The 127,847-nt window shown below is 37.2% G+C and overlaps 2 protein-coding genes across 6 annotated transcripts; one reads left to right on the top strand and one right to left on the bottom strand.

Moving 5' to 3' along the window:
• The first annotated feature begins 4,962 nt into the window (after positions 1-4,962).
• CERKL (CERK like autophagy regulator) lies at positions 4,963-53,419 on the top strand. Of its 3 annotated transcripts, XM_087919867.1 has the most exons (14): positions 5,308-5,363; positions 5,602-5,648; positions 16,082-16,324; positions 25,118-25,249; positions 29,298-29,361; positions 31,414-31,556; positions 41,628-41,702; positions 42,188-42,365; positions 45,729-45,797; positions 46,266-46,291; positions 46,368-46,476; positions 48,955-49,051; positions 50,439-50,611; positions 52,037-53,419. In XM_087919867.1, exons 3-14 carry the CDS (start codon positions 16,126-16,128, stop codon positions 52,113-52,115), a joined length of 1,344 nt encoding a protein of 447 aa, XP_087775993.1. In that variant the 5' UTR covers positions 5,308-5,363; positions 5,602-5,648; positions 16,082-16,125; the 3' UTR covers positions 52,116-53,419. The 3 variants fall into 3 exon arrangements, with proteins under 3 accessions (XP_087775992.1, XP_087775993.1, XP_026552744.1); XM_087919866.1 differs by lacking the exon at positions 5,602-5,648 and having other exon boundaries at positions 4,963-5,363; XM_026696959.2 differs by lacking the exons at positions 5,308-5,363; positions 5,602-5,648 and adding an exon at positions 8,920-9,439.
• A 637-nt stretch (positions 53,420-54,056) lies between these two features.
• Positions 54,057-105,675, bottom strand: ITGA4 (integrin subunit alpha 4). Of its 3 annotated transcripts, none has more exons than XM_087919864.1 (28): positions 105,549-105,675; positions 103,703-103,824; positions 93,547-93,653; positions 93,166-93,292; positions 91,921-91,988; positions 90,682-90,811; positions 89,458-89,543; positions 88,665-88,727; positions 88,429-88,566; positions 87,165-87,276; positions 86,121-86,215; positions 84,902-84,992; positions 81,709-81,754; positions 80,861-81,015; positions 77,478-77,635; positions 75,936-76,085; positions 74,373-74,449; positions 67,983-68,133; positions 65,991-66,089; positions 65,322-65,401; positions 64,915-65,004; positions 63,910-64,000; positions 62,754-62,861; positions 61,180-61,299; positions 59,020-59,139; positions 58,617-58,715; positions 58,022-58,141; positions 54,057-57,419 (listed from the first exon to the last, which is right to left on the bottom strand). In XM_087919864.1, exons 6-28 carry the CDS (start codon positions 90,797-90,799, stop codon positions 57,318-57,320), a joined length of 2,469 nt encoding a protein of 822 aa, XP_087775990.1. In that variant the 5' UTR covers positions 90,800-90,811; positions 91,921-91,988; positions 93,166-93,292; positions 93,547-93,653; positions 103,703-103,824; positions 105,549-105,675; the 3' UTR covers positions 54,057-57,317. The 3 variants fall into 3 exon arrangements, with proteins under 3 accessions (XP_087775990.1, XP_026552745.1, XP_087775991.1); XM_026696960.2 differs by lacking the exon at positions 105,549-105,675 and adding an exon at positions 104,828-105,261; XM_087919865.1 differs by lacking the exons at positions 103,703-103,824; positions 105,549-105,675 and adding an exon at positions 101,182-101,256.
• Between the last annotated feature and the right edge of the window lie 22,172 nt (positions 105,676-127,847).

Here is a 127,847-nt window from a genome sequence, read left to right on the forward strand (position 1 = left end):
ACTTATTCATGATGACCCTCACCAAAGTAAAACCCCAAATACAAAACCTGATGAACCCATGGTGACAACACTCAAACCACTTTATCTGCTCTGTATCCCTCTGGGATCACCAAAGAGATAGAAGTATACCAGGGGTGGTATTCAGCAGGTTCTGACCAGTTCTGGAGAACCAGTAGCAGAAATCTTGAGTAGTTTGCAGAACTAGCAAATACTACCTCTGACTGGTCCCGCCCCCATCTATTCTCTGCCTCCCGAGTCCCAGCTGATCGGCTGGATCTTCTTTTGTTGCCCTGCACAGGAGAATGGAGCTGGAAAGCAGGTTAGTGGGGTGGGGGGTGGGGAAATGGAGATTTTGCAGAAACCTTCTCCCAGGAGTGGAGAGAGAATAGAGATTTTACAGTATCCTTCCCCTGCCATGCCTACTAAACCACGCCCACCAAGCCAGGCCATGCCCACCAAGTCACACCATGCCACCAAGCCACACCCACAAAACCGGTAGCAAAAAATGTTTGAATCCCACCACTGAAGTATACATACCAAGCATAGAAGCATCTCACCTAATGGTGACTCCAGGTGACTTAAAATTAATGGAAACAATAAGGTAAAACATTAAAACAATAAACATTAATACTAGAGTAATCATCTTATACCTATGTGTTGGAGTATATATATCAGTACACACCTATATACAGGTATAGAATGAGAGCAATATGGATTCTATGTGGAGATAATGTAATTTTGAGAAAAAAAAATATCTTAAGAATATCTTTGGGGCACCATGGCCTAGCTGTTCAATCGCCATCTTATTCTCTTGTGAAATTCTCCTTAGTTTTATTTCTAAAACTAGGCCCAGTCTCAGAACCATTTGAGACATTTTAGAAAAAGCAGTATTTTACTTTACTTAATGGTTATTGCGTAAAGCTAAACATTAATAGGCTTTTTAAAAAACTATACAAACTGTATTTCACAGGTCCGAACCTGTATTCAGATGAAGATTGATTACTCTTCCACCCCACCGCTGCAAAAGAATGAAACGTGGTAGTGGAGAAAAGTTTGACCTCCCCATTTTATATCCACATCTATATCCATATCCTTAGTCATTTGATAACAAAGGTGAAGGGAGTCCCCTGCTCAGTGAAGGGATCCAAATGAAAGCTTCCCAGACAGGTAGATTCTTAACTCCTGCTTGATCACATCCAGTGAAGAGGAACCACGACCTCCCTGGCTAATTGGTTCCACTGTTGAACTAATCTTACAGTCAGTAAGTTTATATTTTAAAACACTTTATCAAAATCTCCCTCCCAATAATTTAAGACACTTCTTTTTACATTTCATTATGTTATTTGTCAGCTCATTTCTCTAACCTGAGGAGATTATTTTCATATTCATTTCTGCTTCCTTCCCACTCAATTTTGTACTATCCATAAATTTGAGATGCATACTGCCCACCTTCTCATCCAAATCTATATATATAAAAGCAAAATGCCACTCGTGCATCATCACAAAATCTCCAGAACCGTAAAACCTACAAACTTGAAATTTGGCACGTATGTTCCTCTTGGCTTCTTGGTGCTCATTAAGAAAGGATTTTTCAAAATGACCATCAGAGCATTAGTATTTCGTATATTATTATTAACACGGTCTGATGCTAAGGAGTTCTAGTTCCCCTCCCCACCTGAAAAAAATCTGTTCCAAATGCAAAACACAAGCAGAGGAGAGGAGTTGCAGTTTCAGTTTCACAACCCCAAGCAGCTTTAGTACAGAACAGTTGATCTAAGTCACGCTGAGGCTCCTTGCTGTCTCCTTCTTGCTCACACAGCAAATACTCTTTCAGTTTCCAAACAGCCCTCAACTCTCTCACACACTGATAGGACGCTAGCTAGATGAATACTGATGGATGCTGGTAGGCAGAGGGAGAATCCCCCCCACCCTATTTTCCTCCCCAAAAACTAAGGCCAACAAGGGAATCCAAAACAGAACAAAAAAGAGGTTTAGATCAGTATGTCTCAACTTGGCAACTTTAAGAAGTGTGGGCTTCAACCTCTATTCCCCTATGCCCCATTCAGCATATTGATACTATTCTGGGAGTTGAAGTCCTCACATCTTAACATTGCTATGTTTGAGAAATACTGGTTTAGATGGTTTTCTTCCTCTCCACTTTTTATTTTCTGCCTAAGCTATGGCTGGGAACCAAAGATGCACACAAGAATCCTTTGCTACACCACAAAGGATTCTGCAGTTGTGCTTCTTTAAAACCAGCCATCTTGTATGGCAAACTATTTAACTGGTGGGGACCTTCAAAAGCAGTTTGTGATGTAGTACAAGAGATAAAATGAATAAAATAAAATAAAACCGAAGACGGTATGTAAAACAGTGCTTTGGAACCAAGCCTATCTATTAACCACAAATTATATGCGAAAGATAATTGATAGTTAATTATACAAATAACAGTTGCAAGAAGCATAGTGTCCCTCACTCCTTTAAATTACAAGATAGAAATTTGCAACAGAGCAGAGAGCATTTATGATTCGTTTTTAACTTGTTCCAAAGAGTTACTCATAAGTGGGGAAAAGTGGAACAATTTTTGAGTGGGGGGAACACTGTGTTTTGTTCTTTTGTGGGAAGTAATTTTATTACAAATAGAAGGATTCTTCTAGTCAGTCAAGAGGCAACTCACATGCCACCATCTTTTATTCAAAGGCAGGCACAGATGTTCCTACTGCAGGGGAGATTTTAATTTATGAAAATGATATTTTTTATGCATGAATGCACCCTACATAACACATACAGCTTTCCTCTGATGAGAGAAAACTGCAGAACCAGTGCCAATGTCAGGAACAGATTCTGCAAATTTAGTTGCTTAAATGTTTAATGAATATTTGGAAGGAACTGGGGAAAAATAGCTTTTCAATTATCCTGTCTTTTTTGAAGCTAGTCATTTTCACTCTTCGATCCAATGTAATTGACTTTAAAGTCTCATCAAATGTTTGTGCTTGCAGTATTTCAAAAGAAATAGTGATTAAGAGAACAAACAAGCAAAATTACATGGTAAGGAGATATTTGGGTTGAGAGGGATCAATTTTATGTTTTCCAGAACTTTTTTTTCAAACCAGTTTTTTTTCTTTAGGAATAATTTATTTTCTGTTATATCAAAACACTGATAATAAGAATGTATCAGTGACAACAGCAATATCAATAGTGATATACAATTGTGTTGAAATATTCGGTGCTATTTTTGCTAACATGTATATACACTACTTTTAAAAATATTAGTGGGAGGCGTTTCTCTGATTTTCAGGTTGGTATATTATATTTTGACAAAGTGCATTTTCCAGTAGCTGTGGCATAACCCCATCTATGTTCCTTAGTCAATTCCATTTTTGCTAAATCCCAAGCTAAAACATCTTTTGTCCCAAATGCCTTATGTCTCATGTAAGATCATTTGGTTTGATTCATCTTGACTGATTATAGGCCATTGAGCTAGTGGTGCTGATTTTTAGCAATAGCACAGATAAAGCTTCTCCAGGATGTCCTGTTCCCAGCCTGGTCATTCCAGGTCTTCCAATGGTGGGCATCCATTTCTGTTGTAATGAAGTCCATCCATATCAAGGCTGGTTATAGTGTTCTTTCCTTCCCTTCTACCTTTCCTAGCATTATGGATTTCTCAGAGAGTCTTCATTTAATGTCTCTCAAGTGTAATTAGAATCTGATCATTTGAGCATCGTATCAGGAATTGATTTGTTTAATGATCTATTTGTTTGCTGTTGATTAATTCCAGAAGACTTTAGGATTTTAAATGGCTGTGAAGTAAGAGGTTACACCTATTAACATGAATAAGTCAATCAAGCTAGGCAGTGGAGAATAAATTAAAAGGAGTGCATGAACATCCAGAATAATATAAGGTACAATATGTATAGAAAAAAGAGAAGAAGAAAAAGATCAGCTTTCTTATGTCCAAGCACCAAAGTGTGAGACAATATACTCTAATTTATGAAGCTCAAATTCTATGTTTAGGCAGAGTTCTTTTTACAGAGGGTATCCATAAAACTTGTGTTTACTGTATATTGTTAATAATAACAGTATAGATAGAAAACTGTTCAATTCAGATTTTGAAAATATTGATGCGATAGGCTATTAGCAACAGAGGCAAATTTCCCACTGACCTTTATGAAACAGAGTTTCTCCTACTGTGTGTGTAAATGTCATTATTAATCCTCTGAGAGAGAGAAAAGAAAGGAACACATTTCTCCTTATTTTAATATGCAAAGTTTATTGTACCTTCAAAAAAATGTAACAGCTTTCACTAGTTGTTGACTGGTCTCTTAAGAAAATATACTTAATGATCTCTGTATTGATTACTTGAAGATTTTAAACTAGAAGGATTAGTCAAAAGTGCCAAGACTTCAGTATAGAGTAAGGAATTATTTATAGACCATGGCGTGCCAGATTGTAGATGTAATGTCATTTAAAATCATTTGTACTTTAACTTTCTCAGTCAGGCTCACAAACTCTCCCATGAGAACCACCTTCTGCTTACAGAAATACTGTCAGTAGGGAAAGAGAAGGGTATGGAGAGAATGCTGTAGGAACAAATAAAGCCTCTTCCCCATTATCTCTAAACAGAGACGCCACATACAAGGAAAGCTGGGTAATAAATTAATAATGGTGTCTGGATATTCTAGGACAGAAACATGAACAATGAACATACTAAAAGATTATACCGAAAATAAAGCACCTTTGTGTAAAAATATAGTTAGATAATGCAAAAGCATTCAGTAAATCAGTAAGAAATGGACACCATGCTACACATGTTTGCAAATACTGGAACCATTCTAATCTGTGGTTGGATTCAAAAATTTTTACTACCAGTTCTGTGGGTGTGGCTTGGTGGGCGTAGCAGGGGGAAGGATACTGTAAAATATCCAGTCAGAGGTGGGATTTGCTGGTTCTCCAAACTACTCAAAATTTCTGCTACCGGTTCTCCAGAACTGGTCAGAACCTGCTGAATATCACCTCTGATTCTAATGCTGGTATCGGATCCAATTATCACTGCTGAACAATTGTTTTCTTTGCATGTTGGCCTACTCTACCCATGTGAGCGGAATGATTCCACAACAGGCCAGGATACTGGCTTCGCTGTTCAGGGCAACCTGTGGAGGGATACTAACAAAGGACTCGGCATTTCTACCTCCCTTATCCCTATCTTGGAGCTTTTAAAGCCCCCACCCGACTCCCGCTGTAAAGCTTGATGGAGAGAGACTCAGGAGTGTCACAATTGTAAGCATACATGGGGCTAGAAGGAAGATTGACATTTTTACCTCCCCAGGTGAGAGATGGAAAATGGATTGAGAGAGGAGATTCAGGTGAGGATAGGAGGATGGCTAGCTGCCAACTAATATTTCTAGATTAATTGTCAGGAATCCCCTGTTGCCTCTGTGAAATGAAGCTCTGTTTAGCCTTGTACGTATTTATTTCTGTTTTAGGTTTTATTTTATTTCTATTGTTTAATATTATTTATTTATATTGTTTAATATTATTTGATAAATATATTAACTTGCTGGTATTAATTCGACTTATAATTTTTCCTTTTCAATTATTCAGTTTATTGCTGTTCTTCTGATGTTTTGAGACATTTTGGGCAGTATCTGGTAGGAGTTTTTTTTTCAATTGAACTATTGAGCAGTTTATATTTTAAATGAATATTAATAGTATTATGTCATGAATACTTTTATTTAATTGTTAATTGGATCCAGATATATACAAATAAAAGGAAGTCTTGTAGTTGTGCAGTTCTGGGAGTTTTTGTTTACGAGTCACTGTGTGATACTGTACAGGTAGTGGTGGATTAATTAGGATAAACATTCTGGGGTGAAATTTTGGGCAAACCTAAACTCATGAACAGTTGTACCACTTATATGAGGGGAAAAAAAAACAGATTTGGATTTGCATTATTGTGGACTATCTACATTCCCTTAGTTATATGTTGTATGGATCCAGATAAAGTTCACACAGAACTTAAGGGGAAAGTTTTGGGTCTTGATGCTCAACCAGATAGAACAGGGGTGTCAAACTCACAGGCCAGATGTGTCACATGCTGGCCATGCCCACACCCACCCCTCCAGTTTAGCGAAAGGGAAAAAGGTCCTGATACGTGATGACGTGGCGACATGACTTTGACATCCCTGAGATAGATAATTCCACATTGAAAGGTACATTAGTGTGATTTCATGCTTTGCTCCTTCCTCACTAGAGGAATATACAGTATTGCAATATTCCTTTTATAGGATCATCCTTGTGTATATTCAAACACCTAGGTCAAGTCTCTGGCAAGTGTTAGATTGTTCCTTATAGTATATCACACCTGGTATTGTGATCTCAAATCATCCACTTATTAGCAAGCTTTCTTACAGTAATTACATATCAGCTGCTGCAGGATCACCACACTGAAACTTCTAAGAGGCCTCAAAGTTCTTAGCTGCAGCTCTGATAATTAGAAACTGATGAGGTCCTTCTATAACCCGCTAAGTGGATGTAAATAAAAGGATCCCAGCTGCTGCAGTGATAATCAAATTGAGAATTTATACAATTTGTTCTTTGTCTAAAATCAGGGCATACAATTATTGGTGCAAAAACAATACCCCAAACTCTGACTGTTAGAACAGAAAAAAAATCTCAATAACTGACTTCTTGGATTATATAATTCATAAATTATATCACAAATTGTGGTTTCCTTGTTTCTTTTCAATTGCCTCTGGAGCACAAAGAATCCTGGACATTTGAAGCTCAGAGAAATAGAGTCATCCTTAGTAAGGTTGGCCTATTGACATGGATGAGTTCCTAGAACAGTACATTCCAGATTATCAAGTATTTAAAGACAGGTACATCCAAACACCTTGGGGAGGGTAAGGTATTTATTCAGACAGGATTTGGACACAATGGTTAACTACGACAAATTTAACCAGGTCCCTTATAACGAACCTGCTTCAATTTGCAAAGCCATTGCGTTCGAAAACATATATTATTTAATGACAATCATGAGAGAAAATCTTGGACTGCACAATAGATGAACAGCCTCTTGGAATCATATCAAAATAGCATATTTTATGCATGTTCTGAATCCAACAAATTACTGTATATATATTAACACTCCTTCATTTGAACAAAACAGTACAATTGAGAACTGTATATGTGGATCTGATTGGGCCAAATTGTAGGGGGTGACAAAGAAATATGATTTCCATTTTCATTATTGATTTATTTTCTACTTTTAACATATAGTCTTATTAATGTTCTGTTTTATATTTTGTTTACTGTGATATGGCTTAATGGCTACTTAATAAAGTATTGCCATGTTTTTTAAAACTGTTTTTCACAATTATTGAGTGCCTTGTTCCATGTCATCCCAACATTCTGTGCACAGTGTAAAAATTCAGATACCTTTCATAACACTTTGTTCCTTGCCAATTTGACTTACTCGTTGTGCTGACTTTTATTATACTGTTGTTTGTATATTTTAGTGTCTCTTAATTATTTTAAATCTCACTACTTTTTCTTTCCCTTCTCCTATAGTCCATGGCTATTTACAAAATAAATAAATATTGGTTTCTAAGAATACCTCTAGGCTGCATTGGGATTAAGAAACTATTTTACATACAACAATGGCACTCAAAATTGGTCCCTTGCTTTGTAGCATGTCCCCTTCTCTTTTCTAAAGTATTTACAAAAACTCAAGTCAGTTGTAATACCATCTCTAAAAGCACCAATATCTATCCATCATCTATTTACTGTCTGTCTGTCTGTCTGTCTGTCTGTCTGTCTGTCTCTCTCTCTGTCTCTCTCTCTCTCTATCTATCTATCTAGTCTATGCCAGTGGATACCGCCTCTGGATTAAACAAGAATGACTTCTATAAATTAAACAGAAGTGTTTCTCTACCCCCAATAAAAATTTGGAGAAATGTTTTAAGAACAAAAATGTTCCATTCTTAATTTTTATATGTTTAAAATATATATATATGAATTTCTTTAAGTGCCACTTTCCAATGATTTGTGATTAGAGTATACAGTACCAATGACAATTTTTCTGCTTTGTTTGCTTTTCACAGAACATTTCTTTCCACTCTCTACTACAAAAATCTGAAGTAGCTAATGGAAAAATAGATGTATTTGATGACTGGGCAAATCCAGTATTGATTTGATTTATTCACACAAGAATTACTTTTTTTTGTAGGACATTAAATAGCCCGACTTATTCTTTAGTGTACAGATTTACAGATAAGCCTGCATTTTCAGATACTTTCCCCAGATACCCAGAAATGAAAATACTATGAAGTACCAGCAGTCCCATGCATAGAAAGTATCTTACTGATATGACACACAGGATGGACGTCACACATCTGTGGGAATGTAAGTGACCTTGCACTTTATCATACATCGCTTTGCGGTCTGGCCCCAAATGATCGTGGTTAACCGAAGACTACAGATGAAACTGAAAGCGTATAACACCTGCAGATCCTCCCGCCATAAACACAATCCACCCTACCCGAAGCCAGGCTTTTGACATTTATTCAGAAAGAAAGTACTCAGCACAACCATTTGGTTGGAGAGGTCGGGCTGGAGAAGCTTCTTGGATGAGAAGCGAAACTGGTCTTCAAAGAAAAACCAGAAAGTCCAGTTGTCTCTTGGAGAGAGAGGGGGGAAAAAAAAGCACCTGTGAGACAACCGTTTGGTTGGCAACCGGAGAAAGAGCGGCGCACCGCTTTTGTCCTGCTTTACGCGGGGCTGACCACGTTGCCACGAAACGAGCTTTTTATTTGCCGTTTTGGTGGCGTTTGCTTTCGATCCCTCCTCCGGCCCTCAGGCATCAGTCAGAATTCAGCCTCTTCTCCCTCCCCCCCTTCTCGCCTTGGAGAGCGCCAGACAACTTTTGTCTTCCCGCTAGCGAGGCTCGGCCGTCGGTCGCGCGCCTACTCGGGCACTCGGAACACGCCTGAGGCCTCTCATTCGGCTCCCCTCCCCACCCCCTTCCAGAAGAAGGAGGAGGAGGAGGAGGAGGAAGCTGCTGCTCCCTTGGCAGCGGCCGCGACGCTCCGCCTGGGCGCTTCTGCCTCCCCCCCCCCACCCGTTTTGTTTGGAGTGGGGAGCGGGGCGGACGAGATGCCTCAACTGCACAGGGCCCGGAGAATAGCCTGCGCCGAGAGCCTCCCGGAGGTCTCAGAGGGAGCCAAAGGAGCCGCTGGGCACGCCAACCCCGGCTACTCCAGCGGGGATGAAAAAGGGGAACCCTCCCAAGGGAACGAGGCGGCGGCCGCGGCGGCGGCGGGGGACGTGGAGGACCAGCCGCTCCTGAGGGGGATTTTTGAGGTCAAGAAGAAGAGCTGCGACGTGGTGCTGAGCGCCCAGAGGCTTAGATGGAGCCGTATCACGCCTGAGAGCCCCCTAGGTGAGGGCTGCGCCTCTCTGTAAGGGTGTCAGTGAGAGGAGAGAGTTATAACGTCCCCTCCCTCTCCTTCTCCCTGTCTCTTCCCCTCCCCCCCCCCATTCCCCTCCCCACAACCTGGCACAAAATTCCCAGCGACTAGATTTATCGCTACATAAGTTACTAGCCTTCTTCGTACTGGCTGATTTTAATGAAATCTGAACTCCTCTTCCCTGCCTCAGAAGTTCAGGTAGTCCTCAACTTACGACCGTTCGTGCCACACCGTTGCTCAGGGAAACCCTGCAGCTGTTAAGTTCGTCACATGGTTGTGAAGTGAATCTGGGTGAATCTGTGACTCTGGGACACTGCAACCGTCATACATGTGAGACAGTCATTAAGCATCCAAATTTAAATCACGTGACCATGGAGGGGTTGCTCCAAGGGTAGTTAGGGGTGAAAAAAACGGTCCTAAGTCGCTTTTTCTCAGTGATTTGGTAACTTCTAATGGTCACTGAAGGAACTGTTGTAAGTGGACTACATTGTAGGCATTGTTGTGTCTTAGTTTTCTCTCCAGCCCCTTTTCACCGAATGGGGAGGTCAGCGGGCATGTGGGGTGGGCATTAGTAGCAGCAAAGCTGAAGGAAAGTTTGGTTTGCCAGTGATGGGCTATCTAGAATGTAAAGTTGGGTATAGCACAGGGTACTCGCAAGGAGCGAGAATCTAGATTTGTTTTGCCTGTCTTTTCTAGCTGCAAAGGGATATTTGTGGTGGTGGTGGGGCCTTCCACTTTCAAACTGCATTTTTACTGAAAAATAACTTGCTTCCAATGTGAAGTTTAGGAGAAATACAAGCATCTTTACTGTATGTTAAGTTGCAATCACTTTTATCTGTTTTCTCACTGCAAAAAGGACAGAAACTATGTAAAGACCTATTGAAGTCAGATGTGCCTTTCCGTAGTAAGGCTAGAAAGTGCAGTTTTGAAAGAACCTTGGTTTGAGTTAAATTAGTTTACACAATGAAGACATGCAACTCCCCTCTCATGCAGTCTCGCCAGCAAAGGAAAGATTATTTTACTTGTAAAGGCTGACATTTCTCTTTGCTGCTTTCCAGTTGAGCTTCTTTTTTCTTAATCTTAACCCTGCCTAAACCTTAAAAAAAAGGATGGCAGATTAGTGGTTGAAAGAAAAAAACATTGCTCCATTTTTCTGTAGAGGGAATAGGTGTCCCTTGTATTTGCTGTGGTAGGCAAGGTTTATGCAAATCATGCTGTTCTTGCCTAATGCTAAGATCTGTGTGGTTGGAGCTGATCATGAAATGCAGTGTTTACTCCTGGAATAGGAAAGTGCAAATTTTCATCACCATTTGGAGCTTTGGAAACTTGGAGCTTTTCAATAGGAGATGGTTTATTTATTTTACAGCATTTCTAGGCCACCCAGTTCTCAATGGGTGTTGGGAGGCAAATAAAACAGCAGCACAATACACTAAAATTATGGTGAACACATCATGGCACCCCACTTCAGTTCAGAACAGAGTTTGTGGCAATTCTCAATCTTGTATTTCTTAGTAACTTGGTGGTGGTGGTGGGGAAATGACTGGTTTGGTAACCTAATTCCCAGAATATGCCTGCATAGAACTGAGATTAGTAATAGAGTGTCATTATGGGAAACTGCCAACTTACTCTTCAGGGCTGATAGAGTACTAGAGGAAAGCCCATGGAGACATGCCACATGATGCCCTTAGCCAGAGTCAAGAATTCAGAGAGTTGGTGAAATCAAAGCAAATCAGGCTCTAACTACAAGCTCCACCCCTAGCAATGGAGTGACTATGTGTACTATTCAAAATAAATGAATGGGAGGAATTTACACATGGAAGTCTGCATGCAATCCACAATCTTGTGTTACTAAGATTCTGTTAAAATTCCTGTCATGTGAGCGGACTTCCATTTGCACGATGCAGGCTTTTTCTCCATGATTCTTGATAAACAATTGACATCAGAATATAGGGTAAACTTGTATCTTCAAATTTTAAAAATAATAGCAGTAAATTCATTTTCATGGAAACAAGGTTCTTCCCATTAAGGATACTTTAGAATATTAAAATATTTAAAATATGCCCCTGATTATCTTGCATTGTGGTTGTTGGGCCATATTTTATATGTGTTAATGTCCTATCCAAAATATTGTAATGTCAAAAAAACCTATATATTGAAATTAAAATAGTAAAATGATAGTTATCTTTGTTGACTTAGTCAGCATAGCAACTTATAGGCAAATCAAATACAGCTTACATAATTTAAAATGTGCTGAACCTTTTATATATTTTTAGCTTTTGCTAAATAAACTCTGGTAGTCTTTTGAGTTATTTTTATGTTCTTATGAATTGTTCTGTTGAAACAAATGTGTTACATTACCTGTGTGCTTGATACATCCATTACCCCAGCCCTGTACCATAAGGGTCTGATATTATATTAGACACCAGCTGATTTTATGATAGCATCAGATTTCTTTCACATATGTTTGTTTTGTCCAGATGAACTCAAAGAACATCTGTTACTTTTGTGGTGGTATCTGCTGCTTCCTTTCAGTATTTGACCTTTTGGTTAATTATAGCTAACAATCTGCAAAATGTTTAGTATTTTTCTCCTATGCGTTTCTTTGGGGAGGGACAGAAATGAATTTTACTAACCTTAAAGTATCACTTGCATATTTAATATTTAATCATACAGACTTTTAAAATTGAAAATATCCAAAGTATCAGAAATTAGGATTATGTACACTTCAGAAAAAATAAAGAAGAAGCTTTTCAGACCTTCTGTGAGCATAGCACTCATTAAAGTAGCCCACCCTTTGAATGGTGTTTGTGTAAGCCTAAAATAGATGCAGATGCTTTAAAAGCTGACTCATTAAAGGTAAAGGAAACTCTTAAATCAGTATCATTTTTTCCCCCAAGATTCCATAGAAATCTGATACTGGGCTACTTTAAAGAACAGGGGGAGGTAGCCTGAAATATGTTTAAATAATTTTTGTAAGGTACGCAGCTTTAAAGAGAATATTATATTTTTCCATTTTTAAATTACGTTTAAGACTATAAACATTCATAAAATCCCCAAAATTATAAAAATATTTAAAATATTTTTAAATTATAATTATAAAATTATAATTTTTTTTAAAAAGGTACCAATAGTAATTGGATCAGACTATAATGCTACGATCAGAAAAAAATCTGTATTAATGTGATATTTCAGCGCTTTCAAATTTACCATTAGTGGAAGCCATGATAGTTTTATAAACTAGTATTTGATACTTTGAGTGTGAAAATTTGGGGGAAATCTAAACTCATAAAAACTCATAATTAGCAAAATTATGCAGTACGCAAGCATGATTTCTAATTGCTCTGAACTATGAGTTGGGTGGCATATAAATTTAATAAATGTAATAAATAAAATTATTATTTCTGAGCCTCAATGAGTTTCAAAATTTAATTCATGCCTTATGTACTGTTTAATACAGTATTATATGTAAACTTGCTTATTGGCTATTTTTTAAAAAAGAGTAAAACTGATTTCAAAAATTACTCCTATGCTTACCACGTGTTTTTTTTTTTAATAAATGGAAATTGATAATGTGGTTTTTTTTTAATGGTACAGTTGAATTAGTTTGCTATATTCACTAAGTGGTGATAGCATCTGTAGTGTAAAATAAAGTATGCTTAAATTACTTTGCAGACCTTTTAATCTCTGAAACAACAGATGTTATGTGCTATCTAGCAATGTGTATCATGGAAACAGTGATTTTCTTCAGGGAAATAATTGATGAACAAATGACATAATTACTGACCCCAAGAATACATATTTGTTATTTATTGGCTGATACACTTTGGTTATGATGATATTTTTGGAAAACAATATTATATAAAATATGAAAAGAAATACTGGAAAAAAAAGATGGGTTATAACAAATGCATGTTCATACACAGATGTTAACCAGCAAGATAAAGCCATGTCCTTGTTACAGGTTAATAACCAAAAGGAGAAGGAAGTCTTGCTTAATAGGAAGCTGTGAGATGATAAAAATTGGAGGAGCTGATTAAGCTGGTTTATAGTTATAAATATGACTTTAAATATGACTATTGAAGATTATCAGCTGGTTTACCTCATGATCTCACAATGTATTGTATTTATTAATCCAAGTTTCTTTTGTTACAACAGTGACAATAGAATAGAAATATATCTGAGCTTCATCTTGGCCCAGTTGGCTGGGCTTTCTACCTGCCAAGATGTGCCAGGGATTTGGATGTCTTGTGGGCAAGACATGAAATATTTTTTTGTCTTGCTTTGCCAATATAGAGATAATCCTTGTTTAGAAACCAACAACTGTTGTTAAGCAAAGCAGTCATTAAGTAAAATCACAAATATGCTTATGATTTTACTTCAGCTTTCCTTTGCTTTTCAGACCTGTGAAAGTTGTAAATGCAAGGATTGATCATAAAGTTACTTTTTAATCACCTTCATATATACAAACAGCTGAATGAGGCATTTGATAAATGAGGACTATCTATAGAATTAATAAATAGATTTCTGTAGGTTGCTGAAATCTTTTCATGTATCCAAATATACAATGGAAGGCATTGATTTCAATGGATTGACCAATTGAATTCCCATTTGTTTGCACAATCCACTAAAAACAGTAACAGTGGCAACAAACTGCATTGGATTATGTATTCTGTTTAGGTTTATTCAATTTTATAAGAACATATAGTTCTTGAAGAATGTACATTCAGAATTATATTTCTTCCTATCCCCACCCCACCCCCTAATATCTCAAAAAAGTGTAGAGTACAACCCCCCCTCAATATTTTTCAGAGTTCATATAGCTTCTTTGATTCTTTTGTTGCCTGGCAGAAGTGGTATTTGTAAAGGTTTGCCAACTTGCATAGTCTTTTTGGAACTAAAAAGAAGATGCTGACCGAAGCTAAGCTTCTCCACCCACAGATCCAACATATATTAAACCATGAAAAAAGAAAATCTATCTATCTGTCCTTGAAGGTAGTAATTTGTTTCAGATGATATGTACCTAAAATGGTTCTCCTTATAAAATGGTTTCCTTCCTTCTCTCTGATATTTGCATCCCAAGTTTAAAAAGCAAAATACAAAGAATAAAAAATCTCCTTTCCTTTTTATCTCAGAGACCAAATCTCAGAGGAATAAAATATGAGTGGTCAAATAAGTTTGGTTAATAAATAAAATTAAAAATTTGAAATGTTTGAGAAGGTTCGGTTACTTATGAATGTGATATGCTTAACTAAAGTGCTTATTAACACATGCTGATAGAAATTAATATCATAGCTAACCTTATTTTTCTGTTGTATTTGAAGAAGTGGACATGTGCAGAAACTGTGAGTACAATTAGTGTCAAGCAGATAAATCCACCTCTAATCCTGTTTATGCTCTACATCAGGCAGATGTGCCAAAATTGATGTAGACAAGCTCTTGGCTTACAGTAATATTTTAAAGAGCTATGTAGTATTGTTTTTGCTGAGGTCTTAATGTTAAGTGTGGTTAAAAAGAGAAGAAAACCTAGCAAGTGTAACCTACTTTATGAAGGTTTGTGGCCTGCTCTTATGGTGACAATAATAGCAAAAAAGAGTATTTTTGTTCCTTGTAATTAAATTGATTTTAAAAATACAGTGGGAAGTGGACGCTGAATCAAGTAAATAGCATGATATCTAATGTGTACTTAAATCCCCTGTAAGAACAGATGGCACCCTGTATCCTTCTAGGTAATATGAGAGGAGAGTTAATGTTTTGAAACAGCTAGCAATATTAGTATCATACTAATGAATGGACAATTTTAAATGGAAAAGAAAAGTTTGCACTATATATTTATATCCCAGTTTTAATTAAAAATTTAAAAGTTTTCAATGTTGTTAGCTGAACGAGAAATTGATGGTGAAACTCCATTTTTTCAGGGGAAGTTAAAGTTTTTATAATTTCCTTCTAATTAAATTTGTTCATAACTGTTTAAAATAACATGGTAGTTATTTGAAATTGTGGCTAACACTATGATGTCCTTTTTTACAGAAAAGTTGTAGAATTGTCAATTCCAGATAGTAGTCTCCATAAGACCAATTACATTTGAACTTCAAGAAGTGTTTGTAATACACTAACCATGATCAGCATTCTATTCTTTTTAATGGCTAACAAATAAGATCACTAGGGTTTTTGGGATGTGGTGGCAATAGAAAACAACACAAGATACATTCAATGTTTCTCTAAACTTAATGTAATAAGAAGATTCCCCTCCCCCCCCCAAAAAAATTCTTCTTATCAATGATTTTGTTGGCTGTAGACCTTTGGCTACATCATTCAGTCTGCAGCTAGATGAGTCTTAATGGCTAAAAAGATGTATGAAAATCAGATTATTTAGGGATGTGTAAAGCACCTTTGGAAAAAGCACCTTACCTGCATAATTGAGAATCTCCACAGACTGCCAAAATTACTTCTTGCAAACTTATACTTGTGTCATCATGAGAATAAATAACCCCACTAATGTTTCTAGTGAACAATCCAATTGTGTGTGCATGTGTACAAATACATAATACTCTCTCACACTTCTATACTAAGAACTGTAAATGATTAAACTTTATTTGTTCTTTTCCTTTTTGCAGGAGGTTCCAGTATTGGTTTACACCGTAAGGAAGAATCTGTTGAAATGAAAGATGTATTTTCCATAAAATTGAAACGTCGTCGTTTTGCTGGGCAAGAAAAAGGAGGCATACTATTAGGAATTACTATTTTTGTGTGTTTAAATAAAGAAGGCAATAAACTTAAAGATGCCACCATCCATCTAGGTAACATAAGTGAAGACCATTGTTACGTATGGTATAGGTCTTTGAAGACAATTTTGATGGGTAAGTAATTTTCATATTTTCAAAAAAATTTGTGAGAAAAGATGTAACGGCAGTGTTTCTGTTTTATCAAACAATACATTCTATTGATTTTAGAAGAGTTTATGTCCAGGTTAGGATAATTAAGATTTCAGTAATTTTCCTAGCCATACAATAAATCTCTTATAACTGATTTCATGTTGATATGGTTATTATGATTTTTATTATTACTGTTATTGTTTCCTTGATATACTGCTTCACATGTGAAATTACATGGATTTTATTTTGTGTATTTGTGTATTTGAAACTCAGCTCTTTTCTCTGTCCCTGTGTTCAACAGGAGATGAGAAACCTTTCCTTTTGTTTCATTAGCTACAATTTCTTGTTATTTCTGAATCCTGGAAAATTATATTATCTTCAGGTCATGCATTATATTCCTGGCTTGTTTTCCTAACCCATGGGTGACCAACCTTTTTACTCCATTAAATTTTATTTGTACTGATGAGTAAAATACTAGTTGTGGCAACAGATGTGTTCACACCTGATGGGCTTTAGATTTCTTCTCAAGATTTACTGTGCCTCTATCTACCTGTCTGTATTTTTGACTGCACAAATGCAAGCAGATTCTCATTTTCCCCTGGACGTGCACTGCAGCTCTATTCCTGCTTCAGATTGATTGGTACTTGGGAGTAGAAGGCATGTGGTTGAATAAATGTGTTCTTGTTATATACATTTCTTCTTCAATAGATACTATCAGCAGTGCTCTTCCGTAATTTTTGTACCAGTCTGATGGGCAGAAACTATTTGCTTAGGAAAGTGACCTGCAAGCTGCATCCAGAACTCATTGTTCTCAGATTAAATAGAATGAATAAATTAAATAGTGGAAAAGCTTCTTGTCTCCTTAACGCCATACTGGTAGGATGAGTGGTAGCTTCTCACCACCTATTCCCATAGTGTTATATTATAGTTTAGGAATAATGATGGATTGTAGTTTAATGATAATGAACTGTGTTCATATTATCATGCCATATCAAATTAGTCCAATATATGCAAAAATCTTTTGTCCTTGCACACAGTCACTTTGTCTCAAACTATCTTGGCTTGCTCTGAAATTGGTATTCATGGTTTTACCTACAGGTAATGGATTATCATTTAATGGATGTTTAGAAAAAAGACCTGCTAACCCAGAGGAAAAGATTAAATATAATTCTATTCTTTTTGATGCCTCTAGGTAGGCTTTTGGTGAATTCTGTTTAGGTGCTGTGCTCCAATTATTTTTGCATTTGTTTTATACTACTGTTTTAGAATTAATCTTTTAAACCATTTTTAAAATGGTTAAGCTGATTACTTTCTGTTTTGAAAAAATGAATGTCTTATTTTTAAATGATAAGGGAGATTGTGTCTGACTTGGGCAACATTTTCTAAATCATGTTTCCCATGAATTAATTGCTATTGTGAAGCCATCTTTATAATAACTAGTTCTATAATAACTAGTTCTCTGTTGTAACTGAGTTTATGCAGTGTTGACTTATTTATTTACTTGTTCATCCATCTGATTTGGATGCCGCTTGACTCCAAGTGATTCCACACAACTCAAAGAAGAAAAAAACAGCATGACAAAAATACAATAAATAGGAATAGAAGAAAAATAATTATTAAAAAAAGATAACTACAAGATCCAAAAATCCAGACAACACACCAATACATATCCAAAATATTACACCTCAAATAAGGGGGCTCCACCTCCTCCATCCCACTGTTTGGGAGAACAAGACTTTCAGGTTCTTCAAGAACATCATCAGGATTATTTTTGTTTGTTTTAGGGGTCTATATCTTCATTGACAAAAAAGTTTATCTATCTCTGCATTTGAGAAGTGAAGGAATTGGGAATGACTTTGTGGAATGACTGTCTTTCTCAAATGTTTCTCACTGCTCCCATAAATCAAGATCTGTAATGCCATAAATATTTGACAACAGTAATTCAGTATCCTAGAAAAAATATAATGAACAATATTTTTGTTAACTTTTGGTCTAAAGACCAAGAGCAAATTTAGAAATAAAATTAAGATAATATTAACATGAAAAAGCAAAGTTTAAAATTATGTTGCAAATTATGTACTGTTAAAAGTCAGACAGAATTAAAATGTTTTTGCCTCCTTTTTTAAGTGATTAGGTTTATACTCCTAAGGGAGGAAATTGTATGACTGAGAATTGTACCAAAAACCTCTTCAGCATCCTTGATCACTCCTGCCATTTCCTGATAGCATTTTGCAATTGTGGTACTTTGGTTGAATCTTATTAATCCTGCTTTAATACACATGATTGTGTTCTCATTTATTGAGTTCTTCTTTTATGCTAATTTCTTTTCTTCATTTTTCAAGTACTGAAATAGAATCATATATAGTTATATAAATAGGTACTTTATATTACCTGACCTTCAGTATCTTATTTTGTATCAAAAGACTGATTATCAATTTGAATATTTATAATGTTCTTATTAAGTCCATGCCTGTCTAATGGCATTGTAAAAATAAATGTTACTATATCAAATGGTTATAAATGTTGGTTTTACAATAAAAAACATAAAAATAAAAATGAAAGTTCTGTAATTAAAATTGAATATTAAAGATTCTGATATTAAGGATTATGTTTTATACCTTACAGCTCATTTCTTACAAAAAAAACCTAAGGTATTTATCATTTCTTAAATATTCATTATATTGGTTTTGCACATGTCCTAGAGACACAGCAATAATACTTTTGTTGATGAATAAAAATATCTACTTTGATAATATTTCTTTTGTTTATTTTAAGTTGACAGGTTTTAATATATCAAATATGATCATGTTGAGCTTTATTATGACTTAATGTTGTGTATATTAGGCTTTGATATTTACAGTAGTGCACCATTAACAATTTTCAAAATTTTGAAATTAAAAATAGGCTTTGCAGTTCACTGGGATACAATTCTAAAAATATTATGATAGATGTTGATTGTTTTATAAAATACTGCTATAAAGTATTAAAACCAGAATAGGGTAGTTTCAATGCTTTCGTTGTATCTATGATAAAGGTTTCTAAGATGAAACCATATCACTTGTCCTATCTTTCAAAATCTTTCAAAACAAAACATGTTAGCAATATATATTGTTCTTTTCAGAATAAAAGTGGAATGGTTATTGATATGAGCAAGTGTTATTAAATCTCTTTTACAGGACGCTTCCCATACCAAGCTTTAATACGGGTGTCTAAAGCTTCATGCATGAAGACTTAATTATCACATGAATGTTATACATTAACAGTTGTAGCATCAACTGTGTTTTATCTCTAGTTAGCATGAAAAATGTTTATTCATGTCCTTATTACTGTCTCTATGTAGCAATTTTCTTATTGCTGGTGGTATAAGAGATTAATAATATTTATGACAGTGACATCATTTTGGGCTCCTAACTTTGGTAAACATAAACGTACTACCATAAAACCAAATACTGAAAGCAGCACAGATGTGTGTTTGAGGGTAGTGTCCCTGCTGCCCTAGGAGCCTTTGTTTTCAGAACACCCTGATTAACCCCTACTTTTCATGGTTCATTGATTCATTCACTGATAGATCAAGTTTAAACTAGTGCATATTAGCGCATTTGTTACCAGCAGAGGAACAATTGGCTGTTCTCTATAAAAGCACTACTTTGGTTTGGGGAAGAAAGCTACAATAAACTCTTAAATTAAATGTAGGTTATGATGCTGCCAAATCTGTACAGTTCTGTATGTTTGCAGTGGGAGTTGAAATACTTAACCATTAATATTTCAACATATTAAGTTGCTTGTTAAAAGTTGGCAGAATAATCTCATTGGGGAAGAAGAAAATATGTTAGATAATTTTATGCCACCCAGAGCCACTTTTAAGATGGGCAGCTGTGGAAATCAAATAAATTAGGAAATGCTCAGAATCTTATTGATACTTTGATAAGGTATTTGCTGATTTAAAGTCCAGTGCTATCAACCTTAGCTATTATGATTCATCAGACTAAGAATAAGCCTTGTGTCTGCAAAATCCTCCCCTGGCACTCCCTCCTTTGCCTTCCATTTAGGTTATTCAATGCAATGACTGAAGGAGCTTACCCAAGTAATGTGAAGGGCAGCCCTCCTTTCCCGTCTCCATGCAGTGATTATTTTATTAGGACCTTAGTTCCCAAATCTAGAACTCTTCTGTATGGTTCCTAATGTTCATTTGATTCGAGTCCCCTCAGTCCTTCCCTGATCATTTCCTTAACCCCAAATCTAGGTACTGCCTCAGATACACTTTTAAAAGTTATTTACAATCCACTTCATTTGTTGTGAAGAAAGACAATCTTCCCACATTTAGAAATGCAGAGATGAGCACGAGAGCCTCACAAATTGTATCGCCCTCCATAAATGAGAATGATTGTGTGTTGCAGAGGGCCTCTTCTATTTCTTTATTGAAAGTTCTTCAATATAAACTTAGTTAAACTTTGTTTTTTCCAGAGACTTTAATTGTATGACCGCTTCAAGAGATAAAACAAACTGCCTGGTGCACATCATTCTTTATATAAGGCAGATAAAGGAGTAAAGTGGAACTCTCTGTGCTTTTCATCATCCTGGAAGAGGCTTAATCAAGTTTGTCTGACTGATTAATGCTTATCTGAAACGAGCAAACTCTATTTGGATTTGTTTTTTGTTTAATTGGAACAAATAATGGATTCTTCAGTTGGAGCTAGTGAAATGATGTAGACTTAAAATTCATAATTGCTTCAAAAATTTATTCTAAAAAAATCCCAAAATAAAATAGAACTCCCAGTTCTTCAAAACTAGTTCTGTTCCTGATTACAGGTATAAGTAAAAACATAGTTATGAATACATGGATACACATAAGAAAAAACAACAACAATAGGACAGGGACGGTAGGCACATTGGTGTGCTTATGCACGCCCCCTACAATCTTAGGAAAGGGGTGAAGTCAATAGTAGACAGTCTAAGGTTTAAGTTTTTGGGGTTTGGGGAAGAAACTACAGAGTTGGGTAGAGTATTCCAGACTTTGACCACTCTGTTGCTGAAGTCGTATTCCCTGCAATCAAGTTTGATACGATTAACCTTGAGTTTGTATCTATTGTTTGCTCTTGTATTGTTATGGTTGAAGCTGTAGTATTGATTGACTTTGCAATGTATGATTTTATATACTATACTTAGATCGGACTAAAGGCGGTGTAGTTCTAGGTTTTCTATGTCTAGAATTTCAAGTCTGGTGGCATAAGGTATTCTGCAACAAGTAGAGGAGTGGAGAACTCTTCTTGTGAAATATTTTTGGACTTTCTCAACTGTGTTAATATCAGATATGTAATGTGGGTTCCAGACTGATGAGCTGTATTTGAGTATTGGTCTAACAAATGTTTTGTATGCTCTAGTTATTAGTGTAATATTACCAGAGAAAAAGCTACGTAAGATTAGGTTAACAACTCTTAACGCCTTTTTGACTATGTAGTTACAGTGGGCTCTAGCACTTAGGTCATTAGAGATGAGTACTCCAAGATCCTTGACAGAGTTTGGATCATCAACAAGGTCTTGACTATTCAGCCTGTATTTTATTTCTGATTTTTTTTGCCAATATGTAGGACAGAGCATTTATTTGTTGAGATTTGAAGTTGCCATTTGTTTGACCATTCTGATACATAGTCAAGGTCTTTTTGAAGGGTAGCAGTATTGTCTGTGGTGTTGAACAGCTTTACATCATCAGCGAAGAGAATGCAGTTGTTCTTGATTTTATCACAGGGGTCATTTATGTAGAGTATGAAAAGAGTTGCTCCTAGAACTCTGCCTTGGGGGACATTACTGTTGACAGGTACAGAATTTGATAGGACACTCCCAATTTTGACCATTTGTTGTCTGTTTGACAGGAATGCTTCTATCAGTTATGCAGGTGTCCAGAGCTACCGTAAGATTTTAGTTTTAGGAGTAGTTTGTCATGTACCACTGAATCAAAGGCTTTACAGAAGTCTACGTAGATTGCGTCTGTTGCTTTGCCCTGATTGAGTTGTGTAGTCGATATGTTTTTGCAGTTTAAGAGTTGCAGATTACATGATAGTTTTTTTTCCTGAAACCAAATTATTTATTAGAGAGTAGGTTGTTTGTTTCTAAGTGGAGGATGATGGATTGGTTAATAATTGATTCCATGACTTTACAGGTGATGCAGTATAAAGAGAGGTTTTCTTCATTTCTGAGTTCTATTTTAGAGTCCTTGTTTATTGAAGGAATGTTACTGAAGCTGTGAGATAATTGGAAATAAGTGGTCTTTGCTTACTAAGCACAAATTATCCTCAGAGCTATCAGTAAATTGAGAAATACTTTCTGCTTGTCCCACAAATGTATAGGGCCATCTGGATTTTAGGGTAAAAGAAGAAGAAATAGCTGACCTAGCTGAATGCTTGAGGGAAGGGGACCAATAAATTAAACAGTGATTTGGACAGTTCTACAAAAGAAAATCTAAATAAGCATTCAAGAATAAAATCAATTCATACTTGATAATTATGAATACATGTGGAAGATTGGTAACACAAACTTAATGTATGTGAGAAAAGAGGGACATGATTCTCCTGTAGAATCAATCATTTCTGTGAAATAAACAGAGAAAATACATTTAACATTAAGGAATTAAGAACACCAGAATTTGTATTTTTGAACCTCAGCCTTCTCTTTCGAGAATAAACTTTGATGTACCACAAGCCACATCATCCTTACAAAAATGAGAAGACCAAGTATAATCTGTTACAGTTTATAGGGAAAATAATCAAAGAAGTTTACAGGTAGTCCTTGACCTACAACCATTCATATAGTGACTGTTTGAAGTTACAGTGGCACTGAAAATGTTACTTATGACAGGTTTTCATACTTATGACTGTTGCAGCATCCCCTTGGTTATGTGATCAAAATTTGGTTGCTTGGCAACTGCCATGTATTTGTGACAGTTGCAATATCCTGGAATCATGTAATTACCATTTCTGACTTCCCAACCAGCTTCTGACAAGCAAAATAAATAGGAAATCATAATGACCATATGAGTTCCTTAACAACTGCAGTGATTTGCTTAACAACTGTGGTAAAATGGGGCACAACTTACTTAACAGCTGCCTTGCATAGCAATGGAAATTTTGGGCTTAATTGTGGTTGTAAGTTGAGGACTATCTGTATTACTCTGATAAGTATATTAATGATTGAACTAGAATTTCTTAAATTCTTTGGATTACAATAGGTTCTCAAGTTAGGATTGGTTTTCATCTCATCCATCCAAATTGAAGAAGGGTGCAATTGTGATACTTTTAAACAAAAATTTAAACAAGAGATTAATGAATTGGACATGATTGCAGGTAGCGGCTACACAAAAAACAATATAGAAATCAAGTTAAACAGCAGGGAAAGCATCTAGATATGCATTATTACTTTCAATACTGGATTTAATTTCTTTGCCACATCACTTCCTCTCATAATGCTAAGGCAATAGTTTCTTATACATCTATAACTTGTCCTGGCAATTAATCAAAGTGAAGGATGAACTTTGGACCACATAAACAATAATTAGTATTTATACTGGATCGTTCAGTGCACTTAGCATTCTGTCTTTTCAGAGAAATGCTTGGAGAAGAACAGGAAGACAGAACACACCAACATTTGTCTATAGAAGAAGAAACTATGCCAATTGCGTAACCTTGTCACAATTTTTCCCAGTCTAGCTACCTTCTAGATATGTGTGAACAGTCACTCCTAGATGTTCCCAGCTAGCACAGCAGGCAGTGACAATTCTGGAAAGGTCTGCACAACTGGAGGGCATGGTAGCAGAGAAATGTTGCTTTTTCAGAACTTATTGTACATGAATCAACAGTTTCAACATTTTTAAAATGTGGATATGAATATTTCTATTCTACTCAGCAACTTTTTTCATGACTCTCAATTTTACTTTAGTTGGACTGTAATAGTATTGTATTATTATAATTATAGTACAAAAGAAAAAAAATTGAATTGTTTCATTATAGCTTCTACATATGTTTACCTTTATAGTTTTTCTTTGGGGGCGGGGGGGTGTTAGGATGGATAAATTGGAACGTTAACTTTTATACTGCAGAAGAAATGCCCTTTTGCTTTTGAGAAATTGAACCAGAAATAAATATGAATAGAATTTGTGATGAATGAAATTAGTTTTGAGATAAAGATAATTAATAGTGTATTTTAAAAAAATGAAATAGGAAAGTAACCTTAAATTTTATTTCAAATGTGAATGAAATTGTTTCGATTTTTGCATATCCTTTTTAAAATCTTTTAATCAAGGGCAGATTTCTTTTGCACCTGCTCCTTCTGTGTGGCATGATACATAATCTGCAAATCCTGAAAATTGTAGTATCAAATCTCTGCACCAACTGTGAAGGAGTACTATTATCAAATCCTTGCTGAGAGGCACTTCCTCTTATTCTCCCAGGAGAAAATTCTCTTCTCAATTTATCACTCTCCCTCTTTCAGGTTTGAACTGTGACCTAAAATCTTTTTTATTATAGCTGCTGCATAATGCTCTTGACGGTGACTGACTCAAAGTAGTATTGTCAGCTACAAACACATAAGTGGGTCAGTGCTCTAGTTGTATCAGGATTATGTTGGAGTTGGATATAAGTAATGAACATCCTAGCTCCCTCCCCTCACCCCCTACTAATGTTATGAAGAACTCTAAAAGCTGTATGGTTCCAAAAATGCATAAATATCTGCCTGTTACCAATGAAACTACCTGTTATCAAAGGTGCTGTGACATTTGTTTGTTTTTAGGGTTTCCAAATCGGCCAAAGTCATTAAAAGTATTTGTCAATCCAACTAGCCATAAAAAAGAAGCTACTCAGATTTATTATGAGCAAGCTGCTCCCCTCTTCAAACTGGCTGACATTACGACTGACGTTACCGGTAAGATGCTTTAGAGACTTTGGTTTAATCCATTAGTACATTGCATGACTCACTAATACTGGAGATATTTGTGTTTCAGTGGATAGACTGAATTTTCTAGGGCTTATTTTGGGAAAGGAGATGATACTACCAGTAGTAGGAAAGCACTCTGTCAATTCAGAGGCCTGTTTGCACAAGATCGCCCCCCCTATTGAACAAAGCACATTGCTTATCAGAGAGGGGACTTATGTTCTATGAAAGTCCCTTTGCCTATTTTTATTTTCATTTTGGAAATATGATGTTGGCTTTCAAAATTTATTGAATATTAGACAAGCTATGTTCCTTTGAGTCATCAGAGATATTTCCTTACCTAAACAGAGAAGCAGAGTGACCAGAGGTGGGTAAAAAAGCAATGGGAATGGGAGCAACTTCTGACTCCCTGCCAGCTTCCCCATTGAATTACCATGTAGGAAGCTGGAAATCTCCCTTTCTCTCTTCCTCCCTCCCTCCGGGGCAGTTGGGTGGATGGCATACCTTGGGAATGGTGTGTATGGGTTCCTTTCTCCCTCTTTCTCTCTTCCTTCCCTTCCCATCAGGAGGGTAAGTGGCCATAGTTGGATGGGAAGGGAGTGAAGGATTGTGTGAGGGGCTGGGAAATTGGAACGATTTGGAACAATGAAAATGATCACATGACTACAGCAGCAACCCAGCAGCACTGAAGCAGCCATAACTTGCCCAAATTTCATTTCCTTAGGAGTCACAGGTCCTAGGTTTTGGACACATAATGTAAGTTAGTCCCTTTGAGGTACTTTGGTTCTAAAATGGTATGTCACAGCTGGTTTAGTCTATTGTGGTGGATAACATTAATTACTAGTTTTAAAATAGAAGTGTATTAAATTTTTTCATTTGAGACATTCTCATTAAATATACGCCATATATTAAAATTCTGTGATACGTGATAATTCAAATAATACTGCTGGGTTTATTGGCTAGCACTCCTCCTTTAGGAGAATTTAACAAATTACAAAAACTTCAGGTTTATTGAACTAGTTATTTTTGCAACAGTATAAATTGATAATCATACATTGACAATCACACAGGAATATATTCTTCCAAAAGATAGTGGACTACTTAAACATATCAATTTAAAATAATTGTTTTTCACATATTTGAGTGCATTGTACAATAAAAATAAGTTAACTAGAGTACAATTATTATTTTTTGTAGTTTTAGGGTTAAGTTTACTAGATTGTAATAAATGTTTGAGGTTTAGAACCTTGTAAAGCATGCAGCCATGGAAATAATTCTCAAGCTTTGTAGTCTAAGCAGTTTGGCTTTGGCAGACTTGATTACTTTACTTCCTGGAGCTTCCCCTAGAATGAGTCATAATTAAAATTAATAATATTTCCTGCTTCATATGCAATAACAAAGCAGAATTAGTTGAAAATGAGCAAATACTTCCTATCTTATTACACTACTAAAATGGACCTGTATTTTACAGTGCAGCAAAGCATCATGTTCCAGCATACTCTATCTCATTGCAGTCATAAACTCTGCTTTGTATTGCTTCCTATTTCTTCTCTTTGATTCAGCAAGAGAAAAGGGTGTATGTCTTTGTTATACTAATTATTCAGTAGTCAATACATTGGAATGTATCATTCGGTCTACTGTATTCATTAAGTTCTGTTATCTAGGCAACGAATCCAGTTTGATGTGATAGTTAAGGCATTAGAATTAGAATGGGTGGGTGACCTTGGGCCAATCCCTTTCTCTGGGCTCCAGGAAACAAGCAATGGTAAAAATCTTGCCAAGAACACTGGAGGGACTAGTCAAGGCAATTGTCAGGAATCAATACTTATTTGATGGTGCACACACACAGGTAATTGGAAGGTTGGGGCTGACCTATAAATATATCTTCCCAATGTTTAGGTATCCCAGAGATACATAAAATCACTATGTCATTATTTCAATGTTCTGTCAACTCATTTGCTCAGCTTTGATGTATGTACAGAGAATGATAGTGTTGAAGTGCTGCTTCTGGGCTTTGCACAGTATTACTCTGGCCTTTAAGGTTTGGAAATGGTGTGACACATGCATGATTTAATTGATGTTATTTTATACAGTAATTTGTTTTCTCACCCTTAAGAACATTTTTACTTACTATAATGAATTAGGTGAGCTGTAAAAATAAATCATGTTCAATTATTAAATTTATTAAAGAATAACGACTAAAAATATTAAAGCATATTAACATTGGGATTTTATAGTGATGCATCATTTATCCAGTGAATTTAAACATCTAAAAAAGCACTGGAAATGATGAAACATACTACACCAAAGACAGCCAAGCATGAAATATTAATGTAATCTTGGATATAGTAATGTACATTGTTACATAAAAAAATCCATCTGGAATTGTCGTATCAGTCACCAGAAACCTTTGATGAGTGGGTACAGCTGGGCTGCCTCTTCTGGCAACCATGGCTTAGAAAATTGTACATGTGGTTATCATACTTTATACCATCTGCATTATGCCACTTTGTTCTTTATTTGCTGGTGTTTATTGTACTGCATATAATAGCAATCAACAGCAGCATACATTTAAAAAATCATTTCCTCTGAGGCCACAGATCTCTGATGTGTATGTGATCCAGCAGCCTCTTATGCTATATTGTTTTGTTATTAGGTTCCCAGCTTTATTCTTTCCATACTTCATTTGTTCAACCTGAAGCAAAGATTTATATTTTATATACTAATAGCTAAAATAAAGGGATTATATTTAATAGAACCATTTCTATTAGAAATAACATCTATTTTCTCTTGTTATAAAAGAACAAATAAGGTCCACAAACAAGAGACAGGTGCAAAAAGTTATATTTATCATGGAAGCTTATAGTGTCTCAGGATTCTTTTAATTTAGAAATATGTTTTCTAATATATTGTAAGAGTTAAGTTGAGCTCACTATTTATTATCTGAGAAAGTTTGTCAGTTCAAATTTTCAACATTTCAGTAGCAAAATTCTAATAGAAGAAACCATTTTGTTGTTGGAAGAAAACATATTGTACTTGATTAGGTACATAATTAAGTTTTAGAAATTCTTGCCAATAGGCTGTAAATCAACTTATCAATAATGGCATATAAAATGTTTTGAATTACTCATTTTCCACTTGAAACCATTGTTTCAAATTCAAAATAGCTGCTTGCATTTGAAATAGGTGGTTTTGATTGTTCTGGTAACATTTTAAACTCTGAATATTTAAAATACCCCAACATGATTAAAATATCCCATCCTTAGTGTGAAACAACTATTTCGAATGTCTTATATAAGAAAGAAACCAACAGGCAGACATTGCTGAGGATATGTTGTAACTGGGAAGGGGGGAATGCTCCAAAGGCTATTCTTTTGCGGAACAATTGTCTTCCTTGGCATGTAGCACTACCTCCACTAGAGCATCTGATGATGGTTTGTTCAAATCTGTGGGCATGCAGAAGCATATTTGAAATTAAACTTGGTTGGAACTTGGAGACTCTTTTTCTAAGGGGTGGTGGGAGGGGGAATTCACTGGGTGCCCAACAAGTGTCTGGGAAGCAATTTTAAGAATTGTGGGTGCATATAAATGTCCCAGGATAATGTTGCAGGATCCAATCTGGGTCAGTCTCAGGGACCAAAGGTTTTGTCTTCCAAGCTTTCAGACTCATGCTGTAGTTCATCCTCAGGGAACTTCTCTGTGTGCTCTGCTGTGTGTTGCATTTATATGGCCGCTGTTGTGTGTAGCTTTTTAAATGTAGATTGGGGTGTTTAATAGCCAGCCAACAATCTATATCTAAAAAGCTACACACTACAGCTACCACATAGATATCACCCACAGAACAGCACATAGAGAAGTTCCCTGACAAGGGACTGCAGCACGAGTCTGAAAGTTCAGAAGGCAAAACATCTGGTCCAGGTGACTGACCCAGATTGGATCCTCTAAGACTTGTCTACCTTTAAGACGTTCAATACTGTTTACATGGACATTAATTGTTTTAGTCTTACAATGAATTATGGGGGTCTTTCTTTTCACATAGTTACTGAATATGAAGGTCATGCTCTTACGCTGCTCAAGGAATGTGACCTAAATTCTTTCCATGGGTAAGAATTTTTTAAACCTTCTTCTTCTTACTGTAAGGATGCTGTTAATTTGAGCAAAAGGCTGATGAGCACTGGTCTTTTTTTATAATTTGTGAAATGTGTGCATTTGTTTCTTTGCTTATACTCTGTCCAAATTGTGTACTCTGTGTAACTCACATAAAATTATACTACCATAGAACAACATTTTAGTTATAAGGCAATAAAATCATAATTTAAAAGAACCCGCAAGAGAGTCATCTCATCCTTAAGGCTTGAAGAAAAAGCCAATTTTTATAGCTTTCCTGATACTTGAAAGTATGGGGTATCAGATAAGTTGTTCCAGAGAGTCAGGGCAGGGGAGGGCTCCCACAGAGTTGGTCTGCTTTGGCCTATCATCCTCCTGACATTCCTACGGGAGAAGCCTCACAGAATGCCTTCCTGGGCTAATCGCACAGGACAGAAACATTTTATTCAGAATGGACTTTTCATAGACAATGTGGATCCAACCTCTATAGGGCTTCATAAAAAAAAAAGAGCCATCAGAATTCTGGAACTGGGTTGTAAGTACCTTTTGGGAGGTCTGTCGTAACTTGGAATTGCTAAGAGACTGATCATAAGTCAAGGACTACCTATATTGGTAGTCTTGAGAAGCTGCCCCAAATAATGCAGTCTTATCCTCCTCTAACTAGACTGCAATTGATGTATCAGTTGAAGCCTGGCAAAGTATCTATCCTGTAGTCAGGTAAGAGCTATGAATTTGGGAGACCCTTAAGCTGTTGCTCTGCATCTTGAGGAAGAAAGCAATCCCACCCAGGACCAGCATCAGAGCTACTAAGGAGTTGGTCATCGTAGCCATCCTTCTCCAATAGAATGATGCCTACCTTAAACAGAGCCACTAGATGTATTCTGCCAGCATGATAAACTTGGAGAAGCACAGATGCTTTGCTGCCTTTATCACTATAGTACAGGCCTTAACTTGGCTTTTAAGGTCAGAAGTTCTCCCAAAGTAGTTTATAGTCATAAAAAATAATGCTAAAATTCATGAAATAATAAAAAGTGGGCTCACATAAATGTCCCCATATAGTCACCATTATAAGTCATAATTGGTTAGAAACCAATTTTTGATACAGAAGTTCTACTATGCAAAAAGAATTACATCAAATATTATCCTGAGAAGAATTACAAAGTCTTTTGAACAACGTATTAGAGCAGCAATCCCTAACCTTTGCGGCTTGGCAGCCTGGCTGGGGGAAGGAAGGGGAACTGGGCTACATGAGCGGCAGGCCAGTGCGCATGCACGTGAGTGCCCGCTTATGCAAGTTGAGCTGTGTGCGCATGCTCCAGCCAGCCACTCATGCAGCCCAATTCCAAATAGGCCACAGCCTGGCAGTGGGTCATGGCCTGGGGAGGTTGGAGACCCTGTATTGGAGCTCATGTTCACAAAAAATGCAATAAGTATTTGCAGAACTGAAAGGCTAACAGAATCTGACACTTTCTCATTTACATTATCATCTGCTTAGATCTGCAAAAGTTTTTGGTAGTACGCCATACAGTTTTCATGCCCTTTTGACAAATTATTAACATTTTAATAATTGGGAAATTGTACAAGAAATAAAAGGGGTCAGAAAGGTATCTTACTGAATAACTCTTCTTATTTGATATATTGTCTATATTCTATCTCTGATAGAATTCGTGCCTTTTTACAAATATGTAATAATGATGAATTTTTGAAAAATTAATTACTGTTACAAACGAGGTGGCTTTTTAATTATAATGAGAATGGTATTTTATATAATTCATTATTAGGATACAATGCAGATTGATGGTAGGGAAAAATGGAAAAAAAGGATTGCAAAGGAGGAAACTGGGTGATTTTTAAAAAAAAATGCATATTGGGTGACCATTCTTATCAGCCTTCACTAATTAAGAAAAAGTCAAAGTGGAAGTTATTTTGTCTGTAGAGATAAAAATTAAACTTGGCTAATAAGCTATCTGGAAAAGATAATACATTTCTAATAATATCTGATGCATGACTCTAAATTGTCTCACATATGTTATTTCATTATTTTGTAGGGTGGTTTGTGTTGGTGGAGATGGCACTGTCAGTGAGATTGCTCATGGTCTTTTGGTTAGAGCCCAGATGGATGCTGGAAAGAACTGTGATAATGCACTTGTACCAGTCAAATCACAACTTCCACTTGGGATAATACCAGCAGGTGAGAGTACATAGTTGCTAATATGAAGAAGATTGCATGAATAAGAATCTCTACTAGATCTGATAATAGGTATTATGATTTTTTAAAAGATGCATATTGTTTTGCTGTTATTGGCTGTTATTGGCTGTTATAACCCTTTGCTTCAGATGAACTCATGATACATGACTTATCTTGTTAATTCAATAATCTTTAGCTATGGAAATTATTTATTTTGTCATTTTCACACATTTAAGTATGGTTCCTATAAAATCAGTCCTTGCCCTTAACTTAAAAGAGCCATTTATGGAAGTACTCTATAGCCAATGTATAGCCTATTTCATTTTATGAAGAATGCTGAAAATACAGCAAACTGGTTAATTGTTGTGAGATCCATGTGCATAGATATGGCAACTTTGAGTGATAAGGTCCTACTATGGCCTAATCTATCACTAGTGGTCAGTTTATTCATATCACTCATCAACTATAATAACAATTTAGAGCCAATGTTTATGTGCTACTTCATCAATTCAAAAGTAAAATTTTAACGCAAAGAGAAGACTGCCCCTTTTCCCTACATGTCACCAGATCTTTTCTGGAAGACCAAAGCTCTCTGGAGCAGATTATGATACACAAGGGAAAAAGAAATCAGTGTTCCACATCTTTCTCCCATGAGCTGTTCAGAGCATCCAGTAGTGGGAGGTGCTTCAGTCTCTGCCTGTCTAGGCTGGGCTTAATTTGTGGAACGCTCCTCCTCTTCCATGGGACTCCTCCCCAGCATTCCCCAGTTTTTGGCTCAGCCTCGTGAGAGATAGGCAGTGCTTGTGATTCTTCCTTGGCCGAAACAGACAAAATTTTTTTTCCTTGCTAGCAGGTTTGAAAGTTAATCAGCTTGTCTTTAGAATCCTTTAGCCTTCTAATTGCATTGCGATCTCTCGACGTTGGCTCCTTATCAGGCAGTCGGAGATCGTTTGCATTACAGGGAAGCGCCAATTTGCGCCCCAAAGCGACGGGAGGCTTCAGCGCTGCTCTGCGCCCACAACTGCTCTTTCTACCCCTGCCATTCTGACAGATAGCCGCAGAGTTTCTTTTACCCAAAGAGCGGCGTGAGCTGTTTGCTCACTACGGAGTCGTATCACTTTCCTTCCCCCTCTGAACGCCACTTGGGGTGGAGGATTCAAACGCTTAGTGCCTTCCACCCTTCCCCGCCATTTAGCCTTATAGGAAGAGCCATCAGAGGCTTTTCCTTCAAACGGCAGGAGTTTGCTGCTGGGGAGCGTGCCAAAAGATTAACGGGAGGCCATCTTTTCTTACAAAGACCTCGTGGCCGCGCTGACTGTATTCTGTTTTGTGCTGTGTGAGGTAACTCTGTCCCGAGCAGAGGTTCCCTTCAGGAACACTGGGGATCATTATACCCTCGTCTTGGTTTTTTTCTACATTCGAGGCTATTCCTACAGTTAATTTATTGGCTTAACCCTCACAGCCCAATCAACCCAGTGGCACAACAGCGAGCACCTAGGTCTGTGTCCGCCTGTGCAGGAAAGCTGTTGAAGGCGTCTACCCTTATCAATCTGGGCCTTTAGGCTTTCTCAATTTGGCTCTTTGGTTTCTCAGCACTTAGCATCGTGCCATTTAATTAATATTCATATACATATTTATATATATGTGTGTATGTGTGTGTGTGTGTGTGTATCTTTGGTTATTCGGGTTTTCTCCCGTGTAAGATTGGAAGTATCTAGGCAACGTTTCGATGAAGTCTCATTCATCATCTTCAGGCTTCTGCCTTTGGCTCTGTGCTTCTCAGAGTGATGTGAGCTTGCAGCTGCTTCTTCCTTTTAACTGCTAGTGGGGGTGTGACTTGATTGGGTGGGGGCTTGGCTGTGTTCTGATTGGGTGGGGGTGTGTTCTCATTGGTAGGGGGTTTGGCTGTGCACAGCCAAACTGGTCTGTCCTCAGATCAGGCCCCTGGGCGTGCCAACCACCTTCACAGTATTGCATTGTATAACAAGCATACTGCAATTCCAACTTTAATCAAAATGGCAGACGGTAGCAGCTCTCAGACCTCATCCTTGAAGGTCAAAGTCAAATCTCAGCACAAACCTAAGCAGGCTAAAGGGAATTCTAAAACTTCAGAAAGGGATGCCATCAGGCACCATAAAGCTTTACAAAGACAGAGAGATAAGTGCACACGGGAGGCACACAAGGTCTCATAGGACTTTCCCTCCTCCAGTCCAGGTCCGTCTACCTCTTCCCACCCTCCTCCTCCCCTAGATCTCTCCCTCTCATCCAGGTGCAGCTTGGCTCCCCAAAGCCAACAGAACTACAATGGATGTGAGGTGAGCATTGCGAATATATATTAACCGCACAGTGGCTTTCAGAAAAATGGAAGCCTTATTTGTGTTCTTTCAGCCCAACACTCAGGGATGCAAGGTCTCACCTTCTACAATAGGCCATTGGCTACAGGCCACGATAGCGAAAATGTATCAGTCTCAATCACTGCAGGTGCCCAGGGGCATAACAGCTCATTCAACAACGAGTGCCGCAATATCAGCAGCGTGGGCCACACAGGCACCAATAACTGAAATCTGTCGAGCCGCAACCTGGACCTCTCCATCACCATTCATTAGGCATTATAAAATAGATGTATTTGCATCCGCTGAGGCCTCCTTTGGCAGAAGAGTTCTGCAATGGGTCCACAGGGACCAGGAGGGGATTCCAGGCCAGACGGAGTTCCTCCCGCAGGACAGGCCAAGCTTTGGTATGTCCCACTACTGGATGCTCTGAACAGCTCATGGGAGAAAGGGTGTTGGTACTTACCTGACACGCCTGTTCTCTTTGAGCTGTGAAGAGCATCCAGCCCCACCCCTTTTCCATCTGGTGGGGTCCTGTTTCGGCCAACGAATTGTTAGGGCATTGAGGACGAGGGCGTTTATTTCTCTTGTCTTCGCCAAAACTGGGGAACGCTGGGGAGGAGTCCCGTGGAGGAGGAGGAGCATTCCACAAATTAAGTCCAGCCTAGACATGCAGAGATTGAAGCACCTCCCATGCTGGATGCTCTTCACAGCTCAAAGAGAACGGGTGTGTCAGGTAAGTACCAATGCCCTTTCTCTGTTTTGTGCATTTCCAGTTGACAAATAAAGATATTTTCTGAGTAGGTAGTAGTTGGTAGGTGAAGAACATGAAATTATGCAAATTATAAGAAAGAAAGTAATTAATCAAACAACCTGATTGTAGCTGGTAGAAAACTGGTCTAGATAGAACGAGATGGTACTTTTCCAGCATTTTACTCCCTGTCCTTTAATGTTTTTTAGTTACTGGTACTTTAAATAGGAGTGAGTGAGAAATTTTATGTCAGTATAGATCTGTGGCAGAAATAAAAGCTCTCTCACACTTTCGTCGGGCTAGAAGGAGGTAAAATTTTAAAATTTTGTTGCACATTGTACATGTCTTAATTTTTAAAAGTTGGTTTTAGATTTAGTGAAGGTAGCTGTATAGACCAAGGACTGTCAAGTAGGAATTTTTTTCCTACTGAAAATTGTTCAGAATAGAGCAGAGCAGAGCAAAATAGAATGGATACATATGCATGGCAAAAAAAAAAAAAAGAATCCTACAAGTTTATAAGACGGATGGCATAAGGAACAAAGCTATTACAGAATCTAGTAGTCCTGCTGTAGATACTTTAAAACCTCCTCCCAGAGGGGAGCAACAGAAACAGATCATGAAGTGGGTGTGTGGGGTCTCTAACAATGCTTCGAGCTATAAGCACATAGCGCTTAAGCAATATCCTGAATAACGGGAAGCGAGCTTTCTATAATCGTCTCAGCTGTCCTTACCATTCTCAGTATGGCCCTTTTATCTGAGTTTGAATATTTGTTTCATGTATTTTTGCAAAACTTAAATGCACTAAATCTGAGTTTAACTTTAAAAATAGAATTTTGAGGAAGGTGGTTTATGTGACTCATTTCCTAAATTTTAATAGGGAGTGTACACTGTTGTTTCCCATATGTATATCCTCACATACATCATACTTACTTGGACAAATGTGTTTCTGTATGAGTTTGAAATCTATATCAAATAAATTTATAGTATAAATTTATAGTATACCATTTATACTATAGACAAAATAAAAGAGATCAGATGAAGAATGGCTGTAATTATTATATTAGAATAGTGCTTATTTCTCTACTTGATTCCTTAGCTTTTATTCACATAAAATATGAATACGAATGATAGCTAAGGAACTCAATAGACTTATTTGAATAAGGAGTGGAAAAAAAAGAAAGACAAGGGGAAAGGAATGCAATCACTATAAAGCAAAAGAAATTTATATATTGACTATATAATCTTACAGCCTTAAATCAGTCATTTGCAATGTATTTCTGCTTCCAATTAATTTGTGGAGAGTAAAATATTGTTATGAGACTTAGCTGCCATTATGGCTTGGGCAAAGCATCACAGTGTTGGTACAGTTTTCATGAGACTCTTAGATATGCATGACTAGGAAGCCATTACATCACATTTATCTATTTGGATGAGGGACACATTAACAGACTTATGAATATTCATGATGTCTGGTTAATTAAGTTAATTGTTCAGCAGGAGTGCTCATACTTCGAAGGACATTTCCCTTCACAATTTCTGTCTGATACCTTATCAGTCATGCTTTGCGTAAACCATAGATACTTTTGTCTTTATTCTTGCTGTTTGGTATTCTTGGGAATGCAAATTGGTTAGCAAGTTAATAATCTTAGTGTGAAGCAGAAAAGATTGTAGATTGCATCACTTCTTGGAATATGTGTTTGGAAAATGGTCTGAGAAAAAAGTACCACATTTTAAATATTTCTATGATAACTATTAATAAGTAGTTCTTAATACTGTTACCCAGAGCTATCACTAGGAAAATAGGAAATTTTAATTCTCCAAAGGAATAATAGCATAGCAATAGCATTTAGACTCATATACCACTTCATAGTACTTTACAGCCCTCTCTAAGCAGTTTACAGAGTCAGCATATTGCCCCCAACAATCTGGGTCCTCATTTTACCCTTCTCAGGATGAAAGGCTGAGTCAACCTTGAGCCTGGTGGGATTTGAACTGCCAAATTTCAGGCAGCCGGCAGTCAGCAGAAGTAGCCTGCAGTACTGCATTCTAACTGAAACTAAAGAGCTGAGCCATGGCAGATCTTAACTTTCAGTTACCTGTCAAGCCTTTACTTTCAGGTTCCTGTAAAAACTTACAACTGTAAAGATTTTATTTATTTATAATATATTTATATGTTGTGATTGGAAGGTTCAATCCTGTTAGGAACTTTGAATCTGATGACTGTTAGATCGTGGATTGACGTCAGAACCAGGGAACGTTACTCCCTTTAGTTTGATTTGATTGTGAAATGACTGTTGAATTTCAAAAGGGAATCTTAACTGTTTTGCTTGCAGTTTTGAATGAGAACGTTACTCCCTGTAGTTTGATTTGATCGTGAAATGACTGTTTGAATTTCAAAAGGGAATCCTAACAGTTTTGCTTGCAGTTTTGAATGAGAATGTTACAAGGGAGGACATTTGATTTGCAGGACCGGCCTGAACCTTCAACCTCCTCGGCTTCTCAATCAGGTTATCAGCCGGGAAGTCTTCAGGTGAAAGTAATAATTTAGATAATCGCTGGGTGGATGTCAGAAGCAGGCGTCTCCTGACGAAAAGAAACCAACGGGAGCACAGGAGGAGGGCAGATCAGTAATGAGACTAATTAGCTGCTGCTCTATAAAAGGAAGAGGGATGACTCTGCACTCTTGTCGGGAACAAATTGTCTGCAAGAAGAGCTGAAGACTTTGACTTGGAGGATTTGGGTCTGAAGTATTTTTGTTTGAATTGGATTTGTTGGAACTATTATTTTGGATTGTTTTGTGGAGGCTGGCCACAGCTGTGATCGGTGGAGACTCCTGGTTGCTGCCTTTATTTGCGAGGACTGCTGCTTTCAGCCTTATCTGTTTATTTTTGGAAGGTGGGACATAACATTATTGTTCCCGACCCAAAACAAACCATCTTTCAGGTAAGATGGACTTATAAATCAACTCTGGTGTGTGATCGGAGAAGAGGAATATGTTTGCAGCGTATTTGTGAGACCAAAAAAAAATAAATTTGTTGCCTGACAGAGTCCGGGAAATCTGCCAAAAAATTGATTAATTTCCATTTAGCCTGATAAGAGTCCGGGAAGTCTGCCAAAAGACGGGACATCTGTGTTAATTTATTCCTTTGAATTCGGTGTTGTGTACGTTTGAATATTTTGAGCTTTGAAACTTCGTCTGCTCATCTGAGTTTATAGGTAAGACATTACATTTTTTGCTTTCAAGCCTGAAAAATTATCATCAAACCAAGATGGATACAAAAAAGCTGCAGAATTTGATCGAACAGCAACAGTTACAGATAAATCAGCTCCTGCAAAGCAATGTGACGCTTCAGAATCAGGTAACACAACTGCTGAATTATGTTTCCAGCTCACCAAGCCCTGCTGCTGTTCCCCCTGCCCCTCCTGTGAGGAAAAGCCCAGTATCCATGCCGGAGAAATTTTCTGGGCAAATGGACATGTTTCCGGCATTTCTGGGGCAGTGTCAATTATTTATGTCCTTGAGGCCTGAAGACTTTCCAGATGATCGGGCCAGGACGGGATTCATTCTCAGCCTTTTGTCCGGGCAGGCTGCCAAATGGGCTACTCCCTTATTAGTACAGGATAGCCCATTATTAGACAATTTCCAGGGATTTCTACAACAAATAAGGGTAATGTTTGAGAACCCGATTAAATCACAAACTGTGGATAGACGGTTACGGGACATTACTCAGGGAAACGTTCCCTTCAGGAATACGTTGCAGAATTTCGGGTGCTGTGTTTGGACTCCAACTGGAACGAACCGGCTCATATGGCTGCATTCCAGGAAGGCCTGTCTGATGCCATCAAAGATGAGCTGGTCCATGCAGAGAGGGCTTTAACTTTGGATGCATTGATAGTTCAGTGCTTACGAATCGAAGCTCGTTTGCAGCAACGTGGACGCAAGCGGCTCAGTATGGAACCATCTTCGTTTTTTCGTGCACAACCCACGCCACCGAGAGTTTTCCAACCCATAGATATGACAGAGGAGCCGTTGGAGTTGGGAGCACTCCGCCCTCGCTTAACAGCGCAGGAACGTTCGAGACGGTTCCAGGAAGGCTTGTGCCTTTATTGCGGGGGTCTGGGACATTTTGTTAATTCCTGCAATCGGAGAGGGAACCGCGGACCCGTACCTGAAACCACTCTTGGCTCGTCAGGAAAACAGCGTAGACCTGACCTTAAGGAGGCCTTAGGTCTGGTGCGTTTCACATCTAGGCCCGCACTGAACCTGTTACAGATACTACAGTGGTTGGAATTTATGATTCACGATGGAAAAAGGGACGATTCCAGTACTTTGTGGGAAGAGTAGAAAATGAAACGGAGATCCGTCATTGGCAGGATGTGACCAAGGTACATGCCCCAGACCTTGTTCGAAGATATCATGCAGAATTCCCTTCAAAACCACATCCTGAACGTAAGACTCGGGGGACGGGCCCTGAGGTGGGGGATAGTGTTGTGATTGGAAGGTTCAATCCTGTTAGGAACTTTGAATCTGATGACTGTTAGATCGTGGATTGACGTCAGAACCAGGGAACGTTACTCCCTTTTGTTTGATTTGATTGTGAAATGACTGTTGAATTTCAAAAGGGAATCTTAACTGTTTTGCTTGCAGTTTTGAATGAGAACGTTACTCCCTGTAGTTTGATTTGATCGTGAAATGACTGTTTGAATTTCAAAAGGGAATCCTAACAGTTTTGCTTGCAGTTTTGAATGAGAATGTTACAAGGGAGGACATTTGATTTGCAGGACCGGCCTGAACCTTCAACCTCCTCGGCTTCTCAATCAGGTTATCAGCCGGGAAGTCTTCAGGTGAAAGTAATAATTTAGATAATCGCTGGGTGGATGTCAGAAGCAGGCGTCTCCTGACGAAAAGAAACCAACGGGAGCACAGGAGGAGGGCAGATCAGTAATGAGACTAATTAGCTGCTGCTCTATAAAAGGAAGAGGGATGACTCTGCACTCTTGTCGGGAACAAATTGTCTGCAAGAAGAGCTGAAGACTTTGACTTGGAGGATTTGGGTCTGAAGTATTTTTGTTTGAATTGGATTTGTTGGAACTATTATTTTGGATTGTTTTGTGGAGGCTGGCCACAGCTGTGATCGGTGGAGACTCCTGGTTGCTGCCTTTATTTGCGAGGACTGCTGCTTTCAGCCTTATCTGTTTATTTTTGGAAGGTGGGACATAACACTTATATATTTTCAATACCAAATAAAAGTAAATCAAGAGAATAGTCATTGCAATGATAAATAAAACTGATGCACTACTAAAACTCTTGTTCTGTTACCTTTAACTGGGTGAAAGATATTTTTGCAAAACTTAAATGACTAAATCTGAGTTTAACTGTAAAACTAGAATTTTGATGGAGGTTTTTTAAATGACCCACCTTCTAAATTTTAATAGAGAGTATTCAAATGGGCTAACTTACAGAAGGCACCCATGATTCCCAAAAGAATGAAATTTGAGAAATTGTGGCTGCTTTAGTGCTACTGGGCTGCTACTACTTCAGCTCTACTGGGCTGTTGCTGCGGTCATGTGATGCTCATTTTAAATGTCCCACCATTCTTGCAATCCCTCACTCTCTCCCCCAACCAGCAGCAGCCACCTACCTGCCAATTGGGAAGGTAAGAGGAGGAATACAAAAGGAGGGAGGGAGGGAGGGATCCCAAGTACCTTCCCAGCCCATTTCACCTCTCTGCATGCCCCCTCAACTTGTGCCATCCTATGCCCCCTCCTTAGACTGGGTGGCACCTTTCACATATCTCTGCAAGCTCCCCACACCCCTCTTGACCTGCCTTGGCCCATGTACACCCTACCCTATGGCACCCCTTGCATACATATCCTTCTTGAACCATGTGGTACCTCTCATGTATCTTCATGTACCATTTCTGAGGCACACTTCCTTAATCCCTCCCCTACATGGCACTTACTTGCAGTTTCCTTTTGGCTTTCCCACTGGTTTGTTCCTTACAAGCTTTTCACAAGCAAACAAATGGGGTAGCCAACAGGAATGATGAGAAAGGAGGGAGGGGGAGGGAGGGAAGGATTTCCAATGCTCCCTGTCAGCTTTCTATAAGGAAACTCAGTGGGGAAGTCGTCAGGAAGGAGGAAGTCCCTTAACTCCAATTGCTTTTTTGGCCACCTACGATCATTTTGTTTCTCTGTTAGGTACGTTAGGCAATGTCTCCTAAAAGATAACTCAGTAGGGCAAGGAATATTTAGTAATGTAGAATTCTCAATCTTTGCTTAGAGAAGAAAATATATGAAGTAATTAATTAGAGTTTGAATCAGAAGTACAAATACTTTGTTAATACATTACAGTAAGGTGTTATTTACTTAATTGGTGAACAATAGCTGACTCACATAGTGCAATATGTCAGACTAATAAATAGGCCAAAATTGCTTAAATTGGGAATTCAGGGGTCTTGAAAACATAGTTACTGAATCCAAAACTCAAATAGAAACTATTTCAGTACAATTACCCTGACTTTATTAAGCACTCTTATTTGTATACTAAGCAAAATCATTATTCTATTTAGTGTTATTAAGAGGCTAGACTTTTGGAACAGAAAGCAAATCATACTAAGCAGTTATTTAAAAATCAGGAAGACCAAATCTATTGTATTTTTTTGGTTTAGTTAGTGCCGAAATGGAATAACAGATTTTAATAGTGTCACCTGCAAAATCAAGATATAAATGAATGAATTCATATGGTCAATAAATTTAATCTGATAGTTGAGTTTACAACTTTGCCAATATTGAAAACGTATGTTTATACAGAAGTAAGCCATAGTTTATTAAATCTTTCTTTACTCTAATCTGGAGATATTTGAACATTTGTAAATTTTTGTTTAACAATTCTTCATGCTGATTCAGAGAATTCATCATGAATATTTTCCTACAAAGAAGTTTCACTTTGCTTTAATTTTTTTTGTTATTCTCTCTTTAATATATTTATAGGTTCCACCAATATTTTGGCACATACTCTGAATGGAATCCAACATACACAAACAGCAACATTGCATATAATATTGGGTAAGTATTGCACATCTGAAATTTTAGAAAGGAATAAAATAATAAATATCCATCCTTGCTTTTTATACATGAAATAAACAGGATTATATCCAACGTTTGTCAAAATTATGATTCAGATCTTCTGTAGGATGGAATAGGCTTTCTGGAATTCATTTTTATTTATATTGTGTGCTTTTAATTTATTGCAATGTGACCGTTGTATTGGGTGCTGTTTTTGTTGACTGAATATGTGTCTCATTTAAGTGCCATGTGTGCTGTGGTAGTGCCTTGAAGGATCAGGAGGCACACTCCTCTTGATTTATATAAACACAGGAATGCACTCTGTGTCTTGTACAAAATGGTGTTCTAGGATTTTGATTCTCCTGCTCCTGTGCAATTAACACACAATAGAGTTAGGAAATGAGTTCACTTATAAAATGTACATATACATATATGTACATATACATATATGTGTATGTGTGTTTGTATTAATGCTACAATATTAGGGCATCTAAAGTCAGTGGATATGTGCACCTTCAGTAGCCCTTTCAAGCCACTTCGCTTTGGATTCTCTTCTATGTTTGGCTTTGGATCAAGGACTCTAGCCTTGGCTGAAAAGCATCGCTGGATTCCACCAAATCAGCGTAAAAATTTTGCTGTAATCAAGACCCTAGCAAACCTCAGGTAAGCTGAATTTGAAATCATTGTAATATTAATGTAGGAATATTTTAAAGTGAGTAATTATGCTAATCAAATTAGATTATTTGCATTCTAGTTTTAGCATTTCCCCAATATCTTAAATGACAATTTTACTCTGTGGTGAAGAGAAAGCAGCAGACTTTTTATGAGAAAACCAGACCACTGGAGCACGAGTGCCTGCAGATTTAGTGTCTGCTAAGCATAAGGCTGCTCTGAAGAAAATGGGGAGGGGGGGAGGGTTGGAGAAGGAGAAGGTTGAGGGAGATGGCAGATGCCAGAAGATGACAAAGAGAAGCCTACAGAGAAAGCACCTGCTGGATTATTGGGCCTCCATAAACAAACTCCCCCACCCTTCTGTGCTTCCTGGCTGGGACTCAGCCCACCACACAGGCAGAGGGAAGAGGGCTGGTTCCTCATGCTGGAAAGCCTTACTTAGAAAGAAAGAAGAGAACAGAGGCTGTTCCAATAATGGCACTGCTGGTGTGAGAGCAGGTGAACAATCCTCAAACTGCTGCTGTCAGATCTGCTTAGTTTCTTGGTTAGATATTTTATTTTGACCGTTACTATGAGCAATTGGTTTGCACTGATGAGGTTGGATCTCTTTATGTTTTCAAACAATTGGGAAGAGTAAACATCACTACATTCTCTATATCTTGGAGAGTTTGTTACTCACTAGTCAGTTCTTTTCCTCTCTGTCTACGAGGGTCTCTGCCACACAGGTTAACTGCTAATGTTAAGGAGTAATTCTATACCCTTTTGTCTCTTCATGCCCATCACATTCTTCCTTTTTCAGTAACTGGGATTATGTAGAGTGAGAAGTGGTGAGCTAAAGAAATTAAGAAAGAGGAGTTAAGAAAAGAAAGGAATTCTAACTAAATGTAGTTTACAGTACTATTTACTACACTACTCAAAAAAATAAAGGGAACACAAAAATAAGACAACCTAGATCTGAATGAATGAAATATTCTTATTAGATATTTTGTTCATTACATAGTTGAATATGCTGACAACAAAATCACACAAAAATTATCAGTGGAAATCAAATTTAGCAACCCATGGAAGTCTGGATTTGGAGCTACACTCAAAATTAAAGTGGAAAAAAACACTACAGCTGATCCAACTTTGATGTAATGTCCTTAAAACAAGTCAAAAATGAGGCTCAGTAGTGTGTGTGGCCTCCACATGCCTGTATGACCTTCCTACAATGCCTGGGCATGCTCCTGATGAAATGGCGGATGGTCTCCCGAGGATTCTCCTCCCACACCTGGACTAAAGCATCCCCCAACTCCTGGACAGTGTGGTGCAACATGGCATTGGTGGATGGAGCGAGACATGATATCCCAAATGTGCTCAATTGGATTCAGGTCTGGGGAACGGGCGGGCCAGTCCATAGCATCAATGCCTTCGTCTTGCAGGAACTGCTGACACACTCCAGCCACATGAGGCCTAGCATTGTCGTGCATTAGGAGGAATCCAGGGCCAACCGCATCAGCACATGGTTTCACAAAGGGTCTGAGGATCTCATCTCGGTACCTAATGGCAGTCAGGCTACCTTTGGCAAGCACATGGAGGGCTGTGCAGCCCCCTAAAGAAATGCCACTCCACACCATTACTGACCCACTGCCAAACCGGTCATGCTGGAGGATGTTGCAGGCAGCAGAACATTCTCCATGGCATCTCCAGACCTTGTGATGTCTGCCACATGTGCTCAGTGTGAACTTGCTTTCATCTGTGAAGAGCACAGGGCGCCAGGGGCAAATTTGCCAATCTTGGTGTTCTCTGGCAAATGCCAAACATCTTGCACGGTGTTGGGCTTTAAGTAGAACCCCCACCTGTGGACGCCGAGCCCTCATACCACCCTCATGGAGTCTGTTTCTGACCGTTTGAGCAGCCACATGCACATTTGTGGCCTGCTGGAGGTCATTTTGCAGGGCTCTGGCGGTGCTCCTCCTGTCCCTCCTTGCACAAAGGCGGAGGTAGCGGTCCTGATGCTGGGATGTTGCCCTCCTATGGCCTCCTCCACGTCTCCTGATGTACTGGCCTGTCTCCTGGTAGCATCTCCATGCTCTGGACAATACGCTGACAGACACAGCAAACCTTCTTGCCACAGCTCGCATTGATGTGCCATCCTGGATGAGCTGCACTACCTGAGCCACTTGTGTGGGTTGTAGACTCCGTCTCATGCTACCACTAGAGTGTCAGCACCACCAGCATTCAAGAGTGACCAAACCATCAGCCAGAAAGCCTAGGAACTGAGAAGTGGTCTGTGGTCACCACCTACAAACCACTCCTTTATTGGGGATGTCTTGCTAACTGCTTATGCTTTCCACCTGTTGTCTATTCCATTTGCACAACAGCATGTGAAATTGATTGTCAATCAGTGTTGCTACCTAAGTGGACAGTTTAATTTCATAGAAGCGTGATTGACTGGGAGTTACATTGTGTTGTTTAAGTGTTCCTTTTATTTTTTTGAGCAGTGTAAAAAGGAAATGTGAATGTTTTTCACATTCAAGCAGATGTTCTGCTGAACTGCAATGAAAAATTCTTTTACAGATTACAAAGGCTAGAATTTTGAAATTACCCTTCTATAAAGGCAAAATTTGCATGATCTGTTCTCCTGTTTCCTGAATTTAATCTTTTCAGGGCTGACTTAATCTTTTTTTTCCTGTTTCTGCAGCCTATCCTTCCTTCCCCCACTTTCAGAAAATGGTTGCCTTTTCTTCAATCCCTTTAAAGGATCTAGTCAACTCCTATTTAATGACTTTTCTTTCACCATGTACACTTTTCTAATGCCTATTTGCACCATGATTTTTTTTGTTCTGCCACGACTATTTTCTTTTACTTCTATAGAACAAAGTAGGCAGAAGCACATTTTTATATAAAGTCAGTCAGAATTCTTTTAAATACTTTCTCAGAGACACTTAGCAAACAATTATCCCATACTTTCCCCCCGTGAAAACTCTTGCTCTCTTTCCTGTTGTATGAAAAACATTAACGTCTTATAATTGTCTTTCGGAAGTTATTCTCTTACTTGTTTAATTTTTCATCCAGAGCCTCTTTCACATCTTTATTCTACCAAGCATTCTTTTTCATATTTCTGTTTAGTAGGACATAGTTTAGTCTACTCCATGCAATTTCAAGATCTTCTTTCCTTACATTCATTTTTCATTCATTCTGTTGAGGATTTAGTCTGTCTGTCTCTGAATACTTTATTCAAACAGGATTCATACTTTCTGTTCCTGCAGTTATTTTAGTACGAACTCTGTAATATACTGTTCAGTATTCAACCTTGATACACATTTTTTTGTATATTTCTTTGTATGGAACTCAATCTTGTTCTGTCCATAGACCAGAAGATTGTGAAATATCATTCCTCCCATTGAAGCATCTACAGCAAGATTCACAAGAAAATGATAGGTAAGTAAACTAGTCAGAGGTTGATGAATGCAAAACTTCATTTTGTCCATAATATTAATTCTGATTAATTTAACTATGAGGGTTCATATCATTTAACTGTTGCTAATGTTCGTTAGATTGCATTCTGCATTCAATGTTTTCCTATAAGGGTCAATTTAATATACCTGAAGAAAATATTAGGGAGTTATGTTTCATTTAGATTTTGCTGTGCTGTAAAGTAGTTTATCATTAGTATATTTTGTCCTAAAACATGAATAAAAAAATAATCATGTTTACTTCAGCCATGAAGTGTATTCTCGAATTATGTGATTAATACAGGATTTAAAGCTTTTCTTTCATAAAGACATTTTTGCTTTCTTCAATTCAATGTTAGATGTTTATTTTCACAACATGACAAGCAAGCTGTGTTTTATTTATTTATTTATTTTGTCATCCTTTAGTGATTTTTAATTTATTATTATTTTTTAGAAGGAAGGAAGGGAGACTTAAACTAGGTAAGTCTGCAAGTTTAATCACTCATCAAATGTAATTAGGATTACTTGAAATTAATACACAATATGTTATATTTAGACCGTACAGATGAGTGGCAGAGAATCCAGGGTCACTTCCTGAACGTAAGCATTATGGCAATCCCTTGTCTCTGTTCAGTGGCACCAAGAGGTTTGGCACCTAATACCAGGTCAGTAAGGATTTGTGGAATTAAACTAATATCCTTAACACCTTTTTTCAGAAGCTTGGCTTTCTCAGATTGCACGCAATCTAGAACTTCAGGGTTGGGAGAGCACGATGAAATTGAACAATAGTTGATTCTGCATCTTTGGGAATTGTAATCAATTTTTGTTCAGGCAGATATGCGGTCATCCATCTAGAATAATCATTGGATAATTATGATTAAATTATCTTAGAAGTTTGACTTAAGTGGCAGTCACAAATAATAATCTCCTTTGGGCTTTCTTAATGGGGCAATCTAGATCTTTGGTTTTTGTTGAGTTAATTCCCCGTTAGGAGAATGAGCGCACACAGGGAGACGTAGTGAGAGTGGTGAAGAATAACACTCAGACAGCACACAGCTACACTGTATAGTAAAATGTAGGTTTTTACTTCCAGTAAAACGGTTAAGCAAAGTTCAACAAAACAGTGCAAGTCATTCACCGTTAAAGCAGTCAGTTTTCAATCCAGGGATAATCCAATAACAAAGTCCAATATCAAAAACAGTTCAGTAACAGGCTTACATCAATGATCAGCAACAGTCAATAGGAGGAACGGCAAAACTCTCAGCAACAACAGAACAGAACAACCCAAGTTTCTGGCTCCATCTTATGGCTGTTTGAGGAACCACACCCAATTACCATTTTAGCATTCCCTTAAAGAGACAGTATTAAAATGTCTATCCTGGTTTATATATTTTCCAACCCAAATGTTAGGTGACTTACATTCCTAACAGTTTTCACTGATTAAATTCAGTTATTGTGAAAGCTAAATAAAAGTGCTAAAGAGAAACCCTGCATGCATAAGGAAAAACAAAACGAACTGTCAATGAAAGACTAGAAATTTCATTCCAACCTTGTTATTTTTAGATCTTTGACATTTGCCAAACGTACTAATTCAGCTGCTAGATTACTGTGACTCTTGTTAATTTTATGATTCACCAATACCTCAGCAGGTAGGGAGAATCTGTGGCCCTCTGGGCTTCACTAAGTATAGCTTTTAGGAACTCCAGATGTCATAATCATAAGGGAAGAAGACTCAAAATCATGAAAACTAATTGGAACCTTCAAAAAATGAAATAAATAGAAGCCTTTTAATGTTTCCACTTTGGAATTGCAAACCTTAGAGTTGTGTAACTTTGGGTTGTCTAAAAACTGCACCAGCCTTTGAATGTTATGAATGGGGATAACTGGGCAAAGGAAATTGGGATTACACAAAAAGTTTTAAAAATAGGTGAGGGAATACATTATTTCAATTAATTGTGTACTTAAATATTTTTATTTTATTTATTTTTTGAATTTATATGATGCCCATCTCTCAGTTTGAAGAAAATATACCAGTTATGCTTATATAGTTATCTACAACTCCTCACATCTTTCTGATTCCCTCATAAAAGTATATGGGTAATATTACTACTAATAATTATAAATATTCCATACATTCTGTACACTAACTGGTATTGGTTTGGCTGCAAAATCTGAAAGAATAGGTTCAATTAATAACCTGACAGACAACTAGTGATATCTAACACCACTCAAAAATTGATAAAATGTGTAATATCAAGATTTCCCACAAATTATAGTTCCTTCTGAATAAATCAGTTTCACACATTTCATCACGATTCTTACTTTTGACAGATGCTATGTGCATTATTTGTGTGTACATATTTATAAAATAATTTGTGTGTGTGTGTTTATGTATACATACAAATAATGTCACTCGTAATTTGTAACCACCTGGATTTTTTAAAAAAATTCCTAAATATATCATCAACACATTTTCTAAATACATTATCAAACATTTCATCTGGTTTTTAATTATTTTCTTGTGAAATAAATTTTCATATTTTTTCAGAATAAAAAATTGAATGGGAAATAAAAAACAACTAATGTGAAATTGCACTATATATTTTTAACAATACAAATAACTATCCTTACACTGAACCAATTTGGTGTAGTAGTTAAGGTGTCAAATTAGAAACTGGATGACTATGAGTTTTAGTCTCATCTTAGGCACAAAGCCCTAAGAAAGAGGCAATGGTAAATCAATTCTGAAAAATCTTGCCTAGAAACCGCAAGGCAGTCTCTAAGAATTGAACACAATTGAACAGATGGAGAAAAAATCTTACTGTTTCTACAAAGTTAAAAAAAATTAAGACCAGACACACTTCTACTTGCATTTTAATTCTTACCAGTCACTGGCTATTGTTCCAATATGCCGATTGTCCAGATAAAAGCTACATCTACAAATATTATCATATACAGATTATATGCAGTTATTTTCTGGGAACATTAAGGTTGATGATATTACACATTGAATATTATTTTACTCAAAGATGAATTACTTGGGTTATTAAGATAGATTCCTGATTATACTATATCATCTTCTGATTAATTCATTGTTAATTGCATTATTTAATTCGTGCTTAACTGAACTGTATCATTTCTAGATTGGATGATGGAAGCATAGCTCTTATAACTGTAAGGAATACTTCCCGGCAAGAATTCATTAGACATTTGAAAAGATATGCTAGTCTGAAAAACCAGGTAAAGGGTTACTCTTGCATTTGCAAACTGACATTATTTTATTCAAATTTTCTTAGCAGCTGCATTCATCAAAAGTCAGAGAACAAATGATAATGTAATAAAACGATTACATTATCAAACCATTACAAAGATTTAAGGTGGAAGTAAATTCATGATATAAGAGTTTAATGCTTTTGTAAAGAGACTTAAACTTCCTGTCAGAATACATTAGCCTACCTTTTTCTGATTTTGAAAATCACCAGACTAAGGCCGATTAGCCTATTTCTGTCCATCTGTTGTAGTTTTATTATAAATGGTTCTTATATACAGGAGGTACTACAGTACAAATCTGCTAAACTGATTTTTTTTAAAATCCCAAATGCTATATTTAACTATAGATGGTGCTATATTTGGGGCAAGAGAAGGCTTGTTACTTTTTGTAGATAGTTTTTTTATTTTTATTTTCACTTGCACACATTCACAGTTAGTCAAGTCCTACAGTGTATAGCTCTTCCTTGAAAATGGAAGTGACTAGATAATCATTTTATTTCCTTCCATAGTTTTTTATTTTGATATCTGAACCATATACAATACTTCAGCTTATCATTCTCACAACAAATTGAAACAGAAGCCTTGATTTGTCCTTGGCTTCTGATTATTGAATTGTTTTATGTAGATAGCTATATTGATGAAAACAAGTTTGAGTTTCCATATTTTTGAAGTTGCTGCTAGTGATAGGAAGAACCAAAAGAGAGACTCTCGGAGATTATGGTTTACTACAATCATGTAAACATGTTCCAGATAATTGATACAAAATGTGGTAGCAAACACTTCTACCCAGCATTTATTCAACACAGTATATTTGGTTTGGATTTCAGGGAGAGGTGGGAAGAATCTGAACCTCTTTTCACAATGGGATGTATCACAGTTGTTGGTTAATAAGTACCAAGGATCATCCCTTTACAGTTTGGGAAATATAGATTAGGATTTATGGGTGTTCAGCATGGTTCACAATAATGCCACAATACTATAAGCCTGGTATCCAAGGATGAACTAAGGATGGTCCAATGCAGAATTAAGCATATACATGTTTTCCTACGATGTGTTTGGGTGAAATACCATTTAAGTTTTAATTCTTGATTTTACCAATGCTGCAGAATGGTGGCAATCAACAGAAAAAAAATAAATCACATAGCAAAATGTAGAATAATTTTTTAACATTAAAACTTCGTTTTGCAAATTCCATTTCAAAGCCCATTCAGATTTTCTGTAAGAATGCTAAAATGTTCAGAGATATATTCTTTTGTCTTCTAGCATTAGTTTTCCATTCTGTAATGGAAGCAGACATATGACAAACATTTGCAGATACCAAATTTTTCAGCTGCTGTATTTATGCTTTGTATTTTAGTTCAGCTTTCCTTTTATTGATACTTATATTGTTGAAGAAGTAAAAGTCTGTCCAAGGATTGGAATGAAACATATCCCTGCAGATAATCTAAATTGTACAGGTTCTGAAGAAAATACTTATCCCTGGAATATAGATGGAGATTTAGTGGAATGGGCAACAGAAGTTCATATCCGGTAGGATTACATTTTGTCATGTTTGAACAAGAAGTGTTGGTAATTCCTTTTAGTTTAGCATAAGTTTTGTATGGTATATTTCCACATTCTACACTGGATAATGAAAACATTCACATTGAGCCAGTGTTTGGTTCTAATTTCTTGCAGAAGGATATTTTCCCTAAGAAGATCTAGGAATAATGACAGAGTTGGAGTATTTAGGTGGCTTGTCCCTTTAAAGTTTCTCAATAATATATTTTTATGTCCACTGCTATATGATGGCCTACTTCTCTTCTTGGACCATAGCCAAATCTTACATTTGACGCAAAGACCATCCTGTAAAAAACAGAATCATGCCTATCTCCCTCTGACATTTCTGTCATATTTGCATATAAGCAGATCTATCCAAATGCAATCTGTAATCTATAGACTTGAATTTTAGAGTTTATGGTTTTTATTGTCTGATACCAGCATATCCACCTGCAAAGTGTACAAGATTAGGCAAGACATTTTGGCATGCCAATCCTTTATGATACATATATTGAAAATGTCAGTTTAGAACTTAATGTCAGGTAACAAATATCTCAGTGCTATTTTCCAATCAATAAGTTTTTTAAATCAAACATTATGTGTTTATGTATATCCTTGCTGGTTGGAAATATATCTGAAGGTAAGTTTATTGTCCATTTAGACTTTATGTATACAGGTAGTCCTTGACTTACGACTGCAATTTAGCCTAACATTTATGTTGCGAAGTGAAACATTTGTTAAGTGAATTTTGCCTCATTTTATGACCTTTCTTGCCATAGTTAAGTAAATCACTGCAGCTGTTAAGTTAGAAACACAGTGGTTAAGTGAATCTGGCTTCTCCATTGACTTTGCTTGTCAGAAGGTTGCAAAAGATCCCATGACCTCAGGACACAGCAATGGTCATAAGTATGAACCAGTTGCCAAGCAGCTGAATTTGGATGTTGCAAAGGTTGTAACTGTGAAAAACAGTCATAAGTCACTTTTTTCAGTGCTGTTGTAACTTCAAATGGTCACTGAATGAACTGTTGTAAGTCGAGGACCACCTGTACTTGCTGCATTCTGTTTAAAGCCTGTCAAAAAGTTGAGAAATGTGGCTGAAACTAATTTGAGTTACAACTTAAAATAAAAACACATAAAATAACTATCAAATTCTCTGCAACTCAGCAATACATCCATGCTTTGGTGCCATCAGTTCCATTTTCCTCAACTTATTTGTTATACAAATAAATTACACACAAATATTTCCCCAAATTGGACTCCCATTTGTGTGAAGAAGACTATAGTGGAAAGTATTTTTCTTCTATTTTTTTCTATACATCTACGGTATTTTTTTCCCCAAAACATATGAACAAAAAGTACACGTTCATATAAAGCAGTAATGAGATAATTTTTTTTCTGTGTTTCTTGCATTTTCAGGGTACATCCTCAGTTGATTAATCTGTATGGAGGAAATGTTATTTTGGATAATCTGGAAGAATCCTGCAGTTGTATTTAGAAATGATCTATGAAAAAAGATTACCTTTCCATCCCAATCATATTTGTATGACAAAAATAGCATAAAGAATATGGAAGCTCGGATTATTCAAGTTAATAATATGCACGATTCAACTCAGAACGAAGTTCAGAGTCATGGGGAAATACCCACTTTCTTATTGGGACAAATGCTATCACTTTTACCTTCAGGTTGGATTGAGGCATATTTTGTGATTCCTGTTTTGGGTTTTGTATGCAAATCACACACAAATTTTCAGGAATGTTAAATAATTAGGGGAGATTGCCTGTCCAATTTTAGACAAATAATGTAGATGTAACTGTAATTATAATGTAACTGACTTTGGGGAAGTCAGTTCTTTCAGTTTTAAAATTATTGTGGGTTCGAGTCTGTAACTTGTTTTTGGTATTTATTCCTAACCAACATTTTTCAGGCAGCTAGGTCAAAGTGATGGGAGGAGGAAAAAATTCACTGACTGCCCCCAAGTGGATGGTGTCCTCTGCACAGGGAATGATCTGACTTAAAACATCATACCCATACTATACCAGGGCTGTTCAAACTATTTCATGGAAATCTAGCAATCTGAAAGAATGTGATGTACCGTAGCTCCACGAGAAACTAAAGCATTGCTGCCCAAATTGGTTGTGTTTTTTTCCCCCTTTAGGTAATTACCCATAAACCCATTACTCAATCACATCAGGGATGTTTAAATAAATTAAAAGGATTTAACCTACATTGGGTAAAAAAAAACTTTATGATAAGCAGTTTTGAGGTAATGAAGGGAAGTTTGGAAAGCATTGTACTGAAGGCAAAACAAAAATTCAGTTGAACACAGCCAGTTTTCTATCACTGAGTTTTGCCTCTTGATCAGTTCTAGATTGGGTTCAGGTCTTCTAATAGTTGATTATAACAAATGGATCTATTCCATTAAACTGGGCAGTCACCTGACCCTTTTAGAACATCTTAAAGGATTCCTTTCTAATTCACAAATTAAAGAATGAAGTGAGTTAATAATATATTACCCTTTTTAAAATTGAAATAGATCTGCATACTACTAACCAAGAATATTTTTCAGTTTGTTCTTTAAAGCAAATACTAAAATACTTAGCTATAAATTGAAATGATTTTATATGAGAAAATAAAAGTTGGCATATCAACTAGACATGTCAACATAGTTTCAATGGTTAATAATTTGGTAGATTTTGGCTGGTTTTTGAAATAGAAATCAGTGTGTTTGTACATTGTGGTCTTATATTAAGCCTCTCTTCCTTATCTAATTCATTCGTAAATAAAATCCAGCAAAAGCACATTCTTTGCATTGTTTCGTTTTGTAAAAAGTACATTATTTGGAAGATGACCATATCCTGGAAACATAAGATGTCTTCACTGCATGTTATTTCTCTCTGTTGTAACTATTAAAATACATACTCTATCTGTGTCCATTACTCTGGGCTACAAAGTCTATTCCCTGCTTGCTGTGTGGTTAGAATTTTCTTTTGTTCAATTGTGCCCAGTTCTTGGACTCTTTCTGGACTGTTTTCTTGGCAAGGTTTTTCAAAAGAGGGTTGTCATTGTCTCCTTCCTAGGGCTGAAAGTGACTGTCCCAAGGTCACCCAGCTGGCTTTGTGTCTAAGGCAGGGCTAGAACCACTACATCAAACCGGCTTTCTGACTAACACATAGAGAATTATTAACATCACTGGGGATGTGCAGTATCTTTGAAAGAGGGGTTCCATAATAAATGGGACTGTATTCAGTGCACTCTTTAATGATTAACTCAGCTGCCTCTTTTTCATCCAGCTGCTCCCAGTTGTCTCTGCATAAACATCCATTTCATGCAAAAGAAAAGTAACATGGGATCAGTTCCTGAAAGACTTGCCTGCTTTAATAATTTCAAGAAAGGAGTTTCATACCTGGTTCCATTCACAAGGAAGACTTTCACAGGTTTATTACAGCCCTAGTATTTTATTTAAAATAAACATAAATAACAACATAAATGACTTAGATGAAGGAATGGAAGGGAACTCATCAAATTTGCACTAAACTTGCAGGAATACTCAAACAATCTAGAAGACAAGCGCAGGTTCCAAAAAGATCTTGGCAGAATTGAACAATAGGCTCTATCCAACAAAATGAAATTTAATATGGAGAACAGCAAGGTTTTGTATTTAGGCCAGAAAAACCAAAGGTACAAGTATAGATTAGATGAAACCTTGTCTCAAAAACAGTAACTGAGTGGGACCTTGGAATCCTAGTGGATGACTTATAGCCAAATAGCCAAAAAAGCTAATATAATTCTTGGTTGTATAAACAGAGGCATAGAATCACAATCACATGAAGTATCCAGTTGGATCCAGTTTTGGTCACATTATCAAAAAAGATGTTGAGACTTTGGAAAAAGTACAGAGAAGAGCAACTAGGATGATTAAAGGTCTGGAGACAAAAACATGAAGAACGGTTGCAGGATTTGGGTATGGATAATCTTGAGAAAAGACAGACTAGGAAGGACATGATAGCAGTATTCCAATATTTGAGAAGCTGCCGCAAAGAAGAATGGGTCGACTTATTTTCCAAAGCACCAGTGGACAGGACAAGAAGCAATGGAAATTATAATGGAGAGAAGCAACCTAAAACTCACAGACTTCCTAATGGTGAGAGCAATTAACCAGTGGAGCAGCGTGCCTTCAGAAGTTGTAGGTGCTTCATCACTGGAGGTTTTTAAGAGACTGGACAGCCACCTATTTGAAATGGTATAGAGTCTCTTGATCAATCAGGGGATTGGACTAAAAGACCTCAAAGATACCTTCCAGCTCTACCCTGAAATTAAATCATTTACTCAATTTGTATAGCTACCCATCTCATTGTCTGCATGGCTAACAATGATTAAACACTATTGAAATGAAATACAAACAGAAACCAAGAGATGATATAATCTGTCAATGTCAACATTACCATACTTGGGATATGAGGCCCAGGCTCATTGCTAGATCTTCAAGGCCTTCCAGAAGGCCAGCAAGATTGGGGGCATCCTAATCTCAGGAGGTGGCTATGGCAAAAAAGGCACATCTCATGGTGACATTCCTTGGCTGACAGGACCCGGAACATACCCATCCTGTTGGATCAGATTGGGCAGGAACAATTGGAGAAGACAGTCCTTCAGTTAAATCTCATGAAGGGCTTTAAAGGTGACAACCAGCACCTTGAATTGCACACAGAAGCATACTAGCAACCATTGCAGTCCCTGAAGCAATGGTGTCATATGTGCCAAATAGCCAACATCATTTACAAACTCTGTTTCTGTATTTTGTATCAGCTGAAGTTCCTCAAGGAGACCTGGATCACACTGCAGTAGTTCCAGTAGGACTTAATTCCTTTTAAGATGGGAAAAACCATACAAACATTTATTTATGTCTAATGCAGAGGTTTGCAGCCTCTATACGAAAGATTGGTAAACAAATTACAGTGATAAATTTACATTGTTAACATACAGGGTGTAAGAAAGATTGTCAGAAAATAAGCTGTTCATTTTAAACAAAAGTGTTCATTTTAAAATAAGTCTTCTTAGGCTTTCCAAAGAGTTAAATGGCACATTGTAAATACCAGCCTTCATAAGTAAATTATATAGGGAAAGTCTAATTGCTAATATTTTTGATGTTTGTAAATATTCACTTTAAAAATACTGATGTCACAAAAATTGTACATTTAGGGATGAATTCAAATATCTGCAATACTTTGACAGCTTCATGTTTCATTTTATTTAATATTTTATTTCTTGGTGATTGATCTTTTTTACAGTGTAGGGTTATACAGTGATAAAACATCTTTTTTAAAAAAAAAATCAGAGTCTTTTTAATGCTTTAATGCAGGGCTGTCAAATTCCGGCCCATGGGCTGGATGTGTCATGCACTGGCCATGCCCATGCCTGGTTTAATGAAGGGGGGAAAAGTCCCAATACGTCACATGACACTGCCGTGACAACTGATACCATAGGTACAACTGATATCATAGACTGTTTTGTTCAATTAATAATCACCTTGGGGTTAAAGTGCAGTACTTTACCATCTCCTTAAGTCTTATGCTAAACATTCTGAACCTGTATAATGTGTGCAAGAAAGTACATTTGTCTAAAAATTAGGCAAAGATTCTATTTCTTCAAAATACAAAAATAAATAAAATGATTGCATAAGAAGAAGTGGTAACTGCCATTTCCCTGATTTTGCACAATGGGAGGACTTCTTCAACCCAGCCAGGTAGAATCCTCAAAACATGGTTGAGAGTCGCACAACAAAAATCTCATAGACCTTGAGCCCAAAGCTCTATTCTATCATTTGGTTTTTCAGTTCAAGATACATAGGAAGAGCTCACAAACCAACTTAATTTCTTCCTCTCCACTGACCTGACACCCTCAATCTCTGCCAAGGAACCTTTTCTCTTAGTAGGGTCCCTACTAATAGTGTGTGCTAATATTCCAGAATTAGTTGCATAGTAAGTCTGAAAAAATACAATGGTGAGGACATCCAAAATCGTATGTTGTTCACCTTCCATTAAAAAATTGCCTCTCTCCTTTCATTGAAAAGATCCTATATATAGCCATAGTTGTTCTTGAAATGTGTTTTGAGTATTAGTAACTCGAGTTGGTAATTAGGCTGTTGGTTTGAATTCCAAGCTTGGCAATTTGGTTGCAAATGGTTTGTCACAATTTGAGGAGACGTCGTCAGTGCATTTTTAACTGGACGTTCCCAGTATTTCCAGAGCAAGGTGGAGAAAGTAGAATAAAAATTGTCAGCAGCCACTAAATTTGCAAATCTAAAAAAAAAATATGTCACTGGTTTCACTTTAGGAGCTAGAAGGAGACAGCACAGGTCTACATTGTGTGGAGACTAAAACTGGTCTAATTTAGCATCCTCGTGACACTGCAATGTTTTGGGAAGCAAGGTTCTACATTCGCGATTCAAGTATGATTAGTACAATGCTCCTTCTCAAGTCCTTTTTAAAAAGCAAGGAGCAATTCCTAGTGTTTCCTTGTGCTTGCATTTTGACTTTTTCTTTCCTTTTGATTAGAAGTCTTGAATATGTTTATCCTTCAGTTTTCTATGATTTGTGCTTTTGGAAGCCCGTTTTGATGGCTATTCCTTTCACATATGATATGGGGGCTTAAGACTTCACAGGTCTTGTAGCAGATAGTTCTTAAGTTCTACCAAACGTCCTACTCTAAGCTATTATTGTGAATATGTTTAAAAAACTCCAAACTTTCACTTCCATTTCTTTCCTCAGGAAAACGTTTGTATTTTCTTTTGAAGAATCCCACCTGGAATACAGAGTTCCAAAAATAGTTACAAAGTTTGCAATTTCAAAGCACTAATACGTATGCATATTTATATTTTAGAAAAAGAACATTACCCATTGCTTTAATATACCAAGGTTCAGCTATACACAAAATACACCCCAAAGTTTAAACATCCTGAATAAAACTTATTTTTTACATTAAAAAAACAGACACATTTCATCCAGCAGGAGGATCCCATGAACCAAGTAAAAAGTGTTTAAAATGAAACCAGAGCTCTTTATTTGGGAAGTCAGGCAACCTAAAATCTCTTGAGTTATATCTGATTACCAGTTTTTCCCATAAATTCCAAAGCCTCATTTCTCCCTCCCCTTGTCATCTGTCCAAATTGCTATTGGAATTCTCTGCTCATTTTATGCTGTCAATAACCCCAAATCACATTAAAGTGTAACAAGCTACATAAAAACCCGAATGCCAATTAGAAATCATAGCAAAAGCTGTGTGTTCTAGAGAACACTGCAGATTTCTGTTAGTGTTTAGAAAAGTAATTTTTTTCCCCTTTTGGATAGATATCTAGCCAACCCATTAAAATGCACCAGTGTGTAGATTAATGCTGAAATACATACCTTCCATAAAAATAATACAAGAAGCAAAAGCAAAGTAATTCCAAATAGGGAACCTATTGCAATAAGCAGAACACTGACACTATGTTTTGTCTTCTGGTTATGACGTCCCTCCAAAATGACCTGTAGAAAATAAAACACACATAGTTACTGCAGGTAGAAACACATATTTGGAATAGGAGGACTTCGTTTCACTTCTCACAGAAGTACAGTTTGATTTTGAGCTGGGTCTTGTTTATCTTCAAGGTAGATATATAAAAGTGCTCTCACAGAAGTCAAATGCCACTGATTTCAAAGGCATGCTTTAATTCTGATTACAGCATAATTTCTGATGAAATAATCATGCAATAAAATATGTTTATGGCACTGCAAATGAGGCTTTCTTGCAAATAGATGTAAACAACATAATGTGCTTTTTCACAACAGCCCTTGGTTTAGATGTAGCAGAATAGGCATTGGATGCTGAAATAATACAAGAACTAATACCAAATGAATGCTAAATCATGCCTTGGGTTAGAAAATAATTTCAAGCAGGTCTGGGTTAATACTCAAGTTGTCCAGTGTTTCCTTCACTATCTGACTCTCAAATAATACTTACATGAGTGGTTTGCTTATTTTTGTGGAGTTCAATAACTTTGGGATTTTGATCTGCTGAAACTTCTCCCTTTATCTCAAAGGTAAGCACTGAAGCTTCATCCTATTTTTAAGAAGTAAAAAAAAAACATTTTAAAACAACTGCTTTGTAAGGGTTCAAATAAAAAATTATATGAAATAGTAAGTGAGGCTAAGGAGGTAAGATAGAGAATCAACATAGGACTAAGCCTACTCAAAATTAAACGCTCTTCAACATTCAGAGAAAGATTATTAAGCAACTAATTAATCTATTGAATATTAAGCAACTTAACCTATTGAAATATGACATTTTCTTTGTGGTTCTCTTACATTTAAAGAATATGATTACACATCCTTCAGTATGGTAGCATAAAGATTAAAATATTTACTATGCTTAATAGTGAAGGTGTTGCCTCGAGATGCACATGAACAGTTGATTCCTTTCCACTCTCCATGTCTCCAAATTTGCAAAATGTTTGCCAACACAGTTGATCATTCTTCATACAAAACTTTAGGAGAAAAAATATAAAAATTATTATACAGTGTAAAGTGAGTGCAGCACATAAATATATATGAACAATAAAGCATAAATATGTTTGTACCTCAACTGGAATATATAATTAATTTTTGACTCCAGGCTTTCTCAAATTAGAAAAGAATATGGGATTCATCGCTTATCCCATGAATCACATTAGCTCATAAGCAATAGCTAACATAGGCACATTTACATGTGCCCTTAAATCCAGCTTGAGGATTTTTGAATAACTTTCTGAAGGAGATGCTTCTGCATGATGCAAATTTTCAGTCAATTCCAGACCAATTTACTTCAGGTTTTTCTGAAGCTCAGGTCCTTCTTTTGAACCTGAATTTTAAGATGGTTGGCCATGTGTTTCCAACAAGTTTTGCTATGTGCATGTCATGCTTTGGCAGTGGTTGAGATGAAGATACAACATGGTGTGATCTTCCCAGCAATTATTGTTTGCTTTTAGCGAGTGCAGACATCCCCGCCCCTCTATACAGTAGTAGCTGACAGACAATTGTACAGTGGGTAGAATATGATTTTTTTGAAGTCCAATTTACTCCTTCCTCAATCCCCCACCTAACCTGTTGGCAGATTGCATGAAATGGCAGGTGGCTGAAGTCAATGCTATCTCCACTACTGCCAGCCTTATGAGATATACCAGACGGGAACCATCACCGGGTGATCTAATTCTACTTTATTATAAGTTATTTTAACATAAACTTGCAAATATGAAAGTGCTTCTCTCCCCCTATCTCCTTTATAGCCCCCAAATTAGGGTCTTTTCTAAGCCTCCTGCCCCACATATTCCTGCTGTGGGATAAGCTGACTTTTATATGACTGTTTCATTGGCTGAGTCTTATTGCCCTGTCTTCCAAGGTCATCCCTACGTACCATTACAACTATCCACCAAAAGACAGGGACTTGGGGTCAGCAGGACGGGCAAGGAGCAATTGCTCCTGCTTTGGTGTGTTGCATGAGTAATCTAGGAATTTAACATCATGGTTCTCTCCAATTCATGAACTGAAACAAGTGCTCTAAGAAGTTGACAGGGCACTGCCTCACATTTCGCATGCTACCTGACAGCTCTCCCCATAGATACTTTGTTTTGTTGCAAATGCAACAAGGGGGTGCAGGGGTGTCAAACTCGCATCATCATGATGGCATCATGTGACGTAGGGCGACTTTTCCCGCCTTTGCTAAACCAGGTGTAGGCGTGGCCAGCATGTGATGCATCCAGCCCGTGGGCCGTGAGTTTGATAACCCTGCCCTAACAGTTGTGATTGGGTGACTGGTGGATGCAAGAGACCCAGACCCTGATAGAGGCTTCTTCCCAGTAAAGCAGAGCTCTCCCTTTCAGCTGGTCAGGCTCTGACAAACTCAGCATTATAACCTTTGCAACATGGAGAGCAATAGGTAGCTGCTGTTTTCCCTGGGCAGGTAAACCTATCCACCCAGCACATTGTTTCTTAGGAGAAGAACCACTGAGACAGAGATGGTATTGTTTGTGTAGACAGAATGGGTGTTTTGCTGAGCTATCTTCCGCCAACTCCTGTCTGGAAGAAAACAAGTTAATCTGGCTTTCTGAAAAAGCCTCACATGTAAGCATTAGATGGCGTAAAGCCTTGATAGTAATGTATTTCTAATTCATGTCAAGAAAGACCTTTAGAAGGCGGCACTGATTATCACTTGTCAGCTGTTTTGAATATGAGCCTTTAAGCTTTCAAATTTTAACAATAATGAAGCCTCAGCAAGGGTTACTGTCCTTTTCCTTAAGTCTTTATAAGTTTGTTTCCAACTGTTGAATTCCTAACAGAACCAGTTTATGTCTTTTGGTAAATAAATGCCCTTGTGTGTAATGTGACTTGTTCCCATATAGCTTAACACTGAAATGAGGCATAAATTACGTTAGCATAATCAAGCTGCTCTGTGGTTCTGAAAATTCTGCTTATAAGGCAGAAATATTCAATAGGACAATATTACAGCTTTAACAAATCAGTAAAAAAAAAAAAAAACCAGTGAAATTTACCAGTGGCCTATTGTCAAGTTTTGTGAGGAATGTAATAAGATCTTGCACCATATTTCCTTGTTCTTCTGGTAAAATACAGTCTCTCCTATGATTTTCATAGGTACACTGTCCATCAGTAGTCTGCAAACGAGCAAAATCATAATTGTCTTACATTTTGATACCAAAGACATTTGTAAACATTGCATATAACAACATAAACGAATCAGCTCAGTAAAAAATTTCCATTTTAATAAAACATTCCTAAATTAAAATAAAACAAATTCATGTAATACTGGGAAGAACAAGCTTATAGCTAAGCTTTAATACTGCCTAAATTTGACCCATTCTTTAATTCATGTCTTTAAATATCTTGGGACATGAGGATACAGTGAAGAAAAGGGGATATAGTTTTATAAAGACAGCTGTTTTATATTTTTATTATTAAATTTATTTGCCGTCCATCTCACAATTTGAAGTGAGCTAGGATAACTGCAACCCTTTGCAAGATTTCCTAAGGCATATCATAGGATAGGAAAGCATACAATGATTACAAACACAATTCATAAGGACTCAAAGTGCCTGTAACATGTCTTCATGCCCATATTGAAAAAAGATGATTCTATACAGGAAAAAAACTTAAATATTCTATGACCGACTGTATTTTCTTCTGCATTTTATTGTTGATGCAGCATCATGGAGTCTTTTCTCCTAATATGAGCCATGAGAAAAGCTTCAAATTCCAAATATACTGTTCTGAGTTGTAACAGCTGTGTCACTTGTGCTGAGAATATTTTGAGTGTGAAACCATTGCCTTGACCTCAGAACACTTCCAAAGGGACTGAAACAATGCAAACCAGCTGTTTTGAACTCAAAATGACAATTTGGAACTTACCCGGGTTTGAAAAGTTTTGAACCTCCCTACCTAACCCTCTTTCCTTTTCTATGGAAGTTGTGCAAAAGTAAATTATTTATTACTTCCGTATTAAAATTATATGTTGTTCTTGAACAGGGCAGCTCAAAGGCAAGATGCCAATTACACTGTAAATCCAGATCAGGGAACCACAAACATTTCAGGCTGGTAGCATCAATCTTGAGGCAAACGCCTTCTCAGGAACATCTGAGATGGGATGTGTGTCAAAATCTGCAAGATGACAGGTCATGAGACCAGACCTGTTCTTTTTGTACTTTTTTGTGACCTTGAGGCATCTACAAAAGAAACGGGTCTTGCATCATACCCGCTATTTTGTAGATTGTGATCCTTTGTGTTGAAATTCAATTATTCATCTATTTATATACTTTCATAGTATTTTCTGATGATGTTTTCTGCAGGCAAAGCAACTCATCAATAAACAAAGATCCGTAAGCCTCCCCTTTGCCTATCCTTAATCTGTTGTAACATACCCCTATGCTGCTTTACACCTTTTTCCACCAATGGCACTGCTGGTTTGTTCTTCCTCTTAAATCATAAACATCAAAGATAGCATATCACAATCGTTCATAAAGCTTGCAGATCTATGTAGGAAGCTAACAATTGAATAATTTGTTATGCTATATCACATTTCATGCTCCAAATCCAGAAAATAAATCAAACATACCTTGACATCAAGTATATTAAACAGCTTGGTATCTCTTGGTAGAAAAGAATTGGGTATCTGTATCAGCAGATTTACATCAGGAGCCAGACTTACTCCAGGATTACTAACCTTTGGTGTATAGAAGGCCAGAGTTGAATTAGTATTTTATCTGAACTGGTGTCAGAATTATTGCAGCCTATCACCTTCCTCCAGTCAAAGCTTAAAACAATTGGAATTTAAAAAAACCTTCATCTGCAAGCACTGAATTCTGAACACATAGTTCCTGATGCTCCACTATACTGCAAGCAAAAGCATCTGTATATATTTTAACATTTGTAGATTAGTACTTAGAATAACTTTATTGTCACTTTGAATGTACACTAATCAGCATGCGTTAAAATGAAATTCAGCTATCAAAGGGTCACCACCTCCAATGTGCACTACATAAACATGACAAAATAAATAAATACAAAAGTATGCATATAGTCATATACCCACATACATTATATGACACAGAGAAAAAGATCTGTGTCCAAGGCATACTTAAGCTAGACAAAATGGCATTAAAGGATATTGCAAGACCACAGGAAAAGCATAATTGAATAATTAAAACAATGGTAGAAGAGACAAAAATAGCTCTTATTTGCCATTCCTCCAGCAAGAAAGTCTTTTTGAAACAATGAATATATGGAGCAAAAAATTAACACCGATTTTTGAAAGGGAACATCTACATTATAATAAAGGCAGCAATTCACAATAGCACTTATAGTTCAAAAACTGAGATGACTTCCTTCATTGTGAAAATAGAGTAACTGTGACATAATGGGTAAAATTAAATCAATAACTTCAAACTTGGCAAGTTTAAGACTTGTGGGCTTCAACTCCCAGAATTCCTGAGCTAACATGACTGGAGGAGGAATTTTAGAAGTTGAAATCCACAAGTCTTAAAGCTGTCAAGTTTGAAGACCCCTGAATTAAATGAATAGTGCTCAGAGAGTGATCAATGTGGACAGAGCTTCAGTGGATAAGAAAGCAGCTTTTTAGAAAGTTAAATGTCGGACTCAGATTGGGAAGACCCAGATTCAAATCTACCTCAGTTAAGAAAAAGCATTTTTTTAAAAAAATTAATTTCATTTAATTTCCAAAAGGCAATGAAAGTAGAGAATAATGTTCATACATAGAAAGTGACGTTGATTGTCTCCTCCATGCAAGAAATTGGTGAATTTTCTTCACTGGGCCCATAAATAAACGATGCTGGAGACACAGACCTACAAACAATGTTTTTTTTCAAAATAAATAACAGAAAATATTGAATAACGGGGAATCATATGATAATTTCTTTGAAAACTTAGTTACAGTACATCCAATTAAACTCCCATGAGTTTCATTGCTGTCCTTCCTCCTGCTTTCCTATGTGGCCTCTAAACTTGAAGGTGACCTTCCAAATAAGTTGTAAGATGTACAGGAGGGAGTAGAGGTAAAGATGAGATAGAAATCTGCAGGGATTGACTGTCCTAGTAGATATCCAGCTTGCTTTTGAGTATCAAAAAAGAACTCATCTATTTTGGTATGACTGTTCTACCTACAATACCATATTTATCTCTGCAAGATTTGCAACAAGAATACTTTCCAGCCTTCTCTGAAGAAGGCAGGTACCTTTTAAATTGCAAACGCCTGCACTCTACCAAATGTATGGCACTTTTTTTTAAAAAAAATATATGCTGGTATCCCTTCCTATTCCTTGAATTTTACACCGTCATCCATATTCCTATATATGCGTTTAATCGCAAATAAATATATATTTACAATTAAATTAAATACATATTATAAACGCAGGTTTCAAAACTTTTCCATTTATTAAAAAGCTGTATGAGGATCAAGAGCTACTATGCACTTTTAATATCTTTTTCAGAAATTGGGGCTTTTGTAGGTCAAATAAATCTCAACTATCCATCTTTATAAGTCATAAGGACAACATTAAGCCTCTATAAGGTTGAAAGCCCAAAAACCGAATTTACCTGGTTATCCTGTTAAAACAGCATTTGTGAAGCTTTCATACTGCCTTTCCATAAAAATGAGCTAAGGCTAAGCAATTAAAAGAGCACACAAGAACATCCACAGGCTCAAAATCATAAGAAATCATGCAACAACTCTATACACATTTCCAAATAATTTTGCTTACCCATGAATGTTCAGTTCGACTTCGTGTTTCTGAGCCAAAGCTAAAACTACACTGTTATCGGACAGCAGGTCAGGGTCTAATTCATTTTCACTACAGAAGGAAAGAAATGCATCACGTTTACTGACATCCCCGAGTACTGTTTGGTTTTCTTTCTTGAATAGTACATTTGGCTGTAGATAGCATGATCAAATGCCAGCAAGCACACTTTCTATCATTTTGGTACAAGAGTTTTGCCCATTTGAGGAATGTATCCATACCGTATTTTTCCAACCCCAAAAAGAAATATTGTTCCCCAATTACATTAGACTTCTGTGAAATTTCTGCAAATTATGAAATGTATTTTTTCTGCAGTTCATTTTTTTTCAGATATAGGTCTAAGATAACAACCTGTAGTAAGCAATGCTTACCAAGTTGCATTAATGCTGATATGCAAGTCATCATCTGCCCTGCTGAGTGAACTTGAATCCAACACAAAGCTAATGTCCACCTGAAAAAATGAATTTTTACAGCTTGCGTTAATCAATCTGTATTCTATCAGAATGCATAATAGACACTGCATTCAGTAAATTCGCTGTGATTTTACTATTGAAGTCTATAAGTATTCACTTATCAAGGCAGCGTTAACAATCAATACATTCTCAACATGCAGATCTTTGACTTAGCCTAATTTTACTACTAAGCACCATAGGAATCCTGTTTATACATATGTACCCCTGACCCTGTTTCATGACTAGCCATGCTCCATTTTCATGGTTTCCAAACATTTCATTGAACTGAACATGTAAACAATTACAGCAAATAAGGCCCAAAATGTCACCGTATCTCATACTATTGTTCTTGTACCTAAGGAATGCTTGAGATTGACATTCTAATCTGATCTACTTTTAGTCTTTTAACCAATTATTAGAGATATTAGAAAATGCATATGGACACCATCTTTTGTTAATACTTATTAACAATAATCATAATAATATATTTGAGGCCATCCATCATAGTTCCTTGGTATATGGATATGATAACAATAAGAATACAGTCTACTATATACTAATCAAGTCACTTTTCATATTTATTCTTACCTTTGAAAGGTGATCAACATACAAATATCCAATGCTACAGTTAATTGTCACTCCTTGACTTTCCTTTTCTGATATTTGAAAATGTATCTGTGTCTCTTCCTATTGTAAAAATGAACAATATATAAGAAGGCAGACATGGGTGAAAGTTTCACAAAAAAACCATTTTTAAAATTGACAAGGCAACAAAAATCTCTAGATCAGAGGTTTCCAACATTTGTGGCTTGGTGGCCTGGCTGGAAGGAAGAGAGGACCTGGGCTGTGTGAGTGGTGGGCCAATGCGCATGTGCATGCACACAACTCTACTTGCGTGAGTGGTGAACCGGTGCACATGCACATCCATGCCAGCCCATCACTCCCACACCCTGAAATTTGCTCAGCCTGATTCTGAATAGGTACCTGTATGTCTTCCCCAAAAGAAAATAGCAGTTTTGAAGGAATTTAAAAAAAAATCAGAAAATGATTTAGGGAGAAAGGGTGGTGTAGTCACTCAATGATTAAGATTCTGGGCTTATCATCTTACAGTTTGAGACCCAAGCTCCCATCCTTGCCCCAGCTCCTACCAAACTAGCACTTGAAAAGTACACAAAACCAAGTAGATAAATAGGTAACACTTCAGTGGAAAGATAACAGCGCTCCATGATGTCATACTTGCCACGACTGTGGAAATTACTTTGGGCAGCGCTGGCTCAATGTTTTTGAAACAGAGATGAGTACACACACACCCCTATGGTCAGCAGTGACTAGCAGAGTAAAATCTGAAGAGATTCCTGTGCCTTTTTTAGGGAGAAAAAGTTAACATTAGCTCCACTTCTTCAGATAAAAATCCTACATCCAAGTTGCTCTTTATTCAAAAATACAGAGGTATTTGGAGGATTGAATAAAACAAGAAAACAGGAAAAATTTAGAACTTCTTGTGATGGTAATCATCGCCATACTGCCTGTGTTCTCTGCAGGCCAATAATACCACCAGCACTGCCACTGATAAAAATCTGAAAGTTTAATTCACTTCAATGTAAACCTCAGGTTTTTACAGAAGGCACTGATTAGGCTTATCATTCAAAGAGAAAAGAGTGGATTCTATCTTCCCAGTTACATTATGTCTACTGATAAGTTTCAAATCTTTCAAATTGTAAAGAAAACTTATGCTTTATGAAGTTGATGGGACATTGTTATTTTGGATAGAGAAAAAGGGAAAGGAAACGGACCATAATAAAAAAAGGCACAATATTTTGTTGCGTATGTAATCATAATCTGTAGTGTGGTCTAACAAAAGTGATTTCCATGATGATTATTGGTGATGCACCTGCTGGCTGCCAGCTTCTGTAAATTTAATTTATTTTCCCCCTAAGCAAATTGGAAGCTATTTGAAGTCCTTACATTCAACACAGAGTAAATTACTTTCTGTTGTTCATGTCCACATAGAGGAGACAATTTATAGGTAGGTCTAAACAAAATGTCCAATTGTGTACAATGTTAAAATTCTGCTTTTTTACTTTTTTGTTTTGGGCAAAAAGTGATCTTTGACATGTAGCTTGCTTGCTGCTCCATTAAAAAAAATGGAAATTTTTCATTATAATTAAATATACTTTGCTTTGCTAGAAAATTGTATCTGTAGCTTCCCAAAGAGAGATTTTTGAAGGGAAATTTATATGGTTTTATAAACAACTGTTTTATTATATAGTCCTTGACATACTTATTCTGCAGTAAGCCCCACTGATTTCAATGAAACGAAAAGAAAAAAAAATGTTTTAATCTATTCATCTTTTTCTCTTATTCAATGAGTAATATTAAGTGGACCAAACAGTCTGGAAGAATAACTGTAGTTTTGTACATTGGTTTAAATCAGTGGCACTGTTTTATTTCAGTTTCTCTTGTGAAATAAGTTTCACATTTTTTAAAATGAAACTTTTGTTTGTTTGATTTTTAGCTGAGCAAATGAAAAAGCGCCTGGCAAATTATTTTATACAAAGATATAGAAAATAGGTTTCTTACCTGTGCTACAAGTTTGGTGAAATAGAGACCTTTAGGCAGCTGGATATGAAGGCTGGTCTGATAAGCATCGTCGCCAGCATTGTACAAGCTGATATTCAACATCACCTGTTTTACATTTCCCACTGAAAGGTAAGGTTTCTTTTCATAAGGCCTATACAAAATGAGTAAGTATATACATCGTTTTTATTTAAACCACTTCTTTTTGAACTGCAATTTTAATACAACAGAAAAGGAAACACTATTTAATTTTAGATTTCTTTTGTCCTGCATCCTACTGTTAAGAAATTCAGACCAGGCTTTTCTATTGCAAAATTCAATATGTGCATCCTTTCATTAAAAAAACTGGAATTTGCTCTTAACTATGCTATCGTTTTGGAAAGTTATCATTTTCAAAATGTATCTTTGATATGAAAGTAAGTTGACACTGCCTGTAGATAATCAAAGGATACTATCCATATGTATATTTTTCAGATGAATTCCTGCAAGCTGATTTGATCTCAGAATTAAGAAAAGCAGCTAACTGTCTAGTGATAATTTTAGCAAATGAATATATTTGATCACTTAGTAAGCTGGTTGTTGATGTTCATCTTAAAGGACAAAAAAAATCTCACTTCACGTGAATCTCATTTCAGGATTGACCAGCGATGTGATCCCAGAAAAAAGTGAGGAAATATTAACAAGGTTCTGTGGATTTAGGTGCTTTAGGCAAATTTATGTAATAGAGGAATGCAAGAGCTAACTAGCTTCACATATATCATAACAGCACAAAATGTGTTTCTGTGGGTCAAAGGAAAATCCCTGTGATACTTTGTGTGAGGTTGTGAATGCTCCAACACTGGAAGTTTTAAAGAAGAGATTGGATAATCATTTATCTTGCCTAAGCAGCGGGTTGGACTAGAAGACCTCCAAGGTCCCTTCCAACTCTGTTATTCTATTCTACTTTGAGCTGTCTAGATAGACTAACGATAAGATAGAACAGTTATAACCAAATATTTTTTCCAGCTATATCTGGATCCCACTTGTTGTATCTTCCAGCATGGCTTCTACAGAAGTTCCTCCAAGCAAATGTGATTAAACTGTAAATGTCAATGCATCAAAAAAAGAAAAAATGCACTGGGAGTATGCATGTTAACTTTATTTAACATAAATGCATTTTAATTAAACTCATATCAGATCCAATTTAGCTTTTATTCTGCTAGTTTTGGGTGGGTGGCTTTGGGCTGAAAAAAAGTGCATAAAATTCAGTTTCTGTACTAGTTGATGTCTTTGCAAGACAGAGTAGTTGCCTGTCTTTCTACCATGGAATGAAAAAAAAATTACTACATATTTGAAGTAGTCAGCACACAACTGTTATCTATTTTCCTGCTAAATTTTCCCATTCCTCAGCCAATTAGGTATGTGTGTGATATAATCCTCCTTACCATTTAAGCAATTCATAATAGCAGATGATCTGCAAACACATACCAAACACCACAATGAACTTCTTTTTTGCCCTCATTCTCTGCTCAAACACTGACTTTAGTTCTTTATCCTTTCTAGAAAATCTGTTTCCCTCTATATAACTGGAATTGCTCAATAATTAACAAGACATACCTTCTATGTGTGCTACAACCACAATCATTGTTGGTTAAATGTCTCTTTTTTAATGCAGCTGATATGTTGCATAAGAGCGACTGTCGTTTTACTCTCAATCAAGGTTAATGAAAGGCAGGACTTGTGCACACGAGTGAACATGCATATCTTATGTTTCACCCAGTGTTCTCTAATAATCTTAACAAGTAAATAGGAAAAAAAACACCTAAAAGGATTTGAAACTAAACTTCAATCTGACATTAAACTTTAATTAAGACTTGCAGAAGAGCTGCCTTGAAATAGGCATTTATCAAACATTCTGGCTTGAGACCAATACATTTAGTCATTTAATACCTTGGGGAGAAAAGTTGGCACTTAGACAAGCAACACAAGGTAAAAGTACTACATAAGCAGTAAGTTTCAAATGAAAATGTGAAATACAAATACTAATATTTCAGTGGCTGAGCTTCTAATTAATGGTATGCATGAAAGTTCCTTTAAATATAAATAATTGATATTCTTTCCTTTCCTGCATTCTACTTTTATGGTGTTTTGCTTTGTTAGAAGAGTGATGTGTAGATTCTAAGCATCCATAAAGCAAACTAACAGTTGTTCACTTTATTCAGTTTCCTCTTCTTCCTTTAATCCAGTAAACACAATTTATATGAAATATATACCTGTCAACTCAAATTAATTGAATTATCTGATTAAAGTAACTTAGAAAGGGTACACTAAGGTAAACCATAAATATTCTTACCTGGCTTTCTTACGTAAGACGGTTGGAAGACAGCCATGTTAGTGTATGTAACAAAATGTCAGAAGAAATCTGATAACAGCTTTCTGACTGACAAATTTTGTTAAAAGGCATAAGTTTTCCCAAGCTGCAGTATCAAATGCATAGACCTGATCTTATGCATCTGACAAGCAACTGCTTGCAAAAATGTATGCTTCCTAATAGCATTTGTTAGTTGGAAAAGATACCACCAGCCTCCTGATTATAAGAAGTTAGTTTCCTTAAAAAAAAAAAAATGCTGTTCTCAAGTAAAGAATAAGTATCTGGAGATAATAATTAGGTGTTTCACACTTTGTGGAAAGCAAACAAGGGAAATGTGATAGCACCAATCCCATTTGTTTACACCTCTGTCTGCCACTATTGAAGCTGGAGGCTTTTTTTTTTTAACCAGCAAAAGATGACATGATTAGAATAGGGTTTTTTTCCTTGTAGTTTTCATCTACTAAAAAACCCCTTCAGAGAAGAGAGGAATGGAAGTAAAAATAGTAAAGATACCATGTTCCCCTTCCCAACTATTTTTCCCTAAAATTTTAAGCCTCCCTCCTTGCCTTATATTTTATTTTTTGATTTATTTTATTTTGTCAAGTGATTATAAGATAACAGGTATAAGTATAAACATAGTTATTAATACATGAAATGGATACAGATAAGAAAAATAAGTATATCTAAACAGATTAATCTCTCATTGTTACAGTAAGTTCATCACAATGTAACTAATGAAAAGATGAATTAATTAATTTTTTAAAATGGCATTAATCTTCAGCCTACTCTTCAGCCCAACCCTAAGAAATAGGACATCCAGGAAAATTTGATGAAACCTAAATTGAGCAGATTTTGAAAGCTCCAGAAGATTTTTTTAGATGAAACAGAAATCCTCTAAAACAGACCAAATCACTATGAATTCCTGGATGGTTCAGATGGGCATAAACAGGCTACAACTCATCTCTATAGGAAACAGGACCCTGGAGAGAAGGGAAAGAGAAGAACCATAGGAACTAAATGACTGTTGATTTCTAAGGAAGATTTAAAATGAATTATTTTAACATCATGCAGAATGGCTATGGCCCTGAAAGATGACAGAGCAAAAGAAGTGCAAAAAAAGAGAAACGAAATCAGATTAGAATTCAGGTAGAGAAATAATTTCAAGGCTTGGTTCCTAAGGAGGAAAAAAAAGATTAAGTCAGCCCTGAAAAGACAGGATTGACAGGCCAATTAAATTCAGGAAACAGGAGAACAGATCATGCAAATTTTGCCTTTATAGAAGGGTAATTTCAAAATTCTAGCCTTTGTAATCTGTAAAACAATTTTTCATTGCAGTTCAGCAGAACATCTGCTTGAATGTGAAAAAAATTCACATTTCCTATTTACACTGCTCAAAAAAATAAAGGGAACACTTAAACAACACAATGTAACTCCAAGTCAATCACACTTCCGTGAAATCAAACTGTCCACTTAGGTAGCAACACTGATTGACAATCAATTTCCCGTGCTGTTGGGCAAATGGAATAGATAGCAGGTGGAAAGCATAGGCAGTTAGCAAGACACCCCCAATACAGGAGTGGTTCTGCAGGTGGTGACCACAGACCCCTTCTCAGTTCCTATGCTTTCTGGCTGATGGTTTGGTCACTTTTGAATGCTGGCAGTGCTTTCACTCTAGTGGTAGCATGAGAGGGAGTCTACAACCCACACAAGTGGCTCAGGTAGTGCAGCTCATCCAGGATGGCACATCAATGCGAGCTGTGGCAAGAAGGTTTGCTGTGTCTGTCAGCGTAGTGTCCAGAGCATGGAGGCGCTACCAGGAGACAGGCCAGTACATCAGGAGACATGGAGGCGGCCGTAGGAGGGCAACAACCCAGCATCAGGACCGCTACCTCCGCCTTTGTGCAAGGAGGGACAGGAGGAGCACTACCAGAGCCCTGCAAAATGACCTCCAACGGGCCACAAATGTGCATGTGGCTGCTCAAACAGTCAGAAACAGACTCCATGAGGGTGGTATGAGGGCTCGACGTCCACAGGTGGGGGTTGTGCTTACAGCGCAACACCGTGCAAGACGTTTGGCATTTGCCAGAGAACACTAAGCTTGGCAAATTTGCTACTGGTGCCCTGTGCTCTTCACAGATGAAAGCAGGTTCACACTGAGCACATGTGTCAGAAGTGACAGGGTCTGGAGACGCCATGGAGAATGTTCTGCTGCCTGCAACATCCTCCAGCATGACCGGTTTGGCAGTGGGTCAGTAATGGTGTGGAGTAGCATTTCTTTAGGGGGCCTCACAGCCCTCCATGTGCTTGCCAGAGGTAGCCTGACTGCCATTAGGTACCAAGATGAGATCCTCAGACCCCTTGTGAGACCATATGCTGCTGCGGTTGGCCCTGGGTTCCTCCTAATGCATGACAATGCTAGGCCTCATGTGGCTGGAGTGTGTCAGCAGTTCCTGCAAGACGAAGGCATTGATGCTATGGACTGGCCCGCCCGTTCCCCAGACCTGAATCCAATTGAGCACATCTGGGACATCATGTCTCACTCCATCCACCAATGCCACGTTGCACCAGAGACTGTCCAGGAGTTGGGGGATGCTTTAGTCCAGATGTGGGAGGAGATCCCTCGGGAGACCATCCTCCACCTCATCAGGATCATGCCCAGGCATTGTAGGGAAGTCATACAGGCACGTGGAGGCCACACACACTACTGAGCCTCATTTTGACTTGTTGTAAGGACATTACATCAAAGTTGGATCAGCTTGTAGTGTTTTTTTTCCACTTTAATTTTGAGTGTAACTCCAAATCCAGACCTCCATGAGTTGCTAAATTTGATTTCCATTGATAATTTTTGTGTGATTTTGTTGTCAGCACATTCAACTATGTAATGAACAAAACATCTAATAAGAATATTTCATTCATTCAGATCTAGGATGTCTTTATTTTTGTGTTCCCTTTATTTTTTTGAGCAGTGTAATTTATGCACCATGATTGTGAAAATACATATTTTTTTTACTGAAAACTAGGTCTGCTGTTGGTATCACTGAAGCCTACAAATCGATTTACCCACATCATGATAAATAAGATTGGCCTGAGAGACTTATTATATGCACAAAAATAGAAAAAGACTGTGAAATATCACAATAGAAGAATGGGTAGTGAAGATGACAGAAATAGCAGAGATAGCAGAATTAACTTGTTTGATTAGAGAAGATTTGAGTTCTTACAGTCTGCATCAACTCTCATAATGCTAAACCTCCGTTTATCATTACAAGGTACGAAGAAAAAGACAGCATGAGGTAACAGGTACAATTTTATAACAGAAGACATGCAAAGATCCAGAGAAAAAGATGTATGCTTTTCACTAGTAAATGCAAAGTCTGCGGTGAGTAAGCCTATGCTTTCTAAAGAAAAAAGGAGAGACAACATTCCTTCTCTGCATGAAATATCATGGGAAGATATAATTCTGCATATATAAGTGGAATTTCATTGTTTTATTTAATCAAATAAACATCAAGGTGACCTGACCAAACGGTTATAGGAATAGTTTACAATATCTAATTTTAGGAAGTTGCTATGCTCTTTCAACAATGTACTTTTTTGTTAAATTATAGTGCAGAGGTCCATATGGACACTAATGCATTTGTTGCATTCACACATAATATCAAGCCAGATTTTTTTAAACCACCATTTGTTGAATGGGTTAAACAAATAAAATTGAACTGGAAGAACCATACTGTATACAATGGTTCAGTATATGTAAACAGCTCAGTGAAACATGTTTTGAAGCTAGCAGAATAATTCCATATTATTATTATATACTCATATTCACAGAGTTTCTCATATAGTGCCAGGGGTCCACATCTTTACTCAGCTCCTCTTTGTGTCAATTTACTCAGCTCCTCTATGACTCCACTATGTAACTTCAGACTCTATTCTTTATGCCTTGCAGAACCTTCTGATATCTGATTCCGTTCTTTCTAAAAATAACATTTTTAAAAAATAGAAAGTGAACCTTGTTCACTTTCCCTGCATTATAATGGACTTACTTTGGAAATGTAAGTTTTCCAGAAACTTGAAGGTTTGCAGAACAGTTTTCTTGAGTACAAAATCTTGCAAAGGCAAACTTTGAAAGAACAGAAACAACTTTTTAGAACAATTTTGACTATATACATTCAAAAATATTTTACCATGAAATCCAAAATAACCAATAAGAAAACATCATCTGCCTTTCAAATTACATGAATTTGCACCCTCCTTTTCAATTCATGCCATTGTGTCTCTACCAAAGGCTCATTTTGGGCAGCTTTTTAAATCAATAATTACAGTGGCTATATTTTCTTGGGGAAAAAAGATAAAACACAAACCTGAAAAAGGGGTTCACAAGGATAAAAAAAAAAGTTTTATAACTTTATGTAGTAAAACCACAAAACAAAACCAAGAAAATAATTAAATTAAATAAATCTAAAGGGCAGCTTTCTGAAATAAAAATCTCTCCTTTATAATCAAAGATACATGGTCATTGTACCAAAAGTTCAAAGCGGCCCTTATCACCACATAAAGCTTCAGACATACCACAACATCAAATGTGGGGTGTTCTTGTAAGAATATCTAGAAAAAAAGTCACAAAAACCTTTCCAACACACAAATAGGTAAAGGTGCCAAACCCCCAAAACAAGCAATTGGGCATTTGCGCCAGCAAACCCCAAAATATTTCCTCTATCTTGAGTAAAAATAAATTAAAGAATTAACTAGTTATTGCCAATTCACAACAAAAATAATTAAAAACAATTTCTGGGACAGCCATATCACACTGCCTTATGACAAGAATTATGGGTGATGAGAAAAATACTTCTTTTAAATGAAATAGTTTCCAAAGCAAAGTGACAAGAAAAGAACAGAAAGTGCTTCTCTTCTGACATTTGTGTTGGATGCCACTAGGAAAGTTCATGTGGAAACAAATCCCTTTGATCTTTCACCACAACAGTATCTAGAGAACATGTGTAAATTTAGAGCAGTTGTTATGTTCAACTACTTTTCCATTCTTTATATTGAAAAACTGTGTATTAGAAAATAGAAATATTTGCCTTGATCCAGAAAACTATCCCAGCAGCAGAGGTCCTACGTTGTTATGTCTGAACTACTGCCTGATGTTTTCTGTAGATTAAGGCAATCAGTTAGTTGTTTGGCTTAATATGTAGCAAGTTCGTTTCCAGTTTGACATTTAATAGCCATCCAATGTATACTCAAGGTTATAGGGCTTCATCATGTCTCAGTTATTTTAAAAGTATGGATGAATCACAACAGCAGATGAGGATCCAGATTCCATATGGTTTTAATAGTTACAGAATATAGCACAAACATGTGTTCTCCTTCCCTTCTGCATGAGAAAGTGCTCTTTCTATAGTTTTATATGTGATAATGCTATAAAATCCATATTTAGTATAGCTAATATTACTTCAAAGTCAGCCCTATTATTCTTACCCACTATCTAGTCCATATAAGTAAAAATCCTTCAGATGAGAATCTGAAACAAAAAAGTAGCTCATTGCAACTGGTGCCTACCAGCTTGTTAGGCTTCATTTACCATCATACAAGCCAGCATGACATACCTTGCTGTGCACAATATTATCATCCTTCCGTTGCTGAAGTATGGGCTGGAGTGGTTGGAGTTCATCAGCATTTCTCTTCTTCAAAACATGTTGTCCCAGGTGATAGGTAGCTTCAACATGTATAGGAGTTTGAATATCCCTTACATCTTTCTAAGCATGTGAAATCAAATAAGTGAATTGTATAAAACCAAAAACAATATCCACCAATCAACAATATAAGCGATTTCTACGTTTCGGCATTTATCCTGAAACAACACATAAGGTAGCTAGTTTTGCATGGCAGCGTACAACCCAAATTTGAATTCTCTCTAATAATGCTTCTAAGCAAATCCATTCAAAAGCAAACCCCAAGCAATGGTATGCAAACATGAACTTTGCATATTTAAGAATGTTTTAGCATAGTTTTTATTTCTATGTTAAAATTCTTCATAACACAAAGCACACGAGATTTTATTGTTTAAGAAAAATGCCCTTTCCCCTATGGCCCATGCTGATTACCCACTTAATTTATAAAGCTCAGAGTGAGTCGTATTTAAATGTTTTCAGTCCCTTAGATTTATTCTACTGCAATACAGATTGAAGTGCTGCTTATATTGAAGCACCAAGGAAGGACAGTGGAAGAATGAGCATAAATCTTGAAACAGCAGTGAAGCTGATACTCCATTTCTCTCTTTTATTAATGGTGCAGTCCTGATTTTACTAGGATGTAAGTCCCATTGAGCATAATGGAAGTCATTTTTAACTAAACAGCAAATTTATGTTTAAATTCAAGATATGGAATCTTGTATGCTGCAGTAGTTACTACACTCGTATGCTGGAATAAGTACAATATCTTTAAATTTACCCAAGTATGGAAGGTTTTATATTATGTTTAACTGCTTGTGAAAATAAATCTATACAAAGTATCAAAGATTATATTAAAGTTGATTAAATTATTCCCTTGGCGTGGAAGATGTCACTGATTGTTCTTCCACAGGTTCCCTGCCCTGATTTTCAATAACAAGTTTGTTTTGATCAGTTCATGTTTTCCAATTCGTTCTGATTTTCCACAAGGTTTCTTTGCATCTGCTCTGTATTATTTTCATTACACCAAGTAGCTATTAATTATTTTCTCACGTATTGAAAAAGCATGATTTGAAAAAAAATGAAAGCTTGATATCTGACACCAAATTCACTTAACCTCAATGTCTTTTTACAAGTTCAAAAGTTACAGGAGGAGAAAGAAAAAGCTGAAGAAGCTTCTTGAAGAAGTGAAACATCTTCAAAGAAAACCAAGAAAGTCCAGTTACCTCTTGAAAAAGCACCTTTGGGACAACCATGACCTGGATGACTGAGAATCTCCATAGTTGACTTGTGATAGATGGGAAACATAAATTGTGATGTAAAAAGCAAAGGTGTCTATTTTCATGACTTGAATAAATCTTGAGAAATGACCATGGCCAGAGTTTGCTGCAGGTTCCCTAACAGGAGTCGACTAAAGCTTTTTGGATAACCTTCCCAGTGAACACTTCCATCCCAAGAAGTCTATGAAGACAATCTTACCCTCATGAATGCCTGATGGGTTCTGCATGTAATATTGTTGTTGCTATAGATCCGGACACTTCCAAAGGTGGATTCAGAGGTTCCATTAGAGGAAAAATAAAACCTCGCTGCAGTATCTGGCCTTCTATTAATATCCAGGCTTAGATTATAAAGCAATACTGTAAAGATTTAAAAAAAGGAATAAAAAAATAGAAACATTTCCATATTTATTAAAGTGATGGTGAGCTACTACTTATGTTAACATACACAAGGCAGCAAGTTGTAAGTGGTTCTATATTTTCAGAATTTTCTGTCCAATCTTTGGAACATCACTTATTATTACATCTTAAAAGAAAAAAAATCAGAATGTGTATTCAGAATCTGGTATGTGTGCGCGCATATAAATAATGAGGACACATTAATGTCTTTTAATGTGATATATTTCTCTGTCTTCCTACAAATATAACACTGCTTAAAGAACATGTAGCTTTTCTCCAGAGTGTACTCTAAGTTGGTAATTTACCAAGATAATATGCATAAAATACTATGTACTTAACCTTTTTACTCTGCCTTGAAAAGTGAGTTATAATACATATGCCTATGCCTATGTTTTAGGGGAACATAGCCTGCAAGATTATGAGCAGAATTCCCTTTTTATTATCATAACCCCTAAGGAGGAACACCGTGGGCTAATCATGCAAGGATAAATTACTTTCAAATTATTAACACTGTGTGTGTATGTTTGTCTGTGTGTGCATGCCCATGCCTCTGAGAGATGTCTGGAGAATTCTATGCAGTTTTCATGGCAACAATTTCGTAAATGGCTTGAGAGAGAACAACTGGCTAAAGACACCCTTTACCATGTCTAAGGCAAGACCACAGTTCAGCATTTCCTGGTCTCTAATCTAATGTCCTTAACCAATAAACTCAACTTGCTCTCTAGGATCATTTTAGATCACATTAACTCTTGTATTTTTTTTAAAGTTGCACTATTCATCCTTTGGATTATATACTTTATGTAATTAATTATGTGTGTGTGTGTGTGTGTGTGTGTTAATGCATAATTATATAATCTATATTATAATATAAATAGTATAAATTATACAACTATATACACTGCTCAAAAAAATAAAGAGAACACTTAAACAACACAATGTAACTCCAAGTCAATCACACTTCTGTGAAATCAAACTGTCCACTTAGGTAGCAATACTGATTGGCAATCAATTTCACATGCTGTGGTGCAAATGGAATAGACAACAGGTGGAAAGCATAGGCAGTTAGCAAGACACCCCCAATAAAGGAGTGGTTCTGCAGGTGGTGACCACAGACCCCTTCTCAGTTCCTATGCTTTCTGGCTGATGGTTTGGTCACTTCTGAATGCTGGTGGTGCTGACACTCTAGTGGTAGCATGAGACGGAGTCTACAACCCACACAAGTGGCTCATCCAGGATGGCACATCAATGTGAGCTGTGGTAAGGTTTGCGGTGTCTGTCAGTTTAGTGTCCAGAGCATGAAGGCACTACCAGGAGACAGGCCAGTACATCAGGAGACATGGAGGTGGCTGTAGGAGGGCAACAACCCAGCATCAGGACCGCTACCTCTGCCTTTGTGCAAGGAGGGGCAAGAGGAGCACTGACAGAGCCCTGCCACAAATGTGCATGTGGCTGCTCAAACGGTCAGAAACAGACTCCATGAGGGTGGTATGAGGGCCTGACGTCCACAGGTGGGGGTTGTGCTTACGTGCAGGACGTTTGGCATTTGCCAGAGAACTCCAAGATTGGCAAATTCACCACTGGCGCCCTGTGCTCTTCATAGTTGAAAGCAGGTTCACACTGAGCACATGTGACAGACGTGACATGGTCTGGAGAGGCCATGGAGAACGTTCTGCTGCCTGCAACATCCTCCAGCATGACCGGTTTGGCAGTGGGTCAGTAATGGTGTGGAGTGGCATTTCTTTAGGGGGCTGCACAGCCCTCCATGTGCTCACCAGAGATAGCCTGACTGCCATTAGGTACCAAGATGAGATCCTCAGACCCCTTGTGAGACCATATGGCTGGTGCAGTTGGCCCTGGGTTCCTCCTAATGCAAGACAATGCTAGACCTCATGTGGCTGGAGTGTGTCAGCAGTTCCTGCAAGACGAAGGCATTGATGCTATGGACTGGCCTGTCCATTCCCCAGACCTGAATCCAATTGAGCATATCTGGGACATCATCTCTTGCTCCATCCACCAACACCACGTTGCACCACAGACTGTCCAGGACTTGGGGGATGCTTTAGTCCAGGTGTGGGAGGAGATCCCTCGGGAGACCATCCACCACCTCATCAGGATCATGCCCAGGCATTGTAGGGAGATCATACAGGCACGTGGAGGCCACACACACTACTGAGCCTCATTTTGACTTGTTTTAAGGACATTACATCAAAGTTGGATCAGCTTGTAGTGTTTTTTTCCACTTTAATTTTGAGTGTAACTCCAAATCCAGACCTCCATGGGTTGCTAAATTTGATTTCCATTGATAAGTTTTGTGTGTGTTTGTTGTCAGCAGATTCAACTACGTAATGAACAAAACATCTAATAAGAATATTTCATTCATTCAGATCTAGGATGTCTTATTTTTGTGTTCCGTTTATTTTTTTGAGCAGTGTACATACACACATGTAATATATGTATGTGTGTGTGTGTGTGTGTTAGTGTATATGTTATATAAACTATATTATAATACAAACATAAACTTTACAACTATATACAGACACACACATATATGTGTGTGGGGGTTTGTTTATATATAGAAATCAAGATTTAATGCAGAATTTTCAGGGATTCATTTCTAAACTTAGGACAAGTAAGTAATTTTGTTATTGCTCTGTTACTGACTTGTGTTTCTGCCATTTTCTTAATTCCTTGTAATCACTGGGTTTCCTTTCCACATTACCTTCTGCCAGAGTTCGGAACCTCCACCCTAAAGCAGTCTTGTAGAAATGAACTCTTATTTTTTGATTCTCTGTCTTTGGACCTGCTTGTCATATGAGCACCTTCCCCCTAAATGTTACCACACCACTTTACCACCAAAGATGAAATGAGTAATCACCAAGATTTCTGCCATTGAATGTCCCCCCCCCTTTTTTTTTTAGTGTGTGGGGGTTAATTTTGGTGACCTTACTCTCTTGCTTTCTGATAAAAAAAATGACAGGAAATCTTGCTGCCAGTTTTGGATGCACAATCACTAGGAAATTCAGAGGTCATATAACACTCGTATGTATTTTAAACTACAATAAAATAGTAGTGAATAACCACTACCTTTGATTTATGGATTAGCTAGTGATAAATTTGTCATTAACCATCAGCATTTGTTTTTACATATTCAGTTATGAAGTGCTAAGCACAAACTAAGAGGCTTACCTATGTAACCTGGAATGGTTTGGCTAGTATAGTTAAAACAAAGTGTTAGATTAAGACACACAGCTGGTTGTCCATTTCTCACACAGTCCAGTATGGTTCGGTTTACAGAGTTAGGGTGTTTTAAGGATGCTTCCACAATAATGACAGCCCTTGTCCTAAAAAGAGAGAAATTTGTGACAAGATGCTCTATAAATATTAATAATGCTGGGCATTCCATTTTTAAAAACATACATGATTTAGGTTCTAACAAATCAAATGACATATTAATTAAATAGCATGAATGCCTAACTTTTTATTATTTAAAAGCAGACAAGATCAGAATTGTACCCAGCTGAAAACAAGAGAGTAGCCTTTTCTTTCCTTGCTTGTCATTCCTGCTATTTGCCTTTTTGTGTGATAACATAAAGAGAATTTATAGAAAGGCATAGGTGGGGATGAAAGAATTGGGCCACTTCTGAAAGTTAAAATCTACTTGATTCAGAATACCCATACTTACTTTGAAAACAGATTGTGTTTTGTGCTATGTACAGATAAATATTTTAACTTGAGAAAGTTTGATGAAGAAATGCTACTTGTCCTTTTTGCTTTCAAATCATCCTCTGATTGTTAATGAACACCTTATGGCAACATCTTAGTATGTGAGACATGACTGAAAGATATATAAATTCTGAGGTTCCCATTGCTTGGAAAATAACTCTTAATGGTCCCATATATTAAATATTTAAGAGATATACTAATACTAGAAGCTTAATGATTAAGTTCAGAGTTTAATAGTCTGATGAAATCAGCTATATATTGCAAATTTTATTTCTGTTGCCCCTCTAACCCTAAAATGTGTTCAAACCCACCTCAGTAATACAGCAGAATCTGACAAAAAAGCACCAACTGCTACATCTGTAAAAATAAAATTAAATAAATAAATCAGGAATACCGTTTGAAGATGGAGTCATTATAAATGTTCTCTTTTATTGTACACTCCTCTCTGGACTACATCAAAGTGCTGTTTGCACATCATTAATTACAGGAATATACTGATACATTAAGACATGTCTTATGATTACAATGTCTGAAACAGATTTATCAAAATATGGCTTAATTGTTTTAATTATTTTATTTACTTCTGCTCCAAATCCACAATAAATTTGAAATGGAAGAAAGTAAATTATAGAGTCCCCTAAAGGAAAGAGCAATTATTTATAGTAAAATATTAAATTCCTGCTCAAAATCAAAATATACTAATTTACAATCCTCCTTACTTCTACAGCCTTCTTTCCAATATTATGTGCAGGGGAAAGGGATCACATTAACATAACCACCCCTGGCCTTTATATTTTGAAAAATATTCTTCAGGTATTTTGCCTCAGTGACCTCCGTGAGATCTTACTGAATTTGTCAGAATGAGAAAAGCAGAGTTATAGCATTGTGACACAAACTCCATGTCTTTTGTGGCTTCTGTATCCTACAACATGCAATGCAGAAAAAGAGCAGGAATTGCATCATGATGCCACAGGGGTGCTTTTATCAGTTTGACTCCCTCTCTTACACATGCTGCTGCTTCAAATTTCATAGGCAATCAAGAACATATGGAAAAGCCAAGAAACCTTGAAGCATACCCTAGTTTCAATGGGCAAAGAAAAATAATTTTCCCTCTAGGGACGTGCAGATAAAGTTAGTGCATGCTTCCTAATTTCTTCTGGCACCGCAGAACATACGGTCCTTCTGTCCTTCTGTTGGTTGCCTGAAGGGTTCTGATGCATCACTCCAGGAAACACTCAGTTAACGAAGGAGTTGCAACAAGATATTCTCATCAAGAAAACACTTTCCACAATATTTGAGAGGAAGCATTGGAAGACAATGCTATATATTCCAGTTGTGGTATAAATATACCAAGTGTCTTGTCTACTCTCTTATTTCTCTTTGCTCTCCTAGGAAATATTTACTAGAATTGTTGAAGGACTTGTTCTGCCTGCAAATGTGGTTGGATTACAAACTACCTCTAACAACATACAGGAAAAGAATAATGTTGTCAACATCATTAGCATCTGTGCTGGTACAACACATCTAATCTTCACCTCACACTTATTGAGTCAAAGTTAGATAGTAGATTTATTTTCATTTCACTCTTCTCTTGAATCTTCCTCAATGTGACAAATCAGCTTGTTAAAATATCAGTGGATGTGCCTGCATGCTTCTATTCTCTACACAAGATGCCAGGATCATTTGGTGAGAACACTTCAGAGAACATCCTCATGATTTCTTTTCAGATTCTCAATGCTCATAAACAGAAGCTTCTAGAGCGCAGAATTTACATTGCAGTAAGTCATGAACAAAATTAAACAATGTTCTTGAGCTGCATGTAGTCTAGAGAAGGAGCAATAGAACAAACAAGCCTTGTTCATCAATACCTAACATGTTTTTCATAATATGACCACCCTATTATCATGGCATTCTTCTGGACCAGCGGACTCCACTGGACCCCATCAGTGAACATTGTAGATTGGAGGCACCCTGTTACACTGGCTTTTCTCCTTTCTAGCTCGAGCCTGGGAGACAAACAGCCAAGCTTTGCTGTGGAGTGCAACAGGACTTGGTTCTCTCCCTTATACAATTTAACATTCATATACCACCACTGGCGAAGTTAGCAGCCAGTCTGGGATGAAGGATTCTGCACATTGCTAGTCTAGGCTGTATGAGGATACTGTGAAAATCCTTGTCCAATGTCTTGAAGCTGTGTAGTCAGCTGTGACCCTGTATGGTCAAAGTAAGTTCAAATGAAATCCTTGCAAGATGGAGCCATGATCAAACTGCCTCTCTATCCCAACTTCAGTGTTCACTGTAGACAGAGGTGCAATTCTCCCAAAGGAATGCTTCATTCTTTAGGATTCTTCGTGGAGTTGCCTGCTAGAGAAGCTAGTGGAGGATTAGAGTTGGGAAGCTTTGCCGAACTTCAGTTGGTGCATTAACTGAAAGACCAGATCTTTTAATGTTTTTGATCGGAAAGTTTTGACAAATGTGACTCATTCCCTTAGCACCCCAAACTTAAAGACTGCAATGAGACTGCCCTTAAAGATAATTTGGAAACTACTACTCTTCCAAAATGTGGTGGTCTGACTACTAATCTACTAATTTGCTTCTGATTCCAATTCAAAGTGCTGGTTATAACTAAAAAGCTTTATGTGGCTTATCTTCTAGATCCCTCTAGAATTATCTCGCCCACGACTTCTGGGGAAGAAATAGTGAACTAAAAACTGCTCCACTAAAAATGGAGTTGACAATTGCAGTTGAATGATGAGTTGGCAAGTAGATCAGCTCTCTCCAGACAAGGAGAGAACTTAAGATCGCTCATAAGTGCTCCAGACAGCTGCTCCTTACAATGACACGATAATCATTGGTGAGTTTAGAGCTTAGTCATCTTTATTCAAATCATGGTTAGTGCTTTTTCAAAAGACACATCATTTGCACAGTTAATTATAAGACTCCTTCCCATGAGAAAATGCTGTTATTTTGAATTCTTAAAATGATAGGATAGAACTTTTGAAGGATGGACATTACAGGAACCAGAGCTCAGAAATTAAAGATTACAATGAAAGGAGAATACTTAAATTTGATTTACTAATATACAGAATGGAGCAAAACACTAATGTCACATGTGGGCATACTGTGAATAAAATTACATGTCAGATTCTATTTTTCCATTTTCCTTTTTCCAAGTTGTTAAATTCCAGTACATTGGTCTGAAAAAAAAATTAGCACAGCAATGCTGCAATTTTAAAGCATTGGAAAGGTCTGTTTAATTCAATAAGACTCAATGCTAAATAGATGCCTATGGGACCATGCATATTAATTCACTTACATATAAACAGGCTGTCTTTAAATTGCTTTTTAAAACTTGTATGTTCATGCCAATTCTATTGCATTTTATTATTTGGTTTATAATGATTTTGATTTATTCATTTAAGTTTATGTCCCAGGCGGGTGTGCAAGAAATTAAAAAAAAACATTGCCCAAGTGATTTAAAGCGAACAAAAATCCTTAACTCACCTGAATACCCATTGCTGTCTACATCAATTCTTCCAGATATGGATTGACCAAACATGCGTAAACTGTTGCTGATTTGATGTCCTTGAATTCTCTAAAAATTATTATTAAAACAAAAATTAAAAAAGCAGAATAGCTGTAGTATAGAAATAACAAGAAAATAAAGCCCTAATTCTAATCCTTCCTTCCTTGTGTGTGTGTGTGTGGGGGGTTGCATTCAGTGCTAAGTATAAATGATGGTTCTTTCAATATTCCAAACACCTTCTTAAGATTAGGTAAACTGCTCTGGGAGTATCCTCAGAACTTCTATTAAGCCAAGACAAAATTGGCCACATTCTTAAAAGTAATGGGTGGGACAGAGAAAAAGTTGCACTGGTTTCATTCCATCTACATTCAAAGGAATGCATTCATGATATAATTAGTTATAGTTACATTGATTATAGGTAACATTACTTTGTCTTTTTTCTGTCTCATTAAATATTACAATCTGATAACAACTTTGGACAGGGATGGGATATGTAAAACATCTTCAACATCTACAGGTGGCTTTGGAACCTAGCATATCCATTTCTGTTCTACAAATATTTCTGTGCTGCTACCTTAAAATATTGTTAACATAAGCAGCTTGTTTCTACAATTGAGCTGGACCACTTGTGAACCATTAATATTGATATTATGACTCAGATTTACTACTTAATATTAACAGAAAAGGGTTGATACAAAGTGATCTTTTTTCCATTAATGACTGATAGAGGAAAGGGCTGTTAAGCAAGTGGCAAAATCTAGTTAGCATGCATAAGGGTTTCGACTAAGAGTCAACACTGACAGTATCAAATAAATGGGACAATTTAGATCTTTGTTAGGTATTCCATCTTTCCTCTTCCTCTGCCCCAACTTACTCCCTACTTTGCATGTGTAACACAGAATTTGTTACTGGGGAACTATTGTGTCAGTTAATTCCTACCCTGGATGCTTTCCACTTCTATGTTCTGCTTAATATAAAAAATGTGAATATGAGAAACTGGTTTATACTAGCTTATCTAGTCCAAATTGGCAATTGTCTTCCAGGACTCCACGCTGGAGATTTTATCTATCTGGAAATATTGGAGAACTGAACAGGTGTCCTTGACAATAGAGCCTGCTTATGCTTAAACGAACAGATAATCTGGTTACAGTGAGATATTAAAAACAGTAGCCACAAGGATGATTTAAGGAGACTTACTTGTGAAAAAGTTGGTGATATTCCGTCTTCTCTGCCATTGTATATATAAACTGAGCCTTCTAAGTCATTTTCTTGTGGAGCCCCAATGGCTACATCTGTTAAAAACCAATGGAAAATGAAATTAACCATGCATTAATTTCATTGTACAACTTTTTAAAATATAAAATAATTGTGACTAGTACAGATCACTCCTTCAAATTTATTTTTTACAGAAGAATCACATGATAAATGAGGAATTATCTTAATAGAGTAGAGGAAGAAAAAAAGGCAGATCTGTATTAGGGGATAAACCCTGAGCTAGGGAGGGATATTCCAATAAGCTACTCTAGATTTATTTCTCTTGTAATTTACTACTGGAGAACTTGATATAGCAGAAACTTATCATTTGCACTCACTCTCTCTGTCTCTCTCTCTCCCTCCCTCTCTCTCTCATTAAGCTGCTCTCATAGAGCAATATAATAGTCTATAATATGGAGAAGCGGTAAAGCAGGGAACTTTATGTACATTCTTACATAATTTGTTTCAGTCTATTATCAATTATACAAGCAAAATCCAATGGGAAACAGATTTTTCTGGCAAAATTTAGACTTTCATTTCCTGAATAGGTCCCATGCTCCCTGAATATTCTCTAACAGAATTCTCTAAAAGTTCTACCACAATGGATTTTGGGGACATAAAGGATGAAGGGGGAAAGGATATTGCATGGAAACCCTATACTCAGGCCATTCTGTCAACATTATTTTTTTTAATCAGAATTCATCATCTTGAAGGTTCCATACAAAATAACCTTAAGAATCTTTTTCTGGAGACAAAAATGCTACTGCCAATTAAAGGGTGTGCTAAATGAGAATTCATCAGTTTTGATTAGCTGTACTGTAAATAATATGCTAGACATAAATGTGGAATCAAAATTCTACACTCTTAAAATAATTGCATGTATCTCTAGACATGGTTCAGAATAGCTGTGTTTACAGGTAATACTGAGCAATGTATCTTACTTTTCCCTTTACACTAATATAAATTTTTTAAAAAACATAATAATACCTTCAAATCCATCATTATCAATGTCTCCTAAATTGGCAATGGAATCCCCAAACCTCGCTGCATACAAATCACTTCCAGCTAGTGCTGTCTGCAGCTCCATCATCTTTGCTCCCTATAAAAATAAGTTTGATTAATCCTGCGTTTCTAGGTTTTATATTACAATCATGAGGAGTTCTGTTTTACTTTTAGGTGTATAATTTGTAACCCACAAACCTCATGCAGCTTCCATTAAGTGTACCTCTCACACATCTCCAGGCATGTTACCAAATTAAAATGGTCTACATATTGGAGTCATTCAGTCATACTTTCTATATGGCAATTACTATGGCTCAAAACTAATTAAAGGAAGTCATACCTCACTCTGCCCCAAATAATCACTCAAGTAACTGCCTAACTCTGCAACTGAAGAAAACAACTTTTGCATAGTAGAAATACACTTAATGTACAAAGTTCTTCACCACCATCTCCCTTACAGGATCATTTAACAAAGGAGAAACCTAAATTAGAGACATTTAGTCTCTGTAAGTGACTTGGCTTCCGGATGAAAGGGTACTTTAGTAAACTACAAGTGTAAGATGAAAAGGCCTTTTCATTAAAAGTTTCTATAACTTTGAGAAATCAAAATCCATACTCCAGAAGTTAAAAAGTAGAGTTCCTGCCAATCATTTTCAAACTGGAACTCTGCAAATGTTCAAACATTTGAAGGAAAAGAAGCCATCCATTGTAGCTAACATTTTCATTTAAAAAGTTACATGCCCAGGCAGTTTCATTCAACGGCATTACAAAAGCATAAAGAAGTCGCTGTTTAGCTTTTTGATACTATCTTCCAATTTTTTTTAAAGGGAGGGGGTACATCCAGGAATTGTTTTGCATCACTCTAAGCTAACCAGATGCAAGACAGAAAATGGTCAGAAAAAGCTTAGGTGCCTCCAGATATAAAGGCTCCTTCTAGCACTACCAGTCAGAACATGAATTTTCTTTATAGATCTGTGGCAAAGAAGAAAAAAAAAGTATCAAAGAAGAGTTGAAATATTTGGACCATTGTAAAAATTCATAACCATATGCTCGACAGTTTCACAGTAGATGCTTTATCTAGAAATCTGATGCCTTTCCATGTTAAAACATGTTATTCATTTCTACCTGCAAAGGGAGTTATCAAAATGATGATAATAAGTGTTATGAAAATGCTGGCCCTAAGAATGGATGATTTATCCATTTGAATCAATTCCACAACACTATTCAACAAGAATGAAAGAATACTTACAGAACCTGAGTTGAGGTAAACATAAACCCTTCCTTCTTCTCTGACTTTACTATGCATGGGTGCGCCAACTAGTAAATCTGAAAGGCCATCACCATTAAGATCCACCGCACAAACAGTAGCTCCGAAGTAAGAACCAAACTACCCACATAAGAGACAATGGTTAGTCAGGAAATCACCAAGGTGTATGAATATATCATGATGTTTAACAAACTTTATCAATGCAGAAGTATTATTACCTTTTTACCCCTTAATTCGCTTACAATTGATAGTTGTTTGGGTTCAATTTTAAAAATGTAAACCTGAAATAAACAACAGAGATCAGCTGCATCAGAGGCCCTAAACAAACAAAAAAACAAGAAGTTTCTTTAGCAGTAAAAGCAGCTAACTATATGTAATGTTTCTATGAGGTGAAAAATGAGAAATGGCCTGAATGGAGCAATTGCCTGAGGCAATGGGGTTTGCAGTAAGCCATAGCAGCTTTCACGAACTTCCTGTTCCTCTGTCAAAGTGATTATGTTGCACAATTTGGCCTAACCTTGCTTGCTGTCTTAGATGAAATAGGAGAAGTTACTCCATCAGTTATAATGTAGGACTTAACCACTGATCCATCCAGCTTCAGATCAGTAGTAGGAAATCATTAGTTCTTTGCTTCCAGCAGTAAAATGTCTTGGGTCACTCAAGTGCAACACTGGTGAACTTAGGAACCTCTCTTGACAATGGCCTGAATTGGACACTTCACTCTCTGATGTCTTCTAGCAATGAAAATGCGTTACTTCATGAACCTTCTATTACTACTACTTGGTGGATAAAAGTCTAAAGATCATTGGCTTTCTCTAGCACAAACACACATTGGCAGTTGCATCCACTATTCATGAAAAATATGTCCTTGGAAAACATTTGTGAAAAAAAAAAATAGTCTCAGGTTATTAAGTTATCACCAAAGACCCTCTGGCAGATAGTTCTTCCATGCCATTGCAAGTTATGAATTTATTTCTATATAATCTACCACATTAAAGAAACACCTCTTACTTTACCAGTCTGCTCCTGCTGGGGAGCACCTCCAATTACTTCTGAACTTCTTGCAGAAAGGAAGTGACCTGCTCCAACAGAATAGCCTATCCATAAAAGAACAGTGAATGGAAGCAGTGAGTTTTCAGGTGCAGCATTCTGTTTCACTGCAAATAAACTGAAATTTTAGGTTAAAGGAATTCTTTATTTGCACACAGACTCCCCTAATTGGGAATGAATATGTTTGCAAACGAATAAACAGATTAATTCTGTGTCTGTGCTTGTATGTCCAAAAGTTGGATATCCAATCCCTTTAGCAATCTATTTAGGTACACCTATTAGGATACTTCAATAGAATGTGGACATATGCTTTTATAGAATAATTCCCATTTACACTGCGCACAGGGCAATCAGGTGACTCTGTTGTTTATCTCACAATACGGGTGGGAATACAGGCCTCCATATGCTGAATTGGCACATTCAACATACCTTGCTGAGCAGAACAACTCTGAACAAGCGGAAAAATGCTCAAATGTTTGTTTACACCAAAGTTAAAATTGGTCTATAAAACCAACTTCCTCTGGGTGTGTATATGTATGCAGTGCAATCACTAAGAACTGCTTTGCATATGTCCTGTTGAAAACCTAAAAGGCGAATGATTTTTTTAAAGAAAATGAAACAAACAATACTTTGAGTTAGAATTAATGCTCTCTAGAAAAAGAAATAATTTTCTACATAAAGAGTGCAATAAACTAATACTATACATACGACACATTCTTGGGGGGAAAAGAAGAAACTTCAATATCTTAATATCAGCTCTGGAGGAATCTGATTTGCAATGCTCATCGCATAAATGAAAAGCACAGTACAAGACATGTCTCACAATCAAAATATTTTGCATAACCCCACAAAACCCCATACGTAAGGAAGGCAACAAAGTCCCTTAACATTTTCCTTTTTTAAGAAGATCAATGAAGTCCATGGAGGGCTCAGAGGTAACCATGCTTGAGGCTTCTGCTTAACTCCACAGCATGCTAGTTTCTCACTCACTTTATATATTTAAACGGAATTTTAAAACTAAACCAGGTATGGTAAAATACTTAAGACAGCACTAAGGAACATGTCAGGAAGTGCACTGTTGCCTACAGCATCACTGCCTTCCATTTTTTTGTCTGAAAAGCATACTGTCAAAGAGGTATGTTAAAGTGAAGGATCATATGCAAATATTAAATAAAAAACATTTACCTAAATAACTTCCATACTTTATCTGATGATTCACATCCAGATATGAAATAAATATGTTTGCTGTTTTATTGTACACAAAGATGGAACCAGCCCAATAATCTGATCCTGGGGCTCCCATAATAATTAAATCCTAGAAAAAAAACAAAAAGGTTAAATCTTTTAATACATACAATAGCTACAGTAGCTATTCCATTGCTGAATACATCCAGGCCAAATGACAACAAGGCATTTTGTGAGCAATATACCATACAATGTATTTTTCTCAGGTAAAGCATAAAAAAGTTCAACCTCAGAGAAAAGGTGATGAGTTTTATTATTGCTTTTGCATGAATATTCCCAGATCACATTATAATTTATGTTCTGTTAATTTCAAAATAGAAAGGTTAGGCGTATACAGAACCCTCTGTTTATTAAAAACCTTGCCACAGTCTTACTTCAGTATCTTTGCAATAGCAGCCCAAGATCACAGATTAATTTTGATTGAAACCAAACAATAATATTCCCTCTTTGCTTGGAATTAAAAAGTACCACTGTGGCAACATCTGCTTCTCAGGAAGAAGATGCAGCAAGCAATCTCAAGAGGACAACCTGAAGCAAGCTCTTTTCAACAGCTCATTTCACTCACCTCTTGCCAAGGAAAGAGGTGATGGCTGGGGTTAAAAAGAGAGAAAGAGAAAGCTCAGTCTGGAAGAGCATCAAGGAGGAGCTCCAGTTTGCAGGGGGATGATGAAGCAGCAGCTTCCCAGAAAGGCCTTGTTTCAGTCTTTTGAATTAGCATGCCCTAACTGCAAGTTTACCAGTAGCCCTCAACCTATGATCACAACTGAGCCCGAAATTTATGTTGCTACATGATAAATTTATTAGGTGGGTTTTGCCTCATTTGATAATTTTTTTCACCACATTTGTAAAGGGAATCACTGCAGTTCTTAAATTAATAACACAGTTATTAATTGAATCGGGTTTCCCCCTTGACTTTGTTGAAAGAGGATCACATGACCCCAGGACATTGCAACCTTCATAAATATGAGTCAGTTGTTAAGCACCTGAATGTAAATCATGTGATCACGAGATGCTGCAAGGGCATTAAAAGGTGAAAAATGGTCATAAGTCACTTTTTTCAATGCTGTCACTAAATGTTGTTAAGTGAGGACTACCTGTATATTACCAAACTAAACATATTTTATTTCATGAGTAAAATAAATAGATTCAACAGTGAAGTAATAATCTTAACTTACACACCTCAGTGTAAAATGTTGATATCCCAGCCTGACAAGATCCATATTTTTCTCCATATTTTCTCCAAAAATCTGTACATTCACCAATGTGATTCAGAAAAAGAACATATTAAGATCAACAAACTAAATAATTCTCACAAATATCACATGCTTTTTACAGTTGTTTAGACAAGCAAATTGAAATTAGCTAAACTATTACTACCTGACGGCAAGATATTATGATTAGTAATGCCAGAAGAATAAAGATTTTTGAAAAGCAATTTTTTCAAAAGATACCATCAATGTCCAGTCTCATTTCTAGAACTCTAGTTTAAATAATTTAAATAGTGAAGACACTCATTATGGAAAAATAGTTTTCTAATGAATATGTATATTACGTGGATTTTTATTTGTTTATTTTCCATTTCAGACTTTACTGGCAAAAATTGTTTGAATTGCTGTTTTCTTTCATTCCTTTTACAATTTCAGAAACAATTTGGTGAAAAGAATATTAGAATGTTCCAGGTTGGCGAAGTTTAAAAAAATCCTAGAACCCCTATTCAAGATGCGAAGATTTCATGATAGGAAACGGGTTCTGTTCAAGTGGATTTTTTTTCTCTAAAACTTTTGTTTATTCTTCCAGGCCTTGGCTCTGCCTCAAACGAAGACAAGCTTGCCTTGGTCCAACTAACTTCCACCTTTAGTCTAAATCAGGATTGGAAAACTGGTCAGATAATCAAAAAGGAAACCAAAAGAATTTTTTAAAGTTATAATGGCCAATATCTTGAGGAATCCTGGAAAAACTAAGAGATATGATGAAGTTTTATTGTTGTTGTCATTTTTAAATGGGCTTCTGTTCATGGATAGAACCCAGCTGTACTGAGATGATATTCTAGGGCTGAGTTCAGTCTAAGTTCAAGGAACACTAAGACCTTTTTTGCTTCGTTCCTATTCGTGTCTTCCTATAGATACACCAGTCAGGAAATACTGGAAGAAATACCAATCATACCAATTGTCTTTCAAACACAGCCTTAATATTTCTTTTTATATAAATAATTTTAATGCACATTTGCAGTCACACAGAGATGTACTATAAAATCCCTTTGCAGGATTTCTAAACCATTTTGTTAAATAAGATAAACACACCCTGCACTTAAAGCTGCCTCAAAATACATGAGGCTGAACATGAAGTCTTCCTGGTTACCTCTTCTCCAAAATGTTTACAATTCTATTTTCTATTATTCAATAGCAAGATTTTTGTTTTACTTACCCTTATAGCAAGGGCATATTCTTTGACTTAACAAGGTTCGAAAATTGGGAGGTATCTCATAACAAATGCCATGTGGAAGTTTGTGCTCTGAAACATAATATACATTTTTCCATCTATGTCCACACACCTAGACAAAAATGAGACAGGAAAATAAGTGTGGTGATTGAAATAAAATAGCTTGACAAAGTATATTACTACTTTCAGAGCCACAAGTCAGGCCATTAATCCATCAATCAAATCCTACTATAGGATTTCAAAGAGAAATATTTCAGAAATATTTTTGCCTATAGAGAGGCTACAACTCTCTGTTTAATTTGTTATCAAACTAGATACTTTTCCCAAATACTTAATTTACACAGGGAAATATAAGGCAATACTTACAACCACAGATCCATTTTCTCCTGGCTGCCTTGCTAGGGTCACTCCCAACCACTGATTGTCTCTTTCTTCAGTGCAGGTTTTTCCACACTTTTCCCCTTTTGGATCACCTTTAATTAAAAAAAAAGGTTCGTAAAGGAACCTTTGAAAGTACTCAAAGCACAGTAACACTGTAGAATTAAATTTCATGTAGTCCTCGAATTATAGTCCTAATTGGGATTGGAATGTCCATAGCTGAGCAAAACAGTTGTTACATGAAATATCACGTGAACTCACCTCTTAGCAATGGCAGTCCCAGGCATCCCAGATGTAGCCATTAGGCCAGGACCTCATGCTTCTCCTGCCCTTTATGAACGGTCTCCATTTGAACTCTCTCTACATACCAAGCTTCCACCACCTCTGTCCTTACCACCACCTACATACCACCACCTGTCCTTTGGGTTGCCTGCACAGCAATGTCAAAGTGAAGAGGCAACCAGAAAACACGGCCTTCCCACTGCTCTCCCAGCTAACTTTCACTGTCTTTACCACTCCTCACCTGCACTGGGCTTTCTGCTCCAGCTGGCCTCAAGCCCCACAGTGTGTGTGTGTGTGTGGGGGGGGGGGGGTGACCTCTGGGCACTGGGCTTGCCTCCACCACTGCCCTGTCTGCTGCAGGGAGACTATGGTGGCAGAACACAGAGACCTCTTCATTTTGACCATGCTGTGTGGGATAGCCAAAAGGACAGAGAGAGGGAGAAGATAGGTGAGGAGGGGGAGTTGAAGCAAGATGAAGCAATGGTCATATATGCTGGCTGATTGTTAAGCACCCAAATCTCTGACCATGGTGATGCTGCAATGCTCTCAAGTGCTAGGATTTAAATCCATTTTTTCAGTGCTGTCAGAACTTTGAACAATCACTGAACAAACTACCTCTGCATTGTCTACGTGAAAATAAAATTATAATTAAATCGATTAAGTTTCCATAACTCAAAATTATACCATAATGGAGACACCATAAAAGAAAATGACATTGCATTAGTGCAAGGGCTCTGAACTTTTTGCCATCATATGTCCTTGTAATCTTAGTTAATCTTAATCCTAAATATAATCTTTATGTACAAATTTCTCCTAAAAACCCAAACATCAAAATGAACACAAATGGAACAATGAAAACAATACAATGAAACCTTGGAAAAATTGGATTTATTGTAACAATACAATAAATGGTTCTTTACACTTACCCAGGCTACCTGCACCTTAGGGTTAGTACGTGCATTAGTACGTGTGTGTAAATAAAGTTTGAGTCAGTAAACGTAATTCACCTACTAAAGTAGTCAATAACTATAAATATAAAATCTATATAGTTAGATTCATCTCTGTGTCCATATTACAGAAAACAATGTTTGGCAGGTGACCCAGCAAAAGAATTCAGAATTCTTAGTTTCATAGCAAATTCAATGCAGGGAGAAAAAAAGCTCACAACCTAGGCAAAAATCACATAAAACCTCACAACCAGAATAACAAAGAAGACTTCTAAGGTGTCTGTTACACCCAGCTGTAAATAAGAATTTGCATTTTCAGATAACCACATTTCCATTTGCCACATATGGGAGGCCACCAATCTCCTTGGTGTGATCTCTGGCTATGTGGTTCTCAACTATTGCATATGTACATTATTTTATCAAATGCTAAAATGTTCTTATCTGATAGCTTTTGTTTTTGAGTGCGTATTTCAAAGCTTCTCATATTTTCATGCTGAAAAATAAGAATTCTGCTTTTCAATTTTTCATAACTTTGATCAACGTACATTGTACAAGTACACATATCTAAAACTGGCTATAAGTCCAGTCACATCCAACATTGGGTTTAAGCAACCTTTTTCAACTTGTCTCTTCACTCTTGCTCAGCATTTAGAATGGTAATACCACTTGTCAAATTTGGAAGGAGCAGAAATCTGAAGAGAATTAAGTTGGGAAAAACTATGGTACAAGCAAGCAACCTTAATCACTGATTTCTCAAGGTAATTATATCATAAGAGAGCTTGAAAATAATTTCTGCAAGTCAACTCGTAACTTCACTGGAAGTTCATAGGTTTTCTTATAAAAACTTAAGGAAAATCCATATAACCATTTCAGTTCAAAGGCTTTTTATAATAATGTTTCTCAGCCACATTCTGCAATTCCAACATTATAAAATACAGTAAGATTCATTTCAGGATTTGAAGATTACAACTGTTTATAGAAATACTGTATATTATTGATTTTAGAGTAAGATATTAATGTATTTTATATTTGTATCTGTATCGAATGAAGTTGGAAGTTATTTTATTTCCCCTATACACTTCTTTTGTGTCCATATTTTGTGCTATTTTTAATCCTTTTTCTAATGTTTCTTTATATTTTAACTTTTCTTAAAATGTAATAAAGTTTTTTTTAAAAAAAGATTTCATTCCCAGTCCCAGTAAGAATTGAGAACCTTAAGGAATGGAGAACACCCAGGTTCCATGGATAAAACTGCCATTCTGTCAACTCATAACTGCACATAATAGAAGTAGATGTGTCCCCAAATACTGGTTAGTCTGTATAGTACTTCACACCACCTGATCCAAGCTGCTTCCATCAAGGGAGATATTTAGGAACAAAGTATAATTTTTCTGGATTTTAAGCTTAGCCCCCAGTTTGAACTATTTTGCTTTTTATATAACTGATTCTTCCTTTAGCTTTCTAAAACAACACACCAAAAGTAAAAAGTAAAATACAGCATACTGTAAAGCACAGCTCATTTTCAAAATAAATATTCTAGAAACATGTATGGTCTAATCATGGTACAAGTGCTTTGTATTAAAACAAAAATGTTATGCTTTGTAAAATCCTGGGACTGTATTTCCTAAATTAGGTAAAATGTTTATTTTGAAATATGAAATCATTCTAAAAGCAATTAGTATTCTTTTTTACTCCAACATATTTCCAGTTTGGCCGATATGTAAGATTTGCATTTGTGAGTTAATTATTTTAAAACAAAACTATATGTAACTATATCAAAGGTTCCTTTTTACAACTTGCACTGAAGAGTGAAAAATGGAAAAAACAGACATAAGTTTACGAGCAAGCATAAATGAAAATGAACAAAAATGCTTCAGAAAACCAAAAACAGCCTCATATGGATGAACTCTTAGAGGATAAACTTTTCAGAACTTGAAGACCATTTTCAAGAAGCTGGAGAATTCAATCATATATCTACTCGGTCTTCTCTTCTCATAATTAAACTATCTCAATTCTTTTAGCCTCTCCTGAGATTATGTGTTCAGTTCCTTCATTATCATTGTTACTTTTGTCTAAATCAGTTCCAGTTTCTTTAAACCCTTCTTAAAATGTTGTACCAGTCCACAATAGAAAGTGTCCTCACATATTGCATTGCGGTGTAGTATGCTGGCTTGACAGCCACGGAAAGACATTACAGAGGGCGGTGAGCACAGCACAAAACATCGTCCCCTGATACCACTAGATGACCTCGCAAGGACTCGCTGCCTTAGAAGAGTGAGGAAAATTCTCAGGTATGACTCACATCCCAGTCAGCACTTCTTCACTCTCCTACCATTGGTAGGAGATATAGAAGGATAGCCAACAAGCTGAAGAACAGTTTCTACCAGTGGGCTGAGAGATTTCTGAATGGAAAATAACTTCATGTCAACATACCGTGTTTCTCCAACAATACGGCCTCCACCAATAGGAAGCCCCACCATGTTTTATTGGCATAAAATCAAATTAAGCCCCTCCCCCCAAATTAAGGCCCATATGAAACATGCAAAATGGGGGGGAATGGTGGGGGGGGGGCTTGCTGTTAGGAAGTACTTTTGTTGCATGCCCGGATATGGGGCTGCCTGCGTTGGTGGGGCACTTCATATCGGGAGACCTTCCACCACCGTTGCTTTCCCTTCTCCCCCGCTGCTGCGGCATTAGACCAATGCCGCAGCGTTTGGCAAAGCCACGTGCGGCCAGCCAGGGCTCCACCCTGCAACCGGAGCCCTGTGGAGACACTTGACTTCAGGCGCTCCTGTCGCCGCCTTCCCTTTGTCTTCAAAGGAAAAGTGAATTCTTTTAAAAATGACACCCTACTACAACAAAGCCTCCCCTGCCCGAGAGGGCAGCCCAACCCCACATGGGGAGGCAAATCTCCCAGGGCTGCAGCGCAGGATCGGCCCACCTCGGGAGAAGCGCCCAGCCATCCCTGCCTGGTGCCGGGCAGAGCGTGAAGAGCTTCGCCTGGGGAGCCCAGCACAGCTGACAGATGGGCCCTCCTGCCCGGCAGCAGAGCTCTCACCAAGGCAGCGAGCACCTCTCCGCCAGACTCTCCACTCATCCCACCAGGGCTGCGCCGGAGCTGTGTGAGCTAGGCAGAGCTGGGAAAGCGAGCCACAGGTGCACACCCACCTGCCAAGCAAAAGAGCTGGGCTGACCCTAGCTTTGCTTCCTTCCCAAGTCCCTCCAGCCCAAACCTGAAGGGGCCACCGGGGGAGGCCGCCCGAGGCAGTGATAGTGCCCACCCATCCATGGATAGGGAGACAAGGCGACGGTCTGCGCCACGTCCTCCTCCGAGCTGAGCCCAAGTCAGCGCCTCTGCCTGATGCCCGTTCCGCTGCAGCATTTGGAGCTGCCGACACATTTGGAGATGCGTGGGGACGGGGATGGGCTGGGCTAGGGGTGGAAAGGACGGGGGGCTTCGGGCTTTCTCTCACCACAGATGGGTGGGCGCTATCACTGCCTCAGGTCAGCCCGGCTCTTTTGCTTGGCAGGCGGGCACGCACCCGCGGCTCGCTTTCCTGGCTCTGCCCAGCCCGCACAGCTCTGGCATGGCCCTGGCGGGATGAGCGGAGGGTCTGGTGAGGAGGCGCACGCTGCCTTGGTGAGAGCTCGGCTGCCGGGAAGGAGGGCCCACCTGTCAGCTGCGCTGGGCACCCCAAGTGAAGCTCTTCGCGCTCTGCCCAGTGCCAGGCAGGGATGGCGGCTGGGCACTTCTCCCAAGGTGGGCCGATCCTGCGCTGCGGCCCCGGGAGATTTGCCTCCCTACGTGGGGTTGGGCTGCCCTCTCGGGCAGGGGAGGCTTTGTTGTAGTGGGGTATCGTTTTTAAAATAATTCGCTTTACCTTCGAAGGCAAAGGGAAGGTGGCGACCGGAGCACCTGAAGCCAAGTGTCTCCACAGGGCTCCGGTTGCAGGGAGGAGCCCTGACTGGCCACACGTGGCTGCACCAAACACCGCGGCATTGCTCTAACGCCGCGGCAGCAAGGGAGTAGAGAAAGCAATGGTGGCAGAAGGTCTCCCGAACATCCAACTGTTGCCGCCTGCCCACCCAAGGATGCAAGGGGGGGACTTAAGTCACCACCGAAAAGACGGCCTAGCCGTTTTTTGGGGGGTCAAAAAAAAATAAGGCCCAGCCTTATTTTGTGAGAAACACGGTAGTATGATAGACTTGCAGGGCCCGCATGTTGTGCAACAAGGTCACATAGTGTAATAAGATTGGGACTGGGTTAGGGACTTCTGTCCTCACTGTGAGTTGTGTTGGGGGGGTGCACAAAGGGAGCCTCAGCCAATCTCATTGTACACATGTTGTATTCTGACAATAAAGGTAATAATAATACTCAGAACTGGATATAATAGTTGAGGTGAGTCTAAACAATGCAGAATGTCGCAGACATATAACTTTCTATGATGTGGCAATTAAACTATTGCTAAGGCCTAAAATTGCATTTTTTTTGGTATTCATATTACATTGTTGATGCATACTCAGTGCCCGATCCTATTCAAAGATCTTCCTGACAAACAGTATTATTGAACCAAATAGGCATAATCCAATATTTAGTTGTTTTCTAGCAGAAGAATTTTGCTTTTATGCAAAATTTAATTATGTTGATTGCTATAACCTAATCTAACCTATATAAACCTAATTCCTACTACCTTCTCCTATCTTATGGTTTATCACATGTTGGTATCTTATGATTTATGATTGTATCTTATGATATATAATCTACGACTTACTACTTTGTTGTTTGTATGTACACTAACAGATTATGCCAGAGACAAATTCCTTGTGAGTCTGATCACACTTGGCCAATAAAGAATATTCTATCAATATTGGATTTTTTTTAGATTTTACTCCCATCTATTTTTTTTCATTTACAACTGAGGGAAGTGAACATACCAATACTCCTTCTTATTCCTATTTCTCTTATAACAACCACTATGTGAGGTGAGTTGGACTAAGAGAGAGTGACTGGCCTAAAGTTACCCAGCCCATTTTTCATCCTAGCATAGAATTAGAACTCATAATCTCCAGTTTTCTAAGCCAACACCTTAACCACAACACCATCTGGGTCTCTTTTTAAATCTGAATTCTGCCTTCTGGAATAATAAATATCCCATCCAATTATGCATCATTGCAAATTTGGTATTTTTCCACCTCTTCAAGTTTCCAGCAGATATATTAATAAGTACAAGGCGTAGGACTGAACCTTATGGTAGCCCCTCAAAACCACACTGCAGTGAAAATCATTCTATGAGCGTATCTCCATATAACTATCCTTCTTCTGCTTTGGATACTCAGTCACAGGAAAACAAGCGCTCTTCATATCAGATCATAACCCTCTCCCTCATTCTAGCTCAAGGGTCCCCAACCCCCAGCACTGGTATGTGACATGCCAGAAACTGGGCCACACAAACAAGTAACGCCCCTCCATGAGATGCATGTGAAACCACACCCCTCCAGTCTGCGGAAAAACTCTCTCCATGGAACTGGTTCCTGGCGCCCAAAAGGCTGGGGGCCACTGTTCCATCTCATCTAGCAAGTGGGAGTGCAATGCATTGGAAAGGCACATGCTATATACAAAGCAGGTCCAAATCTAATCATGGCACTCTCCAGTATGGCTAATATTGCTCTGCCTGATACTTGGGAGAGATTTCACCAATGGCCCAGTTTAAACCTCCTTAGTGTTCCAGGTCTTATTTTATCTATTTATTAAATTTATATGATTCCCATCTCTCAACTAAGGAACTCTGGGTGGCTTAAAATACCATAAATAACAGAATAAAACAATTACGATGAAAACATTAAAATATCAGACAACAGAAATTAGAACATTAAAATTGTTTTCCACATTCCATAAATTATTGCGAACCTGAGAAAGGGTGAGTTTCAGTAGAGGACAGGCTCTTATTTGTAAAGACTGAAGCAACAGGAAGCCAGGTTTGTATACCAGTACCAACTGCTTCCCTAAAAGAAACATGAATAGCATCGTACAAGTTTAATCTGCCTTGAAACTAATTTCATTTCTTCATGTTTCTTAGTTTTTAACAGTGGTCCTAAGAAAGTTTATGACAAGTCCATCAAATCAAAGGCAACAAATCTCCCTGCTTACTTCTGTATGCTACCAATCTATACTGTACATACTTGATTGTGCTGAGTTAAGCATCACATTAGCTTTTTTGTGCAACTGGTTTGGAAATGACTCTATCCTCCATTTCTGAGTAATTGCTTCTGTACTTAACAGACAATCCCAATTCCACTCTTGAGAACAAACTGTAAGCAGTCAATTTACTTAATTCACTACTAAAAACCATAAGATTTATCTATAAAATAGAGGGTAATAAATGATAAATCTTACCCGTTGTGGTGATTCATTCTGAAAGTACTTTTCAAATGCCGTGACCTGTCTGATGACATACCAATCTGAAAGTGCATCTTTGCTGAAAGTGCAAAGTGCATATCTTTCCTCGACGTGAAAATCAATTTATTCAAAGTTGTATTTTTAGTTTCAGGCTGATAGGCTTGGAAGTTTAGTTTCAAGTTTAGTTATGCTGCACCTGGTTGCAAGACTTCAATGCTTAAATGAATGTATTGGCTGCCAATGAGAGTTAATTGTTTTCAAATTAAGAAAACCAATGAAGATCTATTCTGCCAATATCTTGGTGGTTTTAATGGAATTGTTCCTATCCAAAGTTAAATGATAATTCTTCATGAAACTCTTTGCTTTATTATATTGTATAAACCTACCACGGACTGTTTGAACATAGTTTGCTAGGAAAAGGAAGCCATAACTAAACAAACAATAAGACATCTCTTCTTTCCTATAATCAACAACTTACTTTATTGTATTACACTATGTTATACAATATAGTGTATATTATACTATAACATACCCTTACAATCGCAAGACCTATAACACATTCACCCAAAATCATACATACTACATTGCAATGTCAACTAACTTCCTATATGAATTGCTAAAGTTCACACAACATACTAAGCTACAATAGTTTTTGTTTTGATTTGATATAGCATGACATGAATTCATGAGAAGGCAGTACCTTTGCAAATAATAAAACCAAGTGATCTGTGGCTTATTCAGCAAGTAAATCATGGTTCTGCTTCATTTGTGAATCAATTCTTGACTGATATGAAGATAAGGTAGTAAAATAATGCAACAATTTTCTTTGGCCCAATTCCTTCACACATATTGTAAATACTGCCATTTGAAGTTACAGCTATGAAGTAATGAGCAGATACGTGATCCTTAAGATTTAAAGAAAAGAGTTGATCTTTCACCTAGTCTTCAGTGCATCAATACAGAGATTTTACTGTGTTCCCCAAAAGCCTACAGGGAATATATAGTACTCACTATGACCCTTTTCCTTGAATGGTTATATTTTACATAAAGCTACACATTATGGCAGACAGATGCTCAGTGCTGAGAGCATTCCTTTGCCAATTTATCGTAAGGTCTTCTAGTTACAACATCTACTCATTGAGTAAAATGCTTTTAGTAACAGAAATGAAAATCAATGTCCCTTTAGCCTAATTTTAAAATTCTAGAGATATTCTCCTCTTTTTGTTTACTGACTAAAATTAAAACTTAACTTTGTCTCTAAAATTCATACACTCTTATTTCTGTAAACGTTTAAGAGTTCTCATAATCTGCCATAAGCTTCTGAATAAATATTCCACAAACTTTGTAAGAAATTGAGACTACACCAGAGAACAGTTTTAGCTTCAAAGAACTATAATTCAGTGTTAACAGCTAAGTGATTTTAATCAGCAAATTGCCTTGAAACTTAATTATGTTGGAAGTCAATGTCTTGTATGTTTTAATTATATTCTTAAAGTGTATAAATTCACTCCAAAGAGGTGCAAGCCATTACAGAGCTGCATAGATATGCAGAAATCATTTGCTGTTTATGGGCCACTAAGTCCATATCAATTAAGCTTTTCTTTTGTTTGTGAATATTAATATACCCAAATAGTCCATTCAGATCCAAAAAAATTATTGCTTGCTGACTTCAGTGCATTTTTAAAGTAAACGCTTGGTAAAAAGAAACTGAACTGTACTTTTGACAAAATATACATTTTGGAATGCAAGTTTTCCAAATTTAGTTTGTAACTAACAAAACATGCTGCTTTGGATGTCTTGTTAAAGAAACTATAAGTATATATTATATTTCAGTAAATAGATATTAATAGATATGTTAATGAAATAAAGAAATAAACTCCAAGGTTGAAGCATCAGAGCACATTTACACATTTACCACGGGAAGCACTACCTATAAAGCTAATAAACCTTTGTTTTCTTCCAGAATAATCAACTTTTGTGTGCTGACCTTAATTTTTTATCATTTCATTCTATGAAAGCCATGACAAGAGTGGCACCAGGAAATTACTAAAAGACAATGTAGATTTGGTATATAAATGTTATAATGAAATAAGGTGATGCAGAACATTCTTGTAAAGTGTTTACTTAATATATTTGATCAACTGATCATGGTTGAGGTATTTCACAGAACTTCCATTTTCAGGTCGGAAGGACTGACCACCAGTGGCAAGAGAAGATTCTTCATCGATATGGCTAATAATCAAAATACCCAAGGACAGAGAAGAAAGTTTATCCTTACAGTGAAAGCACAGGAGGAAGATAGGCAGAATCTAACACTGAATTGCTTATACATAGGTTCTGTTTTCTGGAAGAAAAGTTATGTGCTTGAATATTTTTGTACTGGCAACATTTTTTCTAATAAAGCTTATTAAATTTGAGCTAGAGAGAAGTCTTTCTTTGCTCTTCTTCTCCAGGCCTGGTTGTTGCTGAGTTGATCTGACAACCAACAAGGAGAGATCAAATTTTCAGTTCCACTCACCCACTTGGAGAATCTCACAATCTCTTTTAGGATTATTTCCAATTTGGCATCTGAATATTGCCCCTGGATTCACTACAGAGCTATTACTAGGCCAGCTGGCTTTAGGGGCTCCGGCTATAAGCCTGAAAGAAGAAATAAAAAGATTTAAAACTCTCTCACACACACACAAGCAGTCCAGACTTGAGTAACCAAGCATTCATTCAGTGCCTGGGACTCAGAGATACCAAGAAAGAAACAGAAATGAATGCTTCCACTTATAAAATTGGAATACTCCCCCCTCTGCATTAATAGCTAGTTTGTGGTAAGTATGGAAGGGACAGCACATGAGGAAGAACACAAACCCTAACCCAAATTTGATGTGAGGAAGTAACTGTCTTCCAGCTGGATTATGATGACGTTATTTTCTTGGAACAATTAATGGCCAAATCTGAAAAAGGGGCAAATTTGAAAGAGGTTCATAAGGATGAATCATTTTATATTTATCACTTCACTTTGCAAAACAAAATTCAAGGACAAAAAGCAAGGAAACCTTTACAAAAAGACGTGTTGGAACAAAAATATCTAAGATCAAACCGTGTGTGTAAATTTATTTTAAAAAGTTAATTCAGCTTCCAGATTTTTCACACCAACTGTGCATTTGTATCACATAAAAGATAACACCTGTATGAAAGCCAGTTTTTGAACAGTAAAGACATCCAAAGGACAGCTTTTCTTCGAATAAAAGACAATATTGTCACCGTGTTCCAAATGTGTCCAGAGATCACTAGGAATTGCAATTCCAAGCCATCTGAAGGCACACCAGGATTTTGGGAAGTCTGCGATGCCAATACCAAACTTTTCTGGAAACAAAAAACAACAACAAAAAACCTTTACCGGATCTGGAGGCAGCGCCCACTTTAGACTTAGCCTGACTCAGAACAGGAGGTCTCACCTCCTGCTTTGAAACCGCCGTTGAATAAAACCGTTGAATGAAACCGTCCAAGGCAAGGCATACCATCAAGAGATGCGCTTGGGGTGGGGGCTGAATGGCGGGGGACAGAGGGGACTACGACAAAATCCTCCGTCCCACGGGACAAGCGAGCAGTCTCGAGAGAAAAGCTCCCCCCCTCCTCCTCCTTTACTCACCACCGGCTGGTGCCAAAGCTGTGCAGCAGCACCGAATAGCCGAACCACGTCCCATTGAGCCCTTCGAAGACCAGGGGGGCCCGAGTATCTAGATTGTAAGGGCGGCAAGCCGTCGGGCAACAGCTTAGCAAGAACAGCAGCTGGGTGGAGGAAAATCCCATCTTCGGCTTGTCCCACCAGGCAGCCCTCATCACTAACTTGGGGTTCTTCGAGGGAGGGAAGGGGCTGGGTGGGCGGGTGGAGTGAGGTGGGGTCACACTATCGAAGCAGGAAAAAATAAAGTTGGTCGCCTCAGGCTGCTTCGCTCCGTTAAGACTGGGCGAGATGGAGCCCCGGCGACAGGGACGGGATGGAGGGTGGGGGTGGACAGAGACACTCCCTCAGCCGTTACCGCCACTACTAAAACGCCAAGTCGGGATGGGCTTCTCATGACTTAACTATTGCTGACGCTGCGCTTTAGCTGCCCTCGCCCTCCTCCACCCGCCCCCCGCGGCCGCTTCGAGTCGTGGGGTGGGCTTTGCGGCCGACTCCGACGAGTTTCCGGGGGCGCCTCGCAACCCTTTTTCACATAGCGCCAAGTTAACTCCCGGAGGGCGGCGTCCGAGCTCTCGGGGCCGCCGCAGCTGCTCTCAATTTGAAGCTGATGCCTGCCTGGCTCTGCGGATGTCAACGAGGCGGGGTGGTGGTGGTGGCGGGGGGTTAATGTATTTATGAAAGTTACTTGGGTTGCCCCGGAGAGTGACCCGGCGACGCCGGGCGGGAAAAGTCTGCGGTCTTGGGAACTGGCGGCAGATTACACTTAAGGGAAAAATTTTCTTCAGAAGTACCTGGAATCAACTCTACACGTGGCGTTCCTCCTCTCCTTCCCTCCCTCCCTCTATTTACGCCACAGGTAGAGTGAGAGTCCACCCGGCGAAATGGTCCTTCTGCTCATGGGCTTCCCCAAACCACGTGCCAAGCAGAGGCCACGAAAAGCGGCTCGGGAGTTCCAAATTCTCTCGGGCGACGTTAAGTTCCAAAGTCGTGAGTCAGCGTCTGCGAGCAAATTATTTCTCCCTTATTATCCCAAAGGCGTCTATCGGTCCGGGCATATTTAAACCCTCAGGAAAGAGGTTAGAGGACCCAGAAGTCTGTTGGTAACATGTTCTTGGCTGTTTCTAATCGAGATTATTGCCCTCCTCCCCCCTTGAGGATTTGGGGAATGGTGTTAAAATAAAATGGAGTAAATGCTTCTAAAATAAAACCGAGGCGGAACCGATCTCATTCATCTCAAAACCAATCTTTTGAGATGAATGCGAGCAATCCTTATGAATGAAAGTCTTTGCACGGTAGACTTTTATTATCCCCTTAAGTTAAGGAAAGCCACCCAGAACAGGGCAGAATTGTTAATGGCTTTGAAATGACATAAAATTCTCAGTACATACCTCCCAAAGGTTGCCAGACTGATGAAGGCTAATTTAGTGTGTGAATCCAACCTTTATTCAAACAATGTGGCTTTGCATATTATCCAAACATTGCTAATGTAGTATAAAAAGCAATTAGATTAGTATTAGAATGTCTATATCAATATTCCTTCACTGTAGCAACTTCCAGATGTGTGGATTTTATTGCTGAAAATTGTAGAAGTTATTCTACAATTTTCAGCAATGGTCGTAATTTGGTGGAAAATTCTGGGAGCTGAAGTTACCAGGTTTGTGAAACACTTGTGAAACAGTGGTCTGTCATACCACCGTGGAGTGAGCACAGAATAGTGTTGTGTTTACTAACAACCCTGACCAATCAGAGTCTGAAATCATAAAAATACATTTGATTACAATGTTACTATGTTCTGCTAACTTCATGTTACAAACCAATAAATTTATGGTTGGTTATGCAAATCCAGACAATTGTGCTAATATTAGATCCAATAAACCCTAGTTTTATGGACCAGATGATGATCGTTTAAATTTATTATAGCCACCCATTCCTACATCCTCTACAAATCCACAACACTAAAAGCATTAAAAACATACAATCCCACAAGCAGCCCAGACTAAATCAAACAATCACAAATCAAGCTTTGCTATTCTTCAAGTCAAGGAACCAATAGATATTTTTGTTGTATGAATCTTTTTCACAGTGTACCAAGCAACCTGGTTCCAGGAACAGACCAAAGTAAAACATCTAATGTTTTACTTGATAGTGGTCTGCTCTCCCCAACTCCAATTCATTCTACACTGAAGGAGTTAAGAAGCACTGTGTTCAAATTTCTGAATGATCACAGGAATCTGGTACATTGCAGAACCAAACTTTCTGCATCAGGAAAAGACAAGAAGGATAATAGGCTTTCTACTGGATAATATGCATAATCAGGACCACTAGTGAATGTAATATAAATCATCCAATTAGTATAGTGAAATGGAACACTTGCGACAACCTCAAATGTGGAAACAGAACAACTAAGATACAGAATTCAGGGTTTCTTAGATATACACTCACCATTCTGGACAGCTAACAACTTAGGAAGTTAAGCAGTGCAGCAGCATGTTGCAAGCAGATTTTATTTATTAAATATATTAACTTATATATTGTTTATCTGGATAGCGAGATGGACTACATATAATTTTAAATAAATACATATTTAAATAATACATATTATTATGTATATGTAAATAACGTAGTTGGATTGACAATATATAAACTACAAATTATATATGTTTGTAGGTTTAAGGAAAAATACTGTAATGTATTAAGCTGTGTTCTGGTTGATTAATTATTCTACAAGTTGCCATAAGAGGAAGCTATAAATCATGGTTTAATTCTCTTTCTTTTTCTATTTCACTGATGATCTCTCTTGATACTGATACTGACTGACTACGAACCAATACTGAATAACCCTGTTTATTTTGATATTCTGTTGATATCGAAGGTTATTTGTTGTATTATGGTTTGATATTTGTCTGCTGTAAAAGACATGGAACCGGTAAAAAGACTTTATAACTAGATGTAAGAAGGCTTTATAACTGGATATTTCTGGACTGTTAAAAACATGTATGACATGGACTGTTTATTGGACTGTGCTATTTCTTCAAATAAACATTAAGACAAATTGTTCAACTCTGTGTGGCTGTATATTTCTTCATAACTGTTCTCATAAACCGTTTTCTATGTGCATATCCTTTTTATACAAGGGTTACTCTGCACACATCCTAACATTTATCCTGCTTTTATTATTTTTTATAAAGAATTTGAGGGGATGAACATACTCTTCCTATTTTCTGCACTGCAAACCTGTAAGGGTTGGACTATGAAAGAGTGACTGGCCACGGGGAGATGGGAGGAGCTTGCGCCGTGGCGATACGGTCTGCAATCGAGCTCCTCGATTGCAGCCGATATCTCCGCCACTGGCCGGTCCAACGGACCTACGCTGTCCCGTAGGGACAGCCATCGTGAAGAGCATATCCTGAGGATTCCGGGATACCGCAAAATCCCTGGAGAGCCCGGGTGAAGCTCTTCTTGCCAGCGGCGGAGAGGCAGCCCCCATGCTGCTGAGGCAGAGCGACTCAGACGGAAAGAGTTTGAGAAAGAGTTTGTCGGTTGGGTGAGAACTTCTTTTTTTTATTTAATTTTTGAATTTGGAAAGTTTACTCTAATTATCTGAAGAAACCTGTGTGATTTTTGTTTTGTTTTTTGACAAAATTGATTTAGCGGCGTTTTTTAGGGAAACGTCAAAGAGAGAATCCATTTTTTTTCTTTTCTTTGCTTCCGGACTCTATTGTTACTTATTGGATAACTGGACTGTTTTCTTTTTTTATATATTCATATGTTTTATTCTTCTTCTGGACTTTTTTTTTTTTTTTTTTTCTGGGCTAGAGGCTTCTCTTGATTTTGTTTGATTTCTCGGTTTCTGTTTTGTGTATTCCAAGCGGCTTTCCCTTAAGAGAGGAGGGGGAAAGTGAGAACTATGATACTTTGTAACACTGCCACCTAGAGGCTCGGAAATATTTTAAAAAAAGAAAAATAGACTCTTCTTCTCAAGGACATCCCCTGATAAGATAGAGGAAAGCACTTTGTGGAATATTATTACAGGTGTCTTTCTGGATATACATGGCTCAGCTTTGAAGCTTGTGGGAAAGAGAAGGGAGTTATAATTAGAGCCTTGGATAATTAAATAGAGTGCAGTGTTGTTGTTTTTTTTGAGTTCTGCCAACCCCTTCACTAACATCAAGGTCCTGACTTTTAAGCTTGATTTATTTGCAAAGGAAGCCTCTGAATTTCTTTTTCTACTTATATTTTATTTTGATTTAACTGATTTTATTTTTCTTTTGCCTATTTGGATCCTGTTTTCTCTTTTTTCCTTTTTTTTTTTTTTTAATGTACATTAGCGGACTATCTTTTTTTCCTTTTTTTAATCGAGGTTTTTCTTTTTCTTTTTTTTTTCTGGCTGGACTAAGGTGTGGAATCTGAAGAAACTTATTTTCTTGGTTTTTGTTTTGTTTTTGTTTTTCTCTTTTTCTTCTTCCTTCTTCCTTTTTGGCTTTGTCTTGTTTATTATTATTATTGGGTTTTTATTTTTACTGTTACTTTTTTTTATGGTTTTTTTCTTTTTTTTATTGGACTAAGGTCAGGAAGAATTTGAAGAATTTTTTTTTTCTTTTTTTTTTTTTCTCTCACTTTTGGCTTTTTTATTGTTGGCCTTTTTACCTTGGATTAAAATTTCATATTTTTTTTTTTCTTTTTTTTGTGGATTAAAATTTGAAAAACTTGAAGAGTTGGAACCACTTAAAATGAGTAAGAAATTTATATCTTCGGGTGCCTCTATGTCTGCTTCTGCCTCCCACCATCTGGACAGCGTTCAATTCAGACATTGTTAAAGCAAGATAAAGAGAAAGAAAAAGAACAAGAAAGAGTATCCTTCAGATGATTATGCAAGGAATTCAAGATCTTAAGGTAAAAATGGATACTATTGAACAAAGAACAGGTAGGATGGAACAGATGATGGAAAAATATGAAGAGAGACTCCAAAATGTTGAAGAGGAGGCAAACAAAGAGAGGAGAAAATTGGAAATATCGACAATAGATTAACAGCGATTGAACAAGAAAAAGTGAGATGTTGAAGTGGGAGTTGGATAGATCAGAATTTTATCTTAGATTCCAAAATATAGAAGAAGAAAAAGGACAAGATTTGGTTGCGATAATGGTAGGAATTTTGGCGGAGGCGCTTCGAGATAACAGAAGAGAAGATGATGGATGGAATTGATGAGATATATCGAGTTTTTACAAGATATGCGATGAGAAATAACCTACCCAGAGAAGTTCATATTAGATTTATTAAAAAATCTTTGAAGACACAAATATTGCAAGTAGCAAGAGAGAAGCCACTGAAATACAAAAGTAAAGAAATTTTGGTTTTAAAACAAATACCTAGAAGAGTGAGAGAGATGAGAAGAGAATACCGATTCCTGACTAAAAGGTTATTGGAAAAGAGGTGTCTTACAGGTGGTTGATTCCAGAAGGATTGATGTTTACGTGGCAGGAACAGAGACATAGAATTGATTCAATTGAGAAAGCAGAACTGTTTTGCGCAGAGGTTTTTGGAGGCAGAGAAGGAGGAGCAGGAAAGGAGGTCCCATCAATTGAATCTCAAGAGGAACAAATGGAGGTTGGAAAAGAAGAAGGTGCAGTAGGTGGACAAGTGGATATTAAAGATTCAACGTGAGGCAAGACCCACGAGAGTGGTTAAATCTAAATATAAAGCATAATTATGGAAGAAAAAAAATTGATTACAATGAATATAAATGGACTGAACTCAGCTGCTAAGAGAAGGAAGATTTTCCATAAATTAATGAAATTAAGGTTCGACATAATTTGTTTACAAGAAGTTCATATTAAAAAGCAACATGAACAATTGTTATTACAACCAAAATTAGGAAATTGTTTACCTCTTTGACACAATCCAAGAAAAGAGGGGTGGTTTTATATATAAAGAGGCCATTCCAGCAAAAATGATTTATACAGATGATGATGGGAGAATATTAATGGTAGAAATAATGGACAATAATAGAAAGATACTTTTGATTGCAATTTATGCACCGAATGATAAACAGGAAGAATTCTATAGAAAATTACATACTAAGACTGCCGAACTTGACTATGCTAATGTAATTATGATGGGAGACTTTAATGGAATTGTGGATAATAGACTTGACTATATTGCAACAACAGTAAAGCACAACAGGAAAATTCTTCCTAAATCCTTTTTAAAATGATAGATGAATTAACTTTAAAAGACATATGGAGAGAAAGAAATGTTAAATCTAAGCAATTTACGTTCTATTCAAATAGGCATCTATCATGGTCCAGACTGGATATGATTTGGATCTCAACAGATTTAATGTCTAGTATTCAAGAAGTAAATATTGAAACAAGTACTTGGGCTGACCATAACCCATTGACAATTGAATGGAAGGGACAAAGAAAAAGATCGAGATGGACATTAAATAATTCTATTTTAAAGGATAAGGAATTTACACAATGGATGGAGAAAGAACTGGCCTTCTTCTTTAAAGAGAACAGAAAAGAAGACACCTCAATACAGAATGTTTGGGACACAATGAAGGCCTATGTTAGAGGCTTGATAATAGACTATACAAGAAAAAGAACAACAGGAAAAGGCGAACTCTTAAAGCCTTGGATGATGAATATAAGGGACTTGAAAAGAATTACAGAAAATGCCACACAGAAAAGATGTTAAAATGAAACTGGATATAACTAAACATAAAATGGATTTAATAGAGAAAGAAGAACTGGCACAGAAAATTAGGAATGCTAAACAGAATTATTTTGAGGATGCAAATAAGCCAGGTAGATGGCTAGCGTACAAATTGAGAAAGGAGAAAGAGTCGAGGAAAATACCGCAGTTAATAGACGACCAAGGTAAAATTTGTTATGGCAGCAAAGAAAAAAAGAGATTATTTATGATTTTTATAAGCATTTGTATAAGAAAGAAGACATTGATGAGGAGAAAGTTAAACAATACCTACAGAATGCAAATCTACCTAAGATACCTAAAGAGATTGAAGAAATGCTAGAAAGTAATATAACAATGATGGAGTTAAGTCAAGCACTTAAGAAACAAAATAATGGAAAGGCACCAGGTCCAGACGGGTTTCCTGTAGAATTTTATAAAATCTTTCAAGAATCACTGTGTATTCCACTGTTAGAAGTTATGAATGAAGTTATGTTAAAAAGATGATACCTAAAACATGGTCAGAGGCTTACATTACACTTATTCCAAAAGAGGAGGCGGACCTACTGCAAATCAAGAATTATAGACCGATTTCTTTATTAAATGCAGATTATAAAATTTTTGCTTCAATATTAGCAGAAAGACTTAAAAAGTACTTGAATAACTTTATCCACCCAGACCAAAATGGGTTTTTGCCAAAGCGACAAATCAGAGACAATATGAGAGTAATTCTGGACACCCTGGAATACTATGAGGCACATCCTGAAAAGCAAATGGCTTTGATATTTTTAGATGCTCAAAAGGCATTTGATAACGTGAATTGGAGATTTATGTTACTTTTAATGGAACAGATGGGCTTTTGCTAGAAGATTTATTCAGGCAATAGAAGCAATTTATAATGAACAAACAGCTAAGGTAATGATGGAGGGAGAATTTACAGATCCTATTAATATAAGAAAAGGCACAAGACAAGGTTGTCCTCTTTCTCCCTTGATATTTGTATTGACTTTGGAAGTGTTGAACAGAAATATCAGAGAAGACAAAACTATAAAAGGAATGAAAATTAAAAGGAAGAATTTAAACTACAAGCCTTTGCAGATGACCTAGTCTTTATCTTGAAGACCCTATAGAAACAGCCTCGAAACTGTTGGAAAAGATAGAGGTCTATGGGGAGGTGGCTGGTTTGAAAATAAATAGAGATAAAACAAAGATTTTGTCAAAGAATATGTTGCTGAAACAAAGGGAAGAGTTGGCAGAACTGTTAAAAATTCAAGTTACAAACAAGGTTAAGTATCTGGGGATATATTTGACATCAAGATGTAGTACATTGAAGGAGAATAATTATATTAAACTTAAACAACAGATAGCTCAAGACTTGAAAAAATGGGAGAACTTACAATTGTCATTAATAGGAAGGATTTCAACAATTAAGATGAACATTTTACCCAGAGTCTTATTTTTGTTTCAAACAATACCAATTAGGCTTGGAAAAGAATATTTCGAGGATTTAAATAAAATTGTTTTGAAGTATATATGGCAAGGTAAGAAAGCAAGAATAAAGTTAAAGCTTTTACAGGATGCTAGATTTAGAGGAGGGTTTGGACTGCCTAATTGGGAGTTGTACTACCAAGCTGCAAACTTGACGTGGGTTAAAGAATGGATAACATTAAGGAAAACCAGATTGTTGACATTAGAAGGTCATGATTTGTTGTTGGGCTGGCATGCTTTTTATGGTACAAGGGAACTAAAACACAGGGGTATTTTAGAAGGCATTATATACGGAGTCTCTGTGGTTGAATTGGGAGAAGATAAAAACAGTGTTATTTGAAAATTCCAGTTTGGTTATCGACGATAGAAGCGTTTTCTTATCCTATAATCTATAAAAAGGAACAAACAGTTAACTATGGGGAATTATTAGATGAAAAGGGTGAACTTAAATCGATGCAAAAATTGGAAGAACAAGGTATACGGATGAATTGGTTTTCATATTTGCAAATATATTCAAAGTACTATGAGGATTCCAAAGCAGAGGGATTTTATGATAAGCAAACTGACTTGGATAAGATTTTGATGGGTACTGATGAAAAGGTGATTAAAAAATTGTATGGTTATTTATTGCAAATTAAGCTTGAGGAAGAACAAGTTAAAGAAACTATGATTGCGTGGGGAGGAATTTTGGATATGGGATTGATTTAGAGAAATGGCAGAAACTATGGTCGCAAAATTATAAAATGACAATGTCTACAGCCTATAAAGAAAACTTGTATAAGATGTTTTACAGGTGGCATTTTCCCCGACAAGGATAGCAAGAATGTTTAAGAACAAATCCGAAAAATGCTGGAAATGTCATCAGAAACCTGGTTCATACTATCACATGTGGTGGACTTGTGAGGATGCTAGAAAATATTGGACTAAAATCCACATGTGGTTGGAAAAAATGACAAAGAAGCATATAGACTTGAAACCGGAGTTTTTCTATTGGGAATACTACCAGATACTTATAGTAAAGAGTTGAAATATTTGATTGTAAATGTATTGACTGCTGCTAGGATTGTATTTGCAAAAATTGGAAAAATGAGAAAATTCCATTGCAAGAAGAAGTTGTAAAGAAAATTTTGGAATGTGCTGAGATGAGTAGATTGACTTTTGAAATTAGAGAGCAAGAAGATAAACAATTTTATTTAGTTTGGGATCTTTTCTATCAATGGTTGAATGATGAAATATTAAAATATAAAAGTTAGATAATAAGGAATAATAATGACTTTATTTTCCCTTTCCTTTTATTGGTTTTTGATACTATATTTATATAATAGTTTTCTTTGTTTCTTTCTTTTTCATATTTGGGATAGAATTGGTATGATTATAAGATTTGTTTTAGAATAAAATATTTAAAATATAGTTATCTCATAAAGGCATGACCGAATAAAAGTTTAGTCAAATTTTTTTTTTTTTTTCTTTAATAGAGATACTAGGATTTATAAATTTGTATTGATAAGAGTATTATATAAAGTAACTGTAATTGTGACTATGAGGTGAATGCACAAAACCGATGGACCAACCGACTTACGGTGTGTACAAAAATATGGGGGAGCTGATACTTTTATGTTTTGTTGTTGTGTTTTTTATGTTAAAAAAATAATAAAAATTTATATAAAAAAAAAAAAGAAAGAGTGACTGGCCCAGGACCAGCTTTTATGCGTAAATTGGCACTAGAACTCACAGTCCCAGTTTCTACCCAAGTGCCTTACTAGACTAGACCAAACTGGTTCTCAGTGAGAGGGATGTTAAAGTTTTCCTACATCTATCTATTTCTGAGTGCAGATGTATGGCATTACACACCCATTAAGCACAATATATCATCATTTGTTTGTAGCCTGTCATCTTTCTATTGCAATGTTCTGTAAGATTCCGTGATCCTAAACTGAATGCTGTAATTCTTAGTGCTAGGCAAAACACTTCAATCTGAAGCCCTTTGAGTGCAAAACTTCATGAAACTACAGTCTCCCATTTCAGGTGTGGTACCTGTTGTATCCAGCATAGAAAATCACTTTCTGAGCATTTCAGAAGTGTTCCAAACTTAAAATATTTTGTGCTTGGATTAGAGGTGTTTTGACCTTAAAATGCTTCCAAAATGTAAGTAGCCTGTTCACATTTGAAACTGTTGTTTTACATGAAAAATGGAAAGTTTCACAAAGTTTTACATGCAAAGCAATTTGAATTAAAACATTTTGTGTACTTCTGTTCTTAATTAATCTAATTAGTATAGGGACTACCCTAAGTTTGGGCTTATTTCATCTTTCCCTTCGACTAGTGAAATGTGATTTGGGTGCACAAAAGATAAAATGACAACGGGCAAGACAAAAGGAAGCAAAAGTTAGGTGAGATGAAATTCTGTGGCTTTTCTCATACTAGTGAAAAGATATTTGGGGGCAGTTATTTTGCAGAACATTTTTGATTTGGAAGTTTAGTAGTTGAGAGAATCCTCTTTTTTTTCTTTCTGATTGGGAAAGATGTTTTGGTGAAATGAGAGCTAGCTGCCCATGATAGTGTTCTGACTCACAACTTGTTCCAAGGAAACAAACACGAAATAAAGATAACAGCAAAGCCTTCTAATTATTCTTTATTAATTCCATTCCTTCACAGTTAAAAGGCTGTTTCAAACTAATTTTCTCTGATAAGAACAAGCCTTGCCAAGGTTGTGCAAGGCTGCTAAGAATACTAGATATTTCAAACAGAAAAAGTCTCCAAACACCAACCAAGATACTCCAAACGTCCACAAGGCGTGAGTACAAAAACTTTTTTGCTTCCTGCAAAGAACTCTGGTTTCTCAGCTGGCTTTTGTCTCTTAGGGGAGGGCCATTAACTTGCAGCCTTACTTCTGAGTCACCCATACTGCTACAACTCTTCTTTCCTTCAAGCAGCCCTGCACGCACATGCACTGGGCACAGGCTCCTTGGGACCTCTTCATCACTGCTGCCACCCTCCACAATCTCCAAAGGCAGCATTCCACTCCCTGGTGGTCCTGGCCCCATCCTTTCATCACACGCAGGCCCCTCATCTGAATCCTCACTCTCCGAGACCTCAGCTGTCCGCATCTGCTGCCAGTGAACCACAACAGATAGGATGGGTCTGACAGAAGTAGCCTTGTGGCTTGGGGCTGAGGAAGATACAGCTGGAGATATAAAATGGGCTCTTCCATAAGGGAGTTATCTCCACTTCTAACCTGCCATCTCCATCCTGTGAACCAGATAGTCAAATTGTGGGTGCCATGAGCCATAAGTGGTTGATAGTTAATGCTAGATATGTCTGCAATAAGATTATTCTCATCCATGTTTTGGTATTGGATGAGGCAACAGATCTGGCATATATTATCAAAACCTGGCTGGGTGATGATGTTGCCATTGATGGGGCATTAGGACTTTCAACCAGGTATCAGATCCTCCAACATCAGTACCATGGCTAGAGAAAGGAGCGTGATGTATCTAATTGTAAAGAATGTCTTATCTGTGACTAGGCATGCTGCTGTGGAGATAGGATAAACAGGATTTGGAAAGATCCTGTTTATCCTGTTAGGCTGATATATCAGTTGTAATCCTACCCAGGGCATGAGGATGTACCTATAGCAATTAATACAGTTATCAGGTTGGTTACAGGCTATATAGTACTTGGGACTGTTATTAAAAACTGCTCTGAATATATCCCAAAAGTGCTTTTTACAAAAGGCATCTGGACTTTCTTTTTTTTTCCTTGAAGACGTTTTGCTTCTCATCCAAGAAGCTTTTTCAGTTCTGACTCTGAAGTTTCTTGGATGAGAAGCAAAATGTCTTCAAGGAAAAACAAAGGAAGTCCAGTTGCCTTTTGAAAAAGCATGTTTGGGATAAATATGAGCTGGATGACAGAGAATCCCCATAGATGTTTTGCTGTGAATCTATAATTGATCCAAAACACAGTGTTCAGCATACTTCCCAGCTCCTACTGTTGAGAGTTTATAACCTGCATTGACGGCCAGTTGGTTTTGTGATACAGTTTAAGGTTTGGTTTGGCTTAAAAAGCTCTTTATGGCTTAGTGGCTGGATAGCTGCTGGACCACTTACTCCAACCAGGACTAGCCCAACCAATTTTATTCAACAGAAATTGTTACTGATCCTACATTTTCAGAAATAGAATAACTGTGAAAAAGGAACAGCAGAGAATATATAACCTAAGATTAGACTGATTAATATTTTTAGATCATTACCATTTGTTGTTTCCATAGTATCTGTAGAGAAATATAGTGCTAGTTCACCACTTTTACTTTATATAACATACACATCAAAGCCAATCTCTACCATCTTTGTTGCATATTAAGAATATGGAAGTTTGCTTCCAGTTCAGGGTGTTGATTCTTATCTTTAAAGCCCTTCATGGCATGGGTCCAGGTTGTCTAAGGAATCCCAATGGGATTGGCCTGCTCCCCTCATGCTGGCAGAAGTGGAATGCTGAAGACCATGTCAGCCAAGGAATTTTGGCTGGAAAAGTCCAGGAGAAGAACTTTTCTGCCATTCCTCCCACACTCTGGAACATCATGTCTCCTGAGGTGAGATACACACCCATACTTTTGGCCTTACAAAATGGTCTGCAGACCTGGATCTGCCCATTGGCCTAGGGCCCCCAATGAGGGTGCATCACAGTAGAGATAGTTAATGGACTGGGATAAGACTTACCTCCTCCCCATATGCACTTTGCTACCTTGCTTGCCATCTTCGTTAATTTTTAAGTCAGTTTGAGTGTTAATATTTACTATTTCAATGTTTACAATTTTTATCTTGTTTTCATTGGTTGTTAGCTGCCTAGAGTTATCTCCAGGCAAGATGGGCAGCATACAAGCTTAATAAATAAATAAAACAAGAATATTGTTTTGGAAATATTCAAAATTACAAGTAAATCTGCTTAAGCAATACTTTAAATAAATATTGAGCAGTATTTCTGAAAGGACATGCTCTTACTATATAATGCATGAAGATATTTCACTTCCTCTTAATTTTTTGATACATCACACTCTAAAAATTTAAGCAGTATATGCCTCTTGAAGCTGAAAACAACTTGACTAGTTTCTTGAGGGAAGGAGAGAAAATAAGTTTAAAGTAATTTTGAATGTTTTATTTAAACTGGGTAATACTTGCACTCTGTCTTTTGGGTTTTTAATATGGGCTTTTGATGTGAATTTCTAAAGTTCTTTTAGTTATATTTCTAAAAATGTAATATGTTAATTGAAATACTTGTTTAAAACAAACTTGACATATGCCTTTGATAAAATACATATTCATTCCATATGCTTAGTGGCAAAGAAATAGATTTTTATTAGAAAACAAGCCATGGCACCAGTTTGGTCCACACCTAAGGTCAGTTTCACAACATGGAAAAATGCCACATAACACATTTCAAATGTACAAATGTCAAGTCTTTACACTCAGAGCATATTAAATTTATATTTAAAAATAAAAATATAAATAAATAATGTAATATAGATTTAATAAAATTTATAAAGTAAAATTTATAAAATATATATAATATCAATCAATATTTTGGCTAGATTGGACATGATTTCAATCCAGTATAATGCTAGAGTTAATTTACAACCTTTAAGCACTTAGCTATGAAAACTAATGAACTAACTCAGATTTAGATTTAAATATGGTAGGATCTTTTATACAGTACTATTTCAAGTTAGTAGGGTAGGATAGAGGACAAGAAAGAAGATATTACTAAGAAATTAATAAATCCATCAGGATGTATTCCCCAGATGTGTGTCATTTCTTTCAGCTTACATTGAAGACTTCTAGCTTATCTTGAGATTTATTTATTTACTGAGCTTACAGACTGCAATCACAGAAAACTTTAAGCACTGTACATGTTCTACAGCTGTAAATCAAGTGAAAACAAATGACAATTACAAAATTAAAATCAGAAGTAATTATGTAACTAAACAATGGGGCTATCAATTACCTTAAACAAATTTTACAATCCCAACCCCAAAGGGATGCTGGTAAGTGTGAAGTTTAAATAATCTTTAATAATCTAAAAACCATCAGTGAAGGAGACATTTGCCTTTCCAGGGAGATAACAATTAAAAAACCTCTTTTCCCAATTTTAAAGTAAGGAATTAATTTGCAGTTTTATATGTAGATACTACCAGTAGTTACTCCCTTTTGCAATCTTCCATTTACATATAAATTGCATTGGATAGCACTGCAATCACTGTTTTGTCAGTTCAACAATTTTCATTATTTATTTATATCCCACCTTTTATTATTTTTACAAATAATATAAGGTGACCAACTTATCCAACACATCTTCCTCTTATTTTCCCCACAACAACTCTGTGAGATGGGTTCGGCTAAGAGAAAATGAATGGCCAAAGTTGCCCAGCTGGCTTTCATGAACTCACAGTCTCCCTCTTTCTTAGCATGGCGGCTTAATCACCTGGAAGTTGCACATAAAATTTGGAAGGAGGGGGAGCCGGCACCATAGTGGGTAAAACAAATTGGATTATTGGATGCAATAATCTGCTACTTTAAGATACAAATTGTTATGTATGCCAATCACCGGGTTGTATTAGTAACATACATTGTTTTGAGATACCAAAGTCGCCATGTGTGAATAGGTGGCAATATAAATTCAATAAATAAATACATATTAGTAGGAGACAGTGAATTGTGCAATTTTATTCCTGTAGCTTTTTGGGAAGGGGAGGGAAGGGAAGGGACACCTGGATTGTGTTCCAATTATTGATGATCTCTTTTAGACCTAAAAAAGCACACAAACTCTTTTTGAAAGATGGCTTGTAAAGCTGATACCAAACAAATTACAAGCAGTGAGGGCAAGTTCCCAATCTCAGAGAGATTATAGTTCGATGAAGCACGAGAAGGCAGAGAACAAGAAATCAGCGTGGAAATGTAGGAAAAGATGTAATTTAATAATGCCTTTGCTTGAGCTATCTTTAGGAACTCTATTCATATACTGATGGGAGAGGGTTAGTCGGTGCAGATTAGAAATATGTTCCAAACATTTGTTTTCTTTCTCCTATTATATTCTGGAACATTTCATTGTCCCTCACATCACCTTCTGATATAACCAGTTCAGTAAGACAAAGATATGCCAGTTCAACACTCATCAAAAATGGGGCATCCTAGATCTCAGTCAAATGCCCCAGAGCCTAATTAGTTAGCTGTGCTCCACAGATGGTATTAATTAAAAAGGGGGCATTACATTGATCAAGGCTACAACAGTTCCTTGGATTTGAGCTGAATTTATTAGGACACTCTCCCACCTGCTGTTTGCTGAGCTATGTTGTGCCAAGAGGTTTATCTTCCTTATTTTGCATCCAATGTTTTTTTTTGTGAGCTGATTATAGATCTTCATGGATTCCAGGCCACTATATCACATCATATGTAAATATGTAATATGGGATCTTGCTTTTCGATAAATCAGAACAGAGCTGGAAATCTTCTAGTCCAGCCCTTTGATCAAGCAGGAGACTCTATACCATTTCAGATAGGGGAATCTAGAGCAGGGGTCCCCAACCACCGGGCCCCTGACCGGTAGCGGTCCGTGGATCATTTTGTACCGGGCCGCAAAGAATGAAAGTAGAGAAAGCTTGAGAAAGTGCTTCCGGTTGAGCTTGTCGGTCGTCGGTTGGAAAGCGGCATTTGGGCGCTGAAGGAATCCTCGCGCCTTAGTTTCATTGAAGGGGAGGCAGCTTCGAACGAAGAGCCATCCTGATGGCGGTGGAGTCTCGTGTTACTCAGGAGGAGATTAAGAAAGAGCCCAAAAAGCCCATCGACCGCGAGAAGGTACAGAGGAGGAGTTGAAGGTGGCGGGGAGAAGCGGGGGATGGCTGGCCGGTCACTCGGCTTGCCTTGCCTTGGTCGTGCGTGCTGATGCCGGTACCAGTCCATGGATCGGTCCATGGATTGTACCGGTCCGTGGTACAAAAAAGGTTGGGGACCACTGATCTCGAGGTATAGATAGACCTATACCATTTCCATACTGTTCTTCCATGTTCAAGATTGGCACAACTTGTTAAATGTGAGTTAGTGTGAGTACCAGCAGTTAAAGCATCAAACACTACAGAGAAACTCAAACTGACCACTACCTGGTAAAGATGAGGTTTCTTGGTTCACCTTGACCCAGTCTTTTTCCACCCTTCCCAACCTACTTCAGTGGGGTTGTTGGGAGCCTAAAAAATGATGGATCATATATAATACATTGAAACTTCTCAGCAGAAAGCTGATACAACTGGGACATACATTTTAGCTGTTTTTATATATAATTAGATCAATGTGATAATTTACCTAAAAGAACATGAAAATGGATTGGGATTACTACAACACTCCAGAGAAAGGAATATAAGAATAACTTTGCTTTGATCCCATGTGGCTATAACACAACTGATTGTGTGAACTGGAGCTCAGCCAAAAGTTCTTAATTAATATGATTACTCCCCATATACTTAAAAAATAACTTTGGAAACCTTGGAAGGTCTGCATTCATGGCTTTCAAGAGCTAAATACATCCTGAGAACCAGAGCCACTTTAACCTTTTAGCTAATTTCTTGATTTTGATTTCAAAAAGGTGCCTCTTATTTCTTTTTTCTTCCCTTCAAGTTTTTAGCTGTGCACTTATAAAGTCCAGCCCCATTTTTTTTCTTTTCACAGACATTTTCACCCTATTTACACTGCAAAAAATATATTTAACTCTCAAACAGGCATGCTAGCTCACAGGATGTACTGTTACTGCTTTTTGCTATTATTTTTGCTATTAATTTCCAAAAATATTTTCAATTTTGGCACCCCCTAAAATTTGGTGCTTTTAGGCTGATTCCTCCTTGGTCTTAACCTAGAACTAAATCGTGCTTAGGACCCCAAGTTGCTTTAAGAAGTTCTGCTGTTTCTGCCACAATTAAAAGAAGGAGCAGCATACACACACACACACACACATACACACACACACACACACACACACACAAAATAAGGCACTTGAAAATAAGGACCAATGTATGGCAAAAATTTAACACTTAGAAGCAGCATCTGCTCTTGGGTGGTTTTTGAGGGGGGAGGACAATGGGTAACCTATTTTTCCCTTAAATGATTTGCTGCACATATCAGGGACAGCTTAAATAAAAGTAAATAGCTTAATAAAAGTAAAAACTATTATGTGAGAAGATTCACAATACAGCACTGTGTCTATGTGTTTATGCACTGCTTTGATGTGCTCTGATGGAGCAAAATAAAATAAAATACCCATCCGATGTATCTAAAGGTGAGCAGAACAAGAGCTCCTTAACATCAGATGAACCATTTGAGTTGTGATATGCCCAGAGGCATTTTTGTTCCATAAGCACAAATGCCTACATTGCTTTCAGATACCAGATGCTGTTGCCACAGCCTTCCTGAAGCTTGGCATCTGCGGCCCAGTATGCCTGTAGGAATTCCTTAGGTGCTAACCTCATTCTTGATGTAGGTGCAGAAGCATCCGATGAAATCACGGCTCCCTTGGTGGAGAGTAAGAGCTGAATTCTACCTTCAGTGCAACAAAAGCTTAATTAAGGAAATTAATGCAATAAATGTTACTGACATAATACAATCCTTAGCAAAGAAATATACCATATGTATGTATAGACATATATCCATGAAGGTTACAAAATATTGTTAAGCTATACAATTATAGATTTACTGTGATTTAAAGGATTGAATGAACAAAATAACTGAATGGAAGAATTATATAAAGTATATTTTGTTGGCACTCCAAATTTTGCAGATTCATCCTGGTGACAAAGAATAACTGCAGCTAAGAGTTCCGTCAGTTTTTGTATTTTGGAAGGATGGTAACAACATAGTCATGTAAAATTTTATTTTAAAAAAGCCTTTGTCATTCTCCCACTTTTCCTTCAAATCCAGATCTATGTTGCAATCTAAAATCAATACTTAATTTAATTGCAGAAGGAGGGATGATATGTAATGACTTTATGAGTTTAATTCTTAAGAAGCCTAAGATCCATGAAAGTGTATTGATCAACTGATTTTGTGCTCTTAAGTCAATGTTGACTCTTAATGACTACATAGATAGATTTTCTGCAGGAGGATCTGCTCCCAACTTGATCCTTCAGGTCTTCCAATAAGGTACTCATAGTTGCTGTAATTTACTCTATCCATCTTTCTGTACATTGATTTCTTCCTCTCTTTCTTCCCATCTTTCCTAGCATTTTAGACTTCTCCAGACAGCTACCTATCTCTGAAAAGCACAAGGAGATTTTCTGTGTTCTTATATTTTTAAGCACATACAACCAAACATCTTTTTATAATCAGTGAAATACATATTGAAATCTTTGGTGTGTGTTTGACTTTTTTAATTATCCAGCCTACACCAACAACGTCTCATGTTCCTTAGCCCTTTTAAAAGCTAACTTGAACATCTGACATGTGGAGCTTTAGTGCTGAATAATCCTAAGCATTATTTTGCTAGTGTATGAAAATAAGGAGGTTGTGCAACAGTTGCATACTCTGTTAAATCTCCTTTCTTTGATGTAGATATGTAGATTGATCTTTTCCAATCTATTGGCCACTATATTGGTTTCCAAAATTTTGCTTCTGTTGCTCACCATATATTCACAGGTCTTCTGCCAGTTCCTGTGGCCTTTGACCTGGTAAGGATACTGATCTAACTTCATCTTCTAGTAGTAGAGGTAAATAGGAAATATTTTCTAAAGTATATTAGATGTTGACATTTTTATTATACAGACTCTCAATATATTTCTTCTATCTTTGTTCGGTCACATAATTAAGGTCTTCTATCTCCTTCTCCCAATAATATATAGTCAATTTGATTTCTGTGAACTCCATATGGTGGTGTCCATGTAAATAGATGCTATTTTGGTTGTATGAAGACTATGCTAGCAATGAAGAAAGCATTGGAATGGCAGAAATTGATCAGTCATTCTTCTGCTTCATTTCAATTGCCTTGGCCGTACAGTCCAGCTACATTTTCTTCCTTAATAATTTCAAACTTGGCATTTCAGTCTTCAGTCATAAACAACACATCTTGCATGTATGTTCTGTCAATTTCAAATTAGTCTTGATCATAACATTTATCAACCTCTTCTTTTCCGGCATCAATATTTCAAATATGCTTGGATAATCATCATATTGAAGGATTACATAAAGTGTAATTTATATTATTTGATCATTAATTACATTATAGCCAAGTTCTATCCCTACTATACCCTTGTTAATTATGAAAGCAATGCCATTTTTTTCATGTCCATATAAATAGTGTGACTTACTGGGATTGTATATTCAGGCTTAGACTCCTGACAGTCTTTGTTCATCCCTCCCAGGAGCGCTCCCTTACGGCAGGCAGCACAGCAACACTGAGGGGGGAGGAAATATCATATATATCATGTTAAAATGTTGTTCCAATTATTACTTTTAGTGATAATTGCTGTAGAAGCTGGATGAATGCTCCAAGGATGGGATTCTGGAACGAATGCTAATGCCATGGACATTTTTTGCAGAGAACTTGGCTGTGCTTTTTGAACCTTGACATTAAAGGAACAATAAAAATATTAGCTCAGCTGTGCTGGCTGCCTGTAGCAGAAGCTGTGAAAAGCTCGCTACATAACTCTGGTGATCAACCTGATGAAATTACACTGATCTAATTTGCACGCTATGGAGATATTTGGCACAAGCTGTACACTAGCCTTGACATCTTCACTGAAATGTTAAAAATGATGACACTGTTAACCAGTTGTCTAGCTGAGCTAATAGCCGTTCTTCATCCTCCTCTTCCTCCTCTTAAAAGGGGATGGTTTTAATAAAATTCTCTTAAGTGTTGGGTTAGTGCCTACCACTCTGTGGTGGCTCAATGTGGTAAGCCAGGAAGCTCAGGTGTGATGAGGTTTGGCATCAACAATCTGCTCAATACCTGAGCCATCCTGTGCAACTTAATTGGCATTCAGTTGTGTGATAAATGGATCAGCTTAATGAAACAATATATTTGACATATGCAGGGTCCTCCTGAGAAATGTGGCTCATTTCTGCACTCTGCACATCAACCTGCTACAGATACCAGGACAGTCACCTCCAACAGCTGTGCCATCCACCATGACAATGCCATTCCCCTGTCCTCACCAATAAAGCTGCAGACTCTAAATCAATTCTAGTATAATTCTCTCTATAACACACTCCCTCTAAATTTTTGCAGCTTGGATATCCAAAACATAAAAGCCCTTCCCAGAGTTTCACATTAGGTACCAAACGTGCAAGAACCAAGACCTAGACAATTAAGTTCCCACTATTGGCTGCTGCTGAATCAGGTTCAAGGAGAGCACTAACATTAAGACAGGAATAGCCTTTCCTAGTCTGTTGACTCGAAAACTCAAGGTTATTCCATTGCTTTCAGATTTTTATACTTCTCAGTCACAGTCAATATTATCAATCATAGTGATATTTTGGGTCAACTATGAGAGTTGGAATTGTAGGTAACATTTTACAGTGATTCCATTTCTTCCTGACTGTGCAGTTCCAATTGGGGTGGATGGGTAGGAGAAGTCTACCCAGCGGTTGCTTCAACGTGGTTCTTTTCTTTTCTGTTTAAAATGCGTATGAAGCTTCAGCCCAGGCTAGGTCAATGACTTCTGATATCAGGAGTGGAACCATCACTTGGTGGTCTTCTTAGACTGATGGCTACTACTGAACAGACAAGTAGAAGCAGTAAACTAATGGGCCTTGGTCCAGCTTCAGTTGGTATGCTAGTTATTTTCTTCCCTGGAAAATAAGGCCCTAACAACATGACCTATGGCCTTGCAACTTTGCTGTTAGATCGCTGCAGTGAGTTCCAAAAAGGGCTGCCTTTTGTGACTTCTAGAAACTGCAAAATGTAACAGACCACTTGTTGAGGACTGAGAGGTGCTGGTCACATGTCACCCCAGGGCTGCAGGTTCTACATTAATTACCAATAGGTTTCCAGGTGCAGTTTAAAGTTTTGGTTTGACTGTTGAAGCCCTATATGGGCTGGGACCTGGATACCTGGAGGACTACATGCCTGAAATAATTCCTACCCAGGTAGATATGATGTTGATTCCCTCCTTATGGGAGAGTCAGGAGAAAGCAGGAAATCTGTGCTTCTCTGCAGTGTAGTTGCTCTTTGGACAAGCTTCTCACTATGCATGTTGCTGGTGTCTTCACCCTGATCTAAGGCAATTAAATTGATGATTGGGGTCTTCAGGCATTAAGATCCAATTATTGGAATGCTTTATGATTATAATATTCTATGTTAGATTAAATTATTTTACATTTTAAAAGTTTAAATGAATTTATTACAGTATGTTTTGCTGGATTATTATCTTCCTTTTTCTGAGCCATCCAGCTTTCGTCGGACTTTTTTTTTTTTAAGTCCAATAGTATAATATTTGATTTTTCCTCCCAATCACTTGTGGTATGGTCACTTGAGGTAGAAGTAACTGAGGTACTTTTCAATTATCTCAGTTCCCAAACAGCCCAAATTAATGTACAGATGGTCCTCAACTCACAACAGTTTGGAGTTACTGAAAAAAGTAACTTAGGACTAGTTTTCACCCTTACAACCATTGCAGATCCCCAGAGTCATGTGATCAAAATTCAGACACTTGGGCAACTGACTCCTATTTATGACGGTTTCAGTGTTCCGGGGTCATGGGATCACCTTTTGGAACCTTCTGACAAGCAAAGTCAATGGGGAAACTAGATTCATCTAACAATGGTGTTACTAACTTAACAACTGCAGAGATTCACTTAACAACTGTGGCAAGAAAGGTCATAAAATGGGGCAAAACTCACTTAACAAATGCCTCGCTTAGCATCTGAAATGTTGGGCTCAATTGTGATCATACGCTGAAGACTTTCTATATTAAAGATAGTATGCATGTCCAGCAAGAGCCTGGAAATGTATACTATCGGAAAGGAATGTGATTGCCAATTGCTTTTTTGGAACACAAAGAGGGAAGGGCACAGCAGCAGGGAATTACCCAAGGGTAGCTTGCAAGAGTATTTGGTAGCTTACAGTCTAAACTGAATACCTTGAAAACTGTTGTCCAAGCAACTCTGTCCACAGAGTGGGTCAAGCTGGCATCAGGAGCAGCTTAAGGGTGCAGTGTGACTTTGCCTTAAAGAAAGCTTCGTTCCAAGGAAGGTAAAAAATGAAATGGTTTATGACAGTTCCTAATTACTGCATAAGGAGAACATATGGAAACTTCATTGTCCATTTCATCTTTCAACATGTACCATCAAGTCAGATTTCTTTTGCTCAATCATTCTCTCTGGAGCGTTTTCGAGCCTTTTCTGTAGGCATTCAAGGGATAAACAGGCAGCTCAACAGAAGCAGCGCTGCTGCTTTGATTTCCCAGCTTCAATTTAAGTTAAATTCTACTTTGTTGGAATGCATTAAACCAGCCTTATTGTGCCTCAGAGAAGAATAAGCTCATGTGTTCTGGTCCAAAACGTGTAAACCTCATTTGAACAATGAACAATTTCCTAATCAGCAAATTGAACCATTTCAACACTGAACAAAGCGGGAGCAGTAAACAACATCATTCTTGTCAGCAATCAGAGGATGAAGAAAGGGGTACTCAACATTGTGCACTTTTACAGGTTATTTTTCAAATTTATATATTAATAATGTCAAACATGAGGCAAAATGAAATAGGCCATGCTTGAGCCAATGAAATTAGGTCAACCCCCCATTTCTGAAGACTAAGGAACCAGTGGTGGGATTCAATTT

Source organism: Pseudonaja textilis, chromosome 1 (assembly GCF_049901715.1).
Source record: "Pseudonaja textilis isolate UNSWEBS1 chromosome 1, rPseTex1.2, whole genome shotgun sequence".
NCBI classification, from domain to species: Eukaryota; Metazoa; Chordata; class Lepidosauria; order Squamata; family Elapidae; genus Pseudonaja; species Pseudonaja textilis.

Excerpts from the sequence above, each read along its gene's own strand:
- CERKL (XM_026696959.2), top strand. The coding sequence starts at position 9,154 with ATGCCTCAACTGCACAGGGCCCGGAGAATAGCCTGCGCCGAGAGCCTC. Across the intron at positions 16,325-25,117 it reads TTTGAAGACAATTTTGATGG|GGTTTCCAAATCGGCCAAAG; the intron begins GTAAGTAATTTT and ends GTTTGTTTTTAG. Across the intron at positions 29,362-31,413 it reads GACCTAAATTCTTTCCATGG|GGTGGTTTGTGTTGGTGGAG; the intron begins GTAAGAATTTTT and ends ATTATTTTGTAG.
- ITGA4 (XM_026696960.2), bottom strand. The coding sequence starts at position 105,018 with ATGAGGGCTGCCTGGTGGGACAAGCCGAAGATGGGATTTTCCTCCACC. Across the intron at positions 91,989-93,165 it reads AATATGCCCTTGCTATAAGG|ATTTTTGGAGAAAATATGGA; the intron begins GTAAGTAAAACA and ends GTGAATGTACAG. Across the intron at positions 64,001-64,914 it reads GTCGAACTGAACATTCATGG|GTCTGTGTCTCCAGCATCGT; the intron begins GTAAGCAAAATT and ends CATTGTTTGTAG.